Source organism: Silene latifolia, chromosome 4, assembly GCF_048544455.1.
Source record: "Silene latifolia isolate original U9 population chromosome 4, ASM4854445v1, whole genome shotgun sequence".
In the NCBI taxonomy this organism is placed as follows: domain Eukaryota; kingdom Viridiplantae; phylum Streptophyta; class Magnoliopsida; order Caryophyllales; family Caryophyllaceae; genus Silene; species Silene latifolia.
In genome coordinates, this window is record NC_133529.1 from 36011606 (window position 1) to 36149579 (window position 137974).

General features: G+C 39.1%; 4 protein-coding genes across 4 annotated transcripts; 3 read left to right on the top strand and 1 right to left on the bottom strand.

The window, feature by feature from the left end:
• Window positions 1–41543: 41543 nt before the first annotated feature.
• Window positions 41544–57740, top strand: LOC141651382 (uncharacterized). The gene is made up of 6 exons (XM_074459097.1): window positions 41544–41961; window positions 42245–43323; window positions 43425–43430; window positions 43628–43936; window positions 44038–44274; window positions 57438–57740. The coding sequence occupies exons 1-6, from the start codon at window positions 41544–41546 to the stop codon at window positions 57738–57740; spliced, it is 2352 nt and encodes a 783-aa protein (XP_074315198.1).
• A 37701-nt stretch (window positions 57741–95441) lies between these two features.
• On the top strand, window positions 95442–98099 carry LOC141653425 (wall-associated receptor kinase-like 20). Its single transcript, XM_074461188.1, has 2 exons — window positions 95442–96212; window positions 96730–98099. The coding sequence occupies exons 1-2, from the start codon at window positions 95447–95449 to the stop codon at window positions 97806–97808; spliced, it is 1845 nt and encodes a 614-aa protein (XP_074317289.1). The 5' UTR covers window positions 95442–95446; the 3' UTR covers window positions 97809–98099.
• Window positions 98100–98202: 103 nt separating this feature from the next.
• On the bottom strand, window positions 98203–103666 carry LOC141653426 (CASP-like protein 5B2). Its single transcript, XM_074461189.1, has 3 exons — window positions 103248–103666; window positions 100653–100785; window positions 98203–98679 (listed from the first exon to the last, which is right to left on the bottom strand). The coding sequence occupies exons 1-3, from the start codon at window positions 103376–103378 to the stop codon at window positions 98482–98484; spliced, it is 462 nt and encodes a 153-aa protein (XP_074317290.1). The 5' UTR covers window positions 103379–103666; the 3' UTR covers window positions 98203–98481.
• A 4422-nt stretch (window positions 103667–108088) lies between these two features.
• On the top strand, window positions 108089–108733 carry LOC141651383 (uncharacterized). Its single transcript, XM_074459098.1, has one exon. The coding sequence runs from the start codon at window positions 108089–108091 to the stop codon at window positions 108731–108733; it is 645 nt and encodes a 214-aa protein (XP_074315199.1).
• The last annotated feature ends 29241 nt before the right edge of the window (window positions 108734–137974 follow it).

The following is a 137974-nucleotide window of genomic DNA, read 5'->3' on the forward strand; positions in this document are numbered from 1 at the left end:
GAAACAGCTTCAGAAAGCAAAGGCCGAGATCTCTATCTGGGAATTGATCGCAACGTCTTTTGAGCACCGACAAGCCTTGCTGCAGGCCTTGGGAAAATTAACCGTGCCCTCCACCTCTTCCCCAGAAGAAATAGTGGCACACATGACAAGAGACGCCTCTGATCTGAGCAACCCGGTCGTCTTCTCCGACGAGGATATCCCCCTGTTCGGAGCCAACCATAACCTGGCCCTGTACATCACTGTGCAATACCTCCAAAAGAACATACCAATGATCCTCGTGGATGACGGTTCCGCCGTGAATGTCATTCCTCTCAGAACTGCCCACAGGCTGGGTATTAAGGAATCTGATCTAATCCCAACAAATCAAGGAGTACGTGCCTACGACGGCACTCGTCGCAAGGTCGTTGGGCTTATCACTCTAGCCATCACAACCGGGCCACTAGAAAGACAGACCAGTTTCCAAGTGGTCAACATCGACGCATCCTTCAACATGCTCCTAGGACGCCCCTGGATTCACGTCGTCAAGGCGGTCACCTCAACGCTTCACCAAAAGATCAGGATCCCCTTCAATGGGAAAACGATCACGATCCCCGCTTCCCCAATCAAAGCAGTCATGAGAAGAGGGGTAGCCTCCCAAGCCATTGAGGAGGACGACAATGAAATGTGGGGTTTCCAAGCCGTGAACGCCATAACGGATGAACTAACAACCTCTGAATGTGACCCGTTCACCAGCCTCACGATCAACCGTATCATGATGCGCCAGGGTTATTTCCCGGGTTTGCCGCTCAATCCGCTAAAGGACCCATTGCCTCCCCTGAAACAGGCTAAGGTCCCCAACATTCCCTTTGGACTGGGATAGGAAACCACTGACAACGATATCCAGGAGATGAACCTCCTAATCCGAAAACGCAAGAAGCACGGAGTCATCCTCCGTCCCTACCACCTGACTCTCAACGGATACTTTGTCCCCGAGGGAGAGTCCGAACTCTACCACGGCTTTCCGGAGCCTATCTATGACTCTGTGGCGAAGGCTAGATACCCGGGAGTGGAAGTCTTCCAGGACTGCTACTTTATCCCCGACAACATCGAAGCTGCTTCAACCGAGTCCAAACCGTCACCGTGCCTCGACGGACAAGCTGTCACACTACTCTTTGGGGAAGATAACATCAAACGCCTCGACTATGAGGACATCATCAACATCGCCCTGAAAGACAATCAGTTTTATCCAACCGCCTTGATCTCCGATACTGACCCGGAGAAAGCTACCCAGGGCTGGAGGAAAACCATCAAGTGGACCGATCGCCAAGGCCGCATTCTCAAGATCACAACTGGAGAAGGCCCTATGTTCAAGGAAGAAAGTGAAGAAGGATCTGAGTCTGAGTCTGAGTCAGAGTCAGAGTCTGTTATAGCTCCTAACACTCCGGAAGTCCCAGTCAAGGTCCCCTTCCCGCTGTTTTATCACAAAGTCGTGGCTGATTCAGAGGTTGAGTCTACTAAGGTCACCCCCACTCCAATGAAAGGTGACAACCTGGAGCTTGTTCCAGGGGCCACTTCTTCTGTCGTGTCGCCTCTGACTGACCACGAGATGTCTGTCCTTTCCGAGTTTTTCGCTCGTGTCAAATTAATGAACGCTAAGTTTGCTTATGACTCGTCTCATTTTAACTGCAATGCAATTCTGAATGATTATGAGGAATTTGATTTGAGTGACTACCCACCTCACTTAGCCAAAGAACTTGACAAACGGGAAACCAGAACCCCCATCATTGAGGAAACCGAGCCTATTAACGTAGGAACCGACAATACACCTCAAGAACTTAGGATAGGGACAACCTTGGACCCCTCGGAAAGACAACAGTTCATTGACCTCCTCCACGAATACAAGGACGTGTTCGCCTGGTCTTACAGAGATATGCCTGGGATTGACAGAGAAATTGCAGAGCACCGGATACCCATCAAACCCGGGGCTAAACCTGTGAAACAGAAGCTACGCCGGATGCGTCCTGAATGGGCCTTAAAAATCAAAGAAGAGGTGGACAAACAGTTCAAGGCTGGGTTCATCAAAGTATCTGAATACTCTGACTGGGTGGCCAACATTGTGCCAGTACCAAAGAAAGACGGACGAATTCGGGTTTGCATCGACTTCAGGGATCTGAACAAGGCAAGTCCAAAGGACGACTTCCCTTTGCCACATGTTGACATTCTGGTGGACAACACCGCCGAACATGCTCTCCTATTATTCATGGACGGGTATGTCGGGTACAACCAGATTAAAATGGCTGAGGAAGACATGCACAAAACTGCGTTCACTACACAGTGGGGTACATATTGCTACACGGTCATGCCTTTCAGCCTCATCAACGTCGGAGCAACCTATCAAAGAACCGCTACCACTCTCCTACATGATATGATGCACAAGGAGGTAGAGGTATATGTCGATGACATGATCGTCAAATCAAAAGAACGGGACGGCCACATCAATGCCCTCCGAAAATTCTTCGCTCGTCTGCGGAAATATAACATGAGACTAAATCCTCAGAAGTGTGCATTCGGGGTCACCTCCGGAAAACTCTTGCGACATGTCGTCAAAGAAAAGAGGCATTGAGATTGATCCAACCAAAATCAAAGCCCTTCAACAAATGCCTCGGCCTAAGAACGAGAAGGAGATTCGGGGATTTCTCGGTCGGGTCCAAGACATCACCGGTTCATCGCCAAGCTCACTATGATTTGTGAACCGATATTCAAGAAGCTTCGCGCCTCCGATCACACCAATTGGGACGACGACTGTCAGAAGGCATTCGACAGGATAAAAGAAATCATATCCAAACCTCTTGTCCTCATGCCACCTCAACCGGGGATTCCTCTATCCCTCGCACCGATCGATCATCGACATAGCCATGGGAGCAATGCTAGCACAAACAGTTGGCAACGAGGAGCGAGCCATCTACTACATCAGCAAAAAGTTCATTGAGTACGAGACAAGGTATACCCAGCTGGAAAAGACATGCCTTGCCCTAGTATGGTCAACAAAGAAGCTGCGGCATTACATGCTCAGCTACTCGGTCCACATCTACTCCAAGATGGACCCAGTCAAATACATCTTCGAAAAACCCGTGCTAAACGGAAGGTGTCTAGATGGACACTCATGCTGTCTGAATTCGATCTCAAGTTTGTACCTCTCAAGGTTATCAAGGGAAGAGTAGTCGCTGATTTCCTAGCAGAAAATTCCGTCAACGAGGATCCAATGACCGACACATGGTCACTTCCTGACGAAGACATCCTTTCTGCCGACTCCGACGCATGGGACCTATACTTTGATGGTGCATCTAATCTGAGAGGCTTCGGAGTAGGGATCCTTCTAATATCACCGGAAGGAGAACACGTTCCAATCTCGGTCAAGCTAGACTTCGCCGTCACAAACAATGCCGCTGAATATGAAGCATGTCTCATCGGCCTACAAGCAGCCATCACACTTGGCATCAAGAGACTGAGAGTCCATGGCGATTCCTCACTCATCATCAATCAGGTATCCGGATCATGGAAAATCCGATCTGACAGCTTAGCTCCCTACCGAGCAAAGATCAATCAAGAGGTCGAGTTCTTCGACCAAGTTGACTACTTCCACTTTCCGCGGGAGGAAAATCAATTTGCTGATGCCCTGGCAAAACTTGCCGCGCTCGTCAACATACCTGACGACATGACATCGATGCCCCTATATGTCGAGAGGCGGAGCGAGCCAGCTCACATTTGTGCCATTATCGACGACGAGGAAAGCCATGATGAACCTTGGTACCAAGCCATCCTCAATTACAAAACCAAAAACGAATTCCCTCCCAACTCTGATCAAAGAGGACAAAGAGCCATCCGCTTACTTGCATCACAATTCGTGATAAACCAAAATCAGCAATACAAAAGAACACCCCAAGGAATTCTCCTCCTTTGCATTGACCATCACAAAGCCAAGAAAGTCATAGGAGAAGTTCACGACGGAGAATGTGGCCCTAACATGAGTGCAATGATGCTTACACGGAAAATCATGCGGCTAGGTTACTACTGGACAACCATGGAAGCCGATTGCCGTAACTACGTCAAACATTGCCACAATTGCCAAATCTTCGCCAACATACAACATATACCACCATCCCTTTTATACACCATGACATCACCCTGGCCATTCTCAACCTGGGGCATCGACATCATCGGGAAAGTCAACCCGATAGGCACCAAGGGGCATTGCTTCGTCCTCGTCGCCATCGACTACTTCACCAAATAGGTGGAAGCGCAGTCATATGCAGTCTTGACCGCCAAACAAGTGGCCAAGTTCATTCAAAACAACATCATCTGTCGATATGGGGTACCCCATGAAATTATCAGCGATCAAGGCTCTCACTTCCGGGCGGAAACTCAAGCCTTGCTGGACAAATACAAGATCAAACGACATCGATCATCCCCCTACCGTCCCCAAACCAACGGGGCGGTAGAGGCAGCGAACAAAACTCTTGTCACCATTATCAAGAAAATGCAAGACAACTACCGCGATTAGCCGAGCAAACTCCCATTCGCACTCTGGGGATACCGAACCTTCATTCGAACACCGACAGGCGCCACACCCTTCTACCTAGTATACGGTATGGAGGCGGTTCAACCGGTAGAGTTAGAGGTCCCTTCTCTACGCATTCTATTGGAGAGTCAAGTCCCTGAGGCGGAATGGACCCGTCGAAGGTACGAACAACTCACTCTCCTAGACGAACGGCGACTCAACGCCTTGCACAACGTCCAGCTATACCAACGACGTATACAACGGGCATTCAACAAGAAGGTCAAACCCATAAACATCCAGGAGGGCGACTTGGTCCTCAAGTCAGTTCGAGCACCATTACCCGTCGATCCGAGGGGAAAATTCAAACCCAACTGGGCCGGGCCATACCTGGTCAAGAAAATACTTTCGGGGGGCGCAGTGAGACTGAGTGACCTAGATGGGGAGGACTTTACAAACCCGACCAACCTAAACCAACTCAAGAAATACTACCCTTGAACCCTATCAATCAACAACCTAGCCTAGTTTTGCAACTAGCACCAACCTCAACCCTTTTCAAGTCAAGTTCCTCAATATGTTCTGATTTGAAATTGCATGTTTTATCGAGTCTAAGCTGCGGTACCTTGCCCGTTTCGAATGTCCTTTGATCCGTCAAAGGCAACGTCCATTTGCACTACAAAAACAACCCCTGAACTACGAGCATGGTTTGATTTCGCCTGTTCAGGTGAATACGTAGGCAGTCCCTCCTATGCCTGAGGGATACAACCACAAAACCCAATTCAAATTCACAAAACATTTCGAACTACGATCATGGTTTGATTTCACCTCTCTCGGTGAATACGTAGGCAGTCCTTTCTTACACAAGAAGGATACAACCATCCCCACAATCAAAAAAACATCCCTATCAAAAAAAAAAGAGAAAAGGGAAAGCCATTCCCTTTCCCCACAAAAATACAAAAATGAGCCTTTCTCCCTTTCCACAAAATACCACCTTCCCAAGTGCAATTGTTTAGGACGATTCAAATCGAATTGCCTTCACAAAATGGATGGAAGAAACAAGCGTTCACAATTTTCGACACGAGCAATCCTCTTATTTAATTAATAATGGGAGGGATTACAATTTCAACAACAAATAAAGCCCGACGAGTCTACAACTCATCGAAGCTAAGGTGTCCACTAACACACCTCACGTAATAAAACTAGCACAAAACACACAATAACTAGCTAGTACAACATAATAAAAACTCACAACAATAATACAACATAATAACAAAGCGGGTAATGGAGGTCTTCACTCTTCCATTCTACCCTTGCCTTTCCCTTCGGGGTACATCTTCCCCTTGTTCTTCTTGTTGGCCCGCCTAGCATGGACTTCCTCCTCGGAACGGATCCTAAACGGATCTAAGACGGCGACGGCCTCCGGTCTAGCACAAGACCCCATGTTCGACCCAAGACGAGCCAATGCACGGCCCACCATACTCTTGGGGCCGGAATTCCTCCTCTTCGGTGGTCTCATCACATCGGGAGTAGCTCCATCAACATATTCTTCAAAGAAGGCACGGTTGGCCTTGCCAACCTCTCGGTACTTCAAGTCGACAACCTCGTCCTTACGGAATTTGGATCTCTCTTCCAAGGACGGAGCACGTGACCACTTGACATAAACGGGAGTCACCCATGTCGTGGCAACGGGGTTTGGCACCTCCCAAAGTGGCCGAGTGGCCCACCACCTTTCGAAGAATTCCACAAGCTCGGAGTTCCGGAAAACATTCTCTTGGACAAGAGTATCTTGAGCGGGCACCTTTTGTTGACGCCCCATTTGCCTCATGAGCCTTTCGGGATAAATGAAGGAGACAACCTTCAAACCCACCACCATCAAAGAACGAGGACTAGCACCCGAAGCGGGCAACCCCGTGAAGGACCTCAAGTGCCACCACGGCACCACCCAACGGATATGAGGACCACCCTCCTCCGCCAATCTTGCGGCCCAATAGGCCTTGGTGGAAGCAAAACTATCCGGATACAACTTCTTCCTCATAGTAAGGTGACGGAAGGAGTAAGAAGAAGGATTAACCGGAGGCTCTACATACCTTAGCCTCTCCAATAGCCACACTTGGAGGATCCTTGGCAATCCAAACGAGGGAGCTTCTCCACAAGAGCCTTCCTTGTCCAAAGCTTGGATAATCTCTCCAAGCACCAACTATGATGGATCTCTACCATGCTCCATTTGCTCAATCACATGGATAAGGGTCATGCTACCATGGCATCTCGGCCCCTCCTTCTTCAAGACATCAACGAAGAGGTACACATGGACAAGGCAAAATGCAAGAGCCCTTCTCCTAGCAACCTCCGAGACATTAAAATCTAACCGATTCGAGAAGATGTTAATAAGAGCCAACATATCCACACCATGTGGAGCAAGAAGAAAGTTGACTTGGCTTGTTGATAAGCCCAACATGGAATGGAATTTCTCCTTTTAGCACAACCGAGTCGGAGGAAGCACCGGAGTACAACCCGGCCACCCACCAATGGCTCCAACTTCTTCGGCAAGAGGACAAATCACGCCCTTCGGAAAAACGAAAACATGATGTTTCGAATCCCAAAACCGAGAACATGCTTCAAGAAACGAAGGTTGCACCTTGACTTGACGAAGCACCAACAATTGACCAACTCCCATGCAATCGAGTTGATACTTCTCGGGAGGCGACAAATCCCGGCACCATTGTCGCAATGCGTTCTCGAAAGCATCCATGAAATATTTTTGTGGAAGAAGAAGAGGTTTTGTGGAGATGTTTTTGTGTTTCGGATGCTGAAACAATGAAGCGCAAACGTCCCTATTTATACAAAATGATCAGCGCACTTTTCAGAAAAAGGGGAGAGCCGGCTTCCATCGCCAAGACGCTCGCGCCTCTTTGAGGCTTCTCCAGGATTCCCGCTGTTGAATTGTCTCTTTCAACATGTGTTTTCTCCTGAAACCTCAAACCTCCCGCCAGGAACCTCGCGCCTCTTCGGGATGATCCGGGAAATTTTGTGTTTCATCACACTCACATTTCTTTGTTTTCGCGTTTTACGAAATCCGACACGGTTTTCATGACGCAGCTTTAAATATACGGGTTTTTCTTTCTTTTTTTAAAAGGGGGAAGGGCTAGTCACCCCGATCCGCGACGGATCGTTTCCATGTCAGTCGAAATTCCGAAATTTTTTTCGCTTTTTCGAAAATCAAAAATCAAAATCGAAAATTGATAACACGACATCAATTTTCCTCCAAAATTCAAGCACTCACAAATTCGAGTCTTGACCTCAAAAGCCAAACGCACTCGCAAAAATCCTTTTCTAAAAATTCGTTCCTGACGGTTTGAGTTTTTATATTTTTCGAGTCATTTTCAAAAAATTCGATGCAATTTAATTCACGACACGAGTTAATTGCTCAAATTTTCAAACAATTCCTTTTGAAATCCGAACGTGGCGATTTTGTCACGGAATTTTCAAAATTCATTTCAAAATTTCAATTTTAACTTCAAGTCATCTTGGTTAATTTTGATTTTTCAAACAAATGCTTTACGTGTTCAAATGCTTCTACGTGTTTGCGTTTATGCGTATATGCTATCTGTTGCTTGTTTTTACACTAACGATGCAGGAACTGGTGCAAAGCAAAAGGAGAGTCAACAGCCAACAACGTTCCTCCAAAACACAACACAAAAAAAGCCAAAAATCACAAAACAAACCATAGTCCAAAAACACATATATACAAACCGCCTTACGCAAAATACATCAACGAACGTCTATCATACAGACACTGGCCTAAAACGAACGTCTATCATACGACATCGGCCTAAAACAAACGCCTAAAACAAACGTCTATCATACGAGATTAATCGGCCTAAAACAAACGTCTATCATACAGACACTGGCCTAAAACAAACGTCTATCATATAGACACTGGCCTAAGACAACGAACTGGGGGCTATCCGCCACCTACCGAACTAAGCACCCCCCCTACCCTTCTGATCACAAAAGAAAGGGAACAACAGAAAAGAGCAAAGAATAAAGTGAAAGCGAGAGGAGGTTACCATGGCGATAACCCCTCACTCCTGCTCCATGACAAAAAGGAAGACAATGTCTTGCAGATTTCGGATGACACGACGACCGAGGACCGTAACTTAGAATGTTACCCCGACGTTAAACCCCACTCAGCTGAACTCAGCTGCGATCAAGGTCAACAACAGGGGATAACACACTCGTACTGACCCCCAATCATCAGTCATCCTGTCCATGAGCCACGACGAAAAGGACAAACCAGCCATATTGGCCGCCTATCCGAATCTCTACAGACAACGACCAACGATCGATAACCGATCGTTGGCCGGACAAAGGCCGCCAGGGAGAAACACAACCAAGCCTGTAACAAAAAACAGTTGACTCTCCCCCTCCGGGATCGACTTCCTCCTCCAAAGCCTCGACAACGGACCCCATCGGTCCCAAATGATATCCTGCAATCAAAAAAAACAAAAAAACGTCAGCCGAAATTTCGGCATTACGACGACATGAAATGGACAAATCCAAAAACAACAAAACACAACCTGCAATACAAAAACAAAGGGCAATCCCGCCCCCAAACCATTCACAAAAAAAACAACACAAAACGACTCGCCCCTCTTTTCAAGCAAAAGACGAGTCAAAAACCACAAAACGACTCGCCCCTCTTTTCAAGCAAAAGACGAGTCAAAAACCACAAAACGACTCGCCCCTCTTTTCATGCAAAAGACGAGTCAAGACCACAAAAACGGCATTTCAAGACCCATACAAGGTCTGCCAACAACCCAAAACACATTCCCGACACAATGGGGATTTTTCTACGGTTCAAAAAGGCAACTCATACGCTAATTTGAGCCCAAACCGGTCAAAATTCAAAAACGACCGCAAAAAGGCAAACGTGATTTTATCACGCCTCAAGGCGACCTAAAATACCAATAAGGTCTATTTCAAGGCAGACTGACTCAATTCAAGCCCAAACAAGCGCTTATTTTGTCAGACGTAAGACCGTCGCAAAAGGCAAAAATTCAATTTTGCCCACAAACATCCAATGAAGGTCCTTAAATGGCAAATACGGGTTTTCCCAACTACAATGCAACCTAGTGGGACCCACTGCCCAAGCAAATAAACTTGGCATTGTGAAATGAGACGGTTTCTCGCCTCATTCACGTTTTTCGAGCATAAGGAGCGGGAACGGGGACCAAAATGCAAACTAAAAGCACCCCTATACTCCTAAACAGGTTTCTAACCTAATGCAAACATCAATTTCACTCGAAAATGGCTCAAGCAAAAACGCCCAATTCGATTTTTAGGGCAAAATCCGCCCTAATTCAATCTAGCTAACAATCAACAAATTTGAAAGGATTCAAGAGGGAATACTTACCTTGAGATGACATTTGTTGACAATGGCAAGGATGAAAGCAAGCTTGAAGGTCCGTCAATGGCAATTTTGGGCGAAATTTCGAGGTTGAGGATGAATATTCATCCGCAACTCAACCTCGCGTCTTTTTAACAAAAAATAGGGAAGTCGGCTTGCATCGCCAGGTGGCTCGCGCCTAAACCAGGCCTCCCCCTTTTCTTTTTCAGCGAAATTTGGGCTTTGGCCCAATTTCCCACAACTGACTTCAAAATTTTCGTTGACAACATTAAATATTGTCATTTCCTCGAAAACAAACAAAAACAAATAGTGAAAATTTAAAACTCGCTATTTTCAAGCAAATGGCGATCAAAACCGCCAATTTCAAAAATAATGGCGAAATCAAAATTCACCATTCAAATTTCTTCAATCACAAGTGAAGATTCCAAATTCACTATTTCTTTCAAATGTCAACGGCGGCACATAAACCGTCACTTCAATCAATAGTGAAGATTCCAAATTCACTATTTCATTCAAATGTCAACGGCGGCACATAAACCGTCACTTCAATCAATAGTGAAGATTCCAAATTCACTATTTCTTTCAAGTGTCAACGGCGGCACATAAACCGTCACTTCAATCACTAGTGAAGATTCCAAATTCACTATTTCCATCAAATGTCAACGGCGGCACATAAACCGTCACTTCAAATGTAATGGCAGATTTAAAGTTTGCTATTTCCTTTCAAAATTAAGACAAACGGCGATCAAAACCGCCACTACAAATTCAAACCGGATGGTGAAAATTCCAAATTCACTATTCCTTCAAATACCAGCAGGGGGCTTCCTCGCGGAACCCGCTCATTCCAAAAGCAGTGATAGTGAGAATCCATACTCACTATTTCCCCAGCGACATCACGAGTTCGCTACTTTCAAAACAAGCCCATTTGACGCGGCTATTCCCATGGTCCATTAACCGACCGCACCATGGCTGGCGAGCCTTTATCCGCAACCTCTTCAAGGATACATCCCGAAGATGCCTCGGGTACATTTCCTTACCTTTTCAAGGATACATCCCGAAGATGCCTCGGATACATTTCCTTACCTTTTCAAGGATACATCCCGAAGATGCCTCAGGTACATTTCCTTACCTTTTCAAGGATACATCCCGAAGATGCCTCGGGTACATTTCCTTAACTTTTCAAGGATACATCCCGAAGATGCCTCGGGTACATTTCCTTGTCTCGGCTGGCGAGCCTTACAACGCATCGCGGCTGGCGAGCCCTCCTCACATACGCACCACGGCTGGCGAGCCTTTGTCCGCAACCCCTTCAAGGATACATCCCGAAGATGTCTCGGGTACATTTCCTTGTCTCGGCTGGCGAGCCTTACAACGCACCGCGGCCGGCGAGCCCTCCTCACATACGCACCGCAGCTGACGAGCATTTATCCGCAACCATGCAAGGACATATCCGAAGATGCCTCAGGTATGACTCCTTCTTATGGCTGGCGAGCCTTTGCACATAGTCTAAAGGACTTTAAACGACCCGCACGGACAGTCGACGGACTCTAAACTGTTCCCGACGACAGGTCTTTGACTCGTACCCTCGAGTCACCTTGGCGTCCCCCTTCCCGATGGCAGGTCCTTGGCCCGAATTCTTTCGAGTCGCCTCGACGTCGCTTGGGTCTTTAGGTTGTAATCTTCGATTGACCTGGGGACTCTACTTTGACTTTCGCCCTGTCTAAGCCTCAGTCAAAGTGGGGGCTCAGAGATACCCGATCTCTGCCGAGACTCCAACAAACACCCGATGATTATCGGACTACAACATGTTTTGGGATCGCAGCGTTTGATCGACAGTTTGTGTACAACTTTACGTCGGAAAACTTAAAACGATTTCGAAAACAAAACATTTCAAAACATTTCAAAAATACCTGGAGTGTTTAATGCACGACGACGGGGTCGCAATGACACTAACTAGAGTCAAAACCGACACCGGACCAAAAACCGACTCGAAAATTCAAATCCCGACTCCAACAACGAGTCAAACCGAGTCAAACACAAAAACAAAAATATCTCAAGCCTTCTATGCTAAGTTTTCCCGGATTCATGTTGGTCAAGTACCAAACATGTGACTACAAAACCTAGGATAGAACAAATCATGATTGCGTTTGTTGTGATAGTGACAACGCAACTCGAAGTGCCGTGACGTGGCTCGCGCCTCTTTGAGCAGCCCAGGTGGCCACGCCGCTCAAAACTCACACAACCACTCATTCTCCTATAAATACCCCTCAAATGCCACCCATTTGAGAGTTACGCGAGTGTCCGCCCCCTCTTTTCTCCCTTAAAATTCTCGATTCGACTTCTAAAGTCACAATCCGACGCGTGTTTACCACCTACCGATCGTAAACACGAGCCTTACACATTGTTTGGTACCGTCATCGTGCATTAAATCACTTGTCCGACCACTTTGACCACTACACCATCACTAAGCTTTTAAAACACTCTTTTACTTACCAAAACGGTTTTAAACCGAGTTTTTTCCGATCAAACAAGTTGTTACACTTACGTTGGTCACTCGCCATAACCAAACATGTAAGTATGAGGGTATAAAAAATCGTCTTTTATTATGTTTTCATTTGTTTCATGACTTTAACATGCTAAAACATGCATAACATGAACCAAAACATGGAATAAACGAGCCAAAACTGATTTTTAGTCTGAGGCAGAAGCCCCTTAGGTCGCCAACAGGCTCGCGCCTAAATGGGGTGTCCAGACCAGAGATCAACCGTGTTTGTTCTCGTCATATTCCTTAATCCATTTTCATATTTGTAATCGGTTTTTACCATTTCAAGTATTTTCGAAACCTTTTTGTTTCATTTCACATGTTTTAACCATAAAGCATTTTTCACCCTTGGTTCTTCATACCATGACGGTTAAATCCGTGTTTCGGTGATAATATTTGGTTAATGACATTTAAGAGGTATTTTAAAGCCTTTTATTTCATTTCTTTACATTCTCAAAACAAACATATTAGTCACCAACACGAAATCATCCTTGGTTCTATATACCATGCCGGATTTTAACCCGGGTACGATGATGAGTACCGACTAATTACATTCAAAATGGACTTAAAATAATTAGTCCATAATCATTTTCAAAACTATTCATGTCAAGTTTGTCAAATCGAACCCGACACCGAATATTATCAAAGAATGATGATTATTCGAGTCTAGTTCTTCAAATCAACAAATGCGGTCTAAACGACCCTTTCAAAATCAAACCGGGTCCAAATACCCATTTTCAACACGTTTCATAACGTTTTCTGATACGGTCGTTTCTACACCAAAAATAAATACCTAAGTACAACTAACTAATAGCTAGCACTAAGTAGGGTCGATCTCCACAGGGAGGCTATTTTGCTAATTATCTGTCTAACTCGGTCTGTCTATTGTCACAGTTGGGGGTTTTGATTGTTTTTCTAAACTAATAAGAAATAAGGAAGAGAGAACAAGAGAAATGAATTAAACAGATAGAGAGAAACAGCTAAGACAAACGGTTCACCATAATCATCCAGTCAAGTAATCTAGGTCTCAGGTCAATGCAAATACGGTCTAAGGGGTAGCGAACGTCACCTTTCGGTCCTTAATTCACCCTAAAGTGTAAACAGCTTAACTTTCGCCCTCACTGCAATACCCTATTGTTCGCTACTAGTCTCGCCTCTTCCAACCTTTCGGTCCAGGTCGAGGATCACTAAGGAATAAATGTCTAATTGCGTCGACTCAATCAGACGGATACAGTTAACTGCAGCATTTAACCAACAAATACTATACTAGCATTAACCCAATAAATCGATTACTCTCCCCTCATAATTATGGATCCCCTATAGTCTTAGCAGAGGGGAATTAGCTACTCATAACCAACGAATTAACAATAACAAGAAATAGATAATTGGAATTCAACATTATAAAAGACTAATAAGAATTGAATTAAAATAAGTACGATAACTAATATAGGGAAGAAGGGATTAGAGCAATAAAAATGATTAAAAGATTGAAGAAGATTAATAATACCAATACAATCTGAATCCGAGAAGCAAAAGTATAAGGGAAGAGCAAAATCCAAAGAACAGTAACAAAGTATATCGTGAAAATGAACGAGAGAAGGGAAGAGGAATACAATTGATCCGAAAAATAGAGAAATGAAGAACAAGGCAGTCGTCCGTCCCCTCTACTGACTCCAGGGAATGAATTGAATGCTTCTTAGGTCTAAACTACTCTTATTTATACTAAGTAGTATTATTATTAATCTAATTATTCTCGACTAAAATCTTCTCGTTGTAGCTAGTACTCGATCGACCATATATCTACTCGATCGAGTACTTTTCCTGCTTTGCGCACTGAACTTCAAACGGCTGCCATTTCTTCGTTACTTGGGCAAATAGGGCGATTCCGGTGGCGTTGGAAAGCTAAGAGGACAGACTTTCATCTCCAATTGCAATAACCTGAATATCTGTTGTATAACTCGAGATATGGCTCTCCAAAGTAGGCACTAGCAATTTGAAGTTCTTCCTTTGCTCGCCCAACTATCTTTCTTCTTTGCGCATCCCAAAATAGCTACATTCCCGCTCCAAATTCACTCTTCCTCCAAATGCATGCAAAAAGGACGGTAAAAGGCTCGATTTAGCTCCTCTTCGGTTAATTCCTGCAAATTACATAAAACGAACCAAAGTAGGATATTCGGGGGTATTTGTAGCTAGATGCTACATAAATAGTACAGAAATGCGTGTAAAAATGAGGTAAAAACCTTATATAAAAGACACGCATCATTTTCTAAACAGTCAGAACACGGCATACAGCCGTTGGCTAACCCGCGCCTCAAGCAGGCCTTTTCCTTCTCATTTTCAAAACCAGAGGGAGGCCCCTTACACCGCCGGCTGGCTCGCGCCTCTTATAGCCGTCTGGTACAGGGCCGGTTCCCTTCCAGCATTAGTATAGGACGATCCCGACTCCGGTTAACCCGGATATAGGATGGATCAGATGACTATTCAATCATTCAAAACCATACTTGCCAAATGCCTTACTAAGACAAATGGATCATGTTATACACCCTAAACCTAATACGGTAAATGGATGTTTAATTTCCGTCTTGCATGCAAATCAATCATTAATCCAACTCGACATCTTATACTTGATACTTGGATTAAATCAACCGACTTAGAAAGCTCTCACATGTTAGGTTTAAATCATTGGATGCGCATTCATGCATTTAAACCGTTTTATCAACTTTTGCATTCAACCAACCAAGATCGATCAGTGGAGGCCGCTAAACGCGGGCGGGATTGGGTGTCTGATTAAAGGGCTTCCCAATACGTACCTTCACCTCTTACTCAGAAACTTTGGATAGTGGACGACCTTATCCAGAGCGTACGAGAGTCATTCTAGAGATAGGATGCTAAAGAGGGACGATTTCCTTATCTTTAGTACCTATGTCAAACGCTGCTTTGTGCTTCGATTTGACCGAGGTATAAAGTGGAACTCGAACGGGTTCCAGGCATCCCACAAATGCTTGGTGGCGACTCCAAACATCTCTAATCCTTTCGAGACCCTTACCGAGACGAAACCGACCGATCTAAAACGATCCAGTCGAAAGCACCCTTTACGCCGCCGAGCGTGGCTTTCAAAAAGACCGCTGCCATTGTCCACAGATCGGTTGGGCATACGCAGGTGGGCCCATGTCCACAGAAAGCGGTTTCTTTGGAGAAATTAATGATTGGTAACATGATTTACCAATTCACCTACATAAGCTTACAACGATTTTTGCGGTTATTATACAACTTAATTAACATCCATACATGTTAAAAAGGGGTTTCATGTTGCAAACTCATATTACGAGTTTAATAGGAAGTCACATTTTATCAAGAGAGTCTTGATTTCGGTAGTGACACCTCCGTCATGATGATGACATATTAGTTTTAATTACTCAAGTGGAATTCAAAAGTTTGCGAAAAGAGTTTTCAAAAACACTTATAATACTCCAATATGATACCGTCAAATGGCTCACTTCGAGAAAGTCCAAATCGATTGTTTATGCGCTAAAGAGTTTAGGCATATGATAACAATTGAATGGTTAGGTAGTTCAATTTCGCAAGAAGTTGAGATTTGCCACATGTTACACTCACTTTATAGTAATTCACTCTTACTAAGTGTATAAAATATCACAAATGACATGAAGAGAGGTCTTCATGAGATTCATTTTTGCTTGATTGAAGCAAAGAAGAATGTGAAAGTGAGTGGGAGTTAAGAAGTATCAACCCTAGATGTATGCGATAGAACAAAGTTGAAAGAGACATCTACTCAATGGATAGGCTAGTTCCACTATCTTGGTCTGAGATACCAAGTACGGGTCATTTCTTTGTAAAGAAGTTTACATGAATTGATAAAACGTAAGACGTCTAGCATAGGACATTTTTCTATCGAAGTGGTGCTAGAGTAGCAATGATTTCGATAAGGACAATGTACCTAAATTTGGTTTTAAAAGAATGTAATTATCTATGTTTATACATAGAAGGCATCACTCATATGATTTAAAACAAAATATTGTACCTACTCCTATGATAACTTGGTGGTTGGTTTAGACCACTTAAGTTAGAGGAATTTTACATTCTTCACGAAAACTAAATGTTATACTATCTTGTAGATTTTAAAGTCTCTAATCTGGTGAACCCAAGTGATCAAACCTCAAGTAAATTCATTTCAAACGAGTAAACGAAAAGCACATTGAACAACCATTTGATTGTGAGTCTTATGGTATGTGTGCATGTATTATGTTTTTCTTTTGCAGAAAAGAAACACAATAGTGAGGTGATTGACCATATACATACGGATGCTTAAGGCCGATAGTTGGTTTTATATATATACTTCGTTACTTTTACCGTAATGTTAAGTAGATATGAAAACCTCATATCTATTTAATAAGACATAAAAGTGATTTTTGAAACGTGGAATATTTTCAAAATGAAGTAGTAAACCAAAAGCACGTCAAGATCAAGATGTTGATCGGAAGTTTCAAAGTAATGACTTTGAAGATCAAATGGGTAATATCAAGTAATGACCTTGATAATCACTAAGAAGATTGTGAACCAGTTCACATAATACCTTCTCCTTGGGACACCATAGAGTATGGTGTAATCAAGTATATAAACCGAACTTTATGAGATATAGTTTGAGGTTTTTCGCAATTTTTGTAAGCTATTTTCTCACTAAAAGTTTAAAACCCGACTATAATAGCCTAAATGACTCCATATGAGATATGGATAGGGAGAGTCCCTAACTTGTCTTTTTATACATTTGGGATCATAAATGTTTATGTTCAGAACCAATTTGTGTATTTGTGAGGGTTATCCAAAATTGAACCACTTGGTTTTTACTCCTCCAAAATGAGAACAAAGAGTTTGTGGCTCATAATACCTGTCTTTCAGAAAGATTTTCATTTTCTGGAAGACAGAGTGGGAGAAATTTTGAACTTACGGAAGTCCAAGACCCACAAACTGAGTATAATGCAAGAAGACGTTCTTTATTGTGGCTCAGTGGTTATAAGGAGATAATGTTGCGATAATATTGCGTTACTTTTCAAAAGTGATGAATCTTAAACCCACATCAAAGGCTTTTCTATAGTATGAACTCTATGTGATGGCGTGTCACCATGCAATTCGAATTAGTCTCCTTACACAAGATGTGATAAGGAAGGAAACACGAGATGTTTTCGAGACTTCATTTAAGGTGAATACTTTGGTAGGTTACCTTGATCTTGTCGTAAAGGTTACATAAGATGTTTAAAATTTGGGTTGGTTATAGTGAGTTTTGTGACAACCCAAATGCCTTTATCAATTCGTATGTTCTTAGCAATATAGCTTCTCATGAGGATGAGATTCGGCAAATGAATAATGAAACTTTCTCCTTGGGAGAAGTTTTGTTGATCTTGTCAATGCTAAGAAGCCTGACATGCTTGAAAGATCCCTTTTGTGATCTATATACGTCAAAGAGTTGGAACTTTGGGTTCAATCATGTAGTCTATCATTACTCGAGTGTCGAGGTACCATGATGATACATGGAGTTTAGTGGGAGCTAAAGTGAGTTTCTTAGTCTAAATATGTGCTTGACATATTAGTGACCAGAAATGTAGCTAAGGTGATGTTTCTTAGTCTGAATATGTGTTTGACATATTAGTGACTAGAAATATTCTCGGGTGAATATTTGAGAGTAGCATGACGCATCTTAAACATCCGGATCTAATGAGATAGATCTCCATGGATATTAGCATTTTAGTCAAGAGAATTATGTGATAAGATTCTTGACTCGTTCAAGTTGTTAAACAATTAATATGATCTCTTGTACTTCCGCTGCAGGATCTATTAAATATGCTAAAAGCTTCTCTCGTCGGGACTTATCATATTGAGAATATGAGAAGTAATTACCAATCATTTCCTAGTGAGTGTCACTAGATGATTATCAAGAGCATCCTTGAGTACTTGAGAAGCACTGAGGATTTACTCTTGTAGTTTGGAGGAATTTATGAATTTCGTGTAAAAGGGTTACACGATAGCATTCCTATGCTTATAATATGTTATGGGCCTCGTTAAGGAATGGTTAGCATGTAAGAGTGCTATGTGCATAAAGAATAATATGTATAAGAAGTTATACATATGTGTATAAGAAGTTATACATGTATAAAACAAATATGTATGAGGAGTCATACATAAAAGATGTCATATGAAGGATGTGTATGTATAAGTGTTATACGTACAAATCATGAACGAAAGCTAAGTACATTACAACATCCGATGTTGTAAGAGAGATAGTTGATAACCGGAATTTAATGGGACTAGAGTAGTTCTGTTAGCCGAATATCGTATCCCAAGAGACTGTGAAAACAGTGGGAGTGTTTGACTGGCTTTAGAACCATAGTCTAAAAACTTGTTTAGACGTGTACATAGAAATGCTCTATGTGATGAAAAGATTGCATAGAACAAAGGAAAATAGCAATGGAAATTAGAGTGATGCAACTGTTGCTTATCCTCTAACCAAAGCCGTAGACATGATGGTTATGTCATCTCAATGTGAATTGAGGAGTATACCTTAATTGCTAAAGATCGTTATGTAAATATTGGATAGAGTATTGATATTTACATAAGTGATGATCGCATTCATTGTTAGAGTTTCTTTAAGAACTCAATTATTCAGTTTGACTGAAAACATTGAATACCTTGTTTATCTGAATAAGTTGTGGAGACAATGTTGAACACTATTCAAGTGAACAAGATGAACATTGCATTTTGTCCCTAGTCATTTAATGAGGTGACGTCTCAGAGTGACTAGATTGTAAGTCGATTGATGGTTGTTCAACACCATAAGGCCACTCGAGGAGTTAATGACTACAAATGCGTGGCCACGCTCGGAAGTAATCTGTGAGAGATTTTTTCGGTCAGGTAGTCACACTCCCGATCGAGAAAACCACTCGCGATATGTTCATGTGCAAGTGCGACCTGAAAGACACCTTGCATTGAGTGGGAGATTAAAACGGACAAGAGAATTGGTAGCGCACACCTTGTGTCGGACAAGTGGGAGATTTTTGGAGTTAGTGTCCTCCACAATAGTGCGTTTACATAATAAATCTCATTAAAGGAATATCATCAGATATTTAATTATTTGATCCTCGTCAGTTGATTAACGTAAATCGATAACGGTTGGCTGACTAGAGTTTGACGTTATTGTCGTGAGACGGCGGTGATCAACTGATCCCTTTCGGTCACACCTAAAGGAACGAACCCCAATAGACAACTAATTAATTGTATGAGATACAATTTATTTAGTCCCTTGATTTATAGACTAAAAGGTTAGTCGATTATTTTTAGAGAGATTTCGAGTTGCGAACTCGAGGCACGGCAGTTATTATTCAATTATGCGATAATTGAATAATAAATTATGGGAGACAGGTTTTAGTTAATTAATTGTTAATTCACTAAAATTGTACTAATTGATTAATGTGATTAATATTAGTACGTAAAATAATATGTGTAGTGGTACACGTATATTTACGGAGTGATTTGGACGAAATTAATTGGAAGCATTTAAACATGAAACGATGTTTAAATAAAATTTACACGTATTTGTGCGACAAATATAAGAACCAAAATAGACCCGTAAATGGGACATTGGACCGTGTAAATGGAGTATAGTGGATGATTATAAACACAATCATTTCACTTTACTTGTGATACTTCCACAAGTTATCTTATAATTATATTTTACATGTGGATGTAAGATTGATAAATATAAGACAATTTCCACACTCCACTACGTACTCCCTTACTCCACCCGCCACTTCCTCCTACATACTCCAAATTGTTGTTCATTTTTGCACACTACCTCACTACTTCTCTCTAAAAAAATAATAAAAGCTTTTACTAAGATTAGTTAGTAAACAAAATAAAATAATTACTAAGATTGTTAGTATTATTTACATATTATCAAGGGTTAATTTTACAAGTATCTAGTTAATACTTGTAAGATAAATTTTTGGGGTGTAGTTCTTGGGTGCAACTTGAAGGAGGTCTTCTTGTTGAAGGTTTTTCAAGGAGGATCATCCATTTATTTTTAGCTCAAGAACATACTAGATAGGTGATCTAGTTTGTGCCCATATTACCATAAAAATCAATGTAAGGAAATTGTTTTTCCTTAACTTTCATATTTATGCTTTTATACTTGCATGCATGTTACATAGATGCACCAAAATAATAAATTATGAGATAATTTAATTTTTATTAGAGAGTCTAATATGGATCTATGATCTTTCAGTTTCTACTTTTTGGTAAGGTTAAGTCTCAATTGTTTATTTTTAGCGAGAGGTCATGTCAATTTATTATCTATCACGTTTTAAGTGAACTAAAGTGGTGAACTACGATAATTGTAATTGACACGGTCGATAAACTCGATTTAATATGCATGTTTAGTTATGGCGATTTAGCGATGCATGTAACATATAAATAAAATGCAAAGCGTAAAATAAATCCTAGTATGGCCTTCCTAAAATAGAAAATCTTATTAACTATTACATATTCGGAAACCAACTCCATTGGTCCCTTGAACTTCGGTTTTGGCACGCATCTCGAGGTAACACCGTCTTTATGTATCGCCTTCTTGAGTGACACCGTCTTCAAGGAAATCCGGAAAAAATAAATTACATAACAAATTACATAATTTCCTATTATACATTTGTAATTAAAATAAAATAAATCTATTAAATTAAAAAACGGTGATACGAGATCACAATAAATTACAACCGAATCAATATTCCCATACATTTCGGGTAATACCAATTAAAAAACTAAGGCCATACTAAGTAAAAATTACATAATTCAAAAATTACATAATATTAAAATATGACAATCATAAATAAAATGCAGCATTATAATATGTATGAACATGCCCAATTTTATGCTAAATCGCCTTTAAGGAGCCAATATCGTATATTAAATGATTTTTACGGATTTGCGTGATTCAACCTTTTAAAATCACAATAAATTACATAAAATCATATTTATGCACAAGTTAATTACCCTAACCAACTTAGGACTCAAAATTAGTCTCCACTAACTTATGACAATAATTAACTTATATTTCTTAAAATTGTTCATTAATGGACTCAAAATTACAATAAAATGCTATAAACTTCAAATAAATCACAAAAATTTCAAATAAATTCAAAATTTGAAATTTAAACTCATGAACAATCTGGAATAATACCATGACACTCATAATGTTCAAAAAACTTAGGTTAAAAATTTCGAAATTTATCGGGAAAAACAATGTTGCGGTTTATCGGATTTATCAATAATAACCATAAAAATATGAGAAAAATTATATTTATTAACTTTTCACTTTTAGATCTGAAATGGATAATAAAATGCAACATGCGACATTTTTCCTTAGTCATGAAGTATGTTTTAGCAATTATTCACTAATTAAAGTCACTATTTATGTTATTTTTCATCAAAAAATCATAAATCATGCATAAAGACTTCATTATAGCCAATTATTTTACACACATCTTGTAAAATTGCATGTGACAACATACTAAGTTTTTATGACCAGATTCGAAATTTATCTCATAATAACCTAATTTTCATTTAAATTCGATTTTTATCATGAAAAATCCATATTTCGAGCATAAAAACTCCAAAAATTATGAAAATTTACAGGTCTTCTAAAAATAATATATGTGAAAACATATCCAAAAACCACTAAAAAATTAGAAGTTTAGCTAATTTTAGTCCGAAAATGACATTTTTGTCATAAAATCACATTTTTAATGCCATTATTATATAAAATGAACAATAAAAATCCATAAATTAACCAAAATATCCTAAATACATTTTAGGATTAGAAACTTTAACATGCAAAATTGACTTCGTGATATATCATAATAAACACAAATTTATAAGTTTTATATGTTAATCGTATAACTCGGAAAAACTATAACTGATTTGCATGCAAACAACCTAAGGCTCTTGATACCGCTTGTTAGAAATCTATATCTCATTACTTTACATATTCATATATGTTACATTTAAATTAGTCATAAAATTAAATACAAATCTTATGCATGCAAACAATATTAAATATAGAGAAGAAATCGTTTTCTCACCATATGATTTTCGGATTAAGAGGGCACCAACAAGATCTCCTTCTTGTTAGTTCTTGAGCTACAATGAATACAAGGATGATCCTCCAAAATCCCAAAGTAGAGATACTCCTCTTGATTGCACCCAAGATTATCCCTTATCCCCACTAAATAATATTAGCTAGATATTAGTTTAGTAGTTTACCTTAAAATTGATTACTAACACTCATATATTACACTAATAATTTTAGTAATCTTTTATGAACCATTTGAATCAAAAATCTCATGTTTTGATGAAGATTAAAGAGAGAGAAGAGAGAATTGATACGGTCGTTTCTGTACCAAAAATAAACCTAAAAACAACTAACAGAAGATAGCAGCAAGTAGGGTCGATCTCCACAGGGAGGCTATTTTGCTAATTATCTGTTTAACTTAGTCTGTCAGGATGTCACAGAGATGGGGGTTTAAATGTGATTTTCTAAACTAATAAGAATAAGGAAAAGAGAACAAGAGAAGGGGATTAACCAGATAGAGAGAAACAGCTAAGACAAACGGTTCACCATAATCATCCGGTCAAGTAATCTAGGTCTCAGGTCAATGCAAATACGGTCTAAGGGGTAACGAACGTCACCTTTCGGTCCTTAATTCACCCTAAAGTGTAAACAGCTTAACTTTCGCCCTCACTGCAATACTCTATTGTTCGCTACTAGTCTCGCCTCTTCCAACCTTTCGGTCCAGGTCGAGGATCACTAAGAAATAAACGCCTAATTGCGTCGACTCAATCAGACGGATACAATTAACTGCAGCATTTAACCAACAAAGACAATACCGGCATTAACCCGATAAATCGATTACTCTCCCTTCATAATTATGGATCCCCTATAGCCTTAGCATATGAAAATTAGCTACTCATTATCATTGAATTAACAACAACAATAAATAAATAATTGAAACTAAACATAATGATAAAACTGATAAGGATTGAATGAAAGCAATTATGATAATAAATAAGGGAGGAAGGAATTCAAGCAATAAAAATGATTAAAAGATTAAAGAAGAACAATAGTACCAATACAATCCGAATCTGAGTAGCAAAAGTATAAGGAAGAACAAAATCCCAAAGAACAGTAACCTAAGGTAGAAATGAAATTGAGCGAGAGAAGAGAAGAGAAATATAATTGATCCGAAAAATGGAGAAAATGAAGAACAAAGCAGTCGTCCTTTCCCTCTACTGACTCCAGGGAATGAATTGAATGCTTCTTAGGTCTAAACTACTCTTATTTATACTAAGTAGTATTATTATTAATCTAATTATTCTCGACTAAAATCTTCTCGCTGTAGCTAGTACTCGATCGACCATATATCTACTCGATCGAGTACTTTTCCTGCTTTGCGCACTGAACTTCAAACGGCTGCCATTTCTTCGTTACTTGGGCAAATAGGGCGATTCCGGTGGCGTTGGAAAGCTAAGAGGACAGAATTTCATCTCCAATTGGAATAACCTGAATATCTGTTGTAGAACTCGAGATATGGCTCTCCAAAGTAGGCACTAGCAATTTGAAGTTCTTCCTTTGCTCGCCCAGCTATCTTTCTTCTTTGCGCATCCCAAAATAGCTACATTCCCGCTCCAAATTCACTCTTCCTCCAAATGCATGCAAAAAGGACGGTAAAAGGCTCGATTTAGCTCCTCTTCGGTTAATTCCTGCAAATTACATAAAACGAACCAAAGTAGGATATTCGGGGGTATTTGTAGCTAGATGCTACATAAATAGTACAGAAATGCGTGTAAAAATGAGGTAAAAACCTTATATAAAAGACACGCATCAAGAATAATTCATGAACCTTTTGCCTGTAATATATTAGAATGAATACTAAGAGAATTAATCCTCTTCATGGTGGAGGGTTCACGGTTGGAGTGGAGTATAGGGCATCTACTTTTCACTTTTTGTCTATACAAGAAATAGATGTGTAAGAGTAGGTGTAAGGCTAGTTTTGGGTAGGCATCATCATGCCATTTTATCAAATAAAATAAAACAACCAAAACCCACTAACACTCCTTCCATATTTCGGTCCATCTACATAAAATGGACTACCATTTTATTTTGTCAATTTGTCATTTGTCACACAATATGTCACATGTAGTATGATACATGTTATTAATTAATTTAATGCATATTTATCACATAAATATCATTTTATAAATTAATTAAATTACATACAACAAATTGACTAGTGATACTTGATCACATAAATAAAATGGGTCATATAATTATAATTCACAACATCTTGTAATTATAATTAACCATTCATTCTTATCTTTATTGTTTCACAAACAATAAACAATTTTAGTAATAAAGTATTTCAATTACTAAATAAATCTTATTTAATCCCATTACAATAAGATATCAATATTCTCTCTCGCAAATTGAATTGTTCAATTTTAAGGAATTGATTAACTTGTATCGTCATACAATCAATCAACTTTACGGATAAGGGCATCATCCTTTAGGTGTGACCTTAAGGGATCAACTGACCACCACCATCCCACGACAGTAACGTCAAACTCTAGCAAGCCAATCGTTACCGATTAATGTTGATCAGTTGACTATAAAATGAATCATCCCTTACGTATTCTTAAAAAATGAGATTTAAACATGTGATCATCATGATCGACAATTGTGATCGCATTATTGTCGGAGGACACATATTCCAACAGATGATCGGACTACAACGTGTTTTTGATATGCGTGCGTGGATTGGCTATACATGAGACAGTTTAATGCATTACTCGGATATGAAAAACGATTTCAAAAATGGTTTTCTAACTTCATTTGCATTAAAACAATACTATTTAGAGTTAAAACCGTCTTCGGACCCAAAATCGACTGAGAAACGCGCAACCCGAGTTAATCTAAGTCAACCCGAGTCTCGAATGTCTAAAATAATGCCATAAATGATTTTATCATGACATTTGCATTAAAATGACACTAATTAGAGTCAAAAATGACACCGGGCCAAAAACCGACTTAAAATTCAAATCTCGTCTCAACGCGGGTCAAACCCGAGTCAAGAACACAAAATACCTACCCCAAATAACACCCAAAAACCATCTTATTAGATGACAATATTGTTACACGACATCCTATTTGAATACCACAAATCACAACCAACAAAACATTGGTTAGAACAAAGGCCACGTCCAAATTGAAAGGGACGGGACACCCCATTGGGGCACTAGGTGGTTCGCGCCTCTTTAGGCCTCCTCCTTAGCCTCCAAGCAAACTCAACCGACCTACCACCCTATATTTCTCTATAAATACCCACCTTCACACACCATAATACTCACGCCAGCGTCCGCCCCCTCTTTCTCCCTTAAAATTCTAGACTCGACTTCCTAAGTCACAAATCGACACGTGTTTTCGACCTACCGATTGAAAATACAAGCCTTACACATTTGTTTGGTACCGTCGTCATGCATTCGACCGACCCATTCGACCAACTCAACACATTAATCAATATGTTTTTCAGCAACATATTTTCAACACATTTTCAAAACAAAATCTTTTTTAAGGCACTCTTTTAAACTTCTTTTGATACCGAGTAGTCGCATAACGAGAAAACCGTCTCTAAAGTCGTCTACCTCGCAAACATCATAACATGTAAGTTTGTGGGTGTAAACAACTCACTTATTTCATGCCTTTACTATTTTTACGACTTTATAAACATGAACAATGCATAACATGATCCAAAATATGGATTGATCGAGCCAAAACCGGATTTTGACTGGAGACAGAAGCTGATAGTCACCACTACCAACCTCGCGCCTCATATGGGGTCCCTAGTCAGAATCCAAACGTGTTTGTGCTCGTCTTTCCTCTATTTCATTTCTTATTTGCAATCGGTTTTTATCATTTCAATTACTTCAAATCATTTTTACAAGCAGCATTTTTAACCATAATCGTAATCACCCTTGGTTCCTTATACCATGACGGTTTAATCCGTGACTCGATGATATTATTTGGTTAGTTATATTTTAAAGGGTATTCTAACACTCTTTTCTTTTGTTTACCATTTTTCTCATTTATTTACACTTGTAAACATATTAGTAATAATTCATAATCATCCTTGGTTCCTTATACCATGTCGGTTTAATCCGAGTACGATGATAAATATTGACTAACTACAAATAAATGAACTTAACATATTTAGTTCATTTCAAACATTTCTCTTTATTTTATTTTATTGTCTTGACCATAATGGATATTACCCTTGGTTAAAATAAATACTATGTCGATTTAATTCGAGTACAGTGATAAAACGGTTAAGCACACACATTTTACATTTTTATTTGTAAACCATACTTTTCAAGCTTGCAAATCATTCATCACAAATATGGTTTTAAACAACCTTTTTAACAACCAGAAGACGCCCCTTGGGTCGGCTCATGGCTCGCGCCTCAAGAGGCCGTCTGTTTTCATATTTCAAAACCTGGACAGGCCTTGTTGCCTCGCCAATGGGCTCGTGCCCTAATGGGCTGCCTGGCATTGTTCTGTTTCGTTTTTAGCACTTGTCAAGGACGATCCCAATTACGGTTAACCCGGATACATGACGGATCAGATTGACAAGTTTATGTTTTTACACTTTGTCATTTGACACTCTTTTTTAAATAAATGGATCGTGTTAAGCACCATAATTCGAATTTGGTAAATGGATGTTTAATTTCCGTTTTGGCATGCAAATTAATCTAAATCCAACTTTGACATCAATTACTTCATATTTGGATAAACAAACCGACTTAGCAAACTTTCACATGTTAGGTTAAGACTTTTGGATACGCATTCATGCATTTAAGCCGTTTTATCAACTCTTGCACTTAAACAATCCCGATCGATCAGCAGAGACCGGTAATGCGGGCGGGATTGGGTGTTCGCTTAAAGAGCTTCCAAATACGTACCCTCACCCCTTACTTAGAACCTTTGGATAGGGGACGACCTTATCTATGGCAACGAGAGTAATTCTAGCGATAGGATGCTAAAGGGGGACGAGTCCTTATCTTTAGTACCTATGTCAAGCACCGCTTTTTGCCTTGATTTACCAAGGTATAAAGTGGATTCGAACGGTTTCCAAGCATCCCATAATTGCTGGGTGACGACTCCGAACAACTCTGCATCGTTTCGAGAACTTCACCAAGACGAATTGGCTCCTTGTTCGAATTGACTCCGAACATCTTTGTACGGTCATAAGTCGGGTTCCTTGTCCGGGCCCATAACCTAACCTTTATCGACCAATTGGAATGTCTCGTCTGCGTGAGTTTTCTCATCCCCGCGTCTCGACTACCGATTGCATCACTACGCCAAATCTGGCAATCAATAAGAAGCGTATCACAACGGTTTAATGCATTTAATAACGACACTTAGATTACCGTTTTCCAAATATTGGCGGAAACCTAGACCGCGCTAATAAGAATAACGGTTTCCCTCAAAAATCGTTGTTATTATAATGTGACAACGGCTTATTAACAAACCGTTGTAAAAAACGTTTAACGGTTTCCAAAAACTCGTTATAGAATCACTCTTATCAACGGTTGTTAGAAAACCGTTACCAGTTTAAGAAAAAGGCATTTCGAAAACCATTACTAAATTAACACCAGCAAAGGTTTGTGGTACCCGTTGTTATGTTATAGCTACGGGTTTTTTCTAACCGTTATTATTTTCTATTATGAAATAACGGTTTTTCAATTCAACCGTTGTCAGTATTTGATTAAATTTTTGAGTTTGCCTACTGCATTCAAAACTTTATCAGAACTTTAATAAATATTCAATTTGACCAATAATATTCAATTTGACCAAAATAATTCTATAAATATGTCTTTATAATGTTTTAGGTCAAAATATAAATTATCAAACATTTACTCCTTAATTTCTCTCTAAATTTCTCTCTAAAAAAATATGGCTGGTGTATCGGAGCTACAATCACATTCTCGTTATGCACAGCCTTTTACTTGCATTCTCCATAATCTCCCGATTCATTATGATGTGAATGGAAAGGGTTTAAACCCTAATTTTGGGTCCTTTTTCCTCGAATATTTCTGTTTTATACAAGGTTTGACTCCAACGTTTTGATTATCTTGGAAATTTATGATTTCAAAGTGTTAAACTTCTATTTTCGTTTTACTCTTGGTTAGTATCTAAATTTTGTCTTGTCTTGAAATGTTTTTAAAACTCGTTTGAAAGTATTTCGGAATTTTTCGAAAAATTTTGTTTGGATGCTTCTAAAACTTTCAAAAGTTATGTTGTATTTACAAATTGGATTTGTCCTATAGTTTTGAAGTAAAATTTACACATCCTCTTTTGGATTTCGACATTGGTTGGATGCTAGGACTTGTCATTAAAGACGTCTAATGACCAGTTCGGTACTTGCTAATGTTTGGTTTTGATATTTGATTCTTTTCAAATGTTGACTTGCTCTTATCTTGGATAATAGAATTCTTGTTCGCGACGGGTATTCTTCTATTCCATGGGATGAGCCAAGTAGTTTCTAATACTTCGATTATGAAAGCTGGTTTAAAAAAAAAAAAAATTGTTTTGAGATATTTTAAAAGAAAGTCTTTGAAATTTGAAGTAATGTTTTTTCTTTTTTTACTTTCAGTTTCGAGGACGAAACTTTTTTTTTAGTGGGGGACGTTGTAACCCCCGCCATTTTTGTATTCTATTTTCGTAACCGTATTTTATTTTCGATTACGATTTGATTTGTATGACTCGGAATTTACCTGCGAGCCATTTCTTTTCTTCCTTTGTAATTCTTTAGTTTTCTTATGTCTCGAATATGCCTTTATTTTCGAGAGTTATTATGTTTCTAATCATTAGAACTTCGTTTTATTTATTCTTTTAATTCGTATTCTAGTTCTATTCCGAGTTAATTTGTTGGACTTCGGAATTTGTTTCTTTTGAACTCATTTTATTCTTATTTAAATGGGAAGATATTTTTGGTTGTTTAAACAACCATTTTGGCCAGTCAACTTAAAATTTTTAAGAAGACTTTATTTCTTATTTTAGTCTCTTATAAACTCTACCTTCTGTGTAGATTTATTAGGTTTTCATTCAAACAAAAACGAAAAAAAAAAAATCAAAACGTACGTCTGGTGCAGTTTCTATAAAATTTACGTACGTACTTGCCTTCTTACTTATTTATTTCAATATTCTACGTACGTGCTTGCCTTCTTGCTTCTTTATTAAGATCGATCTTCTCTCATCATCCGTTCATCCTATTCTGAGGGATTTCGCGACGATCCACACGAGGACGAGTACTTAATTAATTCGGATTCGTAACAAGGTAACTTCGACGTTACTCGGTATTACATTGATTTAATTGTTGTAGTTGTATGTATTATTGGATTTTTAATGTTTTATGATGATTTATTGATACATATGATTTTTGAAACCTTTAATTTCTGATCTCTTGATATCCATAATTTATTTTGACTATGTATAAATTTTATTTTGTCAATAGAGTATTTATTTTGGTTGATTTACAAGTTTTATGATCAAATCGATTATTATGATATAAAGATAGTATAAATTTGTTTTTATGATTTCCAGGAGGTGTAAATTATTTTTCTGGGTTAAATGATAGATTTTAAGATACCATGAATTTTCGTGGTAATTATTTTGGAGTTTTAGTATTTATTTCGTAGTTTAAAGTATTGATGCAGTTTCTGCGATTATAGCGATTCTGTTCGGTTTAATTATGTTAAAAATACTAAATCAAATTGTAAATTCACGAAATTTTAATATGTGGCAGATAAATGGAGTATTAGGTTGTGTATAAAATTTTAGGACTTCAATCGTTATTTTCGATTTATGATGTATTTTACAAGTTTGATGAAAACCGTTGTTAAATCAGTCAAATATGTTCGTCTGTTGTAAAAATCATATCACCTGTTTTTATTTTGAATTTAAAAAAGTGTAAAGAATAGACCCCTATTATTTTAAAGTGTAGAGTCTGCATAAAAAATTTCATAAGATTTAAACTTACGGTTTGGTCAGAATAAATTACTTGTGAACAGCTCGCCTGTAGCTAATCTTTTTCTCAAAGAAGCTTTATAATGTTTACTTATGTTTAAAATTATGCCTTGCCTTAAAATGTTTTCTAAAAGTGGATTTATGAATTGAAACATTATGGGTGACGTTTTCTGACAGTTTTTAGAAATAAATTTTTAGACCCCTGATACTTTCGTAATTTAAAGTTGGTCAAAAAATGAAAGTTGTAGCTAAAAGCTACAGAAAACCATAAAAATTGGCCTTGCATCATTTCAATTTTTCTGTATTTAATTATGAATTTTACAATACCGCTGTTCAGTTTTATAAACTAATATAGAACTCTGTCTCATTAAAGCCTAAGTAATAAGTCTTTAGTAAAGTACCTTAAGTCAAAGGATGGTCTTTAAAGTTTAATTTCAGTAACTTAATTTATTTAAAGTCCTTAAATAAATTTTATACTTTTGGATTTAAGTTTAAGTTTTCTAATTCGAAAAATAAAATAAAAGTGTAGTTCACTTACGAACCATTTGAATAATATACTTTGAATAATATACTATATCACTTGGAATATTTTGAAGTATGGAATAATGAAAGTAAAGGCAAAGAATAATAAACTAAGGCATACGGTTTTACTAAAACAGCTATATGGTTGGGTATCCTGCGGGCGGTATAGATCGTCGTAGAGTCATGTACATGTACTTAGACTAGGACTTCGCACTACGTGGTAAGACGGGTCCTATTATAGTTTGTTGTCTAGTTAGCGAGCTTGGAGTTGGTCATGTTAGCGTGACACTGGGTTCCCGAAACTAGTAAAGATGTTGCGGTGTCAAAAGTATAGCTAAAGTGGATATCTAGCCTGAACTAAATTATTTTCATTCTGTCTTTTGAATATTTTGCTTTTAAGCATGCAGCACGTTGGTTAACGTGATTTGGTAATCATATTTTGTTACTTATGTTTTATAACATTTCAATTTACTTTGATATATTATCTGCTTCTATAATAATTATATCATGTGATATGGCTGGGACAACGTCGAGTTACTCCCCACTGATTATCGCTGTTATGTTTATAACATGACAGGTGTTAGCTTTGCTGGGATTTCCGTGTGAGCTAGCGAGTAGTTTGCAGATCCTACTCTGTTCTTTCTGCTTTCTTTTATGGTTTTAGTCCTGAACACTTTTGAAGGTTTTCTTTATTTTCACCCTTTTATAAAAGTGGCATTTGTTTAGACTTATCCATTTAATTTTATCCTTGAGAATTTTATACATTCTCAATTTATAACAGTTAGAACTTTTATCTTTGTGTATTTAATCCCATTCGACAGTGTTTCCGCCACTGTTTTGCACTAGATTTTATAGGGGATTACAAATATTGCGTTACTTTTCGAAAGTGACGAATCTCCAACCGTCATTAAAGGCTTTTCTATAGTATGAACTCTATGTGATGGCGTGTCACCATGCAATTCGAATTGGTCTTCTTGCACAATATGTGATAAGGAAGAAAACATGAGATGTTTTCGAGACTTGATTTGGGGCGAAAACTTTGCACCAAATTAGGTTACCTTGATCTTGTCATAAAGGTTACATAAGATGTTTTAATTTTGAGTTGGTTACAGAGAGTTTGTGACAACCCAATTGCCTTTATCAATTCATATTTTCTTAGTAATATTGCATCTCATAATGATGAGATTTGACCAATGGATAATAAAACTTTCTCCTTGAATGTAACTCATGAAGGGAGAAGTTTTGTTGATCTTGTCAATGCTAAAAAATCTAGCATGCTTGGAAGATCCCTTTTGTGATCTTATATACGTCAAGGAATTGGAACCTTGGGTTCAATCATGTCATTAATCAGAATGTTATTACTCGAGTTGTCGAGGTACCATGATGATACATGGAGTTTAGTGGGAGCTAAGGTGAGTTTCTTAATCTAAATATGTGTTTGACATATTAGTGACTAGAAATATTCTCGGGTGAATACTTTAGAGTAGCATGACGCATCTTAAATATCTGGATCTAATGAGATAGATCTCAATGGATATTAGCGTTTTAGTCAAGAGACTTATGTGATAAGATTCTTGACTCGTTCAAGTTGTTGAACGCAAATATGATCTATTTTGCTTCCGCTGCAGGATCTATTAAATATGCTAAAAGCTGCTCTCGTCGGGACTTATCATATTGAGAATATGAGAAGTCATTACCAATCATTTCCTAGTGAGTGTCACTAGATGATTATCAAGAGCATCCTTGAGTTATTGAGAAGCACTGAGGATTTACTCTTGTAGCTTGGAGGAATTTATGAATTTCGTGTAAAATGGTTACACGATAACATTCCTATGCTTATAAGATGTTACGGGCCTAGTTAAGGAATGGTTAGCATATAAAAGTATTATGTGCATAAAGAATAATATGTATAAGTAGTTATACATATATGTATAAGGAGTCATACATAAAAGATGTCATATGAAGGATGTGTATGTATAAGTGTTATGCGTACAAATCATGAAGGAAAGCTAAGTACATTACAACATCCGATGTTGTAAAAGAGATTGTTGATATCCGGAGTTTAATGGAACTAGAGTAATTCTGTTAGCCGAATATCGTCTCCCGAGAGACTGTGAAAACAGTGGGAGTGTTTGATTGGCTTTAGAACCAGAGTCTAAAAACTTGTTTAGACATGTACTCAGAAAGGTTCTATATGATGAAAAGATTGCATAGAACAAAAGGAAAATAGCAATGGAAATTAGAGTGATGCAACTGTTGCAAATCCTCTAGCCAAAGCCGTTGGCATAAGGTAGACATGATGGTTATGTCATCTCAATGTGATTGAGGAGTATACCTTAATTGCTGAAAATAGTTATGTAAATATTGGATAGAGTATTAATATTTACGTAAGTGATGATCGCATTCATTGTTTGAGTCTCTTCAAGAACTCAATTATTCAGTTTTGACTGAAAACATTTAATACCTTGTTTATCCGAATTGGTTGTGGAGACAATGTTGAACCCCAATTCAAGTGAATAGGATGAACATTGTATTAGCCCCTAGTCACTTAAATGAGGTGACGTCTCGGAGTGACTAGATTGTAAGTCGATTGATGGTGGGTTCAGCATCATAAGGTCATAGGGATGACTAGTAGTTTACATAGGAAGACTGTGGGACACTTTGTCAGGCAGTGACATATATAGAGTCCCTTAGATCTATTGCAGACGCCTGATCGTGGCAGGGACTTCTATGATATTCCTATGAGTCGATTCTTCAAACTGGAGACTATTATCGGAGTCAGTGCAGTTTTCGAGTGACTTTGGTTTTTGTCCTAGGTCGTGCCGTGAAAAGAGGCCAAAAGGCATCTACTAGGTCATGGTGATCTGTATTGTGCAAAAGGATAGATAGGGCAGACAGGAATTGTCCACCCACGTTGGGTTTATACATCTCTAGGCCACTCGAGGAGTTGTGACTGTGAAATGCGTGACCACGCTCGGAAGTAATCTATAGTAGATTTTTCCGGTCTTGCAGTCACACTCCCGATCGAGAAAACCGCTCACGATATGTTCATGTGCAAGTGAGACCTGAAAGACACCTTACATTGAGTGGGATATTGTTATTAAAATGGACATGAGAATTGATAACACACCCTTGTATAGTACAAGTAGGATATTGTTGGGATAAGGAGTTATCCACAACTGTGTGTTATAATTTTCGCACCACTTGTCTCGGACGAGTGGGAGATTGTTGGAGTAGTTGTCCTCCACAATACTACATGACCATATTAAATCTCATTAAGGAATATGCATGGGATATTCATTGGCAATACTAGTCAGCTGATCAATGTATATCGGTAACGGTTGGCCAACTAGGGTTTGACGTTACTGTCGTGAGACGGCGGTGTTCAGCTGATCCCTTTCGGTCACACCTAAAGAAACGAGCCCCAGCACGAAAACTAATTAATTGTATGAGATACAGTTTAATTAGTCCCTTGATAAATTGACTAAGAGTTAGTCGGTTATTTAATTTAGAGAGATATCGAGTTATGAACTCGAGGCGCGGAAATTGTTATTTAATTATGCGATAATTGAATAATAAATTATTTGAGACGGGAATTAATGATTAAACGGTTAATTGTTAAATTAGTACTAATTGACTAATGTGATTAGTATTGGTACGTAAAATATATGTGTAGCTGTACACGTATATTTACGGAGTGTTTTAGTCAAAATTAATCGGGAATTATTTAAACATAAAATGATGTTTGAAATAATCATTACACGTATTTGTGCGACAAATATAAGAACTGTAATGGACCCGACTCGGTCACATTGGACCATGTGCATTATGGATAATTGTGCATAAAACACAATGATTATGCATATTCCATTTTTGATTGGATTCACTTCCCATTGTGCTTTTGTTCTTACCTATACCAATGTGTATTGGATGGAATAAAATAAGAAAACAAAAACACTCCACTCTCCCTCCTTCCAACCGTCCAACCCTCCCTTTTCCATATGATGCTTTTGTTTATTTTTCTTCATCTTTTGCATGTGGAGAAAAATAAAAAGAGTTTATCTCTCTAAAACCAAAAATATTAGAAATCACATACTAAGAGTTAGTATTACAAATCTAATAATTTTTAATAAGTGTTAGTATTATTTCAAGGGTAATCTTACAATATATCTAGTTAATATTTGTAAGATTTTGGGTAAGTTCTTGGGTGCCATTAGAGAGGAGATCTTCTACTTTGAAGATTTGGATTTTTGGATGATCTTGCCAATATGAATAGCTCAAGAACAACTAAGATGATGATCTTAGTTGTGCCCATATTACCATACTCAATGTAAGGAAAAATTGTTTTTCCTCTTCTTTTATATTTTTAATGCTCATATATTACATGCATAATGCATAGATCCAAAGATTTCTAAAATAAAGAAATTTTGATAACCTAATTAGAGACGATGTCTAATTTGGGGTTATGGTCTTTCACTTACCTTACGAACTCGGGGCGGAGGGGCGTGATTCTCCTTCTCTTTTCTCTTCCTCTCATTTCCTCTTTTCTCTCTTGAAATGTATGGTGGATTTTGTGGGATTACAATAGGATAGGGTGGGGTGGATAAGGTAGAGTATATATAAGGTGAGGTGGAAGTATATAAGGTGAGTATAGTATACATATATTATACATGCATCGTATTACGTATTATTATTATTATTATTATTATTATTATTATTATTATTATTATTATTACAACTTATTATTATCATTATTATTATTATTACTATTATTATTATTATTATTATTATTATTATTATTATTATTATTATTATTATTTATTATTATTATTATTATTATTATTATTATTCCATCTCATACATAATTCGTATAAAATACAATACAATATTATTTATATAATTATAAAATACGGAGTATTATAATCTTCCCCCCTTAAAAAGAACTTTGTCCCTGAAGTTCATCTCACTCTCTCCTTTCCACAAATATCATGCACTCTCTCGCACCCAAAGTTTTTCACTCAATTCTCACTACTTTCTCACATTCTGTAATTTCTCTTTCCTAAATTTCCGAATTATTACATCTACTCCCCCTAAAAGAGAACTTCATCCCGAAGTTCGACTATCAAACCTCAAACTGCGGTCTCATACGCTCGTTACTAAATTTCACAAATGACTATGTTTCAGGTTCAACACACTCTCTTACCTATTGCAAATCCATTATCAAATCTCGTATCATCTTATGTCATTGCTATAATCGTGATCTAGAAACCTCTCTAGAAGTCTCTCTACGGGTACCCCCTACGAGCCTCCCAAAGGTCAAGCGCCAGGTCTAACCCACGATTCGAAACTCTAATCTCATAGATAACTTTTAACTCATGTCGGATATATGAATACGTATTTATCACGGGGTATTACTCGATTATTACTACGTATTTATATCACGTCAATCCTCATACATTAACATGTATGCACATCAAAACACTAACTATGCGGACTCTAGGAACAATCAACTAATGTAAAATTCTTATAATGTGACTCAACCATGTTCCACATTTCCATTCATCATTAATACTTCCGCTTATACGGAAGACCACAATCACTATCATGTAATGACCACTAGGCGACATATGACTTGCATTTCCATCTTACTTGTACACAACAAAATAAAATCATCTCAATTAACACGCATCAAACAAGGTTATCACATCATTCTTGTCATCCAATTATACATGTCAATTAACAACTTTCATTTGAATTTCACTCCTAAATAGCAAACTATCCAATATGGTCAAACGTAAATAATTCGCAAAATATCACTCATGTAAGGTCCCCATGTTCATCCAACACAAGTCAACTAACATAAACCGCGATATTAATATTTGGGTCAAGTGTGAACAAAACAAGGGGCAAAGAAGACCACTCAGTCGAGTATAGGCGGCCACTCGGTCGAGTGCGTGGTGCACTCGGTCGAGTGTCACCTGGGCATAAGGTATTCGCTCTCAAACTTGCTTCCAAGCTTTCCTATTTCGTCACACAAATGCTAATAGACGAACTCTTAGCCCTAAGGCCATCATTCTACCTCCTTAAATGGACACTACAACGGAATCACGATGTACACTATGGGCGCTTCACTCGGCGATTGGGAGGAAACTTTAGAAACAACATCTATACTATCACCGCTAGGCCAAAATCTCACCAACTACTCTCACTCGTCGTGTATGCATACTTAAATTAAACGGTTACCCTATACAACATCACTGATCAACTAGCTTAACAACACCATTTAACCCACATGCATTACATATTTCGCTCTCAAACTTATACCCATAATCAACTTGGTGATGCTACATCTACAACTTTATCTCACTACGATCTTTACTAGATATATTGCACCCTCGATTCTCCTTGATCACCACAAATTCAATATAATTCTCTCTTATATTCCTATTTCATAACTTCTTGTCACCATCTTTTAATTTTTATCACTTCCTGAATTCAATGTACTTATTCCCACAATACTTAGAATACTACTTAACCATCATTCAAGGTTTAAACCAATAGTATTCATTCCATGACTTACCACTCATAACATTATACATGTACTTCTCTACTTGACTCAAATCGACATCACTTACTTAATTTTACTTCAATTCCAATAAAACAATTGTTTCCCATTCATAACCCTCAAGATGCCACACTCACTCATCGCACATTATTAGTATTTTGCTCCTTATCCTAATGAGCTCGCCGATTCACTCCCGTCTCACACCCCCTCAATCACAAGTCTGTACGTCCTTACTCATCAAAATCATACAATCCGCAAGGTAAGCTAAGCATTGACCCATGCATAAACAAAACAACACATTACCAACAAAGTTGCAACACTATGAAGCAAGAAAACCTTATTTAAATATGAAAATGTAAAAATTTAGTCATATACCCTATGGTAAAAAAAATTGGCAAAATTAAGGCAATGCATCATATTGTTAACGAGATTGGAGTCTTATTACTCAATTAAATCCGGAGAACTTTAAAACAAGATTTTCAAATTGGAAGATCATACCTAGCATCATCGTATAACATTTAGACCAACACAATATTACATCAACAAAGACTAAGCACCAAGAAATAATTAGGTCACACTTGAAGGCAGAGATCCAAATTGTTCATTTTGAGATAAATTTCAAAAGATTTGCGTAACATTTCAAAATGAAATCTTGATTCAAGATGATACATGTCGTTACTACCAAGGATAGTAGCCTCATTGGTTAATTAAACTAAGTTTCAAACGCCAACAAATCAAAGTTTAAGAATGAACCTTAAAGTTTCAAAATTTTCAAGACCAAATTTCAAATGTACGACAAAATTAGCAATAACAACCAAACTTTGGTCCTTGCTAAACCATTAACCAAGCAATAAATCCAAAATCAAATTATCGACTCAAGAACATATACTTTCGAGTTCATAAAAAAAATTGGGTAAAATTCAACATGAAAACTCCATATTTGACATCATAAATGACGAAAAAGGTGATTAATGTCATTAATCAAACAAAACATGCAATTGATTGGCAAAAATTGAAGGAATTAGCACAGGTTTAAACAAGATCAAGTTGTGAAAATAAGAAGAAGAAAACATCACTTACATGATGAGATTAACCAATTTAAGAGGATAACATGAAAGAGAAAACTTGAATCCAAACAACAAACATCACAAGGGAATTTTAGAAATAATTTTAAATGACGAAAGAATAAAGAGGTAAAATAAAATTAGGTAATAACTCAATTTTTGCGAAATTTACAACCGAGAAATCGGCACTTGGTCGAGTGCTGAGTCCACTCGGTCGAGTGCCCTCTCCACTCGGTCGAGTGCTCGCCTCTCCACTCGGTCGAGTGACTCACTTCTAGATATTTTCAAGTTTCTGGAAATTGGTCCACTCGGTCGAGTGGTATGATTCACTCGGTCGAGTACTAGCTCGCACTCGGTTGGAGGCCTCTCTATGATTTGTAATTCCCGACTCACAAACATTATATTTATACTAACGACTAATCTACCAACAATCATTACTAATCACATTCTAACCTGTAATAACCATTCATCAAAACACATTATACATATGAATACATACATCTAATTTTCACACGATAGATGCACCACATTATAAATAACGATATCATGCAAAACCTATCGACTTGTTATAGTAAACACATAATCACGCCACATTTCACATATCATCATGCGTCGAATGGACCCATATATAAGGCAAGGAATTAAACTCTGATCACAACTACATGTAATCAAGCAACATTTCATTTCAGTAAATAAATCATGCAAGATGCTAAGCAAAATTCATATCACGCATACAATCATGCAACATGTCACTTCGCGTTTCCAGACTCATAACCACCCACGTAGTGACCAACCGAAACAATAGGACCTAGTTTTGAGATGAGGGATCCTACTCACCCATAACTGACTTCCTATTGCACTCAAGTCGGGTTAATTTTACTATACACTCCTAGATTCATTTTAGTTCATTGGTTTAGGTTCCAAAATCGTCACTCTGATACCACTTTATAACACCCCAACTATCCGGCCAAGATAATTGGAGCGTTATCATCTCGGTTTCCCGAGGTAGTGTTTCAAAACTTCAATCAAAGAACATTTTATTAATGTAATGTTTAATGAATTACATAAAACGTAAACAAATGAATAAAAGTACAACTCATGATATTTATACTCTTCTAGCCAACTAGACTCGTCTCGTGACTCATCAAGCTCGTCCCGTCTCCCGCGTGCTATACAAACAACCTGCACTTAACCTGCTCCCCATATGACCAAAGGATATCATATGGATCGACATAGGCCACCCCAAAAGAGATAGGTGACAATTACACAAACACAACAAATGTCAGTTTCATTTAAATAAATAAAGTGTGACACGACTCGAGTGTGTGAATATACGACATGACTATACATGAATAAACAACTATCAAACCACCACCACCACGGTACCGGGACACACCCAGACATATCGACAACCACACTGGTACCGGGACACGCCCAGACATACCGATAACCACAAACAGGTATCGGGATACGCCCAGACGTACCGGGTCCGGAAGCCAACCGGATCCCCTGCCAGACATCATGTCTCAGCCACTCAAGTCCCGCCGTGACTCAAGCCATTAATGTGCACATCCCTCTTGGAGTGAGAAGCTCTAAGAGGCGACTCAAGCGTAAGACGGTCTCCTAACCGTCTTACGTCTCCAAATCAAGTAAGCAATCAAACCACCATGTCCTCCGATATACAAGACAACACAACAAATACGATATACCATATAACATGTCAATTACCGACTCACTCAATGCAAATAAATGATAAAAGACTCATTTTATAAATAAATGCAACAATGAAACTGAGTAGGATAAACCTACCTCATAGCATATCCGCATCAGCAATCTGTCACAGAAACTAGGCCGGTCTCGTAAAACCGTCTCACAAAAACCATTTCCTAAAATACGATAATAATACAAATATGAATAAATATACTAATCTAATTATACGAATACGTATAAATATACTAATCTAATACATATACAAATACGTATTATTGTACGAATCTAATTATACCAATACGTATAATTATACGAATCTAATACGTATAAGACTAATTAAACCCGTCTTATACACTACCCAAAACCCGACACATCCCTCACAACACACGCCCTCAAACACCTCCCACAACCATCCCCAAAACAGCCACCCCGCCGCTGCCACCATGGGTCACCACCACCGGTGGTACAACACGACCAACCAGCACGATGACACCTCCACCCACGCGCCACCAAGCACGACCCAACCATCATAAACGACACCAACACTAAAAACAACCACAACCCGTACACCCTCCTTTCACCCACGATTTATACGCCCTACCATCACATATGCCACCACCTACAGCCACCACCACACTCCCCTATCAACCCTCAACAACCGCCAACCAAGCCTCGCCCATCAGGCCACGAAAGGGTGGGGTGGATAAGGTAGAGTATATATAAGGTGAGGTGGAAGTATATAAGGTGAGTATAGTATACTTATATTATACATGCATTATATTACGTATTATTATTATTATTATTATTATTATTATTATTATTATTATTATTATTATTATTATTATTATTATTATTATTATTATTATTATTATTATTATTATTATTACAACTTATTATTATTATTATTCCGTCTGATACATAATTCGTATAAAATACAATATAATATTATTTATATAATTATAAAATATGGAGTATTACAAGTGCTCTTGGGAGGCTTGAAGCTAGGGATTCCGGGAAATTACCTTCTCAAACCATTCTTAATCCCAAGCCTAATGCAAGTGCCATGACTTTGAGAAGTGTGAATGAGTTGCAAGGGTCAAAAGCAAATATTAGCGAGTTCATTGAGCAAGAGGAGGAGGAATTGATCATTGAGCCTAATGTCACCCCACCATTGGTTCAAGAGGAAGAAGTACCACCGGTTGTCCCACCTACTTATGTTGGTTCTCCGCCATTTCCCGAGGCACTCAAGAGGAAAAGTCGCCCTATGCAAGACAAGGATGTCTATGAGACCTTTCGCAAATGTGAGGTAAACATTCATTTATTAGACTTATTGAAAAGTGTGCCTAGGTATGCTAAGTTTCTTAAAGAGTTATGTACCATTAAAAGGAATCAAAAATTAAAGGGTGACCAAAAAGTTCAAGTCAATGAACATGTGTCGGCCTTGTTTCAACATAAGTTACCACCTAAGTGTAGTGATCCGGGTATGTTCACCGTACCTTGCACTTTAGGAGACACCACTATTCCTATTGCTATGCTTGACTTAGGTGCCTCAATTAATGTAGTCCCCTGTTCCTTGTACAAGTCATTGAAATTGGGACCATTGGTTAAAACGGGGGTGGTAATTCATTTGTTCGATCGTTCAAATGTTTATCCTAAGGGGGTGGTTGAGGATGTACTTATAATGGTGGCTAAATTAATCTTTCTCGCTTTTTTTTTATGTGCTTGAAATGGAACATGATTCACAAGAGGCTCCTATACTTTTAGGTAGGCAATTTTTTATAACCTCAAGTACTAAAATTGATGTGTCTAATGGTTCTCTCACAATGGAGGCTGATGGTCAAGTGGTTAAGTTTAATATTTATGATTCTATGAAATATCCACGTGATGACCACTCTTGTTTCTCTATTGTTGTTTTTGAACCTATAGTGCATGATGTTTTCAACTTTGATGGTGAAGATGAGTTGCAAGTTACTATTGATAATAGCTTGGTTTGTGATAATTTGGATTTTTCTATGCGTACTAACTTGCAGGAGATGGTTGCTGCTTTAACCGAGCATGAGAAACTTCCAATTATGCCACCTTTTTCTAAACCAATTATACTAACCTTGCCTAGTAAAAAGTTGTTACCTTCAGTTGTGCATGCACCCATTGTGGAGCTTAAACCATTGCCAAGTCACTTAAAGTATGCATTTCTTGGTGATGGAGATACATTGCCCATCATTATCTCTAGAAAACTCACCAAGGACCAAGAGGAAAGATTGCTTGAAGTCCTAAAGGAGAACAAACTTGCCATTGGGTGGACTATTGCTGACATCAAGGGCATTAGTCCCACCACGTGTATGCACCGTATCTTGTTAGAAGATAATTCTAAGCCCGTGAGACAACCACAGCAGAGGTTGAATCCACCTGTGATGGAGGTGGTAAAGAAAGAGATCTTAAAGCTTTTGCAAGTGCGTATGATATACCCCATATCCGATAGCAAATGGGTGAGTCCAACCCATGTTGTTCCCAAGAAATCCGGTGTAACGGTTGTTGCAAATCAACATGGTGAGTTAGTTCCCACCCGAGTGCATAATGGGTGGCGGGTTTGCGTTGATTACCGTCGGCTTAATGCGTTAACTAGAAAGGATCATTTTCCTTTACCATTCATTGATCAAATGCTTGAGAGACTTGCAGGGAAGGCTTATTATTGCTTTTTAGATGGTTATTTGGGCTATTTTCAAATTGTTATTGCGCCCGAGGATCAAGATAAGACCGCATTTACTTGCCCATTTGGCACCTTTGCGTATCGATGCATGCCATTTTTACTATGTAATGCTCCCGCAACTTTTCAAAGATACATGGTGATTCACTTGATAGTTGCTTATCTCATTTGTGTCTTGTGCTTAAGAGATGCATTGACACTAATCTTGTATTAAATTCTGAAAACTGTCATTTTTGGCAGAACAAGGTATTGTGTTAGGGCATGTGGTCTCATCTAAAGTTATTGAAGTTGACAAAGCTAAAATTGATACAATTCAATCCCTTCCTTACCCCACTAATGTGCGTGAAGTTCGTTCTTTCCTTGGACATGCAGGTTTTTACCGTAGGTTTATCAAAGATTATTTCTTCAAGCTTGCTTCACCGTTGTGCAAGTTGTTGCAATAGGATGTGGATTTTGAGTTTGATTTGGCTTGCAAGAAAGGATTTGGCATTTTGAAGGCAAAGTTGACTACGGCCCCAATTATTCAAGCTCCGGATTGGTCAATTCCATTTGAGCTCACGTGCGATGCTAGTGACTATGCGTTGGGCGCCGTTTTGGGTCAAAACGTTGGGAGAGTGCTTCATGTGATTTACTATGCATCCATGACTCTTAGTGAGGCTCAAAGGAACTACTCTACTACCGAGAAGGAGATGTTGGCAGTAGTGTTTGCCCTAGAGAAGTTCCGTTCATACTTGCTTGGTACTAATGTTTTGGTATATACTGGTCGTGCCGCCCTCAGGCATTTGATGGGTAAGAAAGAGGCAAAGTCGCGGCTAATTTGTTAGATCCTATTGTAAGCAAATTTGACATTGAGGTCAAAGATAAGAAAGGAGCGGAAAATGTGGTAGCTGATCACTTGAGTCATTTGGTGGATGATGTGGATAGGGCTATTGAGCCCATTCTGGGCACATTTCCCGATGAGACTTTATTTGCACTTACTTTCGTTTCTCCTTGGTATGCTAATCTTGTGAATTTTCTTGTCTCTAATGAATTTCCAACAGGTTTTTCTAAGTGTCAAAAGGAGAAGATAAGAAGTGATGCTAAGTACTATGTATGGGATGATTCATATCTTTGGAAGCATTGCTCGGATTAAGTTGTGACAAGATGTATCCCAGAGAGTGAGGTAGGCTCTATCCTTGCTTTTTGTCATTCTTATGCTTGTGGAGGATACTTTGGAGCGAGACGGACCACCCGAAAGGTACTTGATTGTGGCCTTATTGGCCAAGCTTATTTCAGGATGCTCATGGCTTTGTTAAATCTTGTGATAATTGTCAACGAAGTGGTAACATTTCTCGCCGTAGTAAGATTCCCCAAACCCATTTGATTTATTGTGAAATTTTTTATGTATGGGGTATAGATTTTATGGGTCTGTTTACAATGTCTCATGGTTTCTTATACATTCTCCTTGCTGTTTATTATGTGCCAAAGTGGGTTGAAACTAAACCCACTTGGACTGATGATGCTAAAGTTGTTACAGATTTTGTGAAGACTAACATCTTTTATAGGTTCGAAATCCTAAGAGCTTTGATAAGTTATAGAGGCACCCATTTTTGCAATCGTACGGTAGAAGCACTTTTAAAGAAATATTGTGTCACTCACAAAGTTTCTGCCGCCTACCATCCCCAAACAAATGGGGAAGCCGAGGTGTCAAATAGGGAAGTGAAGTCCATCTTAGAGAAGACGGTGAATACAAATCGGAAATATTAGAGTTTGAGACTTGATGAGGCGCTATGGGCGTATAGAACCGCTTACAAGACTCCAATAGGCATGTCACCGTATAGGTTGGTGTTTGGTAAGTCGGGTCATCTTCCCGTTGAGCTACAACATAAAGCTTATTGGGCGGTGAAAAATTTGAATATAAGGATGGATGAGTCGGGTGAGTTCCAAAAACTTCAATTACAAGAGTTAGAGGAGATTCGTCATGAGTCATATGAAAATACGGTGATTTTCAAGGAACGAACCAAGGCATGCCATGATAAGATGATTGCAAGGAAGACTTTTACGGTTGGTCAACAGGTCTTACTTTATCAATCCCGTTTTTGGTTGTTTCCGGGCAAGCTAAGTTTCCGATGGGTTGGACCGTTCATTGTCACTCAAGTTTTTCCACATGGAGTGGTGGAAATCTGTAGTCTCTCTACGGATAAGGTCTTTAAAGTTAATGGGCAACGATTAAAACCATATTTGGATGGCTTTTAAGTTGAAGCGGTGGAGAGTATCGATCTCTTTGACCCAATTTATGAGTCTTAATCTCATTTTCTCATGTCGTGTCACGACGTAAAATAAGGCGCTTTACGAGAAGCAACCCGACTTGTATTTAGTACTTTCAATTTAAATTTTAGTAGTTTAATTTCTTTGCATTTTTAATTCCATAGACTAATATTTCATTGTTTTTATTAGGTAAAAAAAACAAACAAAAGGAAAACAAAACAACAAGCAAGCATACAAAGACGAAATCAAGAGCAAATTGAGAAGAAAGGCGTGCGGGCGTGCGGCCATAGCCGCTTGATGCAGCCAAAACAGGCCAAAGAAGGGCCTTGACGCGACCTCAGTAGCCTCACGCGGCCTCAGCAGCCTCACGCGGCTCAATTCTAAATAAGGTACTGCCCTTCGTTTTCTTTTCTTCATTCTTCACTCATTCTTCTTCCCTTCTCCAGATTTCGAAAAAAAAAACGTTACATTGTTCAATTCGAAATCACATCTTCAATTCCTATTTCAAATTTTCTAAACCGTCATTCACACATTCCAATACATTGTCGTTTCCTCCCTGCTGCATTCGAAATTTTCGAATTGATAAACCCTAGCAATTGGGTTTTCGAATTTTTCGACATTATGGCATCAATTTGTGTCGAAATCTGGTTTTTATTGCAATAACAAGGCGTTTTCTACACTATTTCTCATTGCTAGGAGGCGATTTTCTCATCTTTTGGGTAAAAATCATTGCTTTGCCTCTTCACTTTAATTATATACTTGAATTTCAAATTTTAGTATTAATTTAGGGTGCAAATTCCGTGTTCCTTGCGTTTATTGTGGTACAATTGTTCATCTTGTGCTTTAAAATTACTGTATTGTACAATTGTTGAGGGAGAATTGAAGTCCTTATGAGGTTTGTGAGAATTTGAGGTGAATTGTGCGGTGTTGTTGTTATTGCTTGTGACAATTGCTAAAACAAAAGGAACCAAAAGAAAAGCCATTTCCACTTCTACACCCAAAACCCCCGCAAAAACTAGAAAAATCACCAAATCCACAACCAAAAAGCCAACTAAAGCTACTAACCAAATTGCCATTTCAAAACCCGCTCATTTAACCGATGTCCAAGGGGTAATATGGGATGATTTGCATGAGAGGTTGATGTTGGAGACTAAGTTTCTTAGTATTCCGACCTTAGAGAAGTTGGGTATGCTTGAAGTGATGGAGGCTTTGTTGAAAAATGTTGGGTTGGAGGGGTTCATGACGAAGGGAGTGCCCTCCTATCATCGATATACTTTGGAGTTCTTGTCTACTTTAACGGTGGAGCGAGAAGAGAAAGTGGTGTCAAAGATCAAGTTTAAATTGAAAGGGAAAGTGTGTGAAATGACTATGGATGAGTTGAGAGATGCTTTTGGTGTTGAGGAGAGGAATGAGGAGATTTATAAGGGTCTTAATACCACTTATACTGCGCCGAAATGGTGATTTGAGGTGACTGGGAAATATGTCATTAAAAAACAAGGTGATGTGAGCTCTACCATTCCCCACCCATGCCTTCGTGTTGCTCACCGCCTTATTGCTAATTCTTTTCTTTGTCGTGGAGAGGCTACTAAGATGCCTAGGGTTAATTTTGGGTATTTGTGGGCCATGACTCCGGAGGGCAAGGAAGTGCCAGGGTTGATCTCTTTGTGTCGGCTTGTGAGTGTGATACGGTTTAAAACTTTGTCGTCTAAGCTAACCGATCAAAACAATATTTATAGACTCAACTAACTACTCTTAGTAGAGTGGCAAGTAAAGGTCGGATCCCAAGGGACAGGTATTGAGTTAAGTTACCGATTTGCAAGTAGCTAAGTCTTGGGGTGTCACAATTTAGTTTGGGTTGAGATGGTTATCTAAACTACTAAAATGAAACGAAACAAGCAAGCAAGCAAGCTAAAGTAAATAGGAATGTAAACAATTGATGAAAAGCACTAGGGTTTCATGGGTTCAAGGGGATTCATGGTGGTGATCATAAAAACATGTTTACATAGATGCAAGCAAGTTATTGTTGTAGTGGAATCGGGTTAGTTTATGTCTTACAATTCCTAGGAAGATTTGGGTCCCGGAGCCGAGTCGGTCAAGACTGTACAACACCTACAAGTCGACTTAGTTTCTTCCTATTCAACTATATGCATGGTCTAACAAGCCTTGAGTTAGTTTATAACTTACAAGTCTTGTTGAATGGATAAGAGATTCATGCAAGGTTGTCAATCAAGCAATTCATCAAGCATAACATATGCATAAGTTGAAACTACAACAAGCAAGCATTCTTTATGAAAACATATTAGATTAAGTATGGATATACTCCCATGTTTTAATTCCCCTAATCCCCCATTAACCCTAGCTAGAAGACTACTCACTCATGATCATAGAAAGCATGCTAATAATGATGTCAAGCATATTAACAAACTTGAACATGATAGAAGAGTGAGATACTAAGCAAGGATTAAGTAAAGAGTAAAGAAATGATACCAACTTTGGATGATCAAAATAGAATGCAAAGAATAATAGAAGAAAACTTGATTGGTGATGAAGAGTTGTCAATTCTCCAATAATCCCCAATATATTCTTCAAATTACCCAACTAGATCTAAAGTTCTTGAAAAATAATTAGGAAAGGATTAAGATGTAATTAAGCTAATTGATTTCTAATCTAATCTAATGACTTGGTAGTAATTTCCTAATACAATGGGGTATTTATACTAAGCACAAGTATTAGGGTAACTAAGGGCTTAAATGACGATTAAGTCCCTAAGAAGAAGATTAACGCCTTGCAAGTCCCATGAGGAGTCCCACGACCTGCCTATGTTGGACGCTCGTGCTGTTTGAGGATTCGCCCGTCCCAGGCTTGGGACGCCCGGATTTAGCCTTGGGTAGCCCGACTTGAGGTCGGGACGCCCGGATTGTTGCACAGCTTAGCTTCTCTTCTTCTTGACTGCCCCAAGATTCGTGGGGATCATTGAGGAGTCATGGGGGTCTTCATAATTGCCCATTTTATTTGGTTTGTTAACTTAAACCTTTAGTATTAGCATCTTCTTTGTTGTTTGGTCGTTAGGTGCGATCAATTTAGCTACGCTTTTGCTTCCATATGCGCAAGGCTTAGCATCCTCCCCTACAAAGGGCACTAAAACCTCATAGAATGTGCAAAATAGGGAACATAAGATAGAAACGACCCTAATAAGTACTAGAAAGCATGGAAACGAGGCTAGTTAGGGGCCTAAATGTGCGCAAATATGAGCCACATCCGAGTGACAACAAAAGCCTGGCGGAGGGAAGATAGGTGGTGGGGGAATGTTGACCTTGATATGAGATATTTTAAGATTGATGTTACGGAAAATGGTCTTCCTTTAGGAAATCATTATCTTATGGATGTGAATTGTTTGGTAGGCATGGATATGTTGCGACCTCGTGAGGCGGTTGGTACTTATGATTGGTGTTGGGGGAAAGATCATGAGCGTTACTTGTGTTTTGTAACACCCCCATACTCCAAGTGCCTTACCAGGACCACTCAGGTATGAAGACATTACCATCTCGGTTGCCCGAGGTATGATAATCAAATAAACAATGAAGAAACAACATTTAATTATAAATACTTAGCGAAGAAGTACAATCCTCAAAACCAAACTGAAAGTACAATACATGGTCTCAAACTGACTATTCTAACTGAAATGTAAATAAACTAAAAGCTACAGCGGAAGACTCCTATCATCATGTCGTGGCATCCCAGCTATCCCAGTACTCATCTCAATACCTGCTCAATATCTGCTCACCATCCCCGAATGGATCACCGCAGGTTTACAAAACAACACCGGGTCGTACTAATCACACAATCAATATAAACAACAGCGATAAGATAAACAGACATGACTTAATCGTCACGCACACACAACCAACCAATTCCCATCATCTCAATATCGACCGTCCACCTTTGGACCGAGCCACGCCGATGGGGGACCGCACTGCCGTACCCACCAAATCCCCGCTCCGCATAGTGAGCGATAACCCTGTCCATTAATGTGCACATCCCTTCTGTGGCGGGTTCCACAGAAGGCGAAACTAGGGCGTGAAGCCACTCCCGCAAGTGACCCCACTCAGTCGAGGCCACGCCTCGCGAACCATCAACAACGATCACAACCACAATCACAATACAATTATTATATCAAACAACCAAATACAATACATCAACCAATATCCCATTATGGGACTAATACTGAGTAGGAAATCCTACCTGGTATGCACACAATCGACGGTCTCTCTCTTTGAGTCAAAAGCCTCTTCTATGAACCCTCCTCCTATCATACAACACATAGAGGCTACCAAATCACATACTACACATAAAACCCCAATCTCTAAATTAGGGTTTAACCAAATCAAAGGAAAGGCAATAAAAAGGGTACATAGATCTTACCCTCGACGCAAGGAACCCAACGGTATAATCAACGACAAGAACTGACCGTCTGAACTCCGGGAATTGCTAAGAATGCGATTAAGAAGATGAACTTGTTTGCTTTCTCTCTTAAACAGTAATTTAGGTTTTGTAAAAGTGATTTAGAATAATGACGACGAAGCTTAAATACCTTAATCGCATAATTAACAAAACCCGAGAAAACTCCCGTAAAAAAGGATACTCGATCGAGTACCCAAGGTACTCGATCGAGTACCCCTTACTCGATCGAGTGCCCTGACTACTCGATCGAGTACCCAACAGGTCAGAAACTATTTCTAAAACGCAATTACCCTTACTCGACAGAGTAAGGCCTACTCGATAGAGTACCCCAAGACTTATAAATACGGAGTATTACAGTCTTCCCTCCTTAAAAAGAACTTCGTCCCCGAAGTTCAAACCACTACTAAACAAAGGTACTCCCTCAACATTCCCGACTCAACAATCAAACAAAATTCTACATCAAACATGTTACTAACCCAACTCATCCCGACAAACATCCCGACACAACATATAAAAGGGGTATAAAACTCTTAAAAACATTCGCGATCACCTCCTACCCCCTAAAGAAACAAGGTTACGTCCCGTAACCATACATACCGATCAAAAGGAAAGGGTAACGCTCTTTCATAGCTTCCCTCGGCTCCCATGTAGCTTCCTCGGTCTCGTGGTTAGACCACAGGATCTTAAGCAAAACTGTCTCACCACTCCTAGTCTTTCTAACCTTTCGGTCTAGAATCTGCTTAGGCACCTCAAGATATGATAAAGACTCATCTAGCTCTAAGCTCTCTGCCTCTAACATATGTGACGGGTCACTCACATACTTCCGCAGCTGCGATACATGAAATACATTATGCACTCTCTCTAATGCAATTTGGTAAAGCCGACGATAAACAACTTCCCCAACTCGCTCTAAGATCTCATAAGGCCCTATAAACTTCTGACTTAGCTTGCCTTTCTTCCCAAATCTCATAACCCCACGCATAGGAGACACTTTCAGAAGAACCTTATCCCCAACCTGAAACTCTATATCCCGGCGATGTAGATCTGCATAACTCTTTTGTCGATCCCGAGTTTGCTCTCATCCGTTCCCCGATCATCTTAATCTGTTCCACCATCTCATGCACCATCTCTGGTCCTAAAACCCTTTGCCTCAAAGACTATCGTCCCAACAGATTGGACTCCTACATCTCCTCCCATATAAAGCCTCAAACGGTGCCATACCAATGCGGTGTGATAGTTTGTTATTGTAAGAAAATTCTATCAAGTCCAACCTCTCGCTCCCGCCTACCACCAAAATCCATCACACAAGCTCGCAACATATCCTCAAGAGTCTTGATTGTTCTCTCGGTCTGCCCGTCTGTCGCAGGATGAAATTTTGTACTCATCTTCAAAGTTGTTCCCAACAATTCTCGCAACTCCTTCCAAAACCTCGATATAAACCTCGCATCTCTGTCAGACACTATGTCCTTAGGGACTCCATGTAACTTAAGCACGTTCTTTCGATAGGCCATAGCCAATTGTGCCTTAGTCCATGTATCTTTCATTGGAACAAAGTGAGCTGACTTGGTCAGACGATCCACTATCACCCAAATCATGTTGTTACCTTGTTGACTCATTGGCAAACCCACAATGAAATCCATGGAAATGGATTCCCACTTCCACTCAGGTACCTCTAAAGACTGAATCTTACCTTGTGGTCGTCGCTGTTCCCCTTTAACTCTCTGGCATGTCAAACAACGGAATACAAACTCAGCTGTCTCTTTCTTCATCCCAGGCCACCAAAACGTTTTCTTCAAATCCTTGTATAGCTTATCTCCACCTGGATGAACTGAATATGGTGTGCAATGCGCCTCTGTCATGATAGTCTTTTTCAACTCCTCATCATTAGGAACACACCACCTACCATCGAACCGCAAACTACCATCTGTATGAATAGAAAACCGGGACACTGTCCCTTTCTCTACTCCAGCTCTCCACTCCACTATCTTAGGATCCAAAGCCTGCTTACCTCGAATATCATCATAAAACTCAAGATGTACTGTCATATCACCCATGGCATCTCCTTTCTGCATCATATGTATCCCAAAACTCGCTACCTCATCCCTCAGCCTCATCAAGGATAGAGCTGTACACAGAGAATGTACACTCTTCCTACTCAAAGCATCAGCAACAACATTGGCCTTCCCTTCATGGTAGATGATTTCCATGTCATAATCGCCAATCAGCTCCATCCACCTCCTCTGTCTCATGTTCAACTCCTTCTGCGTGAAGATGTACTTGAGACTCTTGTGATCAGAGAATACCTTAAAGATTTCTCCATAAAGGTAATGTCTCCAAATCTTGAGAGCAAACACCACTGCACCCAACTCCAGATCATGAGTAGGGTAGTTCTCCTCATAAGGCTTCAATTGCCTAGAAGCATAGGCAATCACTTTACCATTCTGCATCAACCCACATCCCAGCCCATTCTTTGAGGCATCTGTATAAACCTCAAAGTTCTCGGTCTCTTCAGGCAATGCTAAGACAGGAGCCGTGGTCAAACGCTCCTTTAATGTTTGGAACGCCGTCTCACAACTCTCATCCCAACGAAACCTGTTCTCTTTCCTCATCAACGCTGTCATAGGTCTAGCTATCTTGGAGAAATCCTTCACGAACCGTCTGTAGTATCCAGCTAAACCTAAGAAACTCCTAACCACAGCAACATTCTTCGGTGCTTCCCACCTCGTCACTGCCTCTATCTTCGCCGGATCCACAGCTACCCCATCTTTAGAGATTACATGCCCCAGAAAAGCAACTTTCTCTAACCAGAACTCACACTTGGACAGCTTAGCATACAACTCATGATCTCTCAAAGTCTGCAACACGATCCTCAGATGCTCCTCATGCTCCTCCTTAGTCTTAGAGTAGACTAAGATATCATCGATAAACACCACTACAAACTGGTCCAAGAACTGTCTGAAGATTATATTCATCAAATCCATAAACACTGCCGGCGCATTAGACAACCCAAACGGCATCACCACATACTCATAATGGCCATACCTCGACGTGAAAGCTGTCTTTGGTATGTCCACCTCTCTAATCTTCACCTGATGGTACCCCGACCTCAAATCAATCTTAGAAAAGACTGTTGCACCACTCAATTGATCAAACAGGTCATCTATCCTTGGCAAAGGATACTTGTTCTTTATCGTCACTCGGTTCAGCTCCCTGTAATCTATGCATAACCTCAAACTCCCATCTTTCTTCTTCACGAAAAGAACTGGTGCTCCCCACGGCGATACACTTGGTCTAATGTATCCCTTCTCTATCAAATCATCCAACTGCTTCCTAAGCTCCTCCATCTCCTTAGGACCCATACGGTACGATGCCTTAGAGATCGGCCCCGTCCCTGGTTTCAACTCAACGGTGAAATCTATCTCCCTCTTCGGTGGCAACCCGGAATCTCCTCTCGGAAAAACATCTCGCAAACTCTCCCACCACTGGTATCTCATCCACTGTCGGACTCTCTACTCGGTCATCTCTCACATGGCACAGGATCAAAGGGCACCCCTTCCTCAGATAAGACTTCAAGGTAACAGCTGCAATCAACTTAACTTTGGGTTTGACTAGAAACCCACGATAAGACACACTAACACCCTTAGGACCTCTTAAAGACACTTTCTTTTGATGACAGTCTATCTTAGCTTTATACCTTCCTAACCAATCCATCCCGACTATCATCTCAAAACCGTTAAAAGGAAACTCCAGCAAGTCTACAGGGAAATCAACTTGCCCAACTCTCATAGATACATCTCTAAACAATCTCCCACATGATACAGACTCACCCGAAGGTATGAAAACTTGCTCACTAACAGACTCATATACTCTCAAACCCAACTGTTTAACATGACTCGAAGACACAAACGACTGAGAAGCCCCTGAATCAAACAAAACAAAGGTAGGAACACCATTAACAAGGAATGTACCGGTGATAACGTGCGCATCTTCCTCAGCTGCTTTCTTCTCCATCATGAATCACTTGCCACTGGTCTTCTGCCCACCTCCCTGGACAATACTGGCTGAAGTGGTCGGCTTAGCACCCGACCCTTGATTGTTGTTGTTGCTCGCTGGTGGTTTCTGATAAGAATTACCGCCGTTGCGGTTGCCTCCACTCTGGTAACTCGACTTCCCGGTTTGGCCATGATCCGGCCGGTCATGTTGCTCGCGAAGCTGCGCGCAGTCTCCGGAAAGATCCTGGTGCACTTGTGCACTCATGTCTCTTGTGGCCTACACCACCACGGCTATAGCAGGTCACTCCCCAACTATTACTCACACTTCCACGGCCACGCCCAAAGGAAGCCCCAAAGATCGAACCCGGACCTTAAGAAAATCCCTTAGAGGCGATTGTGGTTGCCTTTCTTGTGATTCGATTGGCCACCACCCTCGCTCTCGAACTTCCTCTTCTCACCACCTAACCTCTCCGAGCTATCTCCACCAACCTCTCGGCTCTCCCGGCCCTCTCATAAGCTTCCTTAACATCGTAAGGACTCCCACGGGTAACTTATCCATAATCTTAGGGGTCAACCCCTCTCAAACCTCAATGCCAGATTCTCCTCACTCAAACCCATATCCTCAAAGATATCTAGACTTCTCATTGAACGACTGTAGTACTCAGCCACAGACATCTCAGCGGTCATCTTAAAACCATCAAACTCTTCTCTCAACTTACTCCTCACATGTTCGGTACAAACTCCTTCCTCACGACCCCCCTACGAAACTCCTCCCAAGGTATAGCAGGTAAGCCTTGGTTTGTATATATCTCCTTAGCACTCACCTTCACTGAATCCCACCACTTGCCAGCTGCCTCCCTCAGATAGAACGCAGCCTGTTCCACCCTCATCTCATCAGGACAGTGAACCAAGTCTAATATGTTCTCCATCTCTCTCAGCCAACTATCAAGAAGGTTAGGCTCCCCAACTCCCTTGTACTCTTTCGGGTTAAACCTCGCAATGTAGAGGCTGATTTTAGAATGGTCAACCTCCTTCTCCTTATCCTTATTCTTATCCTCATTCACTTTCTTTAGGGTCTCAGTAAGAGCATCCTGGTGCTCTAACATCTTAACGATGTCATCCATGGTCATAAGCTCAGCTCTCGCATACAAAGCGGTCTTCTTGGGCGGCATCTTGAAACTATACATATATAAGAAAGGGTAGACATGAACACACGTACTAAACTTCAAAACACGAAAACACGCCACCCAGGACCTACTCGATCGAGTTCCCAAACACACTCGATCGAGTAACGGGCTACTCGATCGAGTGCCCAACATACTCGATCGAGTACCCAAACATCGGACCCTAATGGACCTTCGATCTCTTACCTACTCGATCGAGTAGCTAGGCTACTCGATCGAGTGACCCCCTACTCGATCGAGTGCCCCTAGTTACTCGATCGAGTACCCAAAAACACGATTCTGGACTCAAAACTGTCAAAAACCCACCCGATCGAGTCAGTCCCACTCGATCGAGTCATGCCAATCATAAAAGCTACCCGCATGCTACGTCATATGCTAACATGCTAAACTTTATAAACCACATTATATCATAATAAATATGCTACGCATCTTTTCTACTATCTACGAGATCAATTCATCATGTTATTAAATGCCACGTTGTAAAACATTCAACATGCTATCATTTCATCAACAGTTTCCACATATTTCATTAACCTTTAACATTCTCAACCTTCAACTTCTAACACCCAACAATTAACACATTTCATCACATTCTTGCACAAGTTAACCAAACACACATACGACTCAACAAACATTTCCCCCATGTGACCGGTTCAAAGTTGTAGGGCGACCCCCGCGACTTTAGGACGTCTCCCAAGCCTTTGCACTAGCTCCTACAACTTTTACCCCGGGTTCATTTTAATTGACTCCCTATGTTCATTAGGTTCATTGGTTACAGGTTTCAGGATCGTCGCTCTGATACCATTTGTAACACCCCCATACTCCAAGTGCCTTACCAGGACCACTCATGTATGAAGACATTACCATCTCGGTTGCCCGAGGTATGATAATCAAATAAACAATGAAGAAACAACATTTAATTATAAATACTTAGCGAAGAAGTATAATCCTCAAAACCAAACTGAAAGTACAATACATGGTCTCAAACGATTGTTCTAATCGAAATGTAAATAAACTAAAAGCTACGACGGAAGACTCCTATCATCATGTCGTGGCATCCCGGCTATCCCAGTACTCATCTCAATACCTGCTCAATATCTGCTCACCATCCCCGAATGGATCACCGCAGTTTACAAAACAACACCGGGTCGAGTACTAATCACACAATCAATATAAACAACGGCGATAAGATAAACAGATGACTTAAGCATCACGCACACACAACCAACCAATTCCCATCATCTCAATACCGATTGTCCTTTGGACCCATTACGCCCGATGGGGGACCGCGGCCGTACCCACTAAATCCCGCTCCGCATAGTGAGCGATAACCCTGTCCATTAATGTGCACATCCTTCTGTGGCGGGTTCCACGTGAAGGCGAAACTAGGGCGTGAAGCCATTCCCGCAAGTGACCCCACTCGGCCCGAGGCCACGCCTCGCGAACCATCAACAACGATCACAACCACAATCACAATACAATTATTATATCAAATAACCAAATACAATACATCAACCAATATCCCATTATGGGACTAATACTGAGTAGGAAATCCTACCGGGTATGCACACAATCGACGGTCTCTCTCGCCGAGTCAAAAAGCCTCTTCTATGAACCCTCCTCCTATCATACAACACATAGAGGCTACCAAATCACATACTACACATAAAACCCCCAATCTCTAAATTAGGGTTTAACCAAATCAAAGGAAAGGCAATAAAAAGGGTACATAGATCTTACCCTCGACGCAAGGAACCCAACGGTATAATCAACGACAAGAACTGACCGTCTGAACTCCGGGAATTGCTAAGAATGCGATTAAGAAGATGAACTTGTTTGCTTTCTCTCTTAAACAGTAATTTAGGTTTTGTAAAAGTGATTTAGAATAATGACGACGAAGCTTAAATACCTTAATCGCATAATTAACAAAACCCGAGAAAAGTCCCCGTAAAACCGGATACTCGATCGAGTACCCAAGGTACTCGATCGAGTACCCTCTTACTCGATCGAGTGCCCCTGACTACTCGATCGAGTATAACAGTCGAAACTATTTCTAAAACGCAATTACCCTTACTCGACAGAGTAAGGCCTACTCGATAGAGTACCCCAAGACTTATAAATACGGAGTATTACAGTTTTCCTCGGCCGAAAGATAAGGCTCTTACCTATGGTAAGACGACCACCGTTATTACTTTATTCCACCTGATCCCGAGTTTGCTAAAACATTTGATAAGAGTACTCCACCAGTTTAGGTGAGTAACAATAGTGAGACTGATGGTGGTGGTAGTGATGCTAATGAGGAAAATGGTAGTGATGCTAATGAGGAGAGTGGTAGTGATGATGAGGACTGAGGTGATGTTGTTGAGAAGGAGTGGCCTAGTTCACTCGCTTCTAGGGGGATCTTGTCTTTTCAAGCCTTGAAAGCTAGTGTGGATACTTTAAAGGAGGAATTTAATGCATGGAGAAGGAAGGATGGTGATAAGTTTGCAAAATTTGATGCATGGAGAAAGCAAACTGATGATAAGCTTAAGGCACTTGCCGATGTGCTTCTAGAGACACGAGAGCTTGTTAGATCTTTGACTCGTGTTGCTACTAGTGAGTTGAATGCGGCTACTAGAGAAGAGGCACGTGCATTTATGAGCCTTGATCCTGAAGATTCTTCCGATCCTTGATGTACTTTGGTATGTCTTCTTTCCTTTTTACATGTCTTTCTTTTTGTTGTTCCTCACATTGAGGCCAATGTGAAGATCAAGCGTGGGAGAGGGAATTTCATTTGTATATATTTTATTTGCATTCAATTTAAAATAAAAAAAAAAAAAAAAAAAGAAAAAAAGCTAAAAAAAATAATAAGATGAAAAAAGAAAAAGAATAATAACCCGGCTAGGTGAAAACCCGCAAGGGCGGGCGCCTAGGCAAGATTGGGTAAATGATCGAGGACAGAGTGAAAATCCGAAAGGGCGCTCCGGGTAAAATGAAGAATTGAGATGCGTGCCATGAGAGTAGTGTAAGGAATAAAAGCTAGATTGAAAACCCGCAAGGGCGGGCAATCTAGGCAAAATAAGAGATTAGAAAAAAAGTTACTTGGTTACTTGTTCTACCTTGTTGATGGTGACATAAGGAGGTTTGAAGGGCGGTTCGGGTTAGGATTATTGTTGCTTTGGATAGATAAATAGGGTATGGTTGATGGTTGGTAAAGTATTTTGAGATGTACTACATTGTGTTTTTCATTTTCATATTTGACATGTAGTTGTTGTTGGGAGTTGGGAGTTGGTTGATAAAGTGGACTATTTGTGTTGTGGTCATTATTTTGGAAAGTTGTGTGTATCATTGTTGTGACCATATGCTTATTTGGGGGGAGATAGAAGGGAGGTGAAGTGAGAGTTTGAGTGATGAAATTTTGAAGTATGCTTAGTAGACCTGGCAAAAGCAACCAGACCCGATTGACACGACCCGAAAAAGCTGACCCGAGACCCGAAGTGACCCAAACTATATCACCCGAATGTGACCCGAAAACCCGAATTGACCCGACTCGACCCGAACATGACCCGAGCTTTCTTGACCCGAACTGGCCTGACCCGAAAATGATCCGATCTGAAACCACCAAACCCGAAAATGACCCGACAAAATATAACTCTAATTGAACCGAAAAGATTTGAAATGACAATTTCTCTATTATTCATTGACCCGAAAATGACCCGACCCGAAACAACCCGACCCACTTGACCCGGAACTAACCCAACAACAAACCCAAAACAGACCCGAAACTCGAAATGACCCGTCCCGACCCGAGTTAACCTGAAATCAATGAGAAACCCAAACTGACCCGACCCGAATTGACCCGACCCGAACCCGACCCGTTGACCCGACCCGAACCCGACCCGACCCGAGTTGAGTTGGAGTGTTAGTGGTTTTGTGATGTGTTTGGAGTTGGAGCAAGCTACTCACGTTTTGCTATGTAGACCTTAGGTGTGGGCTTTATTTGGTTCGTTTTCGGGTTTTCTCGAGGACGAGTAAAAGTCTAAGCGTGGGGGAGTTTGATTAGACGTGTTTTGTATGGTATAATAAGGTATACTATATGCTTATTTGGTTGCTTGGAAGGTGTGTTTGAGAGCGTTATTACATACCTTGTCTTTGACGGCGTTTAGCTTGAGTTGTGTGTTATTTTGAGAAAATAAGTAACATATGTTGGGCTAGTGGAATAAGGATGAGCTTTTGATGTTTGTGATGGGCTAAGGAGTGCATTAGGAGTTATTTATTATAAGGGTCAAAGCCCAGCATTGCAGGTCAAGCCACGAAGTCAAGATTGGAGTCAAAGAGAGAGGAAAAGAGTAGTCACACTGTGCAGTGAGCCGTATCAGACGTGTAACACCCGCGAATTTCCTATTTTGACATTTAAAATTTATTAAACCATTTGAATTACTTTATTAAATATTTTTGAATTATTCTATTTAATTAATTTTATGTCAAACACGATTTTTATAAACGTATTATATAAAAGCTCATTTTTATAAAAATACGTATTACTAAATTATATCTTTGAGTCATAATTTATACAAGAATAAATGTATACATATTTTTGGTCGGACAATAATAGTGACAGTAAAAATATTAGTTCTGTCTCAAGTTAAAATAAACTCGAGACATTATTCCGTCTAGCTATAGACCGTCACATTTCACTTTGTACCTACTTTAATCCGGACCAACCAGAATTTGACAACACGCTCACCTACCTCTTACACCCTACCTCTAAATATCTCCTTTATGTATATTATTATATAATTTATATAATTCTTTTATTATTATTATATATTATTATATATATTATTAGTAGTAATATTATTACTTTATTATTGTTGCTTGTTCATACGTGACCCCTACCCCTGCTTTTCTTTCTTCTCCTTCCTCTTTGCGAAACAAAACAACAGACAACAACAACAATGAAACAAGCAGATCGTACACCAGTTTCGACCTCCAAAAACCCAGATTTCTCCCTTGTTTCTCAACCAAATTCCATTTTTTTTATACCAATAGCTTCCCCATCTCATCCTCTTTCTTTATATGTAAGAAAGGGCCAAGCTTTGATCCTATTTCAATTCAGCCGGCTTACTAAGGATTCGGATTTGTCTACTTTCTTTCATTTTTGGGTTTAAGGTCATCCTTGGGCGATTCCTCACTCGTTTAGGAGAGCAAAAAGGTAACGGTGATAGGTTACTCGATAATGAGTCGATATTTCGCCTTTTCTACTCTATTTCTACTTTTATTTGTCATAAAGTTTGGTTCTTTGGCCTTTCTCATGTATGTGGTTAAATTTTGTGGTGTTAATGGTCTTTTACACGGTTGTTCGAACCCCCTTTTTGGCTCGTTCTCATGCTGGAATCGGGTATGGGGGAGTAGTTGAGTTCACTGCGTAATCCGTGTTGTAAGCTACTGCCGTTCCCGTCTTTCTGTCATTTTTTTTGTTCTCTCGGACGAAATGAGTACTGGTTATTTATACCTTAAGCGTGCTTGTTTCCGTCTTAGCTTCGTCTTCAATTTCCGTCTTGAGTTTAGATAAATGGCGGCTGGAACCTTATTCGTACTGTGACTGGAACTGCTTTTGTCCTCTGTTTTGGGGTCGCGGAATGGATGTGGAACTCTGTTTTGGGATGTCGAGAGGGAAGTCGTTTGGGGGCTTGTGTTTGGGCTTGATTTTAGATGTCTTGGCTCTGTTTTTGGGACTGACTTTGAGTCAGGTTATGGCGAGGGGTGGAGGATGGTTGTAGGTAATCAGGTAGGGGTTGTGTCGGGCTGCTTACGGCATGCGTATTGAGCGAGTCTGGTGGCCTGGACAGTGGCTTAGAGGGGTGGATACATTTGTATAATTCCCGTCTTGGGTTCGTCCTGTTTGGGTTTTTGTTACACGGTTGTAGATGATGGTTGTGGGTGGTTGTCTAGTCGTGGTATTAGTTTGCCTTTGGCGTAGATTTGGTCATTTGAAATTATTCAATTTCCGTCTCGTATTTTATATAACGATAATTCGTTACATCGTCCTTTCACATAATTATTTTGTGAGACTCATTCGATTCAGTTTGTTGGGCTCATTTGACTTTAGTGAATGGGCTAGCTATGTTTGGTAATCGGGGCTAGTCGTGTTTATAAATTGTGGTGGCGCTAGTTTGGTTTATTTAGAATATGATTAAATAACCGTCTCGTATTTTCTATAACGTAATTCATTAACTATCGTTCTCATGTATATATTTATTCATTTGGGCCCATTTAATTTTGTTGATTGGACTCACCTTAAATCTTTGTTGGACTTGTCATGTTGGACTAATTGGTTTTCACATGCTTCCGATGACGGACCTAACATATTCATTGTTTTGGGCTTGCTATGTCACTTTTATTGGGCTTATCCTAGTCCATTCATTGGATTTCGCATGATTTATTTATTGGGCTCATAAATGGGTCACTTGGACTTGGTCACATTTTATCCCGTATATTTCATATAACGTAAATTATCCATTATCATTCATTATATTTTATTTAACCGGCATGATAAATTATAAAATGAAATATTTATCTGCATAAGACAAGTATGAGATATTTATTGTTAAATAATTATTTGTGAAGGGTCATATCCTTGATAATGTCTTGTACTGTTCGGTGGTGTGAGTCGTGGTCCTATCGGACACTAGGGGTGAGCCATAGGCCCTCTAGTTGCGATATGATCATCGGGACTGATGTTCCCATCCGTACTTATGGTGAGATGCAAGCCATAAGTATGAGTGTGACATTAATAATCCCGTCCCATGTACTTGTTTGTTGTACTCGTTTATTCTATTTAACCGGCATGTATAATTATGAAATGAAATGTTTATTTATATGTTACAAGCATGAAAAGGTTATTATAAATAATTACTTGTAAGAGTCGTATTCTTGTAGAAATGCCATATTACCATCGTATGTGCTTGACATACATTTTTGCCCTGCTTGTGCTGTTCTGGCAAGCACGGGTTTGACCTACTTGTGCTGTTCTGGCAAGTACGGTTTTGGCCTACTTGTGTTGTTCTGGCATGTGCGGCTTTTGGCCACTTGTGCTGTTCTGGCAAGTGAGTTTTATCTTAGTCTTTCCGCCACTTTCGTGCTGTTCTGGCGATTGGGGTACTCGGTCTCCTTAGTAGTCGAGTCTTGGGTGCGTCTTTGTCTTTGGCGCACGTCGAATCGGGATGTACACCCGAGAATCTGCAGATTTAGACTAGGACCGTATTATTATCGTAGTCCTACCCGGGGAAATTATAGTCTAAGAGTGATAAATGTCTTGCATTATTTGGATGGTTACTTTGGTCATATCTCCTTGAAATACGTGCTCGTGACTATGTGGTCGTGTCTGTTTCCTTGTCTTTCTTCTCCATTTATTTATTGTTGCTTATGCCTTACCTGTTTATTCCATCATTTCTTTATTCCTTGTTGATTTAAACACGTATGATCCTATGTTTAGTTATGATTCGATTCACTCATGTCTTATCTAATATGATTATTTGTTTATGTTCTTTGTTATGTTCGTTTCGACATATTGTGGCTGGGAGAACCTTGAGTTACTCCCCACTGACTGTAGCGTTCATGTTTACATGAATGACAGGTGGTGAAGATGCTTACGTGGGGAAGACGTGTGGGCTAACGAGAACTAAACCCTTGGGCCATAGTTGCTAGTTTAGAAACCCCTTATATGTTTATTCGTGGGATATCTTTTCCCCGTTTTCTAGACTTGGGTTGTAATAACCTAAATTTGTCTATTGTTGTATTTGTTTCTTTTCGTTTTGACACCCGTGTGTTAATCTTTAACTTATAATAAAAAGTTTTAAAATCTCACAAATTCCGCTTTAATTTATTGGTTATATTTTCCGCTTTATCGCGGGGTGTCACAGTTGGTATCAGAGCATATGTTGCTCCCGACGCACACACGTGTACCTTAAATTTAAATTGAACTTGACCTTGAATAATGAATGAGAGATGGGTAGACTCAAGGACCTAAGGTGGTAGTCTGTAGTGTGTTTGCTCTTTGTTAGGTTCTAACATGTTTGTTGATTGTCATTTAATAATTGTTGTGTCCTTGGATCAATGACCGTGAGCTTACCTACATGAAGATCAAGATTTGGTGCCTATTGCTGTGGATGGAAGATTTTTCAACCTTTGAAGAATGCTTCTACTTTCTCGAAGATGTTTCTCATTCTTTGTGTACCTTGCCCTGTTCTTTACTTCTTAATGCTTATTCCTTCTTCTAAATCCTCTTTTCTTTTTCCTTGTAAGTCACTCTTGTATTCCCTAACTTGTCTTTGTTCCTTGTTAATCCTCCCTTAACGCCTTTTTATAGTACTCTTTATTTTGAGGAATGTTGACCTTGGTTAGAAAATTTGACTTTTGGGGAGATTGTTGTGTTTGACCCTTAAACCTGGTTTTGAGAGGATTTGATGTTGGAAAGACTTAGGTAGTGTGATGAGACATACTTGATGGTTCTTATACCTAGATCCTTGATAAAGTGAGTATATTTGATTGATGGATTTTGTGTGTCAAGTGTGAGTAGCATTGGTTACTAAGGTTATGGAACTTGGCTTTGTTGTTTATGTTTGGGATACTAGTGCTTAGTACTTGACCTAAGGTGGATGAAATTGAATGGTGGATTTGAAGATATAGGATTGACTAAGTAAGTCGAGTTTTTGATTGGCTTCCATAATCACTTTGGACATGAGAGTTTGATAATGTGTATAACCATATGAGAAAAGCTAATGGTGGGATTATTAGTTGGCTTAAGTGAGTGATCTTGATTACTACTTGAGGTATGGTATGAGAGTGAGAGTAAGCTACACTGTTGGGAAGTCTTAGCACTTGTTTTAGTAACTAGAAAGGATAATGGTATGGTTGACACCAATTGTTATGTTAAAGAACATAGTTTCAATTTATGGTTTTAGGAACTTTGAGGTGGTAAAGTGTCGTTACAACTAAGGCCTTGTTTATTGAGAACTCGATGGTAAGTAAAGTTCTGGGATGTCAGATTTGAAAGAATACATTTTGGGATGTAGATGACCATAATGAATTGGTGATGTGATTTGATATTAGTTGGCTCTTGAGAGTTTTTGAGTTGAGAGAGACTTGGTATCGAGAAGTCCTTGTTAACCCTATGGTTTTAGAAACTTTGAGGTTGTATTGAGTACTTGAGATGGTGGATGATGTTGTAGTTGAGTGTAGTTCCGCTTTTGGGAATCCTTAATAAGTAAAAGGATAGAAGGGCTCGAGATCCTATTGATTTCTCAGACTTTGGGTTGGCATGTTACTACCTTACCCTAAATGAGAACCTTGTGGAATATTTGAGGAACCTTTTCTTGGAGTTTAGAGCTTGGTATTGGGATTCTTGATTGAAGGTTTACTTTTTGAGAAACCCATGGTTGACACTAGTTGGATGCGAGTATAGCTTTGTTGGAAACCTTGACCTTGATCTTGTGGAAGTTATTGGTGGATGTTTGAGGATTTGGAGTGATGAAATCATACTTATAATGGAGTACCATGTTTCAGGGAATAAATTAGGATGAAGTAATATAAATGATTTGAGGAAATCCTTGGGAGTGTTTGGTCATAAGTTTTGTCGTTGGGAAGTTTTCGAAACCGTTTAGACTGATGTTGTTATTTGGGATTCGAGTACTTGGCGTTTCCTTCTTGTCTAATTCCTTTCTTCTTTGGCCATGAGCGTTATCGTTCATACCTCTCTTCCTCGCTTCATCTTGCTCCTCCCTTAAGTTTGATGCTAATGACCTATAAAAACCCTACCCTTGACATTTTTATTGTTTTGACTTCAATTCTTACCCTATGAATTTCACCATAGCTCTTTTGATTAGTTCAGTTTGAATCCTTTTAGCATGCTTGCACCTACGATGTCTAAGTTACTTTTCACTCCGTAAAATTTCTAAACTTTCAAGCTACCAATTGTGATTCGTTGTTAAGAGTTGATGTTACTTTTGCAAAACCTTACCTATCTTAAGGATTTGAAAATGAAAATTTGATTCAGTTTTCTATTTGTTCTTTGAATGTAAACTTATTTATCATGAATTTAATTGCTAAACCTGATATTTCTTTAAATTTTAACCAATTTCTGTTAACTTTGATCTATTTATGATTTCTTTGTCAAAAATTGATATTACATTTTAAGAAATTTGACTCCCTTTTGAGTTTAAAGGTGGAATCTACCTTTCTATTTTGGCTTTTGCAAAAGAAAATTTTAGTAGATTGCCTTTCTCTTTTGATTTTAACGTTGATCGGATGATAGAACTCTTATTGGAGACGTTTGATAACTTGTTCTACCCTTGTCGGCGAATGATTTTGATTTAAAATATGTCTTTGACTTGGAAGGTTAGCGTTCTTGTGTGCACGACAAGAGCAATTTCGTTCCATGAATGAGACTTACACTTTTGAAAACTCTTCATTAATGTTTTTGAAAGTGTTTTGGTTTGGATTTATACAAATGATTTGCCTTTCGACTCGGTTCTAACGGAAAATTTCGATTTGAACCTTTTGAAAGAATTTTGATTCTTACGATAAGTAACCTTTAAAATGTTTTGGTTACCGATTCCAAAGTTCAGTTTTATTTTATAAAACCTTTCATTTCTACTTTCAAGTTTCGAGGACGAAACTTTTTAAAAGATGGGGTGATTGTAACACCCGCGAATTTCCTATTTTGACATTTAAAATTTATTAAACCATTTGAATTACTTTATTAAATATTTTTGAATTATTCTATTTAATTAATTTTATGTCAAACACGATTTTTATAAACGTATTATATAAAAGCTCATTTTTATAAAAATACGTATTACTAAATTATATCTTTGAGTCATAATTTATACAAGAATAAATGTATACATATTTTTGGTCGGACAATAATAGTGACAGTAATAATATTAGTTCTGTCTCAAGTTAAAATAAACTCGAGACATTATTCCGTCTAGCTATAGACCGTCACATTTCACTTTGTACCTACTTTAATCCGGACCAACCATAATTTGACAACACGCTCACCTACCTCTTACACCCTACCTCTAAATATCTCCTTTATGTATATTATTATATAATTTATATAATTCTTTTATTATTATTATATATTATTATATATATTATTAGTAGTAATATTATTACTTTATTATTGTTGCTTGTTCATACGTGACCCCTACCCCTGCTTTTCTTTCTTCTCCTTCCTCTTTGCGAAACAAAACAACAGACAACAACAACAATGAAACAAGCAGACCTTACACCATTTTCAACCTCCAAAAACCCAGATTTCTCCCTTGTTTCTCAACCAAATTCCATTTTTTTTATACCAATAGCTTCCCCATCTCATCCTCTTTCTTTATATGTAAGAAAGGGCCAAGCTTTGATCCTATTTCAATTCATCCGGCTTACTAAGGATTCGGATTTGGTCTACTTTCTTTCATTTTTGGGTTTAAGGTCATCCTTGGGCGATTCCTCACTCGTTTAGGAGAGCAAAAAGGTAACGGTGATAGGTTACTCGACAATGAGTCGATATTTCGCCTTTTCTACTCTATTTCTACTTTTATTTGTCATAAAGTTTGGTTCTTTGGCCTTTCTAATGTATGTGGTTAAATTTTATGGTGTTAATGGTCTTTTACACGGTTGTTCGAACCCCCTTTTTGGCTCGTTCTCATGCTGGAATCGGGTATGGGGGAGTAGTTGAGTTCACTGCGTAATCCGTGTTGTAAGCTACTGTCGTTCCCGTCTTTCTGTCGTTTTTTTTGTTCTCTCGGCCGAAATGAGTACTGGTTATTTATACCTTAAGCGTGCTTGTTTCCGTCTTAGCTTCGTCTTCAATTTCCGTCTTGAGTTTAGATAAATGGCGGCTGGAACCTTATTCGTACTGTGACTGGAACTGCTTTTGTCCTCTGTTTTGGGGTCGCGGAATGGATGTGGAACTCTGTTTTGGGATGTCGATAGGGAAGTCGTTTTGGGGCTTGTGTTTGGGCTCGGTTTTAGATGTCTTGGCTCTGTTTTTTGGACTGACTTTGAGTCAGGTTATGGCGAGGGGTGGAGGATGGTTGTAGGTAATCAGGTAGGGGTTGTGTCGGGCTGCTCACGGCATTCGTATTGAGCGAGTCTGGTGGCCTGGACAGTGGCTTAGAGGGGTGGATACATTTGTATAATTCCCGTCTTGGGTTCGTCCCGTTTGGGTTTTTGTTACACGGTTGTAGATGATGGTGTTGGAATATATGTCCTCCGACAATAATGCGATCACAATTGTCGATCATATTGATCACATATTTAAATCTCATTACAAGAATACGGAAGGGATGATACATAATATAGATAGTCAACTGGTCCACACATATCGGTAATGATTGGCTGGCTAGAGTTTGACACATTTGCGTCGTGCGACGGTGGTGATCGATTGATCCTTGAGGTCACACCTAAAGGACGATTCCCTTAATTGAAAAGGTTAATTAGTTGTATGCCGATACAGATTAATTAATTCCTTAAAATTGAACAAATTTTTATCATAAGAGAGAAAATGACATCTTGTTATAATGTGATTAAATGAGATTTTATTTAGTAATTTAAGAAGTTATATTACTAAAATTAATCGGTGTTTGCGAAACACGCGAGATGAGAATGATAAGTCAGTTATAATTACAGAAGATGTTGTGAATTATACTAACTAGTAATTAAATGACCATTTTATGAGAAAGTAATTTTAAATTACTAGTCAATTGTTAAATATGATTTATTTAATTTGTAAATGATATTTAATTTGTTAAATATGCATTTTAAATTAAAACATGACATAAGACATGTCACATGTCACATGACATACAATTGTACAATTGACAAAAATAAAATGGACTCCATACTACACTACATAAACCGAAATTGATGGGCAATGCATATAGTTTTGTCTTTTTTCATTTGTCTTATTCATTTGTCCATAACACTTGATAGTGACATGACCATGGAAAAAGACTTACACATTAGTCTTGTGAAGACAAAAAGAAAAAGAAAAATTGTCCACTACTCAATGGTACCAACCGGTTTTGGTGAGCAAATAAGAGAGGATTTTTCCTCTATTATTCATTCTTACATTTTTATAAAAATACCACTCTCTCTCTCTCTCTCTCTCTCTCTTGTTCTTCATAAAAGTCCTTTTTATGAATCTAATTTGTTCATATCAAACACTAATAATACTAGTAGTAGTATGTGAGTATTAGTAACCGATTTTAAGGTAAACCACATGACAAATATCTAGTACATGTTAGTTTGTGGGATTAAGGGATAGTCTTGGGTGCTACTAATTGGAGGGCTTCTATTTTGAAGTCATGAATGTTCATCCAATATTGGAAAGCTCAAGAACTAACAAGAAGGAGATCTTGTTGGTGCCCATTTGACCGAAATTTTAATGGTGAGAAATTGATTTTCTTATCTCTTCTTATTTAGTTTGCATGCATAAGATTTAAATTAATTTTATGACTAAATTAATTTAGAACATATATGATTATGTTAAGTAATGAGATATAGATTTCTAACAAGCGGTATCATAAGCACAAGGTTGTTTGCATGCAAATCGGTTATTGTTTTTCCGAGTTATACAATTAACATATAAAACTTATAAATTTGTGTTTATTATGACATATCACGAAATTTATTATGCATGTTAAAGTTTCTGGTCCTAAAATGTTTTAGGATATTTTGGTTTAATTTATGGATTTTATTGTTCATTTTATATAATATTGGCATGAAAATGTGATTTTTATGATAAAAATGTCATTTTTGGACGAAAATTAGCTAAACTTGGAATTTTCCAGTGGTTTTTGGATATGTTTTCACATATATTATTTTTAGATGATCTGGAAATTTTCAGAATTTTTGGAGTTTTTATGCTCGAAATATGGATTTTTCATGTTAAAAATCGGATTTAGATGAAAAATAGGTTAATATGGAATAAATTTTGAATCTGGTCATAGAAATTTAGTATGTTGTCACATGCAATTTTACAAGATGTGTGTAAAATAATAGGCAATAATGAAGTCTTCATGCATAATTTATGGATTTTTGATGAAAAATAGCATAAATAGTGACTTAATTAGTGAATAATTCCTAAAACATACTTCATGACTAAGGAAAAATGTTACATGTTGCATTTTATTATCTTTTTCAGATCTAAAATTGAAAAGTTGATGAATATAATTTTTCTTATATTTTTATGACAATATTTGATAAATCCGATAAACCGCAACATTGTTTTTCCCGATAATTTTCGAAATTTTTAACCTACGTTTTTTGAACATTATGAGTGTCATGGTATTTTTCCAGAATGTTCATGAGTTTAAATTTCAAATTTTGAATATATTTGAAATTTTTGTGATTTATTTGAAGTTTATAGCATTTTATTGTAATTTTGAGTCCACTAATGAACAATTTTAAGTAATATAAGTTAATTATAGTCAAATAGTTAGTGGAGACTAATTTTGAGTCCTAAGTCTGTTAGGGTAATTAACTTGTGCATAAATATGAATCTATGTAATTATTGTGATTATAAAATGTTAAATCACGCAAATCCGTAAAAACCGTTTAATATACGATATTGGCTCCTTAAAGGCGATTTAGCATAAAATTGGGCATGTTTATACATATTATAATGCTGCATTTTATTTATGATTGTCATAATTTTATTTTATGTAATTTTTGAATTATGTAATTTTTACTTAGTATGGCCTTAGTTTTAATTGGTATTACCTGAAATGTATGGGAATATCGATTCGGTTGTAATTTATAGTGATCTCGTATCACCGTTTTGTAATTTAATAGATTTATTTTATTTTAATTACAAATGTATAATAGGAAATTATGTAGTTTGTTATGTAATTTTATTATTTCGGAGTTCCTTAAAGACGGTGTCACTCAAGAAGGCGATACATAAAAACGGTGTTACCTCGAGATGCGTGCCTCAACCGAAGTTCAAGGGACCAATAGAGTTGGTTTCCGAATATGTAATAGTTAATTAGATTTTCTATTTTAGGAAGGCCATACTAGGTGATAGAAATATACTAGGTGTCGTAAAATACTAGAATTAGCCTACCAAATTAACAATTTATAAGCCAAACTATACTCTAGACTACTCTAAATGATAAAGTAATATAGTGCAAGTAAGGGTCAGTCCCAAGAGAAGGTCTTTTAAGCTAAAAACTTGAAATGAAAACTAATGACTACTAAAGACAAAGCTATAGACAAACAATGGTTATTCACACTGGCAAACAATAGAGAGACATGAAAAGGGAGGTTTTTGAGTTGATTGATGACATGAAAACAAGGTAAAATTTGCAGTCTTTGTCTAAGAAGCAATATAACAAACACTTGGTGAGTAAGATGATTCAATAATTAAAAGAAACTTGGTGCAATTCTTCCTTTGTAACCAACAATGGTAAAGTTTAACTCTTTAACAACTCTCCTCTTAATTTCTACCCAATACTTTCAAGTCAAGATGATAACATACACAAATTAAACCATCTATGTATATTCTCCAAGTTTAATCAACAATTCATTAAACCATGAGTGCAAATCAAACATGAGCATTAAGAGTTGTGCCAAGACAAGAAGCTAGGATCAATTCTCACAAGATTAAACCATACAAATGAGAAAAGACATGAAATTTCCTACTTATTGCATGAATCCTTTAAACCAAATCAACATACAACAAGCTTGCTCCAAACAATCCTAGATAGATTAAACCATTTCTCTAGAATTTGCAATAGTTGAACAAATAACAAGCATGGATGGCCAACCCAAACATAAACTCATTCAACATGAAGATTAAGCATAAGGAAAGATCATTAGATAAATAAGAGGAGATTAAAAGAGTCTTACAATACCAAAGTTGGAGACTTTGGATGAATTACACCAAGAATGGAAGGATTTAGCCTTCCATAGTCTTCAAAACCCAAAGAAATAAAGAAAGATTACAACTTTGTATCAAAATAGTCTTCTAAATTACTACAAGCTTAAACCCTTAAGAATGAGATTAGATGAGATGATGTGATGGTAGGTGAATGTTTTAGGTCTTCAAACTCTCGGGTATTTATAGGCCTTCACGAAAACCTAGAAAGATTTTCACTTAGGAAGCCCACAAAGAAGATTAGAAAAACCCGTAAAGCAGAGCTGCGCAGGCTGCGCAAGCACTGTTCATGCCTGCGCAATTTTGCGCACCTGCGCACCCTGTTTGCGCAGGCTGCGCACAGGCTCGTATTTCTGGACTTCTATTTTCCACGAGCTAGACATCTTCAATTGCCTTCATTTCTTCTAGTCTTCATTCCTACTTCTCCCAACTGGTTTCCGGGTTACGAGTGATCCTCTTGTGCCTTGTCTTGACCTTTGAAAGGTGCTCTATTGCCGCTCGGGTTCCATGCATAAGGATTGAGTGCCCAACCGAGTAAAAATGCACAAGTTACCACCATATAACCAATTGCCAATTGTTAGGAAAAGTGTACCAAAAGACCCATATTAAAAGACACGAGGGTGATAAAATCACCCTCTTAGACCGACACAATACATTACTATCAAACTCCCCCACACTTAGACTTTTGCTAGTCCCGAGCAAAACCCGAAACAAGCAACCATGAAGTCTACAAGAGGGTGTAGGAGCGAATGATCTCTCTTCCCTTTCCTCTTCCTTCTTATATCTCCCTCAAAACACAACCACCAATTAAAAAGAAAAAGAACTTGACTCAAATTTGACACCACTCTTCACTCACTCCCCCGCCTTATTTCTCCCTCAAACACGGACATGACACACCACCAACGCCGACTCATCACGCAACTCCACCCTTCTTATATCACCAAAGTAGAAGTGGTCACTCTTGCCTTATCCCAAGGCAATAGCAAAGTGACCTAAACAATCCTCCAACTCATTCATCTTCCCCTTATATCACCCCCTTATCACTCCAAGCAATGCAAGTCATGCTACTAAGTTGGCCAAACACCAACAAAGATCAACAACTTAGTAGCCAACATGAAAAACCACCAATTTGAAGTAAAATTTTGTGACACAAAAAGAAATTAAATCCTAAAGCTAGCCTCCTTCCAAGACCCTCCTTATCACTCCCTTCTTGTCCCTCCATCTTTTTGGTGTTGCATTTTTCAATTTTTCGATTTTTTTTTTTTTTTTTTGTTTGAAAATCCCTCATTTTGCCCAAGGTGCCCTTTCAGGTTTTCACCTTAGCTTTTTCCTTTCCTCTCATCGGTGGCTCGCAACTCGATTCTTTATTTTGCCCGGAATGCCCTTTCGGGTTTTCATTCCGTCCTCGGCCACCTTTTCCAATCTTGCCTAGGTGCCCACCCTTGTGGGTTTTCACCTAGCCGGAATTTTCAATTTTTTTTTTTTTTTTTTTTTTTGCATTTGCATTTGCATTGACTTGAAAGACAATTTACATATGTTACAATTTCTCACTCCCCCACACTTAAATCTCACATTGTCCTCAATGTGAGGGAGTGCCAACTTCTTCAAACTTTTAGTTGGAGGGGCCCGAGCCTTCGCCTTGCTCATATGCCCCCCGGTTCATTCTTCTTCTTTCTCTTCTTTCTTTTTCTTGTTGGGCCCTTATGTAGGCCGCATTGACTTGAGCTTCATTGATGGTGGGTTGATAGGTTGGTTCATTTTGATGAAGAGTCATGCCGAAAAGGCCTTGAATAAGGCCAAAGGAGTCTTCATGGGCTCGAGCGTCATAGTAAGAGTCCTCAAGGTATTGGTGGTGCCTTTCGTTTTGCACCCCAAATTGTTGGCTCAATTCTTCACGCCACTTGTTTTGCTCTTGCCACATGGCTTGATTTTCCGCCCAAGCCTTGGCACTTTGTTGTTGCCATGCAAGAGACTCCTCTTGCCTCTTGGCAATCTCCTCAAGAATTTTCCTTTGGGCCAATTCGGCCTCATCTCCTAACCTTTTATGTTCTTCAAAAGATTTTCGAAATTGATCAAAACTCTCCAATCTTGGCGCTTGTTGTTGTTGCCAAGAATGGGAGCTCTCAACCCTCCCACTAATTGCTTCCAACGTCCCCCGGGTCTCCTCAAAGTACTTAAACATTTGGTGTTGCCATGGTGGTAAAGGTGGACTTGAGGAACCCCCGGCCTCAAACATAGGAGTGTCTTGAGGCGGTTGGTAGGATGAAGGAATGTGTGGGGTCTCATGGAAGCCCCCCTCAATTATCTCAACCTCTCTTTCTTCCTCTTGTTGGGGATCACGGGAAAATTCAACGGCTCTCCTCTTCCTCATTTTTGGTGGGGGTGGGTTGGGGAGATTGGCCTCGGCGGGACAAAAGAAGTCCCGGGCTCGTGGTCCACTCGGGAGCGGGCCATTCAAAGGTAGCTTCATGTATTGTACACCCCCCTCCCCCAACCAATGACAACTCCATGTAACCGTATCCAATGGATGAATCATGTGAGTCTCTACCAACCCCGCTTCATTGTAAAGGTGATTCCCCCACACTTGAGGTTGTTCATCCGGAATATCCCCAACCAAACTAGCCACAAAAAGAGTGACCAAACCTCCACAATTGATGCTTCCCTTCTTCTCACGTTGCTTAGATGCACCAACCACAAAAAGCCTTGCCCAATCCAGCACCCCCTCCCCCTCGGGCAACATCGCCCACATACACTCACGGACCCCATCATTGAATTTGGTAGGTTCCCCCATCGTAAAGAAAAAGCACGAAATCATCCGTGTAAGAATCCGGATGGGGGGGTTTGTGATTGAGGAGATCTTGTCATTGTTTGTCCGGGGTGTTTTCCTCGTGAGGGCAAACCAAGTATCGTCCAAGGCCGTACCCGGTAGGTTTAAGGAGGAGGGTGGTTTGGTGATTCTCAAAATTTCCCTCACCCTCTCAAGGGTTATGGTATGCCAAGTTTTGTTCAACCTAAAGCTCACCTGCTCATTCCCTCTTTCCCCCGTGAGTTGGATGGTCGAGAGGAATTCTAAGGTGTAGGCGGGGTATGTACGAGGTTGAAGGTTAATGTACCTCTCTAACCCCACCTTGGTGAGGAAGGCAAGGGTGTGGTCAAAGATACCCAAATCCCTCAAGGTTTCCGGGTGAAGGAATTTGGAAATCGGTAGGGGCTTACTCTCAAGGAACTTAAAGTAAGTCTTAAGGTTGTTTGGTAACCCTTCATCCCCCTTAAAAGGTTTGGGTGGTGCATTGGGTGGAGGTTGGTTTGAGGATTCACCCTTCTTCTTAGACTTTCCTTTGCCAAGACCAAAAACCATCTTGTTCTTTTTTTTTTTAAAAAGTGCAAAAACAACCACTTAAAAACAACCAAAAATCTGAAAACTTTTCTAAGGGGCAATTCAACAAACACCTTGTGTGCACTAGCACAATCTTGTGTAGCTAAGGTAATTTTGTTGAATATTTGCCTTTCCTAACAGAAAATGATTGCCAACAATCCCCCAAACAAGCAATTACAAGCAAGAATTTAACTCAACTACTCAAAGGAAATCGAATTGAATAAATTTAAGACAAAGATAGTGAAGAAAGTTGTTATACCTTCCCGAAAATCCTCAATCTTGCTTGAATACGGAAGAATGTTGCATAAAAACCCCTTTATAACCCAGAAATCCACTTGAACAAGCTTCAAATCAACCCGGAAAAATTCTAGGGTTTGGGAGATTGGGGGATTTTTGTCAGAAAATTGGAGATTTAATGGTGTTTTTGATTCCAAGGATGAATTTGGTGAAAAAATTGGTGATGAGAAGGAGGTTTGTTGTTGATAAGTAGTGATTTGGTTGTATTTTTAGTGATTGAGAGGAGGGGTGTTGGGGTTTTGTCGAAAAAACTTGGGTAGATAATGAGGATTGAAACCGGGATAAGAGAAGATAAGGAATCGAGATTACAGACCTGCGCATGCTGCGCATTCACTGTTCCCGCCTGCGCAATTTTGCGCACCTGCGCAAGCCTTATGCGCAGGCTGCGCCTTGCTTCGCAGTTTTTGCTCTTGTTCGTTTAATTTCAAATTCCTTACTTAGCCAAATTTTTACCCATTTCTTCTTGTTCCCTTTCCCTTGGTCTCTTCCAATAAGTTTGTCCATTAAACCCGGCTCTCATTTCCTCTTGGGCACGCCTTCCAAAAGGGTTCTTGCAAATCACTATATCATTAAACAAACCTCAAGTGCCTTTTTACATGTCAATGCAAATGAAATTAATTTAACGAAATTAACATGCGATTAAATAAATTGCGGAATTAAATTGCGGAAATAAACTACGCTAAGAAAGCAATTAAATTGGGATAGAATATTTACAAATTTGCCGTTATTTAACGTCGATGGCTCGACTTAGTCAATGTTGGAGAATCAATCTTTGTAAATTGGATCCTCTAAAAGAAGATCCTCTTCGCCTCGTAGCTCGATTCCTTTGTAGTAATTCTTCAACCTTTGCCCATTTACCTTTATCACTTTTCCCGAGGTCGGGTCTTCCACCTCCACCGCTCCGTGTGGAAAGACCTTCTTGACTTTGTAAGGTCCATACCACTTCGACCTTAGCTTGCCGGGAAAATTCTTGAGGCGACTTTGAAAAACCAACACATCTTCACCCTCTTTGAAAACCCTTCTTGTGACCATCTTGTCATGCCAAGACCGAGCCTTTTTCTTGTAGATGCTAGCATTGTCATAAGAATTGTGCCTAAGCTCTTCCAATTCTTGAATTTGAAGCTTCCGGTGCAATCCCGCCTCATCGACATTTTGATTAAAAGCTTTGATTGCCCAATAGGCTTTGTGCTCCACTTCTACGGGAAGGTGGCATCCCTTCCCATAAATTAGCCTATATGGGGACATGTTGATTGGGGTCTTATAAGCCGTTCTATAAGCCCAAAGAGCATCTTCAAGCCTCTTGCTCCAATCCTTTCGGTCGGGATTGACCGTTCTCTCCAAGATGTGTTTAACCTCCCGGTTAGAGACTTCCGCTTGGCCATTTGTTTGGGGGTGATATGCCGTAGAAACTTTATGAAGCACACCATATTTTTGAAGCAAGGTTGAGATCACCTTGTTGCAAAAATGAGTCCCCCTATCACTAACAATGGCCTTTGGGAAGCCGAACCTTGAAAATATATTGCTTTTGACAAAAGCTTGCACCGTCTTTGCATCATCACATTTCGTGGGAATGGCTTCCACCCACTTAGACACGTAATAGACCGCCAAGAGGATGTAGATGTATCCATAGGAATTAGGGAATGGCCCCATGAAGTCTATTCCCCAAACATCAAAAATTTCCAAGTAAAGCATCGGTTGTTGGGGCATTTCGTTCCTACGTGATATGTTGCCAAAACGTTGGCATCTATCACAAGTAGTAACGAAAGTATGAGCATCTTTAAACAACTTGGGCCAATAGAACCCGCACTCAAGGATTTTTCGTGCCGTTCTATGAGGCCCAAAGTGCCCCCCACAAGCGTACTCATGGCAATGTTTTAGGATGGATGGGATTTCTACATCCGGCACACAACGTTGGATGACTTGGTCTTGACACATTTTCCATAAATATGGCTCATCCCATATATAGATTCTAGAATCGGACTTGAGCTTGTTCCTTTGACTAGATGAGAGTGAGGTGGGAAACTTCTTTGTGACCATGTAATTGACAAGGTTGGCATACCAAGGCTCAACGGCCTTCATGGAATAAAGATATTCATGCGGTAAGCTACCGTCAACTACTCCCATAGTCTTCACGAGATCTTCATTGATGTGAAGCCTACTCAAATGGTCGGCCACCACATTAGCACTCCCTTGCTTGTCCTTGATCTCTATGTCAAACTCGCTCAACAAAAGCACCCATCTCATGAGCCTTGCCTTGGTGTCTTTCTTGTCTACAAGTTGCCTTATAGACTTGTGATCGGTATAGATGATGACCTTTGCACCCAAAAGATAAGCCCGGAATTTTTCAATGGCATACACCACCGCTAAAAATTCCTTTTCTGTGACGGTGTAGTTCCGTTGAGCATCATTCAAGAGTGAAGAAGCATATTGGATCACATATGAAGCTTTGTCATCTTTTTGTCCCAATACGGCTCCAATGGCAAAATCGCTTGCATCGGTCATGATCTCAAAAGGCCGATCCCACTTGGGTGCTTGAATGATTGGGGCCGATATAAGTCTCTCCTTAAACAAGTCAAATGCTTCCCTACAATGATCATCAAACACGAACTCCACATCCTTGTGCAAAAGTTTGCACAAGGGGTTAGCTATTTTGGAGAAATCCTTAATAAACCTTCGATAAAAACCCGCGTGTCCTAAGAACGACCTCACGTCTCGAGTATTAGATGGATACGGTAAGGTTTTAATCACATCCACCTTTGCCGTATCCACCTCAATCCCTCTTTTCGACACTATGTGCCCTAACACGATTCCGCTACTCACCAATAAGTGACACTTTTCAGAATTTAAAACGAGGTGAGAGTCTATGCACCGTGATAGGACCATAGCGAGATGGTCTAGACACGAGTCAAATGAGTCCCCATGGATGGTGAAGTCATCCATGAAGACTTCCAAAATGCACTCCACATAGTCCAAAAAAATGCTCATCATGCATCGTTGGAAAGTGCCGGGGGCATTGCACAATCCAAAGGGCATGCGGCGGTAAGCATAAGTACCAAATGGGCAAGTGAAGGTTGTTTTGGATTGATCCTCCGGGTGAATGGGGATTTGAAAATACCCGGAATACCCATCCAAAAAACAATAGTACTCTTTCCCACCTAACCTCTCTAGCATTTGATCTAGAAAGGGTAGGGGGAAATGGTCCTTCCAAGTGACTTGGTTGAGGCGGCGATAACTAATACACACCCTCCATCCCGTTTGTAAACGGGTGGGGATCAATGCCCCTTGAGGGTTTTTTACTACCGTCACCCCTCCCTTCTTTGGCACAACTTGAGTAGGACTTACCCATTGGGAGTCACTAATTGGAAAGATAATACCCATTTGGAGAAGTTTGATAACTTCTTCCTTGACAACTTCCATCATAGGTGCATTAAGCCTCCGTTGTGGTTGCCGGACGGGTTTTGCATCCTTTTCCAATCGAATTTTGTGCATGCAAGTGCTTGGGCTTATCCCCTTTATATCCGCGATGCTCCATCCAAATGCTTCTTTGTACTTATACAAAACATCCACCAATCTCCTCTCTTGATCACCCTCAAGTTGGTTTGAAATTATGAGGGGTAGAGTGTTATTTTCCCCCAAGAAAGACGTATTTCAAATGGTCGGGGAGTGGTTTGAGATTGGGGGTGGGTGGCTTAATGATGGGTGGAAGGGGCCTTTCAAGGGAGGCCTCTAAGGGAAGAAAATGGGATGGGTTATCATAAGTGTAGGAAGAAAAACATGATTCGGATGAGCTGGGAATTGCGCAGGCTGCACATGGGCTCGACATTTCCTCTTCAATTTTTTTACTTCTTTTTCTTCCTTTGATTCTTCTAGTGGTTCTTCCTTTTCCAATGCTTCTATACTTTCCTGCACATCATGAGACAACAAAAAGCGCAACCCTTCCTTCTCGACATTGTTAGTGAGGGCCACCTCAAGTGGGTCCCTATGACTAATTTGGTAAACTCAATTTGCCAAATGTTCAATTTTGTCAAGAAAGTAGCAACAACTCAAACCATCGGTCTTTTTCATCGTCTCATACACATTATATTTCAAAACTTTCCCTTCAAATTCCATGGTCAAAGTTCCATCATACATGTCAAGCTTGGTTTTAGAGGTTCTCATGAAAGGCCTCCCTAGCAAGAGGGGTGTAGCCTTAGAGTCCGGTTCCATATCCAAAACATAAAAATCGGCCGGAAACATGAATTTATCAACTTCTACCAACACATCCTCTACAAGGCCCTTGGGGTGAATTGTGGAACGGTCCGCCAATTGAATCACAACATTGGTCCTAGACAAGGGAGGCAATTCTAAGGTCTCATAAATGGAATAAGGCATGACATTAATAGAGGACCCCGAGTCTAGCATAGCTCTAGCAAAATCTTTGCCTCCAATTGAGCACGGTATAGTTAGCATGCCCGAATCATCGCACTTTTTGGGAAGATTTTGTTTGAAAATGGCCGAGACATGCCTACTAACCGTGACTCTTTCGACTCCTTTCCTTGGCTTCCGTTTAGGGGTGCAAAGTTATTTGAGGAACTTTGCATACCTAGGAACGGTGTTTATGATAGTAAAAAGAGGGATGTTGACCTCACATTTCCTAAAAGTCTCATAAAGATCGGTGTCTTTATCAAACTTCTTGGGACTTGTGAGGGCACTAGGAAATGGTACCTCCGGTTCATATTCCTTTTCAATCTCTTGGAGTGAATCCTTTGTGTCGGTGCTTCCTTCCTTTCCTTTGCCAATGCTCAAAGGACTCCTCTCTTTTTCCTCATTAGCTTTTGAAGATGATCCTTTCTCTTGTTCAACCACAAGTTCTTCTTCAATTTGCTCTTCAACCTCAAGAACCCTTTCTTGTGACTTGCCCCTTCTCTTCTTCTTGGGAGGGGATTCTAAAGTTCTCCCCTTTCTCAATGTCATAGCACTAGCATTCTCTCTAGGAGGAAATGTAGTGGAGGGAATAGAAGTTGAGGTCCTTTGATTTTTCTTGGCAAGTTCTTGGGCAATTTGGCCAAGTTGGACTTCAAGGTTGGCAACCTTGGCATCACTAACACTCTTGTCAACATCAATCTTGTCAAGCCTCTTGTTCGTTTTGACTTGCTCTTGCAAAATGTTCTTAAGCAAGTCTTGAACACTTGGTTCTTTTTGAGAATTGTTGTTGTTGCCTTGATTGCCAAATTGGGATGATTGACCTTGGTTTTGGTTCCTACCTTGGTTGTTGAAATTCCCATTCCTATTTCCTTCTTGATTGAAATTCCCATTCCTATTTCCTTGAGAGTTTGAACCTTGACCTTGTCGGGAATTTTGGTCCCTCAAGTGGTTGAATTGACCATTCACAAAACTCTTTGAGGTGTCACCACCCCAACCAAGTCTAGGATTGTCTCTACTCCCAACATTGTAATTGTTGCCACTAGGGTCATAATTGTAGTATCCTCCTCCGGAAGGATTCCTAGCATTTTAATTCCCATACCCCATTGCACTTACATTCTCCACTCCAATTCCTTCTTCAATCATGATGGGGCAATTTTCCTCCAAATGAGGACCTTGACAATAGTTGCACTCCACTTGATTCCCTTTTCTTCCATCCTTGTTTGGATTGTTCACTATCATATTCTTCACTAAGTGAGTCAAATCATTCACACTTTGCTCAAGGTTTTGATTGGATGAAGAAGAGGTTCCCATTGAAGAAGTATTCCTTGTTCCCCTTTGAGTTCTTCCATAATTCCTCGTAGTAGAGGCAAGTCTCTCAATGATTTCCTTGGCATCCACTATGGAAAAATTTTCCAACCCTCCTCCGGTAGCGGAATTGACCATTCTTTGATCATCTTGGCTTAGCCCTTCATAGAAGTTCACAAGAAGATCATCATCGCTCAACCCGTGGTATGGGCATTGAGCTACCAACTTTTTGAACCTATCCCAATACTCATACATGGTTTCACCATTGAGGTCTTGTTCTATGGTAGTAATGGCCTTCTTAGCACGGTTGTGACGGGCATCGGGGTAGTATTTATCAAGAAAAGCCGCCTTCATTTCCTTCCAAGTTCTTATAGATCCCGGCTCAAGATAAAAGAGCCAATCTTTGGCCGAATCCAACAAAGAAAATGGGAAGGCCCGTAGTTTAAATTGATCCTCCGTCACCCCATTCGGAATTGCACCTTCACACATCATGTGAAATTCCGAAAGGTGACGATTTGGGTCATTCCCCGCATGGCCGGCCATGGAACTTAGGCAAGTTATGGATAAAGAAGCCTTTGAGTTCGAAATTTGCATTGGCTCCAAGAGGGGGATAGGTGATACACAAGGGTTGCTCATCATAATTCCTTGCTCGTATCTCCCGGATGGTTCTTGTGTCATTCGCCATAGGGGGATACTCTACGTCAATCGGATTTACTTCAATAGGTGCTTCTAAAGGTGCTTCTTCTACTCTATGTTCTCTTTGTGCTCTTTAGTACCAAGGGTTAGTAAATAACCACGAATATGCTCCAAAAGCGTCCTCTTCCACGGGGGTTGATGTGGGTTAATATCCGTATACTACCCTTTAATTGCAGGACTATAACGTAAATTTAAACATGCAATTTATGGTCATAAAACGAAAAACATAATGAAATGATTAATGTATAGAAATCAACCTCGGGTCCTTTGATGCACGGCGTAAAGAAAGTAAATGATTCCCTCCTAATTGTTGCACCCAAGACCTTGTCCGAGATATGCCCTTGTGCTAGACGATGTTCTCCGATTGCCTTGCAATATTGGGAGAACTGATGTGAGTTTTCTTGAGATGTGAGATCTCGGTTTTCTGAGAGAAGAATGCTCTTGAAACCCTAATTATTTTTCACTAATGATGATTTTGTCGAAGGGAGGAGAAGCTCCCTTTTGATCCCTCTCACTCGGCAAAACCGAGACCCACACAAGGGAAGTGGGCTTCCACTTCCTCTTGGTTTTAACTCGTGGTCCGGTTCATTAAATGACTAAATGTATATGACACGGTTTTTATAAATCGTCATCGGTTATCGGCTATTAAAACATCAACTAATAACACGGGTTAGTTGAAGTATTAATACATGTCCGACAAAGACGATATTGTATAATTATATTCAATATACATTAATTAAATATAAATCGTTTATATTTAATTTTACTTAATTAATCGGTTAAGCTTAGCCCATGATATTTAATCCGTATTAAATATAATATCTCAACATCACATTTTGACTAATTACTAGTCAAATAACTCGGACTAACTGGTTAGTCAAATTTGGCATCTACATGACTGTATTTTCATACGGTCACGTCTCTCGAACGTGTCCTATAGGTGTGACTTTTAGGGACCAGTTGATCACCGCCATCTGTATGACAATAACGTCAAACTTATCTAGCAAGCCAACCGTTATTGATAAACGTGGATCAACTGATAATAATACCAAAGTATGCCCTTTGATCCTTTTAGAGGTTTGTAAGTCCTTGCACTAACTGTTAAGGACACCAACCCCAACAGTTGATTCACCGTGTTGTGGAGAACTAAACATAAACCTTCGCACTACACACACAAGTTAGAACTTCCACTTACTTATCAAAACAAAGAAAAGAGAAATAACTAACATGCAATTTAACAATCAAGCCTTTAGCTATGTTGCCCTTCCCCGGCAACGGCGCCAAAATTTGATAGCAATATACTAGGTGTCGTAAAATACTAGAATTAGCCTACCAAATTAACAATTTATAAGCCAAACTATACTCTAGACTACTCTAAATGATAAAGTAATATAGTGCAAGTAAGGGTCGGTCCCAAGAGAAGGTCTTTTAAGCTAAAAACTTGAAATGTAAACTAATGACTACTAAAGACAAAGCTATAGACAAACAATGGTTATTCACACTGGCAAACAATAGAGAGACATGAAAAGGGGGGGTTTTGAGTTGATTGATGACATGAAAACAAGGTAAAATTTGCAGTCTTTGTCTAAGAAGCAATATAACAAACACTTGGTGAGTAAGATGATTCAATAATTAAAAGAAACTTGGTGCAATTCTTCCTTTGTAACCAACAATGGTAAAGTTTAACTCTTTAACAACTCTCCTCTTAATTTCTACCCAATACTTTCAAGTCAAGATGATAACATACACAAATTAAACCATCTATGTATATTCTCCAAGTTTAATCAACAATTCATTAAACCATGAGTGCAAATCAAACATGAGCATTAAGAGTTGTGCCAAGACAAGAAGCTAGGATCAATTCTCACAAGATTAAACCATACAAATGAGAAAAGACATGAAATTTCCTACTTATTCCATGAATCCTTTAAACCAAATCAACATACAACAAGCTTGCTCCAAACAATCCTAGATAGATTAAACCATTTCTCTAGAATTTGCAATAGTTGAACAAATAACAAGCATGGATGGCCAACCCAAACATAAACTCATTCAACATGAAGATTAAGCATAAGGAAAGATCATTAGATAAATAAGAGGAGATTAAAAGAGTCTTACAATATCAAAGTTGGAGACTTTGGATCAATTACACCAAGAAGGGAAGGATTTAGCCTTCCATAGTCTTCAAAACCCAAAGAAATAAAGAAAGATTACAACTTTGCATCAAAATAGTCTTCTAAATTACTACAAGCTTAAACCCTTAAGAATGAGATTAGATGAGATGATGTGATGGTAGGTGAATGTTTTAGGTCTTCAAACTCTGGGTATTTATAGGCCTTCACGAAAACCTAGAAAGATTTTCACTTAGGAAGCCCACAAAGAAGATTAGAAAAACCCATAAAGCAGAGCTGCGCAGGCTGCGCAAGCACTGTTCATGCCTGCGCAATTTTGCGCACTGTGCACTGTTTGTTTGCGCAGGCCGCGCATGTGCTCGTATTTCTGGACTTCTATTTTCCACGAGCTAGACCTCTTCAATTGCCTTCATTTCTTCTAGTCTTCATTCCTACTTATCCCAACTGGTTTCCGGGTTACGAGTGATCCTCTTGTGCCTTGTCTTGACCTTTGAAAGGTGCTCTATTGCCGCTCGGGTTCCATGCATAAGGATTGAGTGCCCAACCGAGTTAAAATGCACAAGTTACCACCATATAACCAATTGCCAATTGTTAGGAAAAGTGTACCAAAAGACCCATATTAAAAGACACGAGGGTGATAAAATCACCCTCTTAGACCGACATAATACATTACTATCACTAGGATTTATTTTATGCTTTGCATTTTATTTATATGTTGCATGCATCGCTAAATCGCCATAACTAAAACATGCATTATCTTTTAATCGAGTTTATCGACCGTGTTAATTAGAATTATCGTAGTTCACCGCTTTAGTTCACTTAAAACGTGATAGATAATAAATTGACATGACCTCTCGCTAAAAATAAACAATTGAGACTTAGCCTTACCAAATAGTAGAAACCATGAAGTACCAGTTTCGCAAGGGAGTTGAGCCGGCTTTACCGTAAGACAAACCTTGTTACGTTGGTGAAGTGGGTGATAAATGTCTATCCACCGAATTCGTGTTGATGAGGGTTTCATCGGCTATCCCGTGCCCAAGTTGATGTGAATTTGGATCATGGACACATTTATTTGAAATTTGGATTGACCTCAACGGAAGTATTCATGACCGTAGTCGCATGTGTTCCGGGCTATAGATAAATATTAGAGTAATTTTATCGACCAAGAGTTCTAAAACTAGAATCGATTAAAGAGTTAATCCACCGAGTTATATTGATAAGGGTTTCATCGGCTATCCCGTGCCCAAGTTAATATGAATTTGGATCTTGGAATCATTTATCATAGTTGGGTAGAGGTCACTATGTAAATGCTTTACTTGTTATTTACAAGTATTAATAAAACGATAAATGTTAAGCTTTCCACTATTCCGTTATCATATTGTTCTATTTCTTTACCACAATTCATATACGATATCATTTCGATTCTAGTTCAAATCTCCATTAAAACATCGTAACAAAAGACAAAATATAAATTTGCTTCTAAAACCTCAAATGAACCATTGCTAAGGATCTCTTGTAAAGAGTATAGATAAAAGTTATTCATTATCAAACAGGTTTTTAATTCTTGACTAACACATCTACTTACAATGGATTGTTTTTCATATACTTAATTGAATTAAGTACCTTGAAGCGATAAATTATTTTGGTAATTAGATTTGTTAGAATTCGTAATTGACCAAAATAACGCAACCACTTCAATGAAAGTTTTAAGACAAAAACGATAAATTGAAGAGTAGTCTTCATAGAATTAAATTTTTGCTTCTCTAAGCAAAGATTCATTGAAATGAGTGGGAGCATTCTCTTAAACCGTTAAGAAAAGGGTGAGGTTCAAAGAGGTAAAATTAGAATGGAATTGATACAAGGTTATGATAAAAGTAAAGTTATTGAGAATAACGATACTAAACCTATCAATCCCGACCGATAAAGTTTCCATTGTCTTAAATGTTGGACACAAGAAAGGAAACTACCCCAAATTATTGAAGAATCAACAAGTTAGTTGTGGGACATCTAATGGGATCTTCTTCTTTAAATGTTTATTTGATTGACATAAATTTTGCCAGAACTACTTCGTCAATATTAGAAACCAGTGGAGGTTTTCATCAATGTGTTCGATACATAAGATGATTATAATATGACGACTAGCATCAAATAATATCGAGAGATAGAGTCATTGTATAATCAATCTAGTTTTGGGTTTATAGTTGTACTTAATTATGACTATTAAGTACATAAACTCTAAATAAGAATATATACTTGTTAAAATACAAAAGAAGTTTCACTTTTGTGACCCTATACACCACGATTTGATGTATGGCTAGCCCATTATCAAGGTGAGTATATTCTAAACCAAACTAGAATGATATATCATGTAGATGATGCAAGACTCAAATTGGTAACCCAAGATTAAACCTTAAATTCTCGAATGATCAACGCAAAGAGTTATCGAGTACTCTTGAAACCATTAGATTATTAATGGTATATGCGTATCTTGTATTCAAAGCAAGATGTCTCGTGCCTTTTGGTTGAAAAGGAGATCGAGATTGTAAATCATTGATCCAAAATAGGTTGATCATTTTCTTTTACCAACGATTTAAGTTGACGCTAATATGTTCACTTAATAAGGTAAATAGAGAAATCTTTGAAGAAGTTCAAAGTGTTCAAAGAATCACGATTTAGTTATGATGGGATTATCAAAGTGAAGACTTTGATATAAGCCAAAGGAAATGTGATTTAGAATCACAAGTTAATCTCTCTTAGCACGCATTATGGAATAATGTGTGGTTGGATAAGAAATCAAACGCTATTCGATATGGTTTGGACTTCGATCAAGTTACTTTGAGTTACTTGATCCTTTTGGGAATTTTATCATTTTGTCTAAATTATTTTTCCACTAAATCTAAAACGAATCATATGAGATATGAAATGGTAGAGTACCATACTTGTAAGTTTTCACAAGAAACAAATGCTCATTTTCCCCTTTCAATTATCACGACTACGACGGGTTTGCGGCTCGTGAAGCTGTCTTTCTAAAATACAAGTTTATTTCTAGAAGACAGAGTGGGAGAAATTATTCAAGAGCCACAAAGAATGCCACAAAGAATGGGATGTCGCAAGAAACTGGTCTTTCTTGGCTACATGAGACGTTTTGTGTAAGATGTTGTTTCTTTAAAACCTAGGAGGTTAAATTCGTCACTTGTTGAAAATGATGAATTCATGCTACTTTTAAGAAAGTAAAGAGCTTATAACTTACAAAAGAAATCGTTTGATTCAAGTTGATTACTTCTAGAAAGTGATGAACATATGACTTACATGAGAGTGTTTAAAGTCACAACTCAATACAAGGCTTAGAGCCATGAAAATCCGAAATAAAAGGCTTGATTAGTGACAAAGGGTTTTTGCACTAGTTGAAATGCTTAAGTCTATTTGGATCTTCTTAGGGATTGTGTTTCATTAAGAGGATACACATACAGCAAGTGAATCTAAAACCCACTTCTTCAATTAGAAGGAATGTATTCAATACATGTCTTGAGTTTTGAAGATTCTTGCAATCCTAAGATAATGTGAAACTTAAGAGAGGGTCTTAAGTAGGACATCAATGAGTTGGAATCAACATTTTGATCATGTGATAAAACATTTCTCGATAAGTCGATAAGTTGTGTTTACACATGGAGTTTAGTGGGAGTTACGGAAATTTTAGTAGTCTTATATGTGGATGACATATTGATCATTGCGAATGATTTAAGACTTTTGGAGTATTATAATACATCTTTAATATCCGGATTTATGAAGATAAATCTACATGATATTAGCGTCAAATAAGAAGTCTCATGTTGATAAGATTCATGACTAGTTCAATAAAATTGAACATATTTGATTGATTTCATTTGCTTCCGCTGCCGAATCAATTAAATAGGAAATGATGTATAACACTTCATATACTTTGAGTATGATGAATTGTTTCAAAATCGAATTTAAGTAATCATTACCAAGTAAGCCATAAAGATTACCCTTAAGTGCTTGCAGAAGCATTAAGGATGTAATGCAAAGTGTTTTTGATGCAATTTTGTGTAAGGGTATTACACAAGTGACAATTGACAATTGAGATTGCGCATGGTTTCTGACAAAACCATAATCAAAACACATTAGGATGGTTAAGATACCATTGTGGCTATGTTAATTAAGAAGTAGATTTTCTAGAATTGTTCTAGGCAATAAAGAACAATGAGAAATATTTACAACGAAAATTGAGTACACTTGCAATCATGGGATGTGCAAGAAGGATGAGTCCCGCACACTGTGAAAACAGTGGGAGCTATTCTAAGGCTAGAAGGCCTATGTCTTGATTGGATCTCGACACGTACTCAGAAAGTTTTGTAATGCAAATGTATACATTACAAAGGAAAACGAGTATGTAGTAAGGTTGAGTAAGGTACAAGAAGTTGATAAAACCTACTAACCAAAGCCTTCTCATAGGCTTAACATGATGAGTCATGTCATTTCAATTAAATTGAGATGAACAACTACATTCAAGATCAAACTGGATTATAGAATATGAAGTAGTAATCAGGCATTGACTATTCATATGTGATAAATCGCATTTGTCGTTCGAGTTTTACTTTAAAACTCTTTTATTATACTTTGTTACATCCAAACGGGTTGTAGAGACAACATTGAACCCCGTTAAAGTGAACACGGATTAGCATGGTATTCGCCCATAGTCACTTGTATGAGGTGACGTCTCGAAGTGACTAGAGTGTGATGTGATTGATGGCAAGTTCAAGTGCCATAGAGTCATGTGAGATGACTAGTCGATCACATAGGCAAACTGTTAGGAACACTTTGTCGGGCAGTGACCGCTTATAGAGTTCTGGCAAATTTATATAGCCTGGTCGTGGCGAGAGCTACTATAGTATTCTAATGAGTCGATTCTTTTGACTAAAGACTGTTCGCCTAAGGTGGCACAGTTTCAGATTAACTTTGATTTGTGTTACTACGACCTTCGTAAATGGGGTCAAATGGGCATATTTTGGGTTATGATGGCTGTGGCTAGTCGAAGGGAATAAGTGCGATAGGAATTGTCCACCCCTTTGTCAGCGTTAAAACAATATCTCAGGGCCACTCGAGGAGTAATGAACTGGAAATGCGTGGCCACGCTCGGAAGGTATCTATGATAGATAAATCCGGTCAATCAGTTATTCTCCAGATCGAGGAAACCACTCTCGATATGATCACTTGCAAGTACGACCCGAAAGACACCTTGCATTGAGTGGGAGATAGTAATAGGACAAGAGAATTGGTGACGCACACTTGTCGAGGACAAGTGGGAGATTGTTGGAATATATGTCCTCCGACAATAATGCGATCACAATTGTCGATCATATTGATCACATATTTAAATCTCATTACAAGAATACGGAAGGGATGATACATAATATATATAGTCAACTGGTCCACACATATCGGTAATGATTGGCTGGCTAGAGTTTGACATTACTGTCGTGCGACGGTGGTGATCAGTTGATCCCTTGAGGTCACACCTAAAGGACGATTCCCTTAATTGAAAAGGTTAATTAGTTGTATGCCGATACAGATTAATTAATTCCTTAAAATGGAACAAATTTTTATCATAAGAGAGAAAATGACATCTTGTTATAATGTGATTAAATGAGATTTTATTTAGTAATTTAAGAAGTTATATTACTAAAATTAATCGGTGTTTGCGAAACACGCGAGATGAGAATGATAAGTCAGTTATAATTACAAGATGTTGTGAATTATACTAACTAGTAATTAAATGACCATTTTATGAGAAAGTAATTTTAAATTACTAGTTAATTGTTAAATATGATTTATTTAATTTGTAAATGATATTTAATTTGTTAAATATGCATTTTAAATTAAAACATGACATAAGACATGTCACATGTCACATGACATACAATTGTACAATTGACAAAAATAAAATGGACTCCATATTACACTACATAAACCGAAATTGATGGGCAATGCATATAGTTTTGTCTTTTTCCATTTGTCTTATTCATTTGTCCATAACACTTGATAGTGACATGACCATGGAAAAAGACTTACACATTTGTCTTGTGAAGACAAAAAGAAAAAGAAAAATTGTCCACTACTCAATGGTACCAACCGGTTTTGGTGAGCAAATAAGAGAGGATTTTTCCTCTATTATTCATTCTTACATTTTTATAAAAATACCACTCTCTCTCTCTCTTGTTCTTCATAAAAGTCCTTTTTATGAATCTAATTTGTTCATATCAAACACTAATAATACTAGTAGTAGTATGTGAGTATTAGTAACCGATTTTAAGGTAAACCACATGACAAATATCTAGTACATGTTAGTTTGTGGGATTACGGGATAGTCTTGGGTGCTACTAATTGGAGGGCTTCTATTTTGAAGTCATGAATGTTCATCCAATATTGGAAAGCTCAAGAAATAACAAGAAGGAGATCTTGTTGGTGCCCATTTGACCGAAATTTTAATGGTAAGAAATTGATTTTCTTATCTCTTCTTATTTAGTTTGCATGCATAAGATTTAAATTAATTTTATAACTAAATTAATTTAGAAAATATATGATTATGTTAAGTAATGAGATATAGATTTCTAACAGATGGTTGTGGGTGGTTGTCTAGTCGTGGTATTAGTTTGCCTTTGGCGTAGATTTGGTCATTTGAAATTATTCAATTTCCGTCTCGTATTTTATATAACGATAATTCGTTACATCGTCCTTTCACATAATTATTTTGTGAGACTCATTCGATTTAGTTTGTTGGGCTCATTTGACTTTAGTGAATGGGCTAGCTATGTTTGGTAATCGGGGCTAGTCGTGTTTATAAATTGTGGTGGTGCTAGTTTGGTTTATTTAGAATATGATTAAATAACCGTCTCGTATTTTCTATAACGTAATTCATTAACTATCGTTCTCATGTATATATTTATTCATTTGGGCCCATTTAATTTTGTTGATTGGACTCACCTTAAGTCTTTGTTGGACTTGTCGTGTTGGACTAATTGGTTTTCACATGCTTCCGATGACGGACCTAACATATTCATTGTTTTGGGCTTGCTATGTCACTTTTATTGGGCTTATCCTAGTCCATTCATTGGATTTCGCATGATTTATTTATTAGGCTCATAAATGGGTCACTTGGACTTGGTCACATTTTATCCCGTATATTTCATATAACGTAAATTATCCATTATCATTCATTATATTTTATTTAACTTAGGCATGATAAATTATAAAATGAAATATTTATCTCGCATAAGACAAGTATGAGATATTTATTGTTAAATAATTATTTGTGAAGGGTCATATCCTTGATAATGTCTTGTACTGTTCGGTGGTGTGAGTCGTGGTCCTATCGGACACTAGGGGTGAGCCATAGGCCCTCTAGTTGCGATATGATCGTCGGGACTGATGTTCCCATCCGTACTTATGGTGAGATGCAAGCCATAAGTATGAGTGTGACATTAATAATCCCGTCCCATGTACTTGTTTGTTGTACTCGTTTATTCTATTTAACTGGCATGTATAATTATGAAATGAAATGTTTATTTATATGTTACAAGCATGAAAAGGTTATTATAAATAATTACTTGTAAGAGTCGTATTCTTGTAGAATTGCCATATTACCATCATATGTGCTTGACATACATTTTTGCCCTGCTTGTGCTGTTCTGGAAAGCATGGGTTTGACCTACTTGTCTTTGGCTGCTCGCAAGTACGGTTTTGGCCTACTTGTCTTTGTTTCGCAAGTACGGCTTTTGGCCACTGTCTTTGTTCGGCAAGTGAGTCTTATCTTAGTCTTTCCGCCACTTTCGTCTTTGTTCGACGATTAGGGTACTCGGTCTCCTTAGTAGTCGAGTCTTGGGTGCGTCTTTGTCTTTGGCGCACGTCAATCGGGATGTACACCCGAGAATGCAGATTTAGACTAGGACCGTATTATTATCGTAGTCCTACCCGGGGAAATTATAGTCTAAGAGTGATAAATGTCTTGCATTATTTGGATGGTTACTTTGGTCATATCTCCTTGAAATACGTGCTCGTGGCTATGTGGTCGTGTCTGTTTCCTTGTCTTTCTTCTCCATTTATTTATTGTTGCTTATGCCTTACCTGTTTATTCCATCATTTCTTTATTCCTTGTTGGTTTAAACATGTATGATCCCATGTTTAGTTATGATTCGATTCACTCATGTCTTATCTAATATGATTGTTTGTTTATGTTCTTTGTTATGTTCGTTTCGACAGATTGTGGCTGGGAGAACCTTGAGTTACTCCCCACTGACTGTGGCGTTCATGTTTACATGAATGACAGGTGGTGAAGATGCTTACGTGGGGAAGACGTGTGAGCTAGCGAGAACTAAACCCTTGGGCCATAGTTGCTAGTTTAGAAACCCCTTATATGTTTATTCGTGGGATATCTTTTCCCCGTTTTCTAGACTTGGGTTGTAATAACCTAAATTTGTCTATTGTTGTATTTGTTTCTTTTCGTTTTGACACCCGCGTGTTAATCTTTAACTTATAATAAAAAGTTTTAAAATCTCACAAATTCCGCTTTAATTTATTGGTTATATTTTCCGCTTTATCGCGGGGTGTCACAAGACGGCCAGATCAGTCCACGAATAGCAGTTGGCCGCATCACGCGGCTAGGGCCGCACCATGCGGCTGAGCACGAGACTACTCAAATTGCAACGCCTCTTTGGATTCCTTCTTTAGTTATTACATTTACTTCATGACATTAATTTAGAATTTTATGGGCTATGATTAATCATCAGTTTTACCATTAGTGATCATCTAAAACATTAGAAGAATACATTGCATCTTCATCTTCTTAGTTTTAATTTCCAATAAAATTATAATCTTGAATTATTCGTGGAGGGCTAATCTCCCAATTTTTGGAACAAGAGATTGAAACCTTCAAGCTATTTTGATTGTAAGACTCTAATCTTTATTTTGTCATTTGAATATCAAGTATTGTTTTGTTTAATTGTTTGGTTGCTAATTTACTTCTAGTTTGATCACCTATTTGTTTAATTAAGAATCAATTGATAGTCTGGTTAATCGAATCCAATTGTTTATTTACCTAGATATTTTGTAGCAACTATATTTCATCAATTTGTATGCCGATTCATCGTTGTTGATTTATAGAAAGATAATACTTGTATGAATCAAATCGTATCCCGCTTGTGAATGCGTTCATTCATCTTTGTTAATTCTCATTGATTTATTCTACGTTGTGATTAAACTTAGACGCTTGGATTAGGTTGTCATATTCGTAAGGGCTATTTGTGTACGCTTTCTTAATGAATAGCTAAACATAAGTGAGAATAGAAATTCATGATTTCAATAACAAAGTATTCACTGACAAAGTAGAGTAATAAAGTCAATGATCAATCTTTTGTTGTTGGTGGAAATCGTTTGTTCCGAGATTCGTTTTATAATTATTTTCATTACCAAGCTATTGCATCTTATTTTAGTAGACTAGAATCAAATTAATCTCCCCAATTGGTTACTTTAGAGATAATTTCTACACACATTTGATTGACATTTACACCTTCCTTGTGGGTTCGACCCCTACTTACCCTTACTATTAGTTTGAGTTTGGAGTTGATAAAATACTAATTTGGAGACTCACGATAAGTCTATCCAGTGGGATATTATTGTTGGGTGAGGTGAATTAAATAAGAATTGTTGTGGGGTGAGGTGATTAAAATAAGATAAAGTATGGTATTGTGGGGTGAGGTGATTAAAATAAGTATAAATAAATATTACTAAATAAGGAAAGAGAGAAGTTATTGTGAATAGATGAAAAAGGAAAGAGGGAAGATTATTTAAAATATGGGAGAGTATATATAGATTGTTCTATTTCTCGGAAATAGCTATTAAACCAATAACAAAAGGGTAAAAATTCGATTTTTCCATCCCCCCTACTACTAAGAGACTAAAAATTCTTTTAGTTTTTCCTCCAAAAAGCATCTAGCTAAATAAGGTAATAAATAAAATTTTCTTTCATTACATTATTATCTTTTCAATGAATATATTCTTATAAATAAACTCTAATTTTTTAAATAAATTCATAATTATGATTTTTTCATTAAAATAAAATAAAATTGATATTAAATTACAAAGTATAAGCTGCTAAATTTTTCAGTAATGCAATAATTATTACTGTATAGAATAACTTGACACATGCTTACTATTAGCTTCGTGACAAAAAAAACATTCACTAAAAAAAATTCACAACTTAAATAAAATTTTTTATTAGTTTTCCATTTCAATTCTTTTGTTTCATATCAAAATACAATGGAGTAAACTGATAAATATTAATGAGGTGCAAATTTTAAAAGTATAAATCCTCCTATATACTAAGAGAATACAACTTCTCTAAAGTTTTCCCTCCAAAGTGCGGTGCTCAAAATTATAAATGGAAACAAATTAGATTTTCATTTATTAAACTAATTTTCCATTTAAAATAATCTATACATAAAAACTGTATCTCCTATTATTAACTTCGTGACGAAAAAAGTTTTTTTAAAAAAAAATTTGATGTAGTTAAAATATTTTCATAAAAAACACAATTCATGGAATTATTCAATTCTTTTGATTAATTTTAATATTAGTTATTTTTTATAAAAATTCGCGAGATATAAATCTAAAATCTATAACTAATACACTAAAAATTAAAAGACCTATATTTACCGCGCATTTGCGCGGGATCTATACTAGTTGGGTAAGTAACATATATAGATCGTTCTGTTCCTTGAAAACGGCAACGTAGATTTTTCCTTGATAATCTAATTTCCAAAATAATGTTGCAGCAATATCAAGAATTAATGCCTCCTTTGCTCGCAACTAACGAAGTCATGCAACAGACAAATTCTTATGTAAAACGATTTTACATGGGTGTTATGATACATACCATCATCTATATTTAGTGACGAGTAAAGCCATTGAAACAAATTTTGAAACTGCTAGGGTTTTTAGACAGGATAATGATAGGGCATTATCGGGTGGCGCCCAATGTCGGCGTCACCAGGTGGCGCCCCTTGTTGTTGAGGTCTCCACTTATTGCATGTGATGCTCCCATTATTATAGGGGTCCCTACTTATTTCATGTGAAAGGGTGACATCGGGATTAGACGCCACCCGATGTTTAGAAGGAAATGGGTGTATCTAAGAGGTGCATTGGATGCATCTGCACCCTTTATTCATCTCAGAATAATTAGATTAACAGCCACTAGATAAGATGATGGTAAATGTGGTGCAGTAGTGAGTTGTATGTGTTTTATGTGTGCAAATTGGGGTTCGATCCCCCTTCTCAGCACCTTATTCCCTGTTTTTCCAACTTCATTTCCTTTGTATTTTTACTATAAAATCACGTCCACTTAAAAGTAGTTATGAAATAACTCGTTCTACAATATATATACTTGGGTAATACTGCCTTATACAAGTATTGTGTTAATTTTGTTGCTATAGGAAAGAATATACCCCTTAATAAATTATTCTTATTACAAAAATTATTATAACATTAAAACATTTTTTGAGTAAATTCCGTTATCGCTTATGACAAATTCGTAACCGCACCCCACCTATAAACAAATCCTAGATACGCCACTGATTCTAGACCTTTATTTTTTATTCTGTCATAAGGTAAAGTAACCAATATGTCCAATGATCTAAAAGATTTTCGAAATGCTGCGCAAGTTCAGCATACAAGGCCATCAGCCATAAGATCATTTTTTTCGACTGGTTTCAGTGTAGCCAAAGACTCGTCATTTTGGGTTCGGAACTCTGTCCAGTGTCCCTGCATACTTTGGTTTTTTTTCCCTCGAAAATGTACTAGTTTCGAAAGCATCATAAATTCATCGAAGCTCGAAGAATTCTACAATCAAAGCAACTTTAGATGAAGAGCAAGACAAGAATATGTACTTGCAGGTTTTTTTTTATATGATACTCCTTGATTCCAACAAACAAATCGCATCGATTAATAACAAACAACATACCATATTACAATCTTGTGTCTTGTTTAGATCCAACATGCTACATTATTAAATTTACTAAAAACTCTTATAACTAATTAATTAGCGGATTAGATCCCAAAAAATAAGCGTTTTCAATCACACATTGGGATGCAGTAATTAGAAAACTACAAAGGTCTGCACTGATAATCGATGCTATGGACAAACTAGTTACTGCAGTAGCCACCAAAAGAAATATCCAAATGCTGCAGCTAATATTGGTTCTGTTACTCACTGTCATCGAAAATGCGGTCTCAACACTTCACTGTCCCAACTGTGGGAAGACACCGGTACCATACCCACTTAGCACTTCGTCAACGTGCGGTGACCAGATGTATAAAGTGAGGTGTGTTGGGGAGACACTGTGGTTTGATGCACTCAACGGTTCGTCATATGTTATCACATCTATCTCACCAAATACACAAACTCTTACGATCCGGATGAAGGGATTTGACCTCAAGAGTTGCAGATCCATGGATCTCAAATCAGGAGGCATCTGGCTTAACAATACCCTACCATTTAATATCACTGACAACAATACTGTCCTCAAGCTTAACTGTTCTAGCCGTTACTTAAGTGTCACAGCACTGGATTGCTCTTCGACCAATCCTTGCAATGCCTACATAAATGTGACCGCATGTGTAGCTACCAAGTGTACAGGTCTGCCTTGCTGCTCGCTTACGACAGGAGGGTCTAAAACGGCATACAGGATTGATATTAGTGGAAAGGATGATTGTACAGCACAGGAAAGCTTTGTTGGCTTGGATAGTTCTTTGCCAATCAGTAAGTGGCCGCAACCTGGGTTGGAGATACAATGGGAACCGCCTCGAGAACCAAGTTGTATGCAGATGTCAGATTGTCGGGACATTGGCAACGCAACCTGTTTGCCTGATGCTGCTCGAGCGAGTCAGAAAAGGTGCTTCTGCAATTCCCGGTTTCAGTGGGATCCAACTACTGGCATTTGTATCAGTAAGTACATTTTACCATCCTTCAGATTGACATTTGAGTGGTTAGTGCATTTAGTTCTTTTCAAGAACTTTAATCATCAACCCTTATTTTCCCTGAATTTTGCCTTACTGTCCTCTCTCTGTAAACAATTGATGTTGCGATTTCAGGTTTCACTCAGTCGACTGCGATAAGCAGATAACCAAAACTTTGGTGACTTATTAAAATGTAATATAACGATATTTTCATCTGCATCACAAATGTTTTTAATTGTATTGTGAACATATTCGGCTTAATGTTTTACTTATCACACATATTTTTTGTTGTATTGAAAGATAAAATGGAAACAATTTTTTGTTAAATTATCCATTCTGTGAAGCAACCTGATAGAAGCCAGTTTTGTCATTGCAGATAAGGGTTGTATCGGAAGAACACAGTGTCCTCATCCCATTAATCGAAAGAAACTGTATACAGGTATGCTCAAACCGTTCCACTTTCCAGTCAAAAAATCGGAGTTCTAACCTCTGAATGATGTTTTCAGGATTAAGCTTCGTAGCATCAGCAATCATCCTGATTGTTCTGTTCTTCGTACTAGTTCATCAGCACCAACAGCACATACAAAGAGCAGCTCGCCGTAAATTAGTAAAGGAACGAGAAGACATACTTAACTCTGCAAACAATGGGAAAACTGCTAAACTCTTCTCCGGTAAGGAGATTAAGAAATCAACTAACAACTTCGCTAAGGAAAATCTTCTAGGAGTTGGTGGATTTGGAGAAGTCTACAAGGGTGTCTTAGATGATGGAACCTTAACCGCGGTTAAAAGGGCAAAACTTGGGAACATTCTAGGGATGGACCAAGTACTAAACGAAGTCCGAATTCTATGCCAAGTAAATCACCGGAGTCTCGTCCAAGTGCTTGGTTGTTGTGTTGAGTTGGAACAACCAGTGTTAGTTTACGAATATGTGGCTAATGGAATACTCTCTGATCACTTACACGGACGATACTCAAATGACTGGGGTACCCTTACTTGGTCACGACGACTCTTCATTGCTCAACAAATAGCTCAAGGACTCACTTACCTCCATTTTTCGGCAATGCCGCCTATATTTCACCGCGACATAAAATCGAGCAATATCCTACTGGATGAAAAACTTGATGCTAAAGTTTCAGATTTTGGGCTCTCAAGGTTGGTTGACACCGAGGCAACCCACATTTCAACCTGTGCTCAGGGAACTTTGGGGTATCTTGATCCCGAGTACTACAAGAATTTCCAATTAACAGATAGAAGCGATGTTTATAGCTTTGGGGTGGTGGTTCTAGAGCTGCTTACTTCAAAGAAGGCAATAGATTTTAACAGGGAAGACGAAGATGTGAACCTAGTTATTCATGTAAGTAAACTGTCGGAGAAAGAGAAACTAATGGATGCTGTTGATCCCGGGTTGACGAAGAAGGCGAGCAGCTTAGAACTGGAAACGATGAAGGCGCTAGGACTTCTTGCATTGGCTTGCGTTGATGAATACAGGGTTAATCGTCCTTCCATGAGAGAAGTAGCAGATGAGCTTGAGTTTATTATTAGTCTCATCGGCAAAGAAACCAAAATCTTCTCAAAGGCTACTTAGTTCAATGTCTGACGGTACCCAGTTAAGAATTTGGGCGAGAGATTATTAGGTTGAAAGACTGCCGTCGCTGACTGTAGGTAAACTTGCGTTACCGAGTCGGCTTATGCCTATGGCATGTAAGGCATAGGCGTCATACAGAGTATTTTTATGTTTTCATTACATGCGTAATGCTTTGTACAACTTATCCACCTATTATTGCCATAGCCAACAGCATATAAGACACTAGATAATGTTGTTGCAAACAAAACGGCATTTTATAGTTACCACTGTTGACAGCACAAGACCTAACTATTGAACACTCAAAACATCGGCTACAGGCCTATAGCTAATTATTTTATCGACAATGTTTCATACAGGACCATATCAGGTCTCTGAGATTGTGGTATATGCATACTTTTGAGATCCAAGGAAATTGCAGTTTCATCCATTTACAAAAGGTTAAACTCAGCAATCAAATTACAGAAGTCTCACAATACCTAACAAGGATTCAAATCTCGAACACCTAGCCATTTTAGGCAAATATGCATCAAATTACACGGTAAAAGGAGCGCCAAGAGAATGGATCGGGGGAGACGGGGAAAAAAAAAAGTAGAAGGGATTTACATGTGAATTTGGAAGAAGCCTGAAGATCAATGAACTCAGTGTCAAAAGTAGCTGGCGAAATATGCAGATTTTAAATGGATGCCAAAATCCAAAACATTAAATGAGAAGATATGGCAATGAGGAACCAGGTGAGGAAGGCAAAGGTTACTGAGAGCTCGTACTTGCCACAGGGATAATAATGTAATTTGCAGAAGCCAAGATCCTTGGAATACAGGACCACAATGCCTGCAGATGAGCATACTGCTGCTAGTGATAACGTGGCTGTCACCTGCAAGAAATACATCATTGAGTCCACGCTACATATTGTATGTAGAAAAAAAGAACAAATTAACGAGGGACTGAGCAGTGAGCACCAACATTGCGGGTTCCAATCAGTGTCGTTGAAATCGTCAATGTGAGGTAAAATAAGGAAGAATGAACCCAATAAAATTAAGCAAGATAGAAAAAAAGAGTTAAAATAAATACATTATGCTTGTAGATACGACAGTGACATGATATTGTACAGTAGTTGAAAACACAACAGGGATACTCATAATTTTCAACAAAGTAGTGCTGAGGAAGCATGGCTAATTAAAATATTAAAAAATTGTACTAAAATATAGAAGACACTCTCGAAAAAACTGGATCACCCGAAACAAACACTCTCAGGCAAACGGGTTGGCACCAGATTTACAATGTCTGTATCTATTGCAAACAGAAAACCAGTATGTCTGCATCACACAGCACCAAGAACCAGTTTTGGTAATAACTAATTAAGCCTATGACATGGATCAATTAAATACAAATAGCTTTCGGTATTATACTCTTTCTAAGATAACATCACCATACAAAACTAGGATAAGGACTTGTCACAATGGTAAAAGATTTTTGTGAGTGTCCTCTTGTTTAAGTTGACTAGCTATGGTGATTGCAGGAAAAAGGTTTAAACGAGCTCTAAACCGACTATTATTGTTGTACTAGAAGAAGCTGAAGCAAAGAAAGAATCATCAAAATAAAATTAGTAGAACTTCCCATGGGCAGTAGCTTCATCACTTACGTTCTACTTGTGGAGGAAATTTTCATCAGGTATTTTAATCATATAGCATTGGTGGAAAGACGACAGCAAAAAGAACAGAGGAAACAAACCAAGCAACTACATACAACAACGTGTGATATTTAGCTTACGTTTTTTATTGCTAAGTAATCAATCTCTCAGAGTATTGTCACTACTAAGTCAGCAGCCATCACTGGATGATACAGTTGAAATTTTTGAAGTCAATCCTCGTGGATTAATCAGTAAATACAACACACAAAGTTTAGAACATAAAAGCCACAGAGTTTAATGCAGCTTTCTATGACTGCGTCAATAAAAGATAAAACATAGAACATCATACAGCGTGTTTAAAGGGCCTACTCATGTCGTCTCCTATCCACCTTCCTCCCTCACTCCAACCACCTTGTCTATCCTCCTCTCCTCCAACCCATACCTTACCTCCGCTCCTCCCACACTCAACCACCATGTCTACTCCTTCAGTCCTCATCTAAAGTTCTGAACCACCGCCTCTTTTTCCATCCAAGTCATCTTCTTCTCACGACCACTTCCACACCGACCATCCTGTCAGTTGACTATAACGTTACCGCACGCTTTCACTAAAGTCTTTCGTCAATTTTTTCTTTCCTACTCAACCCCCTACCTGTGCTGCTTCTCTCTCCTCCCACCATAATATTATCCACTTTCAGTATCCCTTCTTCCCTTACATTAGTTTGATTTTTATCCTTCTTTTTTTGTATTAATTTCGACTTTAATGGTGATGATAATGGTGGCTAATGTTGTCAGCTGGAGAAGAGTTGTTTATGGCGGTGGCTAAGGAGGAGGGGAGAGGAGAGAGGGTGAGAGGAGAGTTAAGATATGGTGGTGGCTAAGAAGGATGGCAGAGGAGATGAGATTAGAGTTGGATAATACTTGCATTTACAGACTACTAAGATGTTTATTAAAAATTTATAATTCAAAGATCTTAATAAATAGAAAAAACATGTTTACCCTCAAATCAAGGAATTCTTGACTTTTTTGGACGGAAAACGTTAGTTGGTACATTTTGACAAAATTAGTAAAATGTCGGTAGCTTTGAACACAAAAAATAACTTTTAAGTACCATATGTGCAGATGACCTAAATGTTGGGCACTTTTTGACAAAACATCCTAAAAATAATTATAATAATAGGAACAAAATTAAATAAGTAGTAGTTTAGTGATTCACATACCCAGTCACCAACAACAAAGAGGCTCACTAAGACTGGACTCTGAAGGTCTCGCTTTATCCTCAAGGCATGGACATCAAGACAAGCTAGTCCAAAGCTCCATAGCACTTGAAGCCCCATAGATGCAATCAAATAGCTGAATCAAATCGTTTTCATTAGAACATAATATAAAAACACCAGCAAATGAAGTGTGAAGGGATATGAAGGATCTTCTTGGTAAAAGTAGTTGCTGAAGATTTAACTTCAATTAGAAAATGTGAAATGGAAACTACAACTAGTGGGGAATGGAGAGATGCAAGGGAGTATACTTAACAAACTTACACGATTCAACATTTTTCAGGAAATAGATTTCACAATAAGCCAAAACAAGGTATTCCGGACCATTAAATTTTACTTCGATTTTCAAAATCGTTTTAATCTTTATTCTCGATTTAAATTCTGAGTTTTTATAAAAGAAATCCGGACTTCGATTTTAAAACCTATAAGTTTACCTTGACTTTTGTATTATGTTTCACTCCCCTTTTGTTTTTCACTTTTCCTTTTCTATATTTTCGCATTTTGAGGTGTGCGATCACCCATGGACAGTTCTAAAGGATGATTCATGTCAGCCGACCCCAAATCATTTTGGGATTAAGGCTCTGATGTTGATGTTGATGTTGTTGTTATTCAAAGAGAATGTGACAGTGTGAATTTGTTAAGGTCCACCAGAAGTGAGGAATAATGAACATAGGACACATACAAATTACGGCTCCATCAGACCACTGTACATTAATCAAGAACAAGAAATTGTTGGCTTTTATGCAATGGATTGACTAATATACCAAATCACAGTCAAAGAAAACAAAACATGAATGTGTTTTTGGTTTTTCCAAAGTGAAACGCTACATTTTTTTTTTCCTTCACTGACCTTTGCTTGTTCATCCCTTCATTTTTCTGATTTTAACTCTAGAAATAGGCCACCAAAAACAATCACAAAACCTCCCGGGCTCCCACTACCGTGAAGGAGTGAATGCATCTCCTGATTATACCTTCCACCAACCTCAACCATCTCCTGACTGAACGTCTGACTACAATTGGCCATCTTCTTACTAGAGGCCTATCTCCTACCTTGACTCCCACCACCCTCGGTCATCTCCTCACAAGATTTCTGACGACAACTGACCATCTTCTAACTACAGACCTATCTCCTACCTTGGCTCTCACAAAGCTCAGCCATCTCCTCATAAGATTTCTTACAACAACTTGCCATCTTCTAACATCCCACCACTAAAGGCATATCTCCTACCTTAACTCCTATTTTGTTCACACCAAAAATTACAAGTCAGAGGCATCTCTCTGTCTCCCCATCGCTCTCATCGCCAGCTTCACTCACCTACCATCAGAACATCATGTCTCTGGTGATCCTTCAAACTCATTAACATGATAGAGCCATTGGAGGTCATGTTTTAGTACATAAATCCCCCAAATAGTATTGAGGTTTGTAGATGGAATATCTGTGAGTTAATGGGGTTAATCATATCCAGGCTTAGGATTTGGTACACAACACCAGGACACTGAATCCTGACATTACACAGCATCCCAAATTCAATAAGAAAACATTTCAAAGATGGGATCAAGGGTATCAACACTACTCTACATTTCAAGCTGGTCACGAAACCGGCAAAATGAAGGTGGTCTAGCGGCAGTTTGCAAGGTAGTTCAGGTGGCAGGGTGTAGTGTGCATGATACTGGGGTGCAATGCAGACATGAAGTGTGCGGTGTTGGAACTAAGAAACTAAAAGTGGATTAAGGGGCACAGCCACACCGTGGATGGCTACATACAATAATTGTTATTTGTAAATAATGGTATATCAACTAAATCAAATCTTCGGAAGTTCATATCTCAGAACGTAATCCACACACAAAAGAGTTGTGTGTGTGTGTGAGCTTGTGGCATATCCTGCCATGGAGCTTATACAGATTCGAATGGCCCCAAAGAACAAACCTTTTCCCCAGTAACCATAACAATTCAAATCCCGATAACACCCTAAGCAAACAACTGTGTATAGAGGCAAAAACCAGTCTATATAAAGTCCTTTGCAAGTTTGCAACTCTAACCAAAGTTGGGATAAACATTCACCAGTTTTTAGCATCAATCAGCTCTCTTTCATCAATCCTATTTGTTTCGGTTCCTAGCACATTTCCTTGTACCTCATATTCTACACCATTAACTCCACAACCTTCTACTCTCTCCGTCCTAGTCATTTATTTACCTTTCCGCAAAACCCCCTCACACCTAAAAAGGTAAACAACTGATCGGGACGGAAGGAATATTATACATTCAATACCATGAACAAAAGCCCAACATCCATGACCCTAATCCAAAAACAAACTGTAGGACCAAAAATACAACAACGATAACAAGATTAATCAAATAAGTAAACATACAACAACATTACCCAGTGCTTCAAATGGCTCCCACAAATTGAGTAAGGGGGATCGGATGTACGCACCCTTACCCTTGTGTTAACAACATAAAGTAGCTGTTTCGGAATGACGCAAGATGGAAATTGCTAAATATAATGAAGTAAACAAAAGCAAGAAGAGAAATGAAATTACCAAAAAGCAGTAAAACTAGAAAAATTAGAAGCAGAAACCATAACAGCAATGGAAGCAGTAGCAAATCCACACTGTCCTAATCTTAATATTAATCCTGTTTTAGTCCCTGGACTTCCTACTAATTCCTTCATCTTTTCACTAATTCAACTCACTTTCACTCTTTTTCCTCACTAACCCAACTATTTTAAAAATCCTGTCTTTTCATTTTCCTTTTACCCAGAAAATTTATCCTAAATTTAACAGAAAAAAAAATGTGATTTTTGTGAAAATGAAGTAATAAAATGAAGTGGGTTTTTCTGGGGGGATCTTAAATTTCAGTGGATGTAAAAAAGATCAAATTTTTAGTAATGTGTGTGTTTGTTCATCAAGGTTTGCCTTTTTCTTTTGTTGGAAATGTTTATTACTACCGTTTGTTTGGTACTTTAGTGGTTGAGTAGAGCAGTAAGTAAGGGAATCAACAATTGTCAACAAAGGTTTGTGTACTTTTTAGAGGTTTGTTGACAAACCTCTCTATTGTTGGGAATGGGGGTTGAGGTTCATAGATGAGAATGGTTACAATTTTGTATACAGTATTTTTGGTTGTGAATGATAGTGGACCCCATGTAGTATACTTTTATGAGGTTTGTTTATTGTTGTATTGAGGTTTGTTGTTAAAGAGGTTTGTGTGTTGAGTGATGTGGCATTCGACAAACCTCGTTTGGGGTTTGTCTATTGCTAATGCCCTAATGCATTAATCATGGAATTTGCTTTTAGGGGACTTGAACACTGATGTGGCTGTGGACATGTGATAGTGTGGTGGGATTTGCTATTTTGTAATTTGTCGTCTGGTTGAATCTTGTCAATTTTTTTTCTTTTTTGTGTAAATTGATGTGTCTACCGTCAACAACAATGTATAATCCCCTCGTCGCGGATACTCTCATAAAGAGGTAAACGAATGGTCGAAGAGTTTACTTCATTTCATGGGCAGGTATCGAACCCATGACTTCATGATTAAGGGATGAGATGAGTAGAGGGTGCCATTAGCACGGGCTGACCCGGCCCAGCCTGACCCGCCCTTAGCCCGTTATTTTAGGCAATTTGGCCCGGTCTGGCCTGGCCTGGCCCAACCCGCCTTGGCCCGGGTCCTAAATTTCCATCTCGGCTCGCCCTTGGCCCGCCATTTTAGTAAAAAAAATAATACACATGCCCGCCAGCCCGGCCCGCCCTCCACCCATTACGGGCATGGCCCCGGTCAAACATACTCCCAGCCCGGCCCTCCCCCTGGCCGGTTCAGGGCATGACCAGAAGAGCCCGGTCCGGCCCGAAGACAGCTCTAGAGGTGAGCAATCACCACTCTAAATCCATTTGGTTAGCATCTTCTTTGTTTGTGTAATTGTGTCACATCTAGACGTGATAAATATGTTATTTAGGTCCGCTTTGGGTTTAGTTTAGAAATTTAGATTGGATAAGTTTCAGATTCAGCAACTCTTCTATAGGATCGTTTTATCGTATAGGATGGGGCTAATAGAAGAACTAACCCACTAAAAAGAGTAAGAATAAAAAAAACTCAATAACAACAGCTTTACTGTTTTTTTAACATGGAATTCGAAATTATATAGCTAATAGCCGACATCTGATTCTTCTCTAGGGTTTGTGTAACACCCCTTCTTACCCGAGCAAGGTAATCGGAGGATGTTATCATCTCGGTTTCCCGAGGCGGTGAGATCGGAATTACAATTAAGAACTTCTTTATATAAATGACAAGTTTAGTGAATTACATATGAATAAATGAATAATACAAGTGATCTCTATACATGACTACTGTAACACCCCCATACTCCAAGTGCCTTACTAGGACCACTTAAGGCATGGAAGTGCCACCATCTCGGTTACCCGAGGCAATGAATATCAAAAATACCATAAAGAAACATACTTTAATAAATAGTTTAACGTGATACAAGTTCAACCAAAACTGATAAAGTAAAATACAACCGTTCTCAAAATGTCAAACCAACTAAACGAAATAAAAGAATGTTCGACACAGCGGAAGACTTATAAAACAGCTCGTGATGACTCAACCCAGCTATCCCATGTGTATCAACTCATACATGGTCAATAACTGCTCACCATCCCCGAATGGATCACCACAGTTTTTTAAAACAATTAAACGGGGTCAGTACTGATTACACAAAACAAACAGGTGCAATAAAACAACATTACAATCCAATCCAATCAACCAAACTCCGTCACATCACCACACACCTGTCTACACATAGTCCTGCCAGAATACTCATCGGAACAAGTATTCTACACCGCCAGTGGGGAACCGCAGCCGTTCCCACTGAAGCCCCGCTCATCTCATCCGAGCGATAAACCCAAGTTTCTAAATGTGCACATCCCTTCTGTGGCGGGTTCCACAGAAGGCAAATCAAGGGCGTGAAGCCACTTCCGCAAGTGACTCCACTCAGCCGAGGACGCACCTCCCAAACCACAGACAATATACAATAATCACATTATACTATCAACAATCACCAATTCCAAATCCAATACCAACAAGATATACAACAACAACAAACAACCACCAACACACTATATAATCAATACTGAGTAGGGAAACCCTACCTGGAATAGCAATCACACGAGACCGTCACAGCAACTAATCAGAACTTTTCCTCTACGAATCCTCCTCCTATAGCACATAATCATACAATTACTAACTACTCATCATAATACACCCAAATCCCCCAATTCTACCCAATTAGGGTTTTAAGCAAACTTATTAAATCATTATAAAAATTATACAAGAAGTTTACCCTTGACACGACGATCACAACGGTATAACAAACAAGACAATCCGACGATCCTAGCCTTGGGATTTGCTAATAATACGAGAGATGCGATCTACGTAACTCTTGTTCTTCTCTTGAAAGGTTTTAGAATGTTAAAAGTGTTTAAGAATAATGACGGAAGCCTTTTATATTAATCTCGCGTAATTAACAAAACCCGGCTAAACAATCCCGTAAGACACACTTACTCGATCAAGTAAGTGACTTACTCGATCGAGTGTCCCTTACTCGATCGAGTGTCACACTTACTCGATCGAGTACCAATCAGGTCAGCTACTGTTTTGCGTAAAAAGATACTTACTCGACAGAGTAAGTCCCACTCGATAGAGTACCCATAGACATAGAAAACCATAGTATTACAACTACCAATACTTCTATGCCAACTATAATGCTACTAAACGACTCGACTCCAACTCCGTGTCTTGGCCCATAATCTCGCGCTACCAAAAGCAACATGTAAACAACTGCTCCCCATATGATCGGAAATATCATATGGATAAACACAAACCACCCCGGAAATAGGCGACAATTTACACACAACCCAAACATGTCAGTTTCGATAATAAGACATAAAAAACAATAGGTTATGTAAATATGCAACATGGCAATGACGACCATTAGATATGATTAGGCAGTAACTAAACCGGTACCGGGACACACCCAGACATACCCACAACCTGGTGACGGCACCGCAACACCGCCCACCAAACAGTCGGACCTCAGTCCGTAATAAGGTACTCGGGACACTCCCGTGGTACCAGGCCCGGAAGCCAACCGGATCCCCTGCCAGACGTCGTGCTTCAACCACGCGCGCCCCTCCATACTCAAGTCATCAATGTGCACATCCCTCTTGGAGTAGAAAGCTCTAAGAGGAGACCCAAGCGTAAGACGTTCTCCCAACCGCCTTATGTCTCCTCAACAACCAAGTATCACCACCAAACTTCGATATACACAAATATCACCACAATGAAATATGCAACACAATATACCAAAATACAACTCATTATGAAATACACTTCCCAAATGTACTATGAACATCAAATCCTCCACTATCTCGACTCATAGAGTCACCATAACTCAATATCATGTTATAATGCATTTCCGACACTACATGAGATTCACCAAGATCCTCAAATACCACCATGTGATGCAATACGACTCATACTATGCAAATGATGATAAAAGACACACAAATAAGTATACACATTATCAAAACCGAGTAGCATGAACCTACCTTTTAGTAATCTTCATGAGCTACCCGAATCCGACTCAATTCCGTCTCATGAAACCGTCACACCCTATACAAATCACATAATACTATCACAATACATCCTACACTATTATACAATACAAAACCCCTTGTTATTACTCATTAATTACCCATATTATACATACTAATTACTAATTAATTACCCAAAAAAAAACCTCAAAAGTTAGGGTTCATACTAATTAAAAAAGGATAGATCTCAACTTACAAGGTGAAAGGAAAGAAGGATAAGGTGATCAATCTCTTAATCCAAGCTTGGATCTCATAAGAAGATGTTTGTGAGGGTTTTAGAGAGAAGGAAGAGGATTTTGAGTGATAAGGAGAAATGGGATAGAATGATTTAGGATAAGATCCCGAAATAAGCTTTATCGGGTACTGTTTAGCTGCACTCAGTCGAGTGCCGAGTTCACTTGGTCGAGTGCCATTCACTCGGTCGAGTACTCGCTGTACTCCGGATCTTCCTTAATTGCGAGCCTTTCTCCTTCGCTTTTTATTGTAGGGGGATTGTTTTTCTTCATTTTTTTCTCAGTAAACATTCTAGTGGTTTTGATTTTTCTCACAAGGCTGTGTTTTGCTATGAAGAATAGGGTTTTAGCAAATAGTGCAGACAAAGATAAAGGGGTTCTAGATAAGGAGGATACCTTTGTCTGGGATGTTGGGAGGATCACAGGAATGAGAGTAACGCTTTTCTTCTGGTAGGGAAGATATGGTCTGAAAAGGCTATCAATGTTCGTGCGACTATTAATCCGATGACGAAGTTATGGCAAATGAAATGTGCGATTATTTCTAACGTTCTAGATGTAAAGGAGAGAATTTTTATTTTTAAATTTTATAATGAGAAAGATAGGACTAAAGTGATCGATGGCCAGCCATGGCATTTCGACAAGTTCATTTGGTGTTTGAGTGAACCTGTTGATGAAGGGAAATTGACTGATACACCACTTATCCATGTTCTGCTTTGGGCTAGAGTATATGACTTACCAATGAGAGGGAGGACAAACGAGGCGAATCTTCGTCACCGTGGGTCGCAGTTGGGGACTTTTATTTGTGTGGATGAGGCCTCACTGTCGAAGGTTGAGAGGGCTGTGAGAAGGAGGTTTGTGAATGATGTGAGAAGGCCTTTTAACAAGGTTGTACAGGTTTGTATGCCTAATGGAAACCTGGTGGAGTTTAAGGTTAAGTACGAGCGAATTCCAACATTTTGCTATGGGTGTAAGGTGTTAGGGCATGGGGAGAAGGACTATGAGGAGGGTCTGTATGATGAAGGGGATCTTAAGTTTGGGGATGAGCTTAGGACCTTGCCATGGAAACCTATGAAGACTATGGAGGATACGAGTAATGTTAAGGGGAGGTCTTTAAATGAAGCAATGGAGAGGAATTTAAATAGCGAGTAGAGGAACTTATTCAAAATATTATTAATAAGCTTCAAAATATTGTGGTGAATGGTAGGGGAGGAGGTTGGAGGAGAGGAGGAATGGGGGAGAAGGGAGGGATGGTGGTGATCAAACGAGGGATGGGGGAGAGGCTGAAGAGGGGGCTGGGATAGAGAACAGACAGGCAGAGGAGGGGGAAGGGACTATTCTGATGGATGCTGAAGCAGACGGTGCGTGGAGGGGAGGGGGTTGTTGGTGAGGAGACGAGTCTGGTTACCACTAATCAGGCTATGGAGAGTGGAGGGGTGGTGGTGGTACTTGGCTGAGAAGGGTCATGCCTACGGAAGGTGTGTGTGTGTGTGGGGGGGGGGGGGGGTTGTTAGTTGGCTACAGCTTAGGGAAAAGGGGAAGAGAAGGTAGGACGTCAGAGGAGGAGTTGGTGACAGATAAGAAGGCGAAATTACTCATGGGTGTCAGTTCACCTGAGGCGGAGGTTGAGATAACTCAAACCCGCCTGGCACAATGAGTTTGTTGAGCCTTAAATATAGGGGCTTGAGCAACCCCGATGCAGTAGGCGGTTTACGAAACCTTCATCGGAGGGAAGCCCCTGCTATTGCTTTTCTTTGCGAGACGAAGCTTAGCAGTATGGAGTTAGATGAAAGTTAAGGCGTACTTGGATGGGTTTGAGGGGGTGGAAGTGGATAGTGCTGGGAGATTGGGGGGGGGGGGGGGTCTTGATTTGTTATGGAGAAAGGGGTTGGATTGTACTTTCAGATCTTCGTCGCTTCATCATGTCGATGTTAAGGTGTGTCGAAATGATAAGAAATGGAGAATTACAGGATTCTATGGGTGGCCTGCTGTAAGTGATAGAATCTTGTCATGACAACTTTTAAGGCTTTCGGATGAGGAATATGTTGGTCCTTGGATATGCATCGGGGACTTTAATGAGGTTTTGTATGCTACAAAGATGAAATGAGGTGAAAGGGCACAATGGCAGATGAATAATTTTAAAAAAGCGGTTAATGAGTATGGATTGAGAGATGTGAGTTTTGAAGGGTACGAGTTTACCTATGATAATGGGCAGTCGGATGACGCTAATAGGCAATGCAGGTTTGACTAGGCTATAGGGAATGAGGCGTGGTTTGACCTTTTCCTATATGCAAAGCTAGAACATCTTACGCGGGAATGGTCAGATCATGCACCCATCAAATTCCATCTAGAGAGGCGGGAATGTCAACGGGGGAAGGCGGAAGATGTTTCGTTTTGAACAAGTGTGGGTGGGGGAGGATGGTTGTGAGGAGGCTACTATAAGAGCTTGGGAAGGCGGAGGTGCTGACATTCTTGAGAATCTGCAAAGCTGTGGGGATGAGCTTTTGGCGTGGAAGGGGGTGGGCATTGGCAAGTTGCTTCGTGATGTTCAACGGAAGAGGAAACGACTTCAACAGCTTAACGAGGGTGAGAAATCGAGCGCAAGGGTTAAGGAGCAGGGCCATCTGGTTAAAGAAATAACTAAACTTCTTAAACAAGAAGAGTTGTTTAAGAGGCAGTGGTCTCGTGCTATTTGGCTTTGGTAAGGGGATAAGAACACTAAATTTTTCCACAGGAAAGCGAGTGAAAGATGGCAAAATAATACAATTACTAAGTTGTTGTATGATGATGGAAATTGCCGTGTTGGTGCTGAACAGATCGAGAATGTGGTACGTGGTTATTTTGCTAATTTATTTAGGTCAGCGAGACCTATGGACTTTGAAGGCGTGGTGGTTGGTGTAGCGGCTAGGGTTACGGAGAGGATGAATGCAGTGTTACATAATGAGTATAGTGAAGACGAGGTTATGATGGTGGTGGAACAAATGCACCCGCTTAAAGCGCCGGGTCCGGACGGGATGAATGGGCTTTTCTATCAGATACATTATATTGGCATATAGTGGGCCCTTTTATTGTGAAGACCGTGTTAGGAGTACTTTGGGGTGCGTCGTTGCCAGAGGGTAGTAATAAGACCTTTATTGTGCTGATTTGTAATGCTCCGCATTTAATAATTATATAATAATAATAATATTTTATTGTATTTATACGAGTTATGTTGAGATGGAATAATATAATAATATAATATTAATAAACTACATGTACATATACCCCCTTATCCACCCATACTACCTTATCCCATTTCATTTACAATTCCCACCACACAGAATTAGAGAGAATCCTAGAGAGAAAGAAGAGAGAAAAAGAGAAGGAAAGGAAGATCGCCTTTTGTCCCTCCGCCTTGAGATCGTAAGGTAAACCGTCTTATACTAGCCTTTATATTATTTAATTTATACCGTTGATCCGCCTTGACCCCGACTCATCCTTGACCCGTCTTTGACCACCATGTGACTGCCGTTGACCACCCATTTAGGGCTTTGACCGAGTAGATCTATATTATAGCTGTGACTGTGCGACGGTCTTAAGATGAGTTTTTGACCACCAAAACGTGGCTGACCTGGGCTGGCCTTAGGGTGGTTGGGTCGTGTGTTGTGTGGGGAGTATAGTGGTGGTCTTGGTTGGTAGGTAGAGTGGTTATGGTGGTCGAAAATCAAGTCTAAAAAGGGGTGTACGGACGGTTGTGTGGTTGTTGTTGTATGTTGTTATTGTCGCCATTAGTGTTGCTGGTGGTTGTTGCCGCCGCCATTACTGCTGTTGGACTCACTGTGGTCGGGGGACACGGTGGGGGTGCCGATCGAAGAAAGAATTTCTCGAGAACAAGTCAAGTAATAAAACCTTCGAGCTGTCGGAGATTCAAGAACCAACAACCGAAGTACAGATGGAGGAAGATGTTCCTTCAACTAATGATACGGTTAACATTCCTCAGGAACCTAGGAGGTCGGGTAGAGTCTCTAATCCTCCAGACAGATACATTGGTATGGTCGAGGAGAATGACATTTTGCTCCTAGAGAGTAATGAACCCGCTACCTATAAATGTGTCATGACCTGTTCCGACTCAAAGCTATGGCTTGAAGCCATCCAATCCGAGATGGACTCCATGTATGAGAATGACGTATGGGATCTTGTTGATTTACCTAATAAGGTACGACCTCTTCAGTGCAAATGGCTTTACAAAATAAAGCATTCTGTAGACGGGCAACCAGATACCTATAAAGCACGACTAGTGGCAAAAGGTTTCACTCAAGTGCACGGATTGCATTATGATGAAATTTTTGCACCCGTAGTTATGCTGCGTTCCATTCGGATAATCTTAGCGATTGCCGCTTTTCATGACTATGAAATTTGGCAAATGGATGTGAAAACCGCCTTCTTAAACGGTTATTTAGAGGAGGAATTGTACATGGTACAACCCGAAGGTTTCATAGATCCTGAAAATCCTAAGAAAGTGTGCAAGCTTAAGCGTTCCATTTATGGACTTAAGCAAGCTTCTCGGAGTTGGAATCATCGTTTCGACCAGGTGATAAAAGAGTATGGTTTCACTCGATCGGTCGAGGAACCATGCTTATATATCAAGTCGAGTGGGAGCAAGATTGTTTTCTTGATATTGTATGTCGATGACATACTCTTGATTGGGAATGACATTCCTCTCTTATCTTCGGTTAAAGGATGGTTGAAGAACCATTTCCAGATGAAAGATCTGGGTGAGGCACAACGCATATTGGGAATCCGTATCTATCGAGATAGATCACGACGAATGTTATCACTGAGTCAGGAGTCTTATTTAGATAAGATTCTTGAAAGGTTCAGCATGACCAACTCCAAGAAGGGGAACCTTCCAATGACGTCTGGGATGCATTTGAGCAAGTCTCAGTCACCCACAACACCTGAAGGGGTCGAGCGCATGAGTCGTGTTCCTTATGCATCAGCCATAGGATCGAATCATGTATGCCATGATATGCACACGTCCAGACGTGGCATATGCATTGAGTATGATGAGTCGGTACCAACGCAATCCAGGTGAAACACACTGGATTGCTGTTAAAAACATCCTTAAGTACCTACGGAGGACTAAGGATTGGGTATTGACTTATGGAGGAGATACTAAGCTTTGTGCAATCGGTTACGCAGATGCTAGCTTCCAAATGGATCGAGATGATTCAAAATCTCAATCTGGATTCGTGTTTACTCTTAATGGTGTCTTTGTCGGTGGAAGAGTTCCAAACAGGAAGTTGTAGCAGATTCTACTATCGAACTGAGTACTATGCCGCTTCGAAGCGCCGAAGGAAGCTATATGGATGCGTCAATTCTTACAAGGACTATCCGTAGTTCCTAGTTCGAATGACCCAATCACTATCTATTGTGACAATAGAGGTGCCATCTTCCAGGCTAAGGAGCCTAAGTCTAGCAACAAGTCTAGACATGTACATCAGAAGGCTCACCTGATCCGTGATTATGTGGAGCAAGAGGAGATAGTGATTGACAAGATTGCTTCGGATGACAACATCGCGGACCCTCTCACTAAACCATTTTCATATGATAAGCATGAAGGGCACGTTATTTCCATGGGAATTAAACGTGTTCCTGAGTTGTACTAGTTGATTATGAATTCGATACATTATCTTTTTCATATGCTATTTATAACTTCATCGTTTTATTTCATATTTTGTTTTTCATGTGGATTGTACGACAACATTGAATGCCACAAAGTGAACTGAATTACATTATATTTGTTTTGGTCCGTAATCGCCTACATGAGCTGATAACTCTGGCTATTATTTTGTGAAGTTGATTGATGGTGGGTTCAACGAGCCATAAGTCAAACAGTTGGCTGATCGATCACAGATGCGAGTTATAACGATACCTCGTAGGACAAAATTGTGACAACGTAATGGAGTCCTAAATGTTTAAAAACATTCGGTGCCAGGTCGTGGATTGGACGTCCATTGTGTTCCTAAAGTCGATTCTTTTGACTATCGACCGTCTCTTGAGATTAAGGCGGTTTTTGGGTGACTTTGGTTTCTTTCTCATGGTCGACCGTAACAGGAGGCTAAGCAGATTTTTTCTAGGTCATTTCATACTGTGCTTATATTTGCAGGATTCGAGTTGAAGAAAATATCCAACCTTTATCAGGTTTAGTTATTTCTCAGGGCCACTTGAGGAGTTGTAACTGAAATGCATGGCCATGCTCAAATGATGATTCGTTTATCAGTTAAGTTACTCTCTAGTCGGGGAAACCACTCTTGATATTGATCACTTGTAAAATACGACCTTTGTGAATATGGATTTTGCAAATTGTTTTACATTGAGTGGGAGAAATTTTAGGATATGAGAATCGGTTATCGCACATACACTTGTGAGGACAAGTGGGAGTTTGTTGGAGCTTGTGTCCTCCACAGTTAGTGTGATAACATATATAAATCTCTTATAGGTTCACAAGGGTATACTTAGTATTTTATCAGTTGATTAACGATTACTTAATAACGGTTGGCTTGCTAGAAGTTTGACGTTATTATCATACTGATGGCGGTGATCAACTGGTCCCTAAAAGTCACACCTAAAGTGTAACACCCCCATATCCAGAGGAGCCTTAACTAGGCCTTCCTTAGCATATAAGGGCGTTACCATCTCGGTTACCCGAGGAAAGTAGTTATCAAACGTCAATAAAAGAACTATTAAGTACATTACAAGTGATTCAAACCAAAATACAATACAAGGTACAACTCAAAGACTACTCGCTATGATCATCATATCTCGTGAAGACTCATCCCTGCCCGGACTCCCGCTATCCACAACATCAACACCTGCTAAGACCGACTGCTCACCATAAGGGATCACGGCAGACATATAACAAACAAGTAACCAAACAAGGTCAGTACTGAGATAAGACAAGACAATGGCAACTACAATCAACAATACAAACAACACTACCAACTCCAACCGCAATCACCACAATCCAATCAACTCTGTCACTGACTGTCCACTGGACCAGCCCTGCCAGTGGGGGACCGCAGCCGTTCCCACCTAAGCCCCGCTCATCATACCGAGCGATAACCCTGTCCCATTAATGTGCACATCCCCTTCCGTGGCGGGTTCCACGAAGGGCGAAACTAGGGCGTGAGATCACTCCCGCAAGTGACCCCACTCAGCCGAGAACGCATCTCGAGAACCATCAACAACCAATCACAACCACAATCACAACACACACAATTGCTATATCAAACAACCACAATACTACCACAACGACCGACACACTAGACCATCTACAGAAACTGAGTAGGCGAACCTACCTTTAAGCAACCGCAACCAATCCATGCCGACAAACAACGTGTCCAGCAACCAAGCAAGCCTATTATCACAACACAATACTATATTACTACGAGTAACCCTAACTATGAAGAACAAAGACACGGATGATGATTATGACATACCTAATAGGGAGGAAACTCAGCAAGAGACCGCTACCCGACCCAAGAGACGCTCTCCTAAGGCATAAGGACCATCAAAAGGCTTTCATGGAGGTTTTGAGGTGAAGGGAAGGGAAAGAGGCGACTGAAGGATAGGAGGAAAGTGGCGGAAGTGATATGCGGATTTAACAAAACGCGATATAAAACCCTCGCTGGAAACTGGGCACTCGATCGAGTACCCAACATACTCGATCGAGTAACCCCCTACTCGATCGAGTAACCTAGCTACTCGATCGAGTAGCCTCTACTCTATCGAGTACCACCCTTTCAACTCAACTCCAGATGACCTCGGCACTTAACTCTAAGGCTATTCCCGCTCCCAAGGTCAGTCAACGATGGTCAAAGGGTCCCTAAAAGGGCGGGTATTACAGTCTTCCCCCCTTAAAAAGAACTTCGTCCCCGAAGTTCAACTCACCTCTCCCGCTCCCGAACATAAAACAACACTGTCTCCCCAAACTTCCCGTTCAAACCACTACCTTTTTGAAATATCGTCCCCCCCCATGTCATCATCATCATCGTCTATACTTATATCTAATGACTTTTACTGCTATCATGCAAACACTATTACCGCTAACCGTTACTCTATATACCTATGAAACATCAAACTCGCCATGCGAATCACCACCTACGATCACCCGACATACGGTATCGACATACCGTATCGACTATCAAACTATCGATCTAAAACATGTCTCATATCAATTATCATATGGTACCACCAACGCCACCATGTTACTTGGCAACGTGACTCGAGTACGATTTATCACACTATAACTATATTTTTTTTTTCCATGACCGTCTCTTGAACCATACCTCCCCTTCTCTTTAAATAACTAAAGTAATTTGTTATATCTCAGAAATTTTTGTAATTAAAGCAAAACATAATACCAACTACATTGTAAACAAGCAAAGCATACAAACAGCCTTTTTATTTCGCGACATTACTCTTCCCCTCTAAAAAGGAACTTCGTCCCCGAAGTTCACCACCCTAACTTCAACGCATATTATTTAATATTTGCATCTTAATCTTTAAAGAAAACCATATTATTTGTTGTGGACATTACTCGTTAATTATACACTTGTTAAGTTAGAAATCATACGCAAGTCACCGGAATAGCTAGTTACCGTTGACCACCCACGTTAAAATGATATGCACAAATATAGGCGAAGTGACAACTCCCATAAATAGATCGTAAAGGGGCGTATGCAATATTAACAAGAAATTGTTACCGCTTCACTAATTGTAACAAATATGCTTATAAAACTTCCATCATGACTTGTAACATATGAAATTAACGGTTCAAAGGTGTTACTACGCACTCACAACTACTTTAGACATTAAACTCGTAATTATAAAACAATTGAACATTTTCAATTTTCGAAAACTCCCTGTAACAGTGCTACTCGATCGAGTATGAAGCGATACTCGATCGAGTGCCATGCTACTCGATCGAGTGTCTTGGCTACTCGATCGAGTAGCCCGAGTTCGAGAATGCTTTCTTTCTTCCTTTCCCGCAGACTACTCGATAGAGTGTGGGGTACTGTCGAGTACTGCAGGCCAAGTACCATACTCAACCTGTTATAGACCAACATATATATAACCATGTCTGACACATAAGTTGAGTCGGGATGACGTCCCGACTCTCAATTATCCTACAAACTGTTAAAGTAGCTAATCCGGCCTTATGGCCTAACAATACAAGTTCATAAATAAAGTTTCAACTGAAACAACCGAAAATCTAACCACGCTACCGACAACAACTACTACTAACAATCATGAATGAAGATAGAAACAAGGAGTATCACTCCTCCTGCTGCTGCTGCTGCTCGAACATCATCTCATCACCGCCACCACCCGAAGTACCTGCCCCTGATGACCCGATCCCCGCATCCCCTCCCGCTCCTGCTCCTGGGCCTGCGTACCATGGAGTCAAGCCACCGTAAGGGAAGGACTGAGGTGTCCCCCACGCCGACTGATCCACCCCGTAGGAATGGAAAACCCCCGAGTAGTCCCCAACCCCACTCCACCAAACTGGATGCGGTCCCTCGGTCCCTATCCCCTGGGCGTACGCCATCTCGTGCATGTTCCGGAGCGTCAGAGTAGATGACACTCTCTCCGATGTGTAGTGGACCGCATCTCGGGGTGTCGAGATAGGGGTAGTACGGGAAAGGCCGCTGGCCGCTTGTGGTGCCTCCGGCCGTGGCCTAGCCTCCGAGGCCCTCTCCTCACTCGACGGGGTCCCCTCACCACTCGGGTCTCTCCACCCTCCGGACTCCCGCATTCTCGCCCTTCGTCGGCTCCGGCATCTCCGTGAGGATGGTGCCATCAATGAGATAGGTCTGCGGTGGCGGGGTCCGTCATCCTCCTCCTCCTCCTCGTCATCCGAGTCCACAGATCACCACCGTCGGCTCCAAGGGCTCCGTGGTCGGGAGGTGCTCGGGAGCCGGAATCTTCATCCAACTCATCCCCCACACCCTCCATGCTAGGCTACCGTCAGCCAAGGTTCTCAACCACTTCAGGTCGAGATAGTATTCACGATCCATGGTAGGCACAGGGGTAACTAGAGGCACGTATGCCGAAGAGGCCTCAAAAGAGGTTAGCTTTTCAGCTAACCGAGTGGCAATAGCACCACAGCTCAAGTATCGAGAAGGAGAAGAAGCCATCAAGGCAAGAGCAAAGACAAACTATGGAAGGAGCATTGAAGACCACTTTCTTGGTCCGCTCGGGTTCGTGTACGATATCGAAGTAAGACCTCATGGTTATTCAATTTACTCGATATCCTTTCTATCATAGAGGAGGTTTGAAAGAGAACGGAGAAAGATTCTCAAGGTGATGTCTTTGAACGTCATTAATCAAAGATATCTTGCTCGAGGTGGGAGCTTGCTTCCCGGTCAAGCAAGGCATTAGGCGGCGGGACGCCGCACTCACCTGGAATGTCGGTGATGGAGTCCTTGGGAGGCTTGGCCAACCCAAGGTGAGAGGCAAACAAATCCATGGTCAACAGAAAACCGGTATTCATCAATCTAAACTCACTAAATCGACCGACCGGGTCATAGTTAAAGGAACTCATGAATTCTAGGGTAAGGAAAGGGTAAGTGTGCTTCCTCAGCCGGTACAAACCCGTAAACCCCAAGGTCTCGAATATGTGACGGACATCCGTCTCTATCTCCAACTCCTCTAACACAGCGGTGTCAATACACTTTGTAGGTCTCATCTTGCGTTTTTGTAAAGCTACAAAACGCTCCCTTTGCTTGAAGTCAACAAACACAACTGTAGGGTATTCGGGGACCGCGGGTACCACGGGCCCGCTCCCCTCCCCTGTCTCAAGTGGGTTACCCCTCCCCCGCTTACTTTGGCGAAGCCCAAGGTTCAGTCTCGGCATCTGTTTTAGGCATAAGTCCAAACAACTTGTATAAACATTCAAGCACTTGTTTCATGTAATTTGAATTCACATACCCAGCTAAGCACACAATTTTCCAACAAATTTTGACATGTGAAGCACATAATTCATGCTATTAACCTTGAATATTAAGATAAGTACACATGTTTATCAACAGTTTCTAAAATTTTAACATACAAGTTCAAATTATTACTACTCACAAGCCACGGTGGTGAAGGAAATTATCATGACGGTTACATATGTTCGACAAATTTGAATATCCTGGCACGATTCTAAGGTTATTCCAGACACACTTCCAATCACATGTTACTAAATCAAGAGAAAGAGTAAGAAATTTTATAGCATATCATCATCACTTCCATATTATGTTCAATAACCCAACTAAATTTTTCAAACGGTCTTTACAGCTGAGACAATTTTGGCATAATCTCATCAACATTCGTTCCTACTATCATACTGAGGTTCGACTCATACTTATAATGTCAATTGCAACATAAATTTTCAATTATAAATCACGAATTTCCATTTGGGGCACTTTTAAGACGGAGTTTTAAGGCGAATTTTTAAGGGTAAAATCATCAAAATCTATCCTCCAACATAATATAAACAATGCTTAAGGCTCAATTCTACCATCTAACCATTGCAAAACAACCAAAAATCAACTTCAATTTTGGTAACCCTAGAAATTTCGATTCCAACTATGTATGTTTCTAATCTAATCTACAGCAATTAGTCACCAACAAGCACGAATAGGAGGCATGTGAATCATGTTTCAACCATCAAAACAACAACTTACTCATGTGAATCGAAATTTTCAGATTATTTCACTATTTTAACACATTCAAAGTAACAAATCACATAAATTAAGAAGAATAACATACCTTGATTGATTAGTAAAGTAAAGAAACGAATTAAACAAGAAAATCAACCCCAAGAATCACTACTAACCCAAGAGAAAGAGAGGATTTGAGAGGGAGAAAAAGGAATTTGAGAGTGATTTAGGATGGGTGTGTCGAAATATAGAGGAATAAGAAGAAGAAATAGAAAGATGGAGGGTTTTAAGAAAACCCGTAGGAATTACTGCACAGTAACCTACTCGATCGAGTGCCTGGGGTACTCGATCGAGTACCACCCTACTCGATCGAGTAGGGGCTAAATCGTCGAGTATCTGCAGGAAATTTTCCAAATCCCGACGTTATCGCCTCCTAACTAGATCGAGTGAGGTCTACTCGGTCAAGTAAGCACTCGCACTCGGTCAAATATAGTTAAGTACTCGATCGTAAGTACGAAGTAACTTGAAGATTCTGCAAAAAAACAACACCGCGTGTCGATTCCAACTAAGTTCGAATTCGGCACTCATTATCAAGTTCATTCACGCATTACTATTATTGACAAAGCCTACCATATTGTCAAACAAATGAAGTTTATTCCACTTACGCTACACCCGTTTCCCTACTCGGTTTACCTGCTACCGAATCTCCCGTAAACATAATCACGTCATCGCATTACATTTAAGCCTACTTTATATATTACTACTAAATTGAAACTTTTAACTTACCATTCGTTCATTCTTTCATTTGTCATGTAATTGCATAATTTTCATAATAAATGAATCTATCTCTTCTCGCATAAATGCATACTTTTAAACAACTCATTCGATCATGTCCTACATTCTATCATAAGCAATTCACCTTGCATGAATCAAATATTACGCAGCGGAAAAATTTCGACCATCCTATAAGGTAATAACGCATTACCATACGCTATATCTCGAATTATAACTCACTATACTATAATTACCATCATAGCAGCTACATAAGTTTTCGTCACATATCTCATGACCATCATATAAGCTCACTACTCATCCAACGAGCTTCAATAATCTTATCAATAATCACCATACTCGGCCCAAACATTACTATCCCCCTTCTATTAGTTCTAACAAAACTTAACCAGAGGTAGCTCCGGCACAATTAACACACATAGCACACACAGACACACGGACTCCACATTCCCATCCCATGTGACTGGCTTAAGTGTCATGGGGCCAAGATTTTGAAATGAGGGCGCCTACTCACCCAAAATCTAGCATCAGCTGGGGCTCCCATTACACATACACCAGGTTCATTTTATTAGACTCCCTACGTTCATTATGTTCATTTGTTACAGGTTCCAAAATCGTCGCTCTGATACCACTTTGTAACACCCCCATATCCAGAGGAGCCTTAACTAGGCCTTCCTTAGCATATAAGGGCCTTACCATCTCGGTTACCCGAGGAAAGTAGTTATCAAACGTCAATAAAAGAACTATTAAGTACATTACAAGTGATTCAAACCAAAATACAATACAAGGTACAACTCAAAGACTACTCGCTATGATCATCATATCTCGTGAAGACTCATCCCTGCCCGGACTCCCGCTATCCAATACATCAACACCTGCTAAGACCGACTGCTCACCATAAGGGATCACGGAAGACATATAACAAACAAGTAACCAAACAAGGTCAGTACTGAGATAAGACAAGACAATGGCAACTACAATCAACAATACAAACAACACTACCAACTCCAACCGCAATCACCACAATCCAATCAACTCACATCCATCGATCGTCCACTTTGGACCAGCCCGCCGATGGGGGACCGCAGCCGTTCCCACCTAAGCCCCGCTCATCATACCGAGCGATAACCCTGTCCCATTAATGTGCACATCCCCTTCCGTGGCGGGTTCCACGAAGGGCGAAACTAGGGCGTGAGATCACTCCCGCAAGTGACCCCACTCAACCGAGAACGCATCTCGAGAACCATCAACAACCAATCACAACCACAATCACAACACACACAATTGCTATATCAAACAACCACAATACTACCACAACGACCGACACACTAGACCATCTACAGAAACTGAGTAGGCGAACCTACCTTTAAGCAACCGCAACCAATCCATGCCGACAAACAACGTGTCCAGCAACCAAGCAAGCCTATTATCACAACACAATACTATATTACTACGAGTAACCCTAACTATGAAGAACAAAGACACGGATGATGATTATGACATACCTAATAGGGAGGAAACTCAGCAAGAGACCGCTACCCGACCCAAGAGACGCTCTCCTAAGGCATAAGGACCATCAAAAGGCTTTCATGGAGGTTTTGAGGTGAAGGGAAGGGAAAGAGGCGACTGAAGGATAGGAGGAAAGTGGCGGAAGTGATATGCGGATTTAACAAAACGCGATATAAAACCCTCGCTGGAAACTGGGCACTCGATCGAGTACCCAACATACTCGATCGAGTAACCCCCTACTCGATCGAGTAACCTAGCTACTCGATCGAGTAGCCTCTACTCTATCGAGTACCACCCTTTCAACTCAACTCCAGATGACCTCGGCACTTAACTCTAAGGCTATTCCCGCTCCCAAGGTCAGTCAACGATGGTCAAAGGGTCCCTAAAAGGGCGGGTATTACATAAAGGACGTGTTTGAGAGATGTGATTATATGAAAATATAATCACATTGATGCCTTATATGACTAAAAGGTTAGTCCATGTATTTGACTAAACAGTTAGTCAATGTGATGATGAGATGATTATTTAATACAATTAAATAATATTAGCTGAGATGAATTAACTGTTAATTCGTAAATTGAATATAAACTGTTATATTTAATTAATGTATATAATGTTAGCTTAAACGAATTAAGATGTTAATTCGTAATTAAACGTAAACGGTTATATTTAATAAGCAAATTATAAATATGCGATATTTATAGTTAATGTATATATTATACGATATTGTCATAATAAATGATGACGGACCGGTATTAAGTGTGTGGACTTATTAATACAGGACGACATTAATGACAATTGATAATTAATATACATTTATACATTTTGAAAACCAACCTAAAATAAGAAGATATTTTTCTCCTTATTTTTGGTGGAATTTCGGTCAAACAAAGAAAAAAAGGGGAAGAAAAATATCTTCCCTCTATCTCTCCTTTTTCGGTTATAATAGGTGAGTAGGGAGATCATTTTTCTAACCTAATTTTTCCTAACAACTCACATCACAAAAACCCTAAATAATTATTTAGAAATTAGGGTTCCTCTTCTAGCAAAAAGGGGGCATTTTCTCGGAGCATCTTGGGTGCAACAATTAGGAGAATATCGATTTCGATACTGTTCTTAGGCCAAATTTGCTAGGACTAAAGGTTAATTCTAAATCTCTACTCTTTTTGTTTATGTAAATTCGTTTATGACTAGTTTTTCATAATTATAATTTCGTTATAATCCGAATATTAGAGGAAGTATACCGATATTTCCCACAGGCTGTTGAAGTGTTTTGCAAGATAAACGGGAAATGTCCCGTTGTAAAAACTTTGTAATTTGATTTTTCTGGTAGACATTTTATTTGCTTTTTAGACAATAGCGTAGTTAGTTTTTAGCGTAAAACCGAATATAGACTGCATTTTGTGGATTTGGTATTTGCGGGAAGCATTTTTCTGTGTTTTTTTGCAGGTTTGGGGAAGATATGCTCCATTGGGATGCGTGCCAAAAGAAAAGGTCACGATCGAGTACTTTTTGTACTCGATCGAGCAGAATGCCCAGGTAAAGCCTTCGATCGAGTAAACAAGATGATACGAGTTTTACTTATACTCCTCTCGCAAGTGAACGATTGCTCGTTGTAATATCCAAAAGGGTCGAACCCAAAGGACGGAAATTGTGGCACTAGGATTACTTGTTTAGAGGCTAGTTTGGTTCGGTCTAAAAGGGAGGTGGTTTAAGTTCTAAACTAATGATTAAAGCATAAACTAAAGCAGGTAGGAATGTAGCAATGATTAAGATGATCTAAAATGATGATAGGAAAGACTAGGATGGTCGGGTTCACCCAAGTAGCATGGAGAAGGGAAATAGGCATGGACTGATAGTTATCTAGGTTGTTACAACATGTAGATTCTAATCTCTCGATGTAAATCCCACACTTGAGCCAAGATTAACCAACTTACTCATTCAATTAATCTAACTCAAAACTTGTTTTCAAATCCTAATTACTACTCAAGTTACTCACTCAAATAGTGGATAGATTGTTAGAAGAATTACTCAAATTACTCATTTGGACAATTCTACAAACATCTTGTGTGCATAACAAATAGTAAATGTAAACAACTCAAGAATTACCATTAATCCATGCCAAAAGTCTCTCCTTAATACTACAAGGGATTCCCCTACATCCTAGTAAGGCACTACTCACACATGCTTATGATGACATAAACAAAAGGTGAAGAATTTAGCATGAAACAAGCAAAGGGAAACATGTTTGCAAATTCTATTAACTAAACAATTCAATATGTAAACAAATGAAAGATGAGCAACAATAGAGAAGAGATTATACCAATAATGAAGACAAAGTTGCAACCTTTGATTAAATAGAAGAATAATCTTCACCAATCTCCAATTAACAACCCAATACTAAATGTAAACTATTGAACAATACTAATTCTAAGCTAATATAAGAAGTGATTAATGATTGATTAAGAAAAGATTAAAGTTTTGATTAAGGGTTTGCATAAGGTTAATGAAATAATTTCAGATCTAGGGTATGTGTTTACAATTGATTAGGGAAGGGGTATTTATACTATCCCATTGGATTAAACATAAGGAGGAAATAAAGCCCATCTCGCGGGTTTTGGTCTCTGTGCCAGTCAACCGGCTGCCGGCCTGCCTGCCGGCAGCGAGATATTCTTCAAAATGTGTTGGAATTGGTTTGGGTGTGTTCCCTGCCGGTGGACCGGCTGCCGGCCTGCCGGCAGAGAACACCTCTTGCTGAGTTTCAACTTCAATTCTTCACCTTGATGATGCGTGTGCCGGCGGACCGGCTGCGAAAACTTGTTCCTTTTTTTCTTCAAATCTCTCCTTAATTTGTCTAAGGCATGGGACGGGGTTCCCTGCCAGTGGGCCGGCTGCCAGCCTGCCGGTAGGGAACTCTTCTTTAGAATTGTCCTTAATTCCTCACCAGGTCGTGTTCCCTGCCGGTGGACCGGCTGCCGGCCTGCCGGCAAAGATCACTGCTTCAACATCTCAGCCTTCTTTTTCTCATGCTTAATCATCGAACCGCCTCACTTGCCTCACTTTCTCTATAACCGCCTCATGTCCTGCAAGAGGGGCACAAAATCATAGACGCGGGTATTAGGCACAAAATGCAAGGTAAGGCGCACAAAACCGACTCGAAAGGAGTCGGAATACATGAAAGAAGAAGGGAAATTTGGTGTAAATAAATCATATATCAAACCTCCCCACACCAAACCTTACTCATCCTCGAGTAAGTCCAAAATCAATATGCAAGACACTACTATTGTAAGTATCGAGAGCGCGTGCACAATACAAGCATCACTCAATTATTCTAGTATAATATCCGAATGAGTATTACCGTACTCAACGCCCTTTCAACTCACATAATTTCACCCATGAGGGAATGGTGAAATTTGCAAGGCAAGTAAGGTCTTGCATAAAACTTAGACACATCCAACATAAAGGCGCAAATAGACAAGTAAGGATGCATCAACAAAAAGTCAAACCGCTTTCCTCATCTAAACGGCTGTTTTTCTTCTCAAAAACATGGTCTTGGTCGGGAAATACCGTCTCAGAGTCTCAATGGAGGTGCCAACTCCCTAGGCATGCCAGGCAACCCTAATGTGTCCAATAAAGCTCAAGAAACGGATTATAGAGCGGGAAAGGGGAAAGAGGGACTAGACCTCCGAGAATTACAAAACCGACACAAGATTCGACCGAAAGACCCATGATTAAGGGGACCTAAGTCAACGACACCCTCACGGTTTTCACTCGTCTCTCGTTTGAATTCCGGGTGATTTTGTACAAAAAGTAACCAAAACACTCTCCTACTGCGACTCGTGAGAACGTGTCCGCAATCTAATGTGTAAGACCGTCCTATGTCCAAATGAAATTCAAAAAAAATGTAACAATGCACAAATCATGAAATAAGGGTTGTAACGGGGCTAGGGAGTAGGACAAAATGGGATTGGTGCACGCACCGTTTGGACATGTGGAGTTCAAATCAAGAATGGTCAACACATCACATCCCACTTCTTATTGCAACATATGAGACACGTCTATGCCCTAACATAGAATTGATTACCAACACTATGCAAAAATTGCATAAACCCAACTCAAATTGGAAAAACTTGAAAATACTCCTCTTATTTCAACAAATGAGCAACGTCTACACCCTAACAAGAGTTCGGTTTCCCAAAATCATGCAAAAATTGTGTAAACCCGACTCACTTTGGAAAAACATCAAATCGCCCCTTTATTTTAGCAACGACTTTTTTTACCCCTTTAAATGATAAGGAGGGGTGTTGCTTGCCTTTTTCTTTTCCTAACACACATATATACAATCACAGCTAGCTCTTTTTTGGATTTTTCAAAACTTTTTCACTTTTCTATTTCGTTTTTCATTCCAACATCAAAACCTCTTATTTATATACAATGCCAAATAGATGCCAAATTTCGATCCAAGGGGATATGTACACTATCCCCCACTATGACCCAGTCACCTCCTAAAACACTACTACAAAACCGACCAATTTTCGATCAAGGAAAGGTGTTTATGGAATGTAGTTAATTTAGTGGGTTTGCCAAATGGAAAGGTTAAAGCTCAAAGGGGGTGAATCAAAAAGGGAGATAATGGAAGGGACAAAACAAGGCTATTTGGCTATGTGAGGTTCATATGCATGTGAAAACAATTTTATTTCATAACTTGTGCACAAAAATGAAATGCAAATCATGGTCCAAGGACGGAATGACACACTTATGCATCTAGACATAACACGTCCCGCGAGGAGACCTACTCACAATCCTAATTGGGGTTAGGTATGAATGTACCAATCCTAGGAGGCTCTAATCCTCACATAAGAGTAGCCAGGTCGAGACTTAGGTCTAGCCTACGGTCAATGGTCTCACAGGGCGGTTAGACTCGTTAGTCGGGTCCCAAATTTCCCACGGCTAACCTATGGACACGGGTCCGAGCCACGGGGAGGGACGAGGCACAATTGGGACTTGACTCATCCTTGGGGGTATAGACTTCCCAACCTTGACCACATTTGTGCAAATTTATATACAAACCGATGCAAATGATTCTAACCTAAGACAAACGCATATGTACATGTTATAATGCATGTGGAAATTGAAATGAACATAAATTAAACATGCAACGAGTTGACTAAACCTAGCAGCATATCAACACCAACACCAGAAACCAAAGTTCCCAGAAGGAACATCCAAGGCACAAAAATCCCATCCCCCTTCAAATATAGAAAATAGATAAAGAAAGAATGGTAAAGGAGTAAGAGATTAGAATGAGTTTACCAAGCGGGTCTTCTAGCTCCTTTTTGCCTCAAATGGTCAATGTCTATGCCGAAGGTTAGCCAACAAACAAGTATATATATACAATGCAATGTTTTTGTAATTTTTTTTGAAAGTTTTTCTATTTTTAATTTGAAATTTTCTCAAATTTATGATTTATTTACAAATGGACATTATCAACAAATATATACAAAGTAGATATTTCCCTCCCCACACTTAAGACTTACATCATCCTCGATGGAATGAAATGTAGGGAGGAAATAGGAAAAGTAAAAGACATATTTTTGGATTTTGCTTGATTTTTTTTTGAAATAAAAACATGTTTTTGTGATTTTGAAAATTTTGTGGAATTAAAAAAAAAAAACTTGTTTTTTTTTGGGCCTCCTCCCCACACTTTCTATATACAACCTCCGGTGAAGGAGGAAGTATGGGTGGGAGGCGAATTGGAAAGCAAAGAACGTGTTTTTGTGTTTTGTTGATTTTTTTTGAAAACGAAAAGACATGTTTTTTTTTTATTTTTGAATATATATGATCTCCTCCCCACACTTGTCTATATACATAGTGTATGGAGGAGATTCGGAAGGTAAAATGCGTGTTTTTGTCAAAATTTCAATTTTTCGATTTTTTTGTGTTTTTAAATGGGGATGCAATGCATGAACTATACTACATGAAATATTGAAATGACAATGCAAATTATGCTAAATGGATGCAATTCCTATATGTGACAATATAGTATAAAATTGAAATCTAATGCAAGCTTAGATGAAAGCAACTACATGATCATTAGGCTAAATATATTACAATTAATCTAAATGCATACGAAAGGAAATATGAATGAGAGATTTTGGATTAAGGGAGTCATACTCGGCTTCGGATTTGAAAGGGAGAAAAAGTAGGCTAAGAAGACCTAGGTCATCTAGGACTAATCGTCCTCCTCCTCATCATCATCATTTCCCGCTCCAAACTCGGGTTCCCGGATGAAGTCATCCGTGTTCATGCCCATGGTGGTGTCGATGAACAACTCTCGGTTCCCTCCCGAGCCACTAGCAAACCCGGCTTCACCAAAAATGGAAGGAGCTCCTCCAAACCATTGTGTATCATGCCCCTCCCCTTGAGTAGAGGCCGGGGTGGGGAAAACCGGGGCGCTAAGGTAATCTGGCCGAATGTTCATATCGGCGTAGGCAAAGCTCCCGTCTTTCGGATATCCACCATCCGGCTCAAGGTAGTAAGAGGGGTAGAGGCCGGAGGGGTGTTTGTATTGCCTCCTCCGATAGTCATCATTAATGGGGAATTGCCCCGTTGCTTGGTCAAAGTAGATCCTATCCAAGCGTTGTTCTATTCCCCGCCTCTCACTAGCGACCGTTTGTAACCCCAACCTCATGTCATTCATGAATGACACCAATTCGGAGTGGAGCGGGGTTGGTTGAGGAGGTTGATGTGAAGAGGATCCTTCGCCAATTGAGGATTCCATGGGTTGGATTGAAAGACGGAGGGAGTAGGCATCGTGAACCGAAGAGTGGACTCGGTTTGAGTCGGGTTATCCCTCCCATAAGTGATAGGTTGCTCTTGGGGAGGTTGGGATGGGTCCACCTCCGCTTCTAGTTCAAGGAGGTAATCATCTTGGTCTTGCTTAATTCTCATTTTGTTTGCATTTGGAAGTGGGATGGAGTTCCGCTTTTGGACTTGCCAATAGTCGAGGCCGTCGAAGGCGTTGTGCTTGATCCATTCAAGAGATTTTCTCATGTAATCCTTAGTGATGTAGGTCTCCCCGGGTAGCCAATTCATGGTGGACAAGTCCACCGGTCGATCAAGGCCCTGGCTATCCGGGTGATGATGCCACCCACGTGAAGGGGGACCCTTTGCCCCGGGGAATTAGCCAATTTGGCGAGATGGAGGGCCATGTGGTGAGCAATGTTGATCTTATAGGGTTTGGGTTTGGTGAACAAATAAGAGCCCAAAATTTCAAGCACGATAACCCGAGAAACCCAAGGCTCATCGACGGCAAAAATAGTACACCCCATAAATCGATGCCATATTTGCATGGGTGCATTATGACAAGAAGTAGCTGGTCTTTTCACACCATTCCTATCGTCTATCCCCGAAATAGCTTTCCACACTCGCGCAAAATGAAGGGTGTCAGGTGCCTTGTGTGAAGGGACATTTTCTAACCCGAAAATATTTGCAAGTCAGGCAAGGGAGATAGTATGGTCTCAATTTATGAGACGAAAATGGAGTTGGGCGACCATACCGGTTCCTCTATCCTTGTCTAAACGCAAGCTACTCAAAAATTCCCATGTAATTCGGGGGTAAGTTCGCTCATGCATGTTATACATGCCTTTCATTCCGACTCCCTTAAACAAAGCTTTCGTTTCTTTGTCTAAACCTAGGTTTCTCATGGATGGGCGACAAATAAACCTAGTCGGGGTAAGGGGGCGTTGCTTGAAGAGGATAAATTTACCTTTCTGAGTTTGAGATGCAAACTCGACCTCCGGAAAATTGGGATCCGGGTTGGTATTATTGGCCGCCGCCTCAACAAGTTGTTGTTGTGCCCTAGCAAGGTCGCCTCTTATTCGCTTTCCTGCCATTGATGAAGGAATAGGAAGGTTAGTGATGAACTAGGGTGGTGTGTTGGGTGGTTGTTGAAGGTAAGGATGAGGTAGGTGAATTAGGAGAGGGAAAGGGGGTTTTTAGAGAGAAAAAATCTGAAAAATTGTGAGGGAAAAAGGGGGTGTGTCGTGAAATATTATGGTCTATCGGGGCTCTGTGCCGGTGGGGGTACAGGCTGTCGGTCCACCGGCAGGGAGCCCATACCCTATGAATACAATTTTTCGAAATTTTTTTTTTGTGAACAAATGTCTCGCTACCGGTGGAGGCACCGGCTGCCGGTCCACCGGCAGGGAGCTCCTCTCCTTCTTCTTTGCAGCTTTTGTTCAGCAGTTCTGTGTTCCCTGCCGGTGAGCCGGCTGCCGGCAAGGAGATCTCCTACTTCATTTTTTGTCAAGTATCCTCATAGGTGTGCTCTCTGCCGGTGAGCCGGCTGCCGGCCTGCCGGCAGAGAGTACCTTCTTTCAATTCTTCAATTTTCAACGATTTTTCAAATGTGCTCGCTACCGGTGGGGGCACCGGCTGCCGGTCCACCGGCAGAGGAGCACGGCACATGAAATTCTTTTCTTCTCTTTTCTTTCTTTTTCAAATTCTCATTGTCGATAAAAACCCGACTCCGTCACTTGCCCATTTCTTCATGTTTTCCACTTTCAAACCGACGCATCATGTCGGGAATTGGGGCAAGTGAGGGGTCCCATTAATCAATCCAATATGCCAAGTATGATGTTTCCTAAATCACTCATCATCTAACTAAATGCATGCTATATACAAATGGTGGTTCTTTGGAGACTCCACCAAACCATTTCTTGTTCAAGCTTGAGATTACTCATCCCCCAAGGATGGGGGGTCTTCCAATTCAAGTTCACCTCGGGTCTCGATGGGTTGACCCTCATAGAAATATTTGACTCGGTGTCCATTTACCTTGAAGCATTCTCCCTTGCTATTCCTCAATTTAAATGATCCATATGGAAAAACGGTCACTACTTCAAAGGGTCCTGACCATCGGGACCTCAACTTCCCGGGAAACAATTGGAACCGGGAGTTGAAGAGTAGTACCTTATCCCCTACAAAGATTTCTTTCCTTGTGATCTTCGAGTCATGCCATTGCTTGGTCCGCTTCTTATAGAGCTTGGCATTTTCATAGGCATTCATCCTCAACTCGTCAAGTTCATTGAGTTGAAGAAACCGCTTGTTCCCCGCGGCATCCAAATCATAGTTGAGCTCCTTGAGTGCCCATCTTGCTCGATGCTCCAACTCAAGAGGTAAATGGCAAGACTTGCCATAGACCAAGCGGTAAGGAGTAGTGCCAATTGGGGTCTTGTAGGCGATTCTTAGAGCCCATAGCACGTCATTGAGTTTAGCACTCCAATCTTTTCTAGACTTGTTCACAACCCACTCCAAAATAGCCTTGATTTGTCGATTTGATACTTCCACTTGCCCGTTGGTTTGGGGATGGTAAGCAAGAGCTACTTTGTGTCGGACGCCGTACTTTTTGAGTAGAGAGTAGATGGTACGGTTGATGAAATGTGACCCACCATCACTTATGACGGCCTGAGGCACTCCGAAGCGGGGGAAAATGTAGTCCTCGAATAGCTTGGTCACCACTTTTGAATCATTGGTAGGGGCGGCTATAGCTTCTATCCATTTGGACACGTAATCCACCACAACCAATATGTATTGGTTGCCAAAGGATGATGGAAATGGTCCCATGAAATCCACGCCCCATACATCGAAGAGCTCTACTTCCAAAATGTTGTTCAAAGGCATTTCATCACGCCTTCCAATATTGCCCCTTCTTTGGCAAGAATTGCATGAGTGAACCATGGCATAGGCATCCTTGAATAGGGAAGGCCAATAGAATCCACAATGAAGGACCCGGGCTTGGGTCCTTGAGGTGGACAAATGCCCTCTGATACGTGCATTTTATATAGTTTTTTTAGCCTATTTATGCACGTACTTCTATGCTAATATTGTAGTTTATTGCTACGAAATGCCCCGAATATGCTACTTTGGTTTGTTTTGTCTTATTTGAAGGAATGAACCAGAAAGTAGTGAAATCAAGCCTTTTACTGTCCGTTTAGCATGCATTTGGAGGAAGAGTGAATTTGGAGCGGGAATGTAGCTATTTTGAGATGCGCAAAGAAGAAAGATAGCTAGGTGAGCAAAGGAAGAACTTCAAATTGCTAGTGCCTAATTTGAAGAGCCATATCTCGAGTTCTACAACTTATATGCAGGTGATTCTAATTGGTGATGAAAGCTTGTCCTCTTAGCTTTCCAACGCCACCGGAATCGCCCTGTTTGCCCAAGTAACGAAGAAATGGCAGCCATTTGAAGTTCAGTGCGCAAAGCAGGAAATTGTTGCTGGAAAGTACTCGATCGAGTACAATTTTACTCGATCGAGTCCTTTTTCTACTCGATCGAATAGTTGCCTTTTCTGATTTACTCGATCGAGTAGATTTTCTACTCGATCGAGTGGTTTAAGCTCTAGTTTACTCGATCGAGTGGTTTTAAATCACTCGATCGAGTGGATTCTCTTATGAGCTTGGTCTTTTTAGTTTATTTCCGTCATTAGGTTAAATAATTCCTATTTTTCTTATAAATAGGAAGGTAGGACGTCATTGTAATCTCTCTCTCTCCTCTCTTCTCTTCTCCCCTTTCTCGACACTTAATACATTGTTCCAGTTACTTTGTTCCTCTATTCCGGATTTATTTCAGTAACATTTCTCTCCCTTTTTCTCTCTAATTTAATGTTTATTTCTCTTCCTCTCTTTATTACTTATGTTCTTTATTTAATTATGTTTAGCTAATTCCCTTAATATGTTAGGACTAGGGAAGCCGTGGTAGCAATATGTTAGGATTGACATGATTAGATTAGTTTAGCGATAAGAATTGTATTAAGCAATATAATTGTGATTAGGTTGAATGAATGCATGCAGGAGACCGATTTATCTAGTTACCCCCGACCTGGATCGAAAGATTGGAAGGGAAGGCTTGCTTAATTACAATAGGTGATACCTAATTAGGGCGAAAGCTAAGTTAGGGATGAAGAAAAAGTAGATCTATATACTCAACATATTCATATATGTTTTATTTTAATTTGTCATAAAATTAAATGGTGAATCTTATGCATGCAAACATCAATAGTTAAGAGAAGAAATCGGTTCCTTACATTGCATGTTTCGGATATTTGGGCACTGGTAAGGTCACCTACCTTACTAGTTCTTGAGCTCTCCAAATGGAAGAACAAGGATTCAAATATAGAATCCCTCCCAAAAGCATATACCCAAGGAACACTCATAACAACCAACATTATTTAGATCTAGTAATAATATTAGTTTTACTATAAAATTGACACAAAATAAATTGTGTTTTTCTCTTGAATATCTCGGTCAAGAGGGAGTAATTTTTGTGAGTTTATTTCTCTAGAATTATCATAAATTGTAGAGAGTTTTGATAGATTTTCTTACACTAGAAAAATAAGATGAAAAGAATGAATGAATGAATGAAAAGAACCTCTCCTCTTTCTTTTCTTTTTGGCCGAAAAATATGGCTTGGGTAGGTTGCCCAATACCTTTTATTTTTGCTCTTCTCAAAAGCTTAGGTTTGCATGGCTACTTGTTAGCTTTCATCATTGTGTTTATACTTAAACAATTAACACAATTTCCACTAACTCCCTCCATATTTCGGTATGTTCAAAATAAAATGGATGGTCCATTTTATTTTGTCATTTGTCAATTTGTCACATGTAACATGTTACATGACATGTCACAATGTAATGTATTTTTAACTTATTAAAAATCAACATACTCATAAAATATGTCATTTACAAAATCGACTAGTAATTCGTAATTACTCGTACCAAAAAATGTTTCCAAATTATAAATTACAACATTCTGTATTTATAATAATTTATTCATCCCGTTTCAATTGTTTCTGTAAACAATGATTTCATCTAAGTAATAAAACAATTCGATTACTTAGACCGTGTCTCATTTAATCAAATTTACAATAAGATACGTAAATTATACTCACAAAATCATCCGTCAATTTTAAGCAATTTAATTAACTCGTATCGGTATACGATTAATTAAATAATCAATTAAGAGTATTTCCCTATAGGTATGACCTAAGGGGATCAACTGATCACCACCGTCGCACGACAGTAATGTCAAACTCTAGTCAGCCAATCATTACCGATATGTGTGGACCAGTTGACTGTAAAATATTACATCCCACATGTATTCTTAAAATGAGATTTAAGAATGATATTTAAATCATGTGATCGCACTATTGTTGAGGACACATTTCCCAACAATCTCCCACTTGTCCTCGACAAGTGTGCGTCACCAATTCTCTTGTCCTATTACTATCTCCCACTCAATGCAAGGTGTCTTTCGGGTCGTACTTGCAAGTGATCATATCGAGAGTGGTTTCCTCGATCTGGAGAATAACTGATTGACTGGATTTATCTATCATAGATACCTTCCGAGCGTGGCCACGCATTTCCAGTTCATTACTCCTCGAGTGGCCCTGAGATATTGTTTTAACCCTGACAAGGGGTTGGACAATTCCTATCGCACTTATTCCCTTCGACTAGCCACAGCCATCATAACCCAAAATATGCCCATTTGACCGCATTTACGAAGGTCGTAGTAACACAAATCAAAGTTAATACAAATCGTGCCATCTTAGGCGAAAGTCTTTAGTCAAAAGAATCGACTCATTAGAATAACTCTTGCCATGATTTAACTCTATAAGCGGTCATAAGGCCCGAGAAAGTGTGATCCGCCTATGTGATCGACTAGTCATCTCACATGACTCTATGGCACTTGAACTTGCCATCAATCGCATCACACTCTAGTCACTTCGAGACGTCACCTCATACAAGCGACTATGGGCTAATACTATGTTAATCCGAGTTCACTTTAACGGGGTTCAACGTTGTCTCTACAACCCGTTTGGATGTAACAAAGTATAATAAAAGAGTTTTAAAGTAAAACTCGAACGACAAATGCGATTATCACATATGAATAGTCAATGCCTGATTACTATTTCATGTTCTATAATCTAATTTGTTCTTGTACGTAGTTGTTCATTTCAATTCAATTGAAATGACATGACTCATCATGTTTAGCCTTTGAGAAGGCTTTGGTTAGTAGGTTTTATCAACTTCTTGTACCTTACTCAACCTTACTACATACTTGTTTTCCTTTGTAATGTACACATTTGCATCACAAAACTTTCTGAGTACGTGTCGATATCCTATCAAGACATAGGTCCTCTAGCCTAAGAATAGCTCCCACTGTTTTTACAGTGTGCGGGACTCATCCTCTTGCACATCTCATGATTGCAAGTGTACTCAATTTCCGTTATAAATATCTCTCATTTTTCTTTATTGCCTAGAACGATTCTAGAAAATCTACTTCTTAATTAAGATAGCCACAATGGTATCTTAACCATCTTAATGTGTTTTGATTATGGTTTTGTCGGAAACCATGCGCAATCTCAATTCTCAATTGTCACTTGTGTAACACCCTTACACAAAATTGCATCATAAACACTTTGCTTTACTTCCTTAATGCTTCTGCAAGCACTTAGGGGTAATCTTTATAGCTTATTTGGTAAAGATTACTTAAATTCGATTTTGAAAACAATTCATCATACTCAAAGTATATGAAGTGTTATACATCATTACTCATTTAATTGATCCGGCAGTGGAAGCAAATGGAATCAATCAAATATGTTCAATTTAATTGAACTAGTCATGAATCTTATCAACATAAGACTTCTTATTGACGCTAATATCATGTAGATTTATCTTCATAAATCTGGATATTAAAGATGTATTATATTACTCCAAAAGTCTTATATCATTCTTAATGATCAATATGTCATCCACATATCGGACTAAATAAAATTTCCGTAACTCCCACTAAACTCCATGTATAAACACAACTTCTCGACTTATCGAGAAAAGTTTTATAACATGATCAAAACATTGATTCTAACTCATTGATGTCCTACTTAAGACCATCTCTTAAGTTGCACATTATCTTAGGATTGCAAGAATCTATAAAACTCATGACATGTATTGAATACATTCCTTCTTTTGAAGAAGTGGGTTTTAGATTCACATGCTGTATGCGTATCCTCATAATGAAATACAATTCCTAAGAAGATCCAAATAGACTTAAGCATTTCAATTAGTGCAAAACCCTTTGCAATCAATCTTGCTTTGAAATCTCTCTTTATTAGTGCAAAACCCTTTGTCACTAATCAAGCCTTTTTATTTCGGATTTTCATGGTTCTAAGCCTTGCAGTGAATTGTGACTTAAACACTCTTATGTAAGTCATATATTCATTACTTTCCAGAAGTAATCAACTTGAATCAAACGATTTCTTTTGTAAGTTATAAGCTCTTTACTTTCTTAAAAGTAGCATGAATTCATCAAATTCAACAAGTGACGAATTTTAACCTCCTAGGTTTTAAAGAAACAACATCTTACACAAAACGTCTCATGTACCAAGAAAGACCAGTTTCTTGCGACATAACATTCTTTGTGGCTTTCTTTGTGGCTCTTGAATAATTTCTCCCACTCTGTCTTCTAGAAATAAACTTGTATTTTAGAAAGACAGCTTCACGAGCCGCAAACCCGTTGTTCTCGTGATAATTGAAAAGGAAAAATGAGCATTTGTTTCTTGTGAAAACTTACAAACATGGTACCCTTACCATTTCATATCTCATATGATTCGATTTAGTGGAAAAATAATTTAGACAAAAATGATAAAATCCCCAAAAGGATCAAGTAACTCAAAGTAACTTGATTGAAGTCCAAACCTTATCAAATAGCGTTTGATTTCTTATCAACCACACATTAATCCATAATGCGTGCTAAGAGAGATTAACTTGTGATACTATATCACATTTCCTTTGGCTTATATCAAAGTCTTCACTTTGATAATCCCATCACGACTAAATCGTGATTCCTTGAACTCTTTAAACTTCTTCAAAGATTTTTCTATTTACCTTATTAAGTGAACATATTAGCGTCAACTTAAATCATTGGTAAAAGAAAATGATCAACCTATTTTGGATCGATGATTTACAACCTCGATCTCCTTTTCAACCAAAAGGCACGAGACATCTTGCTTTGAATACAAGATACGCATATACCATTAACAATCTAATGGTTTCAAGAGTACTCGATAACTCTTTGCGTTCATCATTCCAAAATTTAAGGTTTAATCTTGGGTTACCAATTTGAGTCTTGCATCATCTTCATGATATATCATTCTAGTTTGGTTTAGAATATAATCACCTTGATGATGGGCTAGCCATACATCAAACCATGGTGTATAGGGTCACAAAAGTGAAACCTCTTTTGTATCTTAACAAATTTATATTCTTATTTAGAGTTTATGCACTTAATAGTCACAATTAAGTACAACTTTAAATCCAAAAACTAGATTGAGTACACAATTACTCTATCTCTTGACATTATTGTTGCTAGTCGTCATATTTTAATCATCTTATGTGTCGAATACAATGATGAAAACCTCCACTGGTTTCTAATATTGACGAAGTGGTACTAGCAAAATTTATGTTTAATCAAATAAACATTTAAAGAAGAAGATCCCATTAGATGTCCCACAACTAACTTGTTGATTCTTCAATAATTTGGGGTAGTTTCCTTTCTTGTGTCCAACATTTAAGACAATGGAAACTTTATCGGTCGGGATTGATAGGTTTAGTATCGCTATTCTCAACAACTTTACTTTCAACATTACCTTGTATCAATTCCATTATAATCTTTACTTCTTGAACCTCGTCCTCATCTTAACGGTTTAAGAGAATGCTCCCACTCATTTCAATGAGTCTTTGCTTTGAGAAGCAAAATTGAATTCATGAAGATTACTCTTCATTTGTTCGTTTTAGTCTTAAAACTTTCATTGAAGTGGTTGCGTTATTTTGGTCAATTACGAATTCTGAAAATCTAATCACCAAAACAATTTACCGCTTCAAGGTACTTAATTCAATTAAGTATATGAAACATAATCCATTGTAAGTAGAAGTGTTAGTCAAGAATCAAAAACCTGTTTGATAATGAATAACTTTAATCTATACTCTTTACAAGAGATCCTTAGCAATGGTTCGTTTGAGGTTTTAGAAGCAAATTCAAATTTTGTCTTTAGTTACGCTGTTTTAATGGAGATTTGTATCAAAATCGAAATGATATCGTATATGAATTGTGGTAAAGAAATAGAACAATATAAAAACGGAATAGTGGAAAACTTAACATTTATCGTTTTATTAATACTTGTAAATAACAAGTAAAACATTTACATAGTGACCTCTACCCAACTATGATAAATGATTCCAAGACCCAAATTCATATTGACTTAGGCACGGTATGGCCGATGAAACCCTTATCAATATAACTCGGTGGATTAACGTTTTAATCGATTCTACTTTTAGAACTCTTGGTCG

Bases quoted from the DNA above. Each gene is read 5' to 3' on its own strand.
- LOC141651382 (XM_074459097.1), top strand. From the start codon at position 41,544: ATGACTTTGAGAAGTGTGAATGAGTTGCAAGGGTCAAAAGCAAATATT. The intron at 43,937-44,037 runs GTATATACTGGT...TTTGACATTGAG, and splicing joins TGCTTGGTACTAATGTTTTG to GTCAAAGATAAGAAAGGAGC. The intron at 44,275-57,437 runs GTATGGGATGAT...GTTGTTGAGAAG, and splicing joins GAAGTGATGCTAAGTACTAT to GAGTGGCCTAGTTCACTCGC.
- LOC141653425 (XM_074461188.1), top strand. From the start codon at position 95,447: ATGCTGCAGCTAATATTGGTTCTGTTACTCACTGTCATCGAAAATGCG. The intron at 96,213-96,729 runs GTAAGTACATTT...TGATGTTTTCAG, and splicing joins AACTACTGGCATTTGTATCA to GATTAAGCTTCGTAGCATCA.
- LOC141653426 (XM_074461189.1), bottom strand. From the start codon at position 103,378: ATGAAGGAATTAGTAGGAAGTCCAGGGACTAAAACAGGATTAATATTA. The intron at 100,786-103,247 runs GTAATTTCATTT...GATTTGATTCAG, and splicing joins TCTAGTTTTACTGCTTTTTG to CTATTTGATTGCATCTATGG. The intron at 98,680-100,652 runs GTATGTGAATCA...TATTTCTTGCAG, and splicing joins TCTTTGTTGTTGGTGACTGG to GTGACAGCCACGTTATCACT.
- LOC141651383 (XM_074459098.1), top strand. From the start codon at position 108,089: ATGACGAAGTTATGGCAAATGAAATGTGCGATTATTTCTAACGTTCTA.